Source organism: Phaethon aethereus (genome assembly GCF_964289735.1).
Source record: "Phaethon aethereus genome assembly, chromosome: 3".
NCBI classification, from domain to species: Eukaryota; Metazoa; Chordata; class Aves; order Phaethontiformes; family Phaethontidae; genus Phaethon; species Phaethon aethereus.
In genome coordinates, this window is record NC_138576.1 from 97,953,325 (window position 1) to 98,062,017 (window position 108,693).

Below are 108,693 nucleotides of genomic sequence, written 5' to 3' on the forward strand. Positions count from 1 at the left end.
CATGCAGAAGCCAGGGACTAGCAGACACCTTTTGAAGCCATCCCTTGACAGTATCTTTTCCCTATTTAATTTGATCGTGTACCTTTTCTCCCACCAGACTTGGTTGGGTCTGTTTTGCTGCTGCTGGTGCTTCTCTGTTCTGCTATTGCTCCTCCTGTACGTTGAGTCCAGTTCAAGCTCCATCATTCCCCGTGGGGCAGAACCATGTTGTGCTGAGCCTCTTTCTTTCCTCATCTTCATCCTCAAGCTCACCTCCACCTTACCCGTACCCCAAAACATCCCCTTCATACTTCTGTCCCGCTCCCAAGTTACACAAGTGGTTTTGCTGGGAGTTGAACTTAACCCAAAACCAGCCTGAACCATGATTTTCTCCCTCCCCCAAGCAGAAACCAAATGTCAGTCTGTATTTCAAAGTTTTGAGCGGGGCCTCCAATCCCAGTGAAACCTGAACCAAATATTTTTTTGTTGGGCACCTGTCTCCCAGCTGCCCTATTCCTTGGAAGCTTTTTTGGGGGGTCCATCCAGTGCAGACCAAAGTGGATGGTATCTCTGGCTAAACCCAGCGTTGCCTGGTTTAGCTCCAGCCCCAGCCTGAGTCTGTAGGCTGCGCGCTTACCTCTGCCAGGAGTGACCCGAAAGGGTTGGCTCCCAAACTGACAGCTGTCCTGGGCAGGAGACACGTTTGCCGTTCGAGCAGAGCTGAGCAGGCTGCTGCGTTACGAGCGGGCAGTGTGAAGCGGCTCAACAGTAGGCAGCCAGGTAGCCAAATCTCTCCCTTCTTGTTCTCCCTAACCAGAGCGAAGCCGGGGAAGGTCTGAGATTTGCTCTTACAAATTTCTTCATGGGGGAAATGGCAGAGCCGGCAGCTCATGGTAAGGTGGGATGACGTTTCTTTGCAAAAAGCCAGAGGAATATTGATGTGAAATCTCATAACTTACTCATTCATCTCCTTACTCCCCAACCATAAGTAACCACCCCATTCCCATTACACCTCTTCAAGAAACAGCAATCCAGACAGCTCCATAACAGCAAGGCAGTAACATCCTAATTGCTCTTACATGCTAAGGTAATTATAATGGGGTCTGTGGTGGAAAGATGATTTATTTTCCAGTGTTGGAAGCACAGCTGTAAGTACACAGACCTTCTCTGTGCTCCCTCCTGAAACAGCTCTCTTGGCTTCTCGGGTGTCTCACCGCAAAACAGATGAAACCCTTTCCTCTCTCCAAATTAGCAGAGAACTTGCCTGAGAACCGTCACCTGCTCTTGCGAAGCAGTCGGACAAGGAGGCATGCCGTGACGCGCGGGTGCTCCTCTGCAGGTTCTCCTCTGCCGCTCAAAACACACAGACAAGCATTAAACAGTTTAGACTCGGGCCCAAGCAGAATCAGCTACTGAGATTGCATCCTGGCTCACTCCCAACCACTGACTTTCCTATGGCATTTAGCTCTTGCTGCCCAGTGCGCCCAGCAATAAAATGTGGCTCATTTCACAGAAATGCAGCTGTACTCAACGAGTGAAACTTTGATCTCCCTGAAAGACGCTCTCACGAGGTCTAGGACTTTTGTGAAGAGCTTTGTTAACCTGGAGTGAAAGGTGCTACCAAGTGTCTCCTCCCCCTGAAGGCGGGGATGGTGTTTGGGGTTGGAGGGAGCGAGGGGAGGATGACAGGGTCTCTCTTGTGTAGGAAAAGGCAGAATTCAAGCTATGCTTGAAATGACTACAGAGAAGCTTTCTAGGTACTTGGATGGGCTGCTGAGAGGCAGCAAATGAGCAGGAGATACAGTTCTATTATGCCAAAAGAATTACCCTGCTGTGGCACCTGGGTAATTAAAATCCTGTCTCGGATTCGGCCCGGGTTGTTCCCCAAGGACAAAGGTGAAGAAGTGCTCTTTTCCGAGTACGGAGTAGTGGTTAGAGGTTACAGCTCTGACTGTATGATTGCTCTCGTCTTATAAAATGAGAAAAGCATGAATGAAAAAAAACCTCCAACATCCACTAGGGAGAGAATTGGCTGGGTGGTCCACAGATACAGATAGTTTAATCTCTTTTATACTCTGTCAGAAATAGATTCCATGCCTGTGAACACTGACCATATATTTCTCCCTAATCATCCTTACACAGGCTAGATCACACCAGCTATGGTCTGTTTCGGGGACAGAACGACTATGAAATCTGGAATGGCTTCCCCAGCAAGAGGATTGCTTCACAGTCAAGCAGCTTCCTCATTATTGCTTCTATGATGGGACATAACTGGGCTCCTTTCTTCTTACGGCTGTAAGCCCAAGATATGTGCAGCTGTGCCCAAGGAAGTCCTGTATCCAGCAGCATTTTATGACAGCTCTTCTCCAGTCCCGTAGAGCTGATCTGTGGTGCCTATATACAGAGAAAGATGCAGAGTATCTACAAACAATATTTTTATCTTGTTTAAAAGCTATAGAAAATCTACAGCAAATCAGATTTCATTGTTGTATCCTGTCTCCCCTCCATCTGGAATTTGCTGAAATGTGTCATGACAGTAGGGTTAACCCAAACCAGTTAAACTCTTTTAATAATGACTTGTCTTTGTCTCTGCTAGCTGCAAAGTTCTGCTATGTTTTTTTAACAAGCATCCAGTGTCAATGTGACTTCATTAGAAGAGGTTTTTTTAACTACAGTTCTTGCTCCAATTTGTATTTTGTAATAATCGTGTTTAAAGAAGAAAGAAATGTCATATCCTGGGCCATGAGAGGGGCATGTGTCTAAACAATACAAAGGAACTAGGGCTGTGCAACAGCAGGAGAAGAAAGAAAATGCCAGATACTCTCCACAGCTGCTCGGAGTTTACTAGAAATAGGAATAGCTGCACTGGGCCAGACCAAAGCTCCACTTAACTTGTTATCTCTTGGATGCACAGAGGAAGAAGCATAAGACGCTATGTGTGTGTATGCTTATATTCATATATATGTGTGTATGTATATATGCACACATGCACATCTATGTCAGACTGTCCTCAGAGGTGCACAGTGGTAGGACAGAGGCAATCGTCACAAGCTGCAGGAAGGAAAATTCCGATTAGACATTAGGAAAGATTCTTCATGCCGGGAGGGGCTCAGCATCCAACTGGACAAGGGCCTGAGCAACCTGACCTAAGCTGGGTTGGCTTTCTGGGGATTAAACATGATCACCTCCAGAGGTGTCTTCCAGCCTGAATTATTCTAATTCATATATATGTGTATACATACACATACACATGCACATACACATACGCATATACATTTTTTAAATATGTGAAGGCACATATATGTATGTATGTGGTACATTCCCTCTTCATATTCTGTATGGAAAAGGGTGACTTAACCTGTTGCACTGTTGGCTAGTCTTTTCAGCGAACAGAGAGAAGACCTTTGGGACATGATCCTCCAGACCCACTTGTTCAGTGGTGTTGCTCATGCAAATTTCAATGAAGAGATCATTCCTCCTGAACCAAGCAGGATTCCTGGCATGGGCCATTCTCTTGAAAGGGTTTGCAAAATCTACTCTTAGAACTATAATTTAAAGTCAAACTAGAGAAAGCATGCTACAAAACAGATTTCCGTGGCCAGCTAAGCTGCTGGATCCTTCTTTTGAGAGCCTGAGTAAGTGTTTGGCCAATGGATGAGGATGGTTGTTGTGGAACTGGAAGGTCACATATCAGGGAAAATTATGACCTTTCTTCTGTAAGGAATGACAGTGTGAAATGAGCGCTGTACATGAGGGAGTGAACGGGTTGTTGTCTCTTAAACTCTGGTTTTAGTTCTTTGGATCCTATTACCTTTTGCATAGAAACTTAGTTTATTTCTACATTCCCTTCAGCCTAAAGCAATTTATAGCTCTTGTTCTTCCCCTTGTGAGTGGGTGGGAAGCTCTTATTTCAGAATCCTTTAAATAACCAGACTCAATTTCACCCTCATAAATTTGATCTCCAGCACACATCCCCTTACTAAATAAGCAAATATTTTTCCTAAAACCAGTTTGGCGTATTCCTAGGTTGACCTTTTGTCAACAAAACATGAAGATATTATCGTGATTGGAAACACTTCTCTCGGGCCCATAAACCAGGCAAACAAAAAGGGGAGAGGGGAGGGGGGAAAGACTGGCTTTTAAAAACCTCATTTTGGAAATGTCAGCTGGGCAACCAAACAGCATGAATCATAAAAAACAGTGAAAGAGGCAGAGAAACAATGTGTGAACAGTTATTGCAGTGAAAGAGCTGGTAATTCATTGTATACATAACAAATCTGTCCGTTAAGCTGGGAAACAATATTTCACTTGGTCCCATGGCACTGCCAGGGGTTTTCCACGCAGCAGGCTGGGTTCAGATGGCACAGCCTCCCCAGGTGAGCTAGGGCGCGGAGCAGGAAGGGTCCTTCTCTTGCAGAGGTCCTCAGCTTGTGCACTGCCACAAATGGCTCGCGCCGGCTTTGCCAGGAGGGACACCAGGGGTGCACAGGGGTCCCTCCGCTGACCCAGCTGCGGTTGTCAGCCTGGTAGGCGATTTTCATGAGCCGCAGGTGAGGAAGCAGCTTCCCCAAGGTGCCTGTCACCTTCCTTTGTCTGTGAAATTAAAGGTAAGGGGTGTTTGCTCTTCATTCTCCTGACAGGAATTATCCTGGCCAGGGATGCCAGTCCTTTTGCTTCCTCCAGATGTCCTCCAGAGGTTCTCCAGACCTCTCCTGCCTCTTCTGGTCCCCAGAGGTCCAAGCACACGGATTTGACCCACGTAGTGGCAGGATGGACCAAATCAGCCAAGTATAGTTGGTAGGCACAAGTTGATCTCTGTTTTTCTTCTCCCAGTCCAAGCCCAGGCATGTGTCAGGTCAGATGAGTGGTTAGGCATCGCCTATTCAAACATGCTGCTTCATCAACCTAAGCAAAGATCTTTCCAGAAGCTAAGAAATGCTGTCCCCATGACTTTTGCAGTTTTAGTGTCATTGCAAGGACAGGCCTGGGGTAAGCGCAGGAGAAATAGTTCAGTAAACTCCAGAGTGGCATATTTCCTACTAGGGAAAGATCGCTACTCATCATACAGGTCTTCAGCAGCAGCGGGACGGGGTGACCTAGCTCAGTGACCTCTCTTGGATGTGCCCTTTCCCAGCTGATTCAAACTCCTCTCATCACAGCAGCACTGCTGAGCTAAGAGGCAGCACGGATTGCCAAGTATGTGGTGTTGGGAAACTGGGAAGGACATTACCCACCACCAAAAGAAGTCTCTTTTCACAGGGCTGGGAGGCAGTTGGATGCCAATATAGCTTTTCATCACCAACCTCTGACACACCAAACTTCTGGATCAACCGGCAGCTACTGATCCCTCCTTTTCCCATGGTACTGACTGGGTTGAGTAAACCCAATGAGGTTTGGTGAACAGGGGAGTCCAGTCTGGGCTGTGACCTCCTGGAGCTGTCTGGGTGTCATGTCTGTTCAAGTAGCCATCCCCTCCTGACCTTTACTTGTGACTTTTCCCCTCCCTTCTGGTGGCACGCGCTTGCTCTGAAATGCGCACAGGTGGGGAATCATCAACCAGAGCACAGCAAGTGAAGGAGAAGGAATGTGCTGAAGTTTGTCATGGAGTCAGGTTAGATCTGCTCCACTGGCAGAAGCTGCTCGCTTGTAGCGGAGTATCACAAGGAAGAGGTTGGCTGGGCAGCCACAGGGGCAGGCAGACCGGTGGCTGTTTCAGCTGACTGCTCATGTAGCTACTCCATCCTGTTCCCATCTTTTCTTCCTTGCCTTAGACAAGCTGCATCCTGGGCTAGCCCCTGTGCAATCACCACCAGTGCCATCATCACTCCAAAATGACATAGGAGAAGGAAAGACATAGGTGGAAGAACCAAATGGTGAGTGTACGATGCTGCACTAGAGGGTCAAGATATCACAAAAAATATACCCAGGATCAGGCACAGGGCAGAAAATGCCTATTATCTGCCGTGGTCAGTGGAATGACAGTGGTCTGTGTCTTTTTTTGTGCCCACATTACAGCTTGTTATGCTTTTACTGGATGTCTTCCTGCCTTCACAGAGGGTAGAGAGGAGGGGGAGATGAGAACACATTTTTTAACAGATTTAGGGAAAGGCTGGAGCTGTAAATCTAGATCTTCAATGCATTTCATCTCCTTCCCTTTCAGTATTTAGCAAGAAAACAAATGCATACACAGGAAATAAGGAACAGATGCGCAAGCGCATCTTGGGACAAATAAATTAACATGTAAGTAAGCAGGCAGGCGAGAGTAGCAATAAAGGGTAATTAGACCACACAGGCACCATCAACATGGGGCTGTATCTCCAAAGATTGCCAACACCTGGGAAGGCCACAGGAAAGAGAACTCCTCCATTTTTGGCTGTGGCAGCCCCAGGCCAGGACTTTGGCTTCAGTACCTGATGCTTTGATGACTGGATGGGTAGCGATGCTCCCCAAGAATAAACAATCACTGAGGGATATGGGAGAGAACCAGAAAGAACCCCCAGTTCACTCCTTTTGAGGCAAATTCCCTCTTTCCACAGCAACTCAGCAAACCAGACAGAACTTAGAGCAGGGACTGGAAGCCGTCATATCCTGTAGCTGCTCTTGGGTTTGGCCAGCACCTTTCATCTCCCGCTCTGTATACAGAAAGGTGTTTTTTTTCTACTTGACCTATTGAGGTTGAGACATTCTTCTCTTGTCACCAGTGCTCCATAAATCCTCACCCAGCAGTGTCCCAGGGTACCAGCCTGCAATGCTGTGCAGACCACGATCCTGTAGCACCCACAGAGATGCAGTGCAGCCTTGATGAACTCCTCAAAAGCCAACCGCAGCCCTTCGGCACTGTAGAGTCTTAGGTGGCGAGGCAGGGTTTGGCTCTGAGCACCTGGATCACGTCAGGACCATATGCCTACTGTGCTCCCATCTTGCTCTCCTCGTTTCTGCCTTGTGGGTGTTAGACCAGCATCATTCTGTGTGTTTTACTCAAAGGTCTGCCCAGCCTTTTCTGAATAATCTGAAGGGATCACATGGCACAATCACCACAGTGATTTGTGCTTAGGCCCCAGAGAAAATTAAGCTCAGCTTTGAGTGTCTGTTTATCTCTTTGCCTTCCTCCCAGTTTTGACTGCAGACATGGGACTGCCCCTGCAGGAAGGTTCTGGTCTGTAGTATGTCTTGCGCCGTTCGCTGAGCACGTTTGGATGCCTTGAGAACTGCATGGACTGCAGGCTGGCAGATACTACGCTGCATAAGAAGAGAGGTGGCTGCCCTGCTCTATGGACATCTGAGGTGTTACAGCTGTCAGAAGAGAAAAACAGCGACGCAAACACAACAGTGCCTGTGTGGCACTTCTGTGCCCAGCTGTTGGAAGGGCAGCTGTGGGACAGTCGACCATCTCCCGTCAGCAGAGCCCACCACAGCTTCCAAAATGTCCTCACTGCTCCACCGTTGGGCCATGCCTGCCACTTGACGCACAGCCCTCCAGGCAGCTCCTTTCCAGCCGTGCTCAAGGACTGAGATGGCATTTCTTTACTCAGGTCCATTTGCAAAGTTTCCCCAAGGTGCTGTTAGAGCAGGGCTTTTGCCCAAGGCCTGGGAGGTCCCCGCTCCTGCTCCTCACCATCCTCTGCAGTGCCTCTGGGGATTCAGGGAGGTTGGACAGTGATGTTCCCTGAGCCTTGTGAATTAGAGAACTGGCAAAAAATACTAATTTCATCCCTGTGACCAGCCCGCCTCCCGCTGCAGAAGGGAATGGGAGGTCTGCTCCTCCTGCCTCACTTGCTCCAGATAACTGCACTCTGCTTTCCAGCTAGACCGAAGCATTTGGTTAATATCTGAGTTAATTCCTGTGTTCCCCAGATAGGGCAAAGGTCAGGCACTTGGAACAAAATATCTGCACGAGGCCTCCCTCCCAAGTTATGAATGACACAGGCATGCTCTTTCTTTCTTTTACCCCTTCCCTCCAACCACAACACAAATTGCTCCTCCTCTGCCTTCTTTATCTGTCATCTACCTCCCTTGGACCTTGCTTTTCAAGTCCTAGTGGCATTGTCTTTTCTCCTGATCCTCCCTCCTCCCCTCTCTCGCCGTACATTGCACAGATCGCTTGACCATGCACTTGGCAGGTTCTGGGCTTCATTAGGTCTCTTTAGATATCATGCTCTTTCATTAGCTGCCCAGAGACATGCTGGATGCATATTGCAGGCTGTCCTTCAGTGGTCAAGTGCTTTGGTGGGCTGTTGGCATGAAGGTCTTCACAAGTCAACAAGAGCAGTCTGAAAAAGAAGGAGCACCAAATGCTTAGCCATCTTAAGCACAGCGCCATGTGCAGGTAGGAGGGAGGTGGTACTTTTTGATGACAGAAGGGCATTTTCCTCCACGTCCTCCAGCCTTTTGCTGGGGGAAATGATTTTTTCTTCCTCCATGTCTCCACATCAAAAGGACTATTGCCCCTTCCTGCCAAACAGATCATCTTAATGCATATGCATGTGGTCTCAGAAGTCATTTCCCCACAACAACCATTGAAGCTTTTCGCTGCTGTGTGGAGGATTGCCTGAGCAGCCTGCTCTGGTGAGTCTTGCTCTTTAATCACAAGACAACATGAATGGAAGGGACCTGCTGGGCTGTATCTAGTCCTTTGCTATCACAGGAAACTGGGTCATAAAATCCTCTGCAGAGACCTGTCCCTAGCTCTGTGGAGCTATTCAGGGAATGTTTGGTTAGCAAGAATAATATTTATGTTAAGCATGAACCAGAATCAAACTTCAAGCACAGTTTTCAGTTCTGGTTTGGCATTGCCTGAGCCCAATCCCAGGCTCAGGGATCAACCTTCAGGATTGCATTACACACTCTGTCGTACGTGAGTGTGTTTCTCCACTGGGAGGAACACTGTTCCCCAACTGGGCTACCTTGGTATTCTGCAGGGTAGAAATAACAAGCTTGTGTTTAGCTGAAAGACCCTGCCGAGGACTCCCATGTATCGCCCACTGAGTGGGTCCCAAAGTACATGACAGGCTATGGAAAGGTTTCTAGAAACCACTTGGGTTCCTGCTGAGAAGCAGCCACCTCTGAACACATTGCAGCACTCACTGAATGGCTTCCAACAATGTGAGAGCTTCATTTGTGAGACTCCTAAGGAAATTGCATCCAGTTGTCATTGCAAAAGAGGGAATTTAAGGCATGCACAATGTAATTATTCCCACTGGGAACTGCCAAAAACAACAAGGGTGGCACCCCATTACTGTAAAGAAAAAAAAAAGCTGTAGAATATCTACTGCTGTGTGTGGCCAGGACTTTGATGTCCCACCTCCTCTGAGCCTTTCCCCACGGCTCCCCCTCCACCAGCTTCCCAGGCCCTCCAAGTGCCACAGGACATCACCGACCAGGCTGGAGGCAGAAGCGAGCCCCACCAAGCAGCCACAAGCTATTTGGCTGCCTGGTGTGGGAGCAGAGACCTGCACTCTGGCAGAAAAGGATGCCTCGAGGCTAGGACACCAGCTAAAGGTTTGGAAGGTCAACATTTCATTCACAACAGGTTACCAGCAAATCACTTAGATCCAGGCAGGCATTTAGGTACTGCGTTCCACTGGATTTAACTGGGAGTCTGATGTCTAAATACTTTTGGGGGTCTGTCTGTAAAATGAGGGTAACAGCACCTCAACTTTTCACAGAGATTTTGTGAGGAGACAAAAACTCCACCCGGTGAGGTGGGCAGCACCGGCAGACGCAGAAAGGCATTGCTCTTCTCCACCAGGAGCTCCCGTGCCAGGACCAGAGCAGGAGGCTCAGTGACGCCACGCTACTGCTGCTGCCCTGTGGTCCAGAGGACTTCCTGTCAACATCCACAAGCCACGAGGCTTCCTACTCGGGTAGCTTGTTGCTTTTGCAGAAGTCCCGCTGCAATTAGCCAAAGACAGCCATCACTGGGCTGTCAGGCTTGAAAGACCAGGGAAATCACTCATCTATAAACTGTCCCAGGCTTCCCTACCACCCTCTGGGCTCTGCAAAACATCTTGTGGTGTCACCAGAGTTTGAAAAGTCCTGGGAAGCAACACCTGGATCAGATCTAGGCTTCATTAATCTGTAAAATGTCCTCTTCTTTTTTCTCTAACCAAGCTCTTCTCCTCCCAGCGTACAAAGGAAAATATAGCAAAGAGCTCTGGGGGAGGCTGGGCCTGGAAGAGGCTCAAAAGAACCTAATCTCGTTCTTCTGTTGCATGTTTTTGCTTTGTATAGTCTTTTGTATATGCTTCTGCTCCAGATGTCAGCAGCAGAACTGAGCAGCCAAGCTGCAGGCAAAGAGGCAGCAGAGCTGTCACGAGCTTGCTGGCCAGGCGAGGTGGCCATCCCGCACAAAGGCGGCGTTGCCCTCACCCTCCCCCGTGGCAGTGCCCGTCCTTTGATGGCATTCGCAAGGCTATTCCCAGCGCTGACTCTGTCAGTAGGTGAGACAGCCCGGCCCCCGGTTGTTCAGAGGAACCATGTCTCACCTGATCTTCCATGAGGAGGACAACTCAAGTGAAACCACTGGATGGGTCTGACCAACAGCTGGAGCTGGACATCATGGGCATGGCACAGTCCTGCCAGCTGCCAAAACGCAGGAAGCGTCCCACTGATAATCAGTTGTACAGTGAAATGGCCAAAGCCCACATTGATTAATCTCCAGCATCAGCTCTAGAGTTCAGTAGTTGTTTTGATCTGTGTGTTAAGTAATACCAGTGCTTCACTGAAAGTACATTTGCAGAGGTTTAACAGCAATTAAACTCATATGTATCTCTCACATGGGAGCTCGGCTCCAGCAAATATGGTTTCAATAATCAAGTGGTACTTTGTTTACATGCCATAATTATGATATTAAAATCTATACACAAACCTCACTGGAGACAACAATCTTTTAACGTATGGTGGTCTTTGCAACTGCCAGCAGAGGTAAAAGGTGACCAGATGGATATGGTGTGAGTGCCCACAAGATTAACCAACACCACAAACACATCTGAGTGGGGTCCCTGGCATCGGGCAAGAGGGCCACGGCTTCCAGCTCTCCAGCCCAAAGTTACTAGATGGCTAGCTGAAATGCATGAAAGTTGAGCACTCATGGGAGACCAGTTTGGGATGCTCTGTCACCCAACAGGCTCACAGGATGGATGAAGTATTTTTCCTCATAGCTGTGGTTGTAAGCTTCACACAGCTAGGGCTCACATTTAGCATGAAGATGATGCTCCCCTCAAGCAACAGGATGTAGGATCCTGAATCTTAGCCCTTTAAAATTGTGTAGGGCTGCCAGAAAGGGCTCAGAGTTGCACAGGGGAATATATCTTGTGGAGTAAAGCTTTTTGGAGAACCAGAGAGAATTTCAGAGGACTGACAGAGACAGTATGATTCAGCATCAACTGCCATAAATCGAGCATAAGCGTCTCAGTACCAGTTCTGGTTCAAAAGCCTTCAGCATCTCACTTTTTCCCTCTCTAGATTTGTGTCTCCCACCTCGTGGCTGTCTACTCCACCAGCAGTGTGAGCTTTTGGAGAAAACCTGTTGATACTGAATGTTTGACCCAGAGATTTTGCTTAGCAAGTCATAGCCAGCACCCCAGTGAGGACATAGCCAGCACATTTAGCACAGGAGATAATCAGTAAGAGGTGGTGAGGAGAAATATCTTGAGATCCTATGTTTTCCCTCAGTTCTGAATGTGGACAATCCTGCCCCATTCCAAGGCAAAGTCAAACCATGGCGTGAATAAACCTCTGACTTTCCACTGGAACTGGGGGAAAGAGCTCAATGCAGGCAAGTAAAGGTGAAAAGAAATCATATTTTTGTGCTTTTCATGTCTCCATATCACAGCCCATGCTATTCCCTGCCATCTCCATCACCACCCCAACCATACTGCAGAAAGGAGTGACTGGAGACTTCCCGGCTGGGGTGTCCTCCTCCAGCCTCAGACCAGGGGTTTGGTGGGGAAGATCAGTGTACAAGGTCTAAGTAAGTGAGGGCTGAAGCTCTGGGCAAACCCCCTGCATGGACACAGGCAGTGTGGGTACATGCTCTGCCTGCCCGTGGGCACTGTCACAGCCAACACTTGGGCACTTCATTCCAGGGACACATCAACCTCACCATGCCGGTCAGCTGGTGTCCACGGCTCAGGCTCCTTGGGCTGCGTCGCATGACCAGCTGAGCAGGATCCAAATGACTGCTCTTCCCTTTAAGATCTGTGGCCACAAAGGAGAGTTAATTTCTTTGTTATGTGTTGAGTCAATGACGTTCCTCCAAGCAGAGGAGTTGTGGGGAGTGAAACAGTCAGGGGCTGAGATTAAATGGTACCTCCAGTAATAAAAGCAAAGCAGATTTGCCTGTAGTGAGTTTTCCTTTCCAAGAGCCGTGCCTGGATAATCTCAGTTTCTACCTAAGAGATAGCAGAGCTGTCAGGACATACTCCATGTGGCCACACAAGCAAACACAGACATGACCCCTTGGCTCTTAGGAACAAATGTAAGGGGGAGGGGGAAAAAGCACTAGCCAGGCAAAAGAAAACAACAAAACCCAAACTCATACAGCAAACAAATGTAAGAGCTCCTATTTTTACTCACTAATTTACACGCCTGGCCCCCTTCCTATTTCTTCCATTTTTAATCTACAGCAAATATCTCTGAACTGTGCTGAGACAATAAATCTGAGCCCCTTTGAAGACCTTGGGCGGCAGTGCAACAACAATACACTTTTTAAACTAAACATTTTGGAGATTAATTTTCCCTTTGATCTGCAGCATGGTACCCCCACTGCATACGTATGCACACACTGACACACATACACAGCCTGCTGATCCCACCATGCTGTGTTCTATTGCTCCTCTACCACTGGCGATGGACATCAGAGAGGTCATAGCTGGACGTAGCACGCAACGTACACCCCCGCAGAGACGCACATGTGAGCAAAGCCTTTTTGGTAAAAGAACACCATAAAAGACGTGACAACTCCAAAACAGGTAAGCGGTAGAATTTAAGGTCACAGTGGAAGAATTAATTGTCCACTGGTAGGGGCAGGAAGTGGTTGCAAGCAATTTTAGAATTTGTTTATTTTTAAAGCACAGTGAGAGAAAAGGAAAGAACCTTCATTGCATGATATCGTTCTTGTATCCCCAGGGATGATCAGCGGGGTCATGTCCATGAGATCTACTACGCAGACTTCATCCTCTGAACTAGCAGAGTAAATAAGGGCAATAGCTATTTGTCATCCTTTGTGTAAGCCTGCTCTGGATACTTTGCCTGTGGGTTTCACAGGCAATTATTGACAGTGAAAAAATAACAAGGCACTGATCATTTCACCACTCTAGTAGCTGTACATCTGAGTCTACATGCCTCCCACAGCCATTGAGCTGAAGGGATGCAAAGCATTTATGAACTGCACGTTACTCACCAGTGTATCACCCACTTACTTCCCAAATACAGCTCCCCTGGACCAGCAATATGGCTGTAGATTAGCAAGCAAGCATGATCTCTAAGCATAGCAATTTGGGGCAAGAAATAAAAAAAATCCATAGCTCAAAGAAAGAGAGTGAAATCTGGTGTGAGAGGAATGCATGGCCCGGTGACGGTCATGGTGATGTGAAGTCCTCCTTTTCATCAGATCAGTCTCCATGAGTCAATATCCATAGAGCCCTGTAGCAGTAGGCTAGTGTGATTGATCCTACTGAGCCAGAAAAGAGGTTGTCATGTCTGGTGGCATCCTGGCCTCTCCTCTGAGGACTGTCAACCAAGAGCTGACCTGGATCAAACCTCTTTGACTTACACAAACTGACAGGATCACAGTAGGAGCGAGGAGGTCAGGCATTGGAACAGGCTGCCCAGGGAGGTGGTGGAGTCGCCATCTCTGGAAGTGTTCAAAAAACGTGTGGATGTGGCGCTTCAGGACATGGTTTAGGGGACATGGTGGTGCTGGATTAATTGTTGGACTTGATGATCTTAAAGGTCCTTTCCAACCTAGTGATTCTGTGATTCTGTGAGGTGCGTGAGTGTTATCACCTCAGCTGCAAATAGATCAGCTACAGCGCTTTCTGTATGATGTGTATGTCGGAGATCGAAGCATGGTGTTAAATCCTGGGGAACAGACAGAGGGTCGCTGCCTCTCATTCTTACTCATTTTCTTGATAATCCTGCCTCTCACTATCCTGCCATTCTGCAAGCAACAATTCAAACTCCAGTATACCAACTTCTACTGAAGGTGAAGACTTCAGCTCTTGTGCCTATAGGAAAGCACACTCAAAGTGTGAGATGAGGTTAATTAAAGCAATGTTGTCTTCCTGAGTCTGAAGAGAGCCTGAAACAACAGCTCTGAGAGGTAGAAAAGCCTTTATTCCACATTAAGTTCCTAATTCTGGGACAACAATTGATTCTTACTAGCATTTTTGCAGAAATATCCAGCTTAGATATCCATGCTAGGTCTTAAATAATCTCCTACACTTTCCCTGCTGCCATATTGCCTTTTGTTCAACTGCCTGCTTAATTGCTTTTTGCCCAGCAACAAGTTCTTTAGTTTCTTCCCTGCGATTTTTAATGGTGTTTGCCAGTGCATCAGTCTGGTAGTGTGTCAAAACATGGACCCAGCCAAAGGAGTGAAGGGGACCAGGGAGGAGGGAGAGGGAAGGATGCCCAAACCTCGTTCCAGAACCAAGATGATTTTGGGGCTCATTCCCACCACCTATGCCCAAAACAGCCGGGTTGTCACCAGGAGTTTCCTCCTCACTTACTTGCTGCCTGGGGAAGAGCTGCACCAGGCACATGCAGCTGTGGGGCCAGAAGAGCAGGGCAATAGCTGCAGCTTATTGAATCAACCGTGTCCTCCAACCTCTGCCCTCCAAAAAGAACAGGAAGGACAAAAACCAATTGTCTGACACAAATTAATTTCCTGGAAAGACTGCAGAGTGAGTTAAAAGCACACACGAGTGCACACACGCAGAGCCCAAATCCTGAAATCTGACCCTCCGCAAGCTGCGGCGAGCAAGCCTGACATGGGGGGATCTGGAAAGCTCTCCGTCCCCGCAGGAGAGGGGGCAAACCGTGCTGTCCCCGCGCTGGTTTGAGTCGGCAAGTGGAAGGAAGTGCTGCTGTTCGGATAGATGCGGGTCTGTGTCACAGGCAAAGGGGCTGAGCAAAACTCTGTGTCCCCCACTGCCCCTTATGGGTCCCTCCATAATAATTTTCCAGGCTCCTCTTAGCCATCTCGAAAGGGCTTGCTCTCCAGCTGCTTCTCAGGTCCCCTCACTTGCCCTCCAGCTGCTTCTCAGGTCCCCCTCACACTAGCCCTGCCCTGGTGTAGCACAGCAGATGTCAGCAAGGACAACCCTCATTTGCCAGGGCATTAGCAAAAAGTGATTCAGGCCCTGCATTGCCCTCTGACCCTTCGAAGAGGAGCCACAGACAGCAAAGTCTTAAAGAAATACATTTCAGGCTTTTCCATCTTGCTTTCAGGATCCAGAGGAGTGACAGTCTTCAGGGCCCAAACACTGAATTTTGCAGCCCAGGTGTACCCCAGTAGTGAACTACCCTTGAGAAACTGCAGAGAAAGTCCAGGTTGTGATCTAGGTCTTTTAACGATCAGGACGTCAAAGCCAAGTTTCAGGCAATTCTCTCAACCAGAGTCAGAAGATCCTTCTTAAAATGTGAGTTTTCTTTTAAAGGGTTGAGTTTGTTGTTTTGCTTTTTTGCTTTGAAGGCTACATGCAAGCTTTCCTCTCCCCTCAGGATCCTGTTGTCACTGCTTTTAGGACATGAGAGATGAGAGCCATGTGTAATGACAGCGCTCCAAGAGCTGGAGCTTCAAGAGTATTCAAAGAGCAAACCCCGAGGGCTAGGAAAGTGGGGTAAGGTTGTCTCTGGTGTCTCAAGTCACATACTGGGGCTGGATGTTCAGTGCCTGGGAGTGGTTGGAGATGGCCAGTATTTTTCCCCAAACAATTAATTCTGTTTTCAGACAGTTCACATGGAGAACAGGTATGGGACTAAACACTGGCTACATCCTTTGTGAGGCATAGAATTTAGGGGGATGTCACTTTTGACCCTCCCTGCTCAGAGTTTGTCTCCCAGATGCCACCCCAGCACACCAAACCGTTACACAGTGGTGACTGGATGTTGCACAGCAAGGGTATGATGCCCAAGAGCACAAAGCAGACGTTGAAGTATGGTGGGCTGCTGCCACTGGAAACACCTAAGGGCATTCCCATGGCTGTCACGCTCTCTGCTCAGGATCAGAGGAGCTCAGAAATTAGGGCTGGAAAAGACTTCAGGAGGTTGTTTAGTCCAACACTAGTCCCAAGACAGTATCAGCTATCCCTACACTGCTCTGGACATGTGTTTGTCCAACCTCTTCTTCAAGACACTTCCACTAATGAATTTCCACCACTCCTTTATGTGGGATGACCTAGGACATGCTTAACAGTTTGGGCAGGGAACAGAGAAAATAAACAAATAAACACTGAAGTGAACTTGCTTTCAAGGAAGAGAAGAGAAGAGAAGAGAAGTGAAGAGAAGAGAAGAGAAGAGAAGAGAAGAGAAGAGAAGAGAAGAGAAGAGAAGAGAAGAGAAGAGAAGAGAAGAGAAGAGAAGAGAAGAGAAGAGAAGAGAAGAGAAGAGAAGAGAAGAGAAGAGTCAAAAAGAAGTAAGGAGAAGGATGAGGAAGCTGAGAGGAGCAGCAAAAAAATCTGCAAAGATTTTGATTTGTGTCTCCTTCAAACCTCCAAGAGCTACACCAAGCCCAATCCTCCTCTTGTCGCATCTGGAGGCCCAAGAGGCTTCCAGATGGTCTACAAATGAAGAGTCAGAGCCATGTCAGCACTCCATGAGGCCACATCACCACTGGGAGGTGATGCGTGAGAGCGTGACTGTAAAACCCCAGTCTTTGTCACAACCCAGCGCTGACCCCAGGACTAAGATCGTGTTGGGGAAGACAGTCACTGGCATGTGGCACTGCTCCCTCCCAACAGCCTCTTCAGGTTGTCAGATGTTGGTGGTGCCAATGCCAGGGTCTCAACACCGCAGCAGCTCTCTAGCAGTTGGCTTGTTTCAGTCCAAGCTTTCCAAGCAGTTACGGCCCCGTAATAGCGGAGCAACTCCTCTCGGTACACTTCAACATTACCACTACTGTTGATCTTGGTGTATTATTTATCCATCTTCCCAGCCATAAATTTCCTTCCTGGACTCCGTGACTTGCTTTATAACCGCACTCTTTGTGCTGAGACTGCAAAGCCCTGGGGATGAGACCTTTGCCTCTGCACTTTCTATTTAGGGCTATGCAGCTTTATGACACTAACAGAAAAAGTAACTTCCCAGATGACTTTGCAGCCAGCGCAGAAGTTTTTTGAAATGCTACTTTTTGGCTACTTAGAAGGTCACCGATAAGAACAGGGATAAATCTCAAGCCCGAGCTGCTACCACATGGGGAGGAGGAGATCCTGGTAGCTTGCTTGCAAATACGACCTACAATAAACCATAAAGTCATTCCCCTGTTCTCCCTAACGGAGCAGCATGAAAGTCCACCCCAGAGTCTCACTACTTGGCCTCTGTTTCCCAGGTTTAAAGCCTTGAAGGAGGCGAGTAGCCCCACCATATTATCACCAGAGACTCAGCTGCCTGCACAGGTCTTTGCATCAAGCTTCGGGAGCTTGAGCAAGACCAGAGTTTGCGCTGCAGGCGTTAACGCCTGTCTCTAAGGGAGGCTCAGAGCTCACCATGCTCCTGGGTCGCAACAATGACCTCAGAAGGCATCTGATGACAGTGTGGGCCTTCATCAGTTGGCTCACACTCCGTGAGTGTGAGCTGTGAGTGGCAAGCACACTTCTTGCTCTGGACCTCTGCAAGCAGTCTGCTGTGGGTCTCTTTTCATTGGGGTGAGTAAATTTGAACAATGCTTTCCATCCCTGCCTGCCTCGGCTTGGAGGGGTCCCTTGAGTGTGCCATGAAAGGAGAGGCACATCTGGGCTGGATTACAGGGTGGTGCAGTGGCTTTTATAGCTACAGATGCCTGCATATGTTTCTGAGCGGGATGTATATACTCATACATCAAAATGCAGAGAGCCCCCAGGGTTGAAGACCCTCACTTGTATGAGTTGTTCTTGGTTGCCCTCTCTTTGGAGGGCTCAGCTACAGACACGCTGGCGGGCCAGGGTCGTGGGAGGAGATGCTCTGGGCTGCTGATAACCAGCTTTCCCACTGGGCACGGAGAATTACTTTCTTTTGAGAACAGAGGCCAAACAGAGGGAGTCATTTACACCACTGAGAAGTGGGTGTAACACTGTCATTTACTGGCATATTACAGCCACGTAGGCACTGACTTCACATGGATAAGGACAACTGTGAAGAAAACAAGGGAGGAGGCAATGAGACTCAGAGTAAATCTACAGAGATCAATAACGTTACGTGAGATTTATGCTGGTTAGTAAACCAAAGGTTGCAGTCTGCTCTCCGCAGCATTGGTTTATCACAGCTCCAGATTTTACACCACGGTCACTGAAACCAGAATCTGTCCCCTGAGGTTTTAGAAATAACCTCTTTCTCTCAAAAATCTCTTCTTTAGCTATCCGTGGGTTGAGAAAAAGAGACAATGATGTGTGGATGGAAAAGCAACAAAAAAGAACTAAATTAAAATTAAAACACAGCAAGGCTCCAAAGAATTTACAGATGTCTCTCCTCTCCTTCCCCCCCCTGCTTCTCCGTGGTCAGCTGTAAATATTTATCTGGCAGGCTGCAGTGAAAGGCATGGCCCAAAACACTTAATCACAATTTCAGCATGGCTGCCCTCCAGAGTGCCCTGAACTCGGGAGACGGTGGGGATTTTTCCTGCAGCTTTGTTGGAGGAAGGTACCCCCGTCCTTATGCAGGCAAACGAGTGCTTTCAAAAGCAATTCATAACATCTCCAACATGGGCTCCTGGATGCCTTGTTTTTCTTCTTTTTAGGATTTCTTTTCTTTCTAAAGGGGCTGGTTTTCTTTTTTAACGCCGAGTGAGGGAGGCGGGCAAGCCCTGCCACCCCACCACCAGCAGCCTGGTGCTGATTGCCAGGCAGAAGTGGTGAAGGTGGAAATGTGAAGTTGGACTGGAACAGTCAGGAGCTTTGGGAAATCTTCCCTGGAAGCAAAGGGATCATTCTATTTCTGTAATTCACCCCAAAGTGTTTCACGAGTGTTGATGAGACACGACCCCATCTGCCCTGGCAAGTCCTCCCTCGGGACTTGTGAGCCTCACTCCCTGGTTTTCACTCCTGTGGTGAGTCTGGCCTTCTGACTCTGATCTCCCCACAAGGACATTGGGAAAATTTCCCCGTCTTCCATCGCACCGTCCCTCCCCGCACATGGCAAACCATTGCTCTAAACCCCGTATATTTATATTTCTCTATACTGCTGCCTCCATACTTTGTTCCTGCCATGGCAATGGACTGCTGTAGCAGTTTCCTTTCTGGTCGTTCCCTAGATGGATCCCATGTCCCCCCAGCCCCCCACATCCCCACCACACTGCCAGCAGCCAAAGCTGAGGATTACTACACTTAGGATCGTGTTCAGAAACAAAGTCAAAACACGTCCAGCAAGCGCACTTAGCCTGGCACCGTGTGCCGAGAGCAGCTGCCTCCTCCTATCCTTGTGGTTAAGGGAGCACATTTTGTGTTTAAAGGCGAAAAAAATGAGCAGCTTCCTCAGAACATCTCAGCAAACACTTGCACACCTGGGCAGTGGGATGCAACCCCAGAGAAGCTGAGGACTAGCTCCGCTGGCGTCCCCTAGCTGAAAGACCAGCTGGACCTGCCTGGTTGCTGGTGTTTAGAGGTGCCGACACAGGGCATAGATCATTGCCTTCAGCTAGCACCAATGTGGCATGCAAGATGCTCCTACTTCATCCCATCCAAACTATTCCTCCTTTTTTTCTTTTAGTTTCTTCCTGCCCCTTCCTCTCCCTTCAAACCTAGAGCGGTACCTAGGGCCCACAAATACCCAGCAAAATGCGGCCGTTGACTTCCCTCAAAGGAGACGTGCTGAACCTCTCCCAATGGCTCACCTTCCACTTTGATATGGAGGAGCTGGAAGAGGAGAAAGGGAGGACAGGACCATAACACGGAAAGCTATGGCCCCTGTGGGATGACCCTCAGGGTCTCCCTCTAGGTTTGCTCCATCCCCACAGAAGCTCAGAGGCTGGAGCATGTAAAGAGGTGGCCAATGTTCATTTTGTGTCCCAGCTTCCAGCCTCCCCTCCCCAATGTGTGGCAGAGTCTTCCTTGGGAGAGGAACTGGAATGTACAACCAAAAGCTCTGTTGCTACTTCACCATAATGATTATTGCCTCAGTCTCCAGCTGAAGCACGAATGTATTTTGTTTTTACAGTTCTTTCTTTGCAATTTTCTGCAGGGAGCAGCACACTTGGCAGAGCAGAGCCATGCATGACATCATATTTTCTTATTGGCCTTCATTGCACTGTGATTGCCTCACCACTTATTGCCAAGTAGTTGGTTCACCACCTGATTATTTATCAGTCTGCTTTTATGCCTTCCTAGGCAATGACGTTCACTTCACTTTTTTCCTCCTTGCCAACATTTCCAATGGAAATGATGCTTTGTTGGCACATCTGCAAACATGCAGAATTCCTTGAAAAGGCAAGTCCACTTCTTGCAATGAGGACATTTAGAGCAGGTGATCAGTAACCACACACATACATTGGTCTGAGGTTAATCTATTACCGTACCGTGGCCCTTGCAATTTTTAACAGACTCTCAGAGCCTAGAGAACTGTTAAGGCCCCCTCCCTGTAAATGTAAATATATGAGAATCTCAGCTTCCTTCAAAAAATAAACAACCCTGTAACTCCCTTCTCTGCAGCAATCATTGTGACCTTGCAATTGCAATGCAAAGGGAAGCTGAAAATGTGGCCCAGCTGTATCCAAAAGTTTAAAAAACCCAAACAGAGGACAAGTAATCAGACTCCAAACTGCACAGTTTTTTAAGCCAATGCTGTGAGATTTGAGGTCTTATCAGGGATTTTGAAATCTCTGGGGCTGGTAATACTGTAGTGGTTAACTCTGTGCACTGGCACCGGCTGCAGCGTTATTACCTGGGGGCCGTAGGATGCTCTGGGAGCAGCACCTCCTCTTAGGGCAGGCTTTTCCAAAAGGCTCTCTTTGCTTTGACCAAAATGGGCTGCTGGTTTTTTATTGCACCCAGGACACTGTACCATGAGCGATTTCCAGTCTCACTGGTCCTGCCACCCTCTGAGCCCACCCTAGTGACTGCCCAGCATCGCACCCCGAAATCCCTGAAAGCGCTGGGCCCACCTTCGCCCCTTGTAATGTAATAAGTGGCGACACACGGGGGCACGCAGGGAAAGGATGCTTTTATGGCAACGTGCCTGGTGCCTGGGAAGAGCCAGGATGAAGGTGAAGGAATGCTTTGCATTATCACCCCACCGGTGCAACGGTGACAGCACCAGCAGCACCAGGCACCACCTGTGGGGAGGATGGAGCAGAGCTGGCGCTTTGCGTGCCCACGCATCCGGGACCCTGCTCGCACCCCACGGGGTTAACACGGTATTGAGTTTACCCTGCTGTAATTCCCATCATCTGCTCTGTAGTCAGTCCTGTGTCCAGCCGGCAGGCACTCGGGGCAGCTGGCTCACCCGTCAGCCCCCGGTCCGTTGGGGCGGCCAGTTACTGCTGCCTTCATACCACCGAGGCAGACCACGGCAGGGATGGGGAGGGTATGGCGGGGTGGAGAAGCATTTTTCATACAGCGACTGCCGCCAAGCTGACAGCAGCCAGCCAGAGTTGGGTTTTCCCACGGTCCCTTCACCTTCCCATCAGTGCCGGGGGTGAGGTGCCAGTTTGGCCCCCGGCTGCTGGCGGGCTCTCAAGGGGTGGGGAGGCAGAAGGGGCTGCCCAGGCCCAGCTGGAGATTCTCCGACCCAGACATCAAGCGCGATGCCGTTTTGGCGATGCACTTTGTCCTCCTGCTTTGCGAGCCAAGAGTTTATAAACCCGCGGGGAGAAGCTCCTCCTCTTCCTCCTGGCACTGCCGGCCCTGCTTTTGGCCACAGGCGCTGCCCCGCCACACGCCTCCGAGCTGTAGATGGGTCTCTGCCGCTCACTCTTCCCTCTTGTCTTATTAAGGAAAAAACAGAATAAAAGGAAAGAGAAATCAAGCAGCTCTTTGCTGTTTGCTTTTCCTCTCCGGGAACTGATGACACAGTGGGAACAGCAGTTTGTCACCCTGGGCAGTGCCACCCTCCTGCCCTTCCCTTTTTTGCCCCAGACTGGGCAAAGCAGCCGCTCCAGGCAAGCCCCTGAGGAGCAGGAGGCTCGCGTCGCCTGTGGGCACCACGGGGACCTGCCCACCTCGGGTAGCTCCATGTGCTCCGTACACCCTCTTCAAGGGACATCCTGGGTTCGAGGCCATCTCAGTTCAGGCACATCTGCATCTGCCTGGTGTTGGTCTCAGGGTCTTTCTGCCCTTTGCAGACCCCGGGGCGAGTCCACATCAGCGGCTGCAGTGGGACTCCTGCACGCAGACAGCATCAAGGAGAGGGATGGGACCCGTCCCTCTGTCCCCACTGTGGGCACTGCCACATATCCCCAGCAGCCTGGCCCAGCCAAGCTCATGACATGAAAGGACAACTTGAGCTACACCCCGTGTATTTCCATCCCTGCTCTTCCTGGCCCCAGCCCAGGAAGCCCAGATTATTTACCCAATACAGAGGGAGGCAACAGAGTGATTCAGAAGTCAAGAGACTTTTCCTTTTTCAGAGAGAAATGCTGCCCCACTCTTTTTCAGTACGTAAATTGTCCAGCTGTGCCAGCACCAAAAGTAAATGTGTTGTTCTCTCGGGTTACGGAGGAGCATCAAGACCAGGCCACCAATGGGCTCTGCCATCAGCTGGAGGCAATGCTGGCATCTTCAAAGCGTGATGGGGGCTTGCAACCTGTACAGGTCTTAAAAGATTAATTTCTGTATGGTTATTGTAAGAAAAGGCCTAAAGCTTTGCCAGGCAGCTGCAAGATGCCATAGGAAGGTGGGATGAGGAGTGGTACCAGTCGGTGGTACGCAGCCTCCTGCAATTGCAAACAAGCATGCAGCAGGTGGCCCCAACTGAGAAGACCGAAGTCTATGGCACGTGGCCAGAGCATTTCTCGGCATCCTGCAATGAGCCCAAGAGCCTTGGTCAGCCTCACCTTCACAGAGCAGCAGCATTGCTCATAGAGCAAAGGCCTGGTTGTGCAGGAAGTCCTTGGCAGCATCCCCAGCTCAGCACCCGGAGGTGCCTTTGGTGGGCTACCCCAAATTCCTGGGTCCCGGGTCCCCTTGATTAGCCCAGATGGGAGGAGCTGGATGGAGCAGCTCTTGCTCCCTCCTGGCCTGTCTTCCCAGGTTTGCTGTCAGTCATGAGAGGGGCTGGAGAGGTACGGAGGGACTCTCAGGTGTCATCCTGCACAACCTGGATGGGGCTGCAGTCCAGGCTCCTACAGCTCAACCCAGTGCTGGGCAAAGCCCTTCAACTGCCCCGGCTCCCCACTCTCTGAAGAACAGCTATAACACACTTTGGCACTTGGACAAAGCTCTATGAAAGAGCAATGCAAAGTGTGAAGCCTGCCTAAGCCTTGTTCGTGGTCATGCCCTCAGACAGCACTGCCCACGGGCAGAGGCATAAGGGGATTGGATTCCCATGACCCACAAATTATAGGACATGCTCTTCTTTTAATTGGCGCTTTAGATGATCCCAGTCTCCTGGGATCAATTTGGGTTGTTAATCACTCTGCAGTACCTACCTCAAGCAGCCTGGGTAGTGCAGACACTTTTGCCACCCGTTTCGCCTTCCACTTCAGCCACAGCTGTAAAGCCCAAGACAGCCCTGGGTGGAAACTCAGCCTGAAGATGTCAGCCTGGAATCTCCTGGGCTTGGCCCCCGGCACCCCACATGCAGCCAACACCGCAACTCCTCAGGAAAAATTCCTTCCAGACATCAGGATAAACGTGATTTCCTTTCCAGGCGTCCACGAGCCTCGCTGCCGCACACAGTCTGCAAGCAGCCGCAGGGGGCACAGGGCGGCATCCCCCTCTGAAGGAAAGCGACGCTCCTGGGGTGCGCAAGTGACACGAGTCCTGCCAGGGGCCCGCTGCCAGTGCTCTGCAGGGACCTTGAGCCGCGGTGCGCACCTGAGGTGCTCTGCAGCACAGAGAGGAGCGGTGCCTCGGCATCGCCCGGGCAGGGGAGCAGCTTGGTGACAAGCAGGAGGTGGCAAGGCAACGTGAGGGGGAGCTGAGGCTCTGGGCAAAACCTATGCACAGCGTTAGACATGGCTGCACCTGAGCTGCCGGCCGAGCTGCCCCACGGCCAAGCTTGGATGATCAGAGCCTCCCTATCCTGGGCACCGAGGGAATCTGAGAGTTGGGAAACTTAGTGGCAAATGCCTTGTTTATGGACAAACAACCTTTTGAGTCAGGGAAGTGCACCCTGCACCTTGGAGGAAACATGTTCCTTGCAGTGAGACCATCAAGACAGGCTCTGGAGATGCAGGGCAAAGTCTTCATGCAACCAACAGTTTCTCTAAGGACCTAAGTGATTTGCTTACTCTGCTCTGTGTTTCAACTCCAAAGGGAGGCTCTTTCCTCTGTGCAGCACCACTGCAGTTCAAAAATAGCAGGAGAATTCACTATTTTGGTGTGCACAAGAAGTAAAATCCTGTTTACCTTGAATATTGCACTGTCTCCCAGAGGCAATCACAAGTTTGTAGAGCACCACAGTAATGAAAGCCCCAGAAATACCACTGGAGATAGAAAGGTTAGGTGATTTAATATGAACCATACCTGCTGCTTAGAGTTTTCCAAGTAGTCCAGCTTCTGCATGTCCTCACTGCGTTACAGAAATGATGCGTCTCCCTTTTCCCTGGCTTTGTTACGGGGAATGAATCTCCCCTGAGACCCTAATTGCTTCAAATGCTCTCTGCTCTATTTATATTTGATTTTACCCAGTGGTTTCAAGCAGTACTGATCCTGAAGGACTGTTGATCTAGGACTGTACCCTAGCTAACATCTGCTTTGAAGGAGTTGTGTGCATGTCTGTTTGAATAACATTACACAGGGCAGAGAGGACTTAGCTCTTCAGTTAAAGGCTTTATAATGATGCAGTCAATACAGTGTTTTTCTTCACAGACAGAGCCATGTGACCACGATGGTTTTCATATCTGTGATGGTTTTCATATCCGTGGATGCAATTTCAGGCTAATGTTTATCTTTCCACTATCTTTGTGTCGGGTCCTTGCCTTAGCTGCTCCCTCAGTTTACCCCTCGCAAACTGGCCGTAGCTCCCCTCATTTGGGCAGGAGTGCAGCCGAAGCCTTGATAACCCACCGTGCCCTACATAAAAAGGGATCTTCCCTTCCCTGCCTGGTGCAAATACCTGCAGCAGCCCCCACTGCTGGCAGCCCTGGCATCCCGAGGTCAGCAGAGAGGGGCAGCATCGCTTGCTGCTTCTGGGCAGGGCAGAGGGGGGAACGTTTGTGCCCTCCTCTGAGTGCACGGAGACCTGCTTCATGGCTGGGGAGAAGCGATGCCTTCTGTCTCTGCTGTCGCAAGGACAGAGACACGTCTCGGTCTGCGAGGTGGCGGAGGGTGAGGGGCAGAAGGAGCACGTAAAGCAGACAGATGGCTACACAGCCAGTCCGGTTATTACTGGAATAAATTGGGTAAATCACAGGCTAAGCAGTTGCTGTCCCTGCGGTAGAAGAGGATCTGACACCGTGATTGAAAATTAGCAGCATCTCAGAGGCAATCATGGCTGGGAAGCTTGCTGTGCTGGGAAGCTCCGCTCAACCGGGTGTTGCACTTGGACTATGTTATTACTGCACTGTAAACCACAAGAACAAAATGTTTGGGACATGCTAATGACACCAGGAGAAACAGAAGCATTTTGATTTGGTAGTAATTGTTGTAATTATTTGCTGCCAGAGCAGACATGAATATAATATAATGGGTCTGATTATTTATCAGCATTTGACATGAGAAAGAAAACAATGCTGGTAAATAGCAGAGGGTTTATTTTAGGGAACTGGAAAGGACAAAACATCTCCCTTCAAAACAGGGCCTGTGGAGGCTCTGTGCTGAGGATCTTGACAAAGGTTATCAAGAATCAAGAGAGCTGTATACGACAGAGGCTTTGCTCTGATGTGCTTGGCTTGGTCACACTGCCAAGGCCAGGTTTGCCAAGCAGCCTTCTATTGGGCAAGACCCTCACCAACGTCTTGCCAAATGTCACCCATTGGCAAAGAAGCCCTCCAGGGTGGAAGACTCTGGCTATCTTTTTTTGGAAAAAATTGGCAAAGATGCGTAAAACATTTCCAGGAGTGGCACGTAGTTTTGGCTACATTAAAACTTTCTTGCTCCTAAAACTAAAGGGCTGACACAAGGTGGCCAAGGAAGGAAACAAAGGCAAGAAAATCTGTGAGGGAAAAGAAATTGCGCCAAGACCCCAGCACCAAAGCCTCTGGGCTGGCTCACTGCAGCGTCTTAGAGGAACCAGAAATCGGGAGGGGGGGTGAAGAAAGAGGCCTGGAAAAAGACACAGTCGAGTAGAGGAGAGGCATTCATAGAGGCCAGGGGAAAAGAGGAGTAGGCCCAGGTGGACAAACAGGAGAGCTGTGGGCACACAGGACCGGTCTCACACCAGCAATACAGAGCACCAAAATCTCACTGTCCTCAATGGGGAGCAAACGCCTGTGAGACCCACTGGTGCAGCGTGCCAGCGTGCGCCAAGGCCACTCTACACTGTGGACAGATGCTGGCTACCTCACCTCGGGGTGTCTGCAGGACAGGGTGAGGAGAGCAAAGTTCCCAGGGGACCCTTTGGTAGAAAGCAATTTCCCTCCCATTGCGGATGGTGACCACTTTCCTTGTCAAAGGGGCTTTGTTTGCCTCCATTCATCTCCCCACCTGGCAACCTGCTCTTGTGGCACTACGGGTTCCTCCACTCGTCTGACCTCAGAGCTGCTATGATGTGAATGTGTCAGATGGGAACATGCAGTCAGTGCTGGCCAACCCACCAACAGACCGAGCTATTATTACAGCAGGTGCTGATGTGAGCAGCCACAAAAAGGAAAACAGATTTTTGGGCTCCTCGTGTCCAAAGCTATCTGCACATCCTGTCCCAGGTTAACTGAAAATGTGTGGTCAAGTCCTGCCAGGCTGGCGTGCAGCTACAGCCAGAGCTCGCTCTCAAAGCGTCCATGTCTTCTATTTCCTTGCCCCCTTTCTTGAATAAGCCCACTAAAATCTAGCTCAGGAAATGGTGAGATACCAACATGCTTAAACGTCCTCCTCGTCACTGATGTTAATTATTCTGCAGAGCCTTGCTGTTTCAGCTGCACCCTCTTTGGTTTGCTGGTTCGCTCGCTCCCATGTGAGGGTTACCGATCGCTGGAAGACACTGGCTCTTGCTTTCCTAACGTGTTCCTACACCCCAGAAGTACGTTATGTGTATAACATACATGTCGCAAGCCTGAGACAGTGCTCAAACCAAACTCACTTTGTTCCTGTGACACATGGACACCAGCCTGCCACCCGGTACAGGCCTGACCCGCCTCTGAAACCCCAGTCTGAGCTACGGCCTTGCGACCAGGGGCCAGGCTGGTTCAGACTCAGCCTGGCTGTGGCAGGGAACATGGCGGATGCCAAGCAGCCCTGATGACCTGGGATCCTCCTGGCAGGGCCGCAGCACTTGCACGCTGAGGGCAGCGGGATCTGTAGGATGCCCGTTTGCAGCCATGCAGACAGAGCAGCGAGTGGCCCGCAGGCTTCAAGCTACTCCCCGAGGCCAGCAGCTCAGTGGATGCACCAGGTCATGCCTGACCTCACCATCAAAGACGCGAGGGCAAATTCACCACTGAGGCCTCATATCATGGAGGAAGTCTTGGAGGAGTCAAGGCAACGGGCACGCGTGCAAGGAAGCGCTGGCGTGGCAGGGTGGTTGCTGGTGCACGTGCCTGTTTGGAGCCGCCGGCCCAGCTGGAGCCCTGGCAGGAGCAGACTCTGCCACAGAGAAGGCTGAGGCGGGACTGGCACACAGCAACCTGTCCCAGGAAACGCTCCCACCTCACTACTTCCCTCAACCAGAGGTGGCATTTGTGCATGTAGTGTTTCCCGGGGAGTATTTTTTTTTTTTTTTTTCTTTCTTTTCAAGTCTGGAGCCATGTAAATACCAGGCAGCCACAGCATCCTGTGGCACAGGGCTCCCCGGTGCAAGCCCGCGCTCCGTGCAGATCTGCCTCCGGTTGTTTGCTTTGAACCTGCCACCTGCTACTTTTATTTGATGTCCCTGAAGTTCTCGTCTGAGAAGGAACAGTGTACAATCACTCTCTTATTTTGTAATGAGTCGCTTTGTTTTGAGCCTCTGTTGTCCAGGTGCCTGCTTCTTTTTAAATCAATGGTGAAAGCTCCCCAAAGTGCCTCAAGGACACAGATCGGGCGTTTGTCATTTTGCCTTCACTTTTCCTAAATATTACTGGCGTGATGCATTGCAACAGTCTGACAGTTGTTACCACAAATGGCTGAGACTGCAGAAACGGCCAAGACACACTCACCACACCCACCTTGCCTTGGCATATGTAACCTATCTGTACATCCTCATGCATTACTATCTGCGGACGCCTGCGAACACACGGCCTCATTCATGCCGCTCCCCAGCACACGCTCTCCTGCCCATGCCCCAGATGCGCATCCACCAGCACCCGTCCTGCCAGGCCTGCGCTTGCTCGCATGCATGCCCGTTGCCTTTACTCCTCCAAGACTTCCTTCCACTTAAAAAATAAATAACATGCCATAGATATAAACGCCACAACCATATAAATGCCACTGTAAATGCACTCCATCACTATACGCCCACACTGTATCAGCACTTGCCCCCTCCAACCTGATACACACCCTTGAATGCATTCTTCCACCCCATGTCTTGCCACAACATGCTATGCAGCTTCAGAAGGAGCAAGGGAAAGCCCTAAGTTGTTTGAAGGAAACGGTCTGTCCAGCTGGGAATTCTGCTTCACTGTTATTTGTGCCAAGCTGTGTTTCAGGGGCCTCTATCCAGCCTGGGGTGAGAACTCTGGCCCCAGCACCGCTGCTGATTTTGCGTGTTTTCCTAGTCAGCCTGGCAGAATCTAGGTAGGCAGACAGGCCAACACTCTGCACGCAGTTGGAAACGTGGTGGTAGGTGCGTTTTCCGAGCATCATCATGCTTTGTAGCACACAGATGGTGAGCGTGCCGCAGGTGGGCTTCACATCAAGCCCTGTCAAAGAAAGACCCACATGGGCGCAGAGCACCCCACTTGTGGGTGACTGTAAGAGTACAGAGATTTCTGCACAAATGAAAAATATAGAGACATAAATACAGATATTGTGTGTGCATGCATGTACGTATATATGGATAAGATAATGTTTGGACAACACAAGAAGAGTCAATCTTGTGTGCTGACTGCAAAGGGACTCACCGAGTCTCAGGGTGCACATATAACAACCCACTTTGCTGCTGCCGTGAGCTTGGTTCCCCTTTGATATTTTTATAAGGCCACACCATTAACCTAATTAATTTACTTTAATTGGAGAACAGTATTAGCCTAAACGGTCCCACTTAAATCACAGAGAAGCCATGGGTGGCCAAGCTCTTCAAACAGCCGCCTGTCCCCACTCACCCTCCTGCAGATGGTTAACACGGCTGAGTTCAGCGCGCCTTGGCACAACAGTCCTCCTCTCTTTGTTTTCTGCTCTGAAGGGAAACACCTGCACGTCTTCAAGTGCGATCGGCTCAGAGGAGAGCAAAGATCTCAGAAGTTATGGGCTCCCCTACTGAGCCACAATCCAAACTTGGTGGGACGACTCACTCTGGAGCCAGGAGCTTCAGCAATTTGAAGGTCCTTAGGGACCTAGGCCAAGCTGACCATGCTTGCAGCACCCCTGCCCACTCCAGCAGTGGAGGAGGTGTTTGCACAAGGTGTTGTGCAGTGGAGGGCGCGGTGGCTACAGAAGACAACAGCTCAGCTCTCGTTTCCCTGGTTTCTGCTGATGGCTTCCTCAGTGGTCTTTGGCAAACCCTTGCCCTGTGCCAGGGTCTGGCATCCAAATGAGGCCAACCTCCTTAGCCTCCTTTGTCAGCTGCACTGGTAACTACAGCTGAAAAGTACCCCCTAAGATCTTCATGAATACCACTAACCTGTTTTCTTTCAGCTTGAGAGTTGTGGCCATATTAAGCCTTACCATGTTTTAACATAAAAACTGCCCCATTTTGTCATTAACTCGGAGGCCCACCTTGCAGGGAGAGACAAGGGATGGGCACAATTGAACTTAACCCAAACGCACGCTGCGCGCCCAGGCTACAGCCCTGGGTGCAGCGGAAGCAGCTCTATGCCTCAGCTCACCCCGGCCGATTAGCTGATGGCACACTGCAAAGCTTCATACCTGCTTTCTGCCTGCTGTACTCTGGCTTCAGCGCGACAGTTGTCCGTACCTACAGTCGGGCCAGGACAAGGTCAACACACCCCTCTTTACGTGTTTATATACTTATAAACAACCTTAACCTGGCAGAAGACCACAGATGATCAGGGTTTGTGAAGCCACAGCAGCCTCCATGTTTTTCAATGGCATCTAGGGCCCCAAAGGTGGGTGCACCGAACAATCAGGCTGTTTTGGAAGAAACATCACAAAGATGAGAGAAAGGCAATTCTGTACAGGAGGTACAAGGGCAAAAGGCTTGGGGGAGCCAGCAAGTCCACCTCACAACCCTTGGAAAACCGGCCAAGGCCAATTAACAATGAGCTGCAGCTGACAGAGGGGAGGATTTCAAGATAAGAGAGATGGCAGGAAGCCTAGAGAAGATTGGAGCATGGAGGGAAGAGCAGAAAAGGCCTCCTGGGAATGAGCCTGAGTAGGGCTGCTAAGGGAAATTTTAAGCTAGTATCTCTCAGGGCACATGGGAAAAGGGGACATAGTTAATAGCCTTGTAAGATGCTGGTTAAGATACAGAGCTAGGAGTGTGGGGGCTAGACAGGAATTAGCTCAAGGAGATGGCAAGGGGTGGGGAACAAACACTCCAAGTACCCAAGAAGGGATTTTTAGAGCAAGATCTAGAGGAAAAGGTAAGCTAGAGTTACGCTATGGAGGAACACGAGTGCTCTGGCTGTGAGCAAAAAGGGCTGCTGAGAATCTTGGGATAGAGATGTAAGACTTACTGAGGTTAAAATCATAAGTCAAAGACCAGCTGTGTGGTCATCCACTCTTCTGTTTTAGGGGAGAGTTCCAGGCAGGTCATATTCAACCCACAAGCAATAAGCAGGTCACTCAAAAGCCAAAGCACTTTCTTGGTGAGGGAAGCACCAGTGAGGGCCAATACACCATACCAGGCCTAGCCTCAAAGGGAGCATCTGCACAAGGAGCTCCTCTTATATGCAAAGAACCCGGTATTAATTTCAGAAAAGCTTGTGCTAGTTTGTTTCCAAAACCATTCTCTCGCTTGGGATTTGGGAGTCCGTGGAATTGGCAGTGCTGTGTCGTAGCTCGGTCTACTCCATCCCCTCCTATATCCCTGTCCACAAACACCCAGAAGATGGCAAACACAGGAGACCCACCAGAGAAGTGAACACAGCAGCTACTACACTTTATTTCTTTGTTGTTTGCTGGTTTTTTTTAATTTTTCTTTCTGATTGAAAAAGAAAAGACAGAGAAAAGTTACAAAAGTACTAAAAGGCAACGATACCGGCAGGACGTCCCTGTTCCCTGATCCCACCTGGGGAAGGCAGCCTGCCGTACCCACGGGCTGGCAGAAACACATTTCTGGGGCCGAGTACCTCAGCAGCTCTCGCTGAGCAAAGCCTAGGGGCGCGGGGCCATGCAGGGGCTGCCACCCCAGCCGTATGCACGGGGAATGCACCTCTTCAGATGGGTACCAGGCTATGGCTATCCCTTCTCCTGAGCACAGGGATTTTGTCCGAAGGGGCGATGCTTCCTGTCCTGCACTGGTCAGCTTGATCTGGCAGCAGTTAAAAAAGCCAAGGTGTGCCATCAAAACAGATAAGCAGAGTCTCTGTAGGGGCAGGAGGAATCAGCAGAGGAATTGGCCTCTGTCAGAAGGGACTTCTTGCAGGGAACCGCAATGCTCTGCCAGAGGCACCTCCTCAGCAAACCCAAGCAATCCCTTGGAGGTGGTGCTGGTGCAGGGGGGTGGCCCAGCTGTGACAGTCTGGAGCCAAAGAGCAGGCAGAGATGGGGGAGCATCAGGACAGACAGCCCCTCACTACCTTGACCAGCTGCTCTGCCTGCCTGAATGAGAGGAGTTTGGGGAGGGAGAAGGGCAGGGTGGGGGATTCAGATCCCCAGGCCTAGACAGCCTTTGGGCTTTCCCAAAGGGTCTCAATGCAGGGCCCAGAAAGCACTAGTGAATGCTGGTTCGCTCTGTGGCCTACTGACAGCTGGACTGACCATTGGCCTCATCCACTGAGTGGCAGACTTAAAAACAAAAGTTATTTTATGTTACTCACAATTGCTCCTCTTGATCCAGACAAGTAGTAAACTCCTTGCTCCCCCTTGCACCCAGCCAGATACCGGCTCAAGGTGGGGACTGCCCAGACAGAGAGATTACTCTCTACACAAGGTGCAGCAAGGGGAAATGCCTTGTTCCTCTGTCTCACTGAGAGAGGCGAGAGCTTGTCCCTTGCGCATACATGCCTGAAGGCCAGATCCCAGTCAAACTCCAGTGGTAGCAAGGCCTAGCACTATCCTAACAGCCTTAGGACAGCCTATAGAAGAATGTCGCAGAGTTTCACCCAAACTCCCCTCCTGTTTCTTCTACCACAGGTGGCCACAAAAGAAAGACACCTTTCTCTCACTCCATGCTACATCTGGGAATACTTGTTTCACTGGTACACGGGGGGGGGGGGGGGCCTGCATGAATTTAATAGCCAGCATAACAGGGGAATAGAAAGCTTGCTGGAGATATTAGATTTCATTGGATCAGCATGTTAGGTCAGCAGGGTTCTGGGACAATGCTGTGGAGAAGTGCTGCATATCCCAGAACACAGACAGCCTCAGCAGAGACGAGACCCAAGAGCACACAGTCACTGCCCCAAGTTCTCTCTGATGATGCTGAGAGGACTGAGGGCAGAATAGAGACTCCCTGTTCTAGAATTTTATTCTAACCCCTGACCTACAACCCTTTTCAACCCCATTTTAGACAATATCACTGAGCTGCCAGCAGACCAGCTGGAACATGCAGCTAGATTTGCCAGTTACCCCCTCCCACCTCCTTCTCCCAGGGTCTTCCACCGAAGAGAACTTGAAGTGAATTATAACATTTATAATTATAATGCAACTATAACAGTCTCAGAGAGGGATTTTCTTGCTTTCTAGGCAGCCCTGTATAGCGTCTGTCTCCAATCCTGAGATCACTTCTAAGTGGGAGGTGGGTCAGGTCTCTAGCAAAGCGCTGTAGACCCAGGTACTCTTGGGAAACTGACTGGGCTTGGTTTCACACCCTGATCACTCATCACTGCTGCCACGTAGGCTATAGCCCTGAACCCCTCCACCACCCACGTGTTTGACGCTGCCTTGGTGGCTGCCCTTGCAGTTTGTGAACCTGACTGGTTTGTTTTGCCCTGAAAGGCAAAAATCTCACCCTTTGCCACTATGCAGATATGGCGATGGTATGAAAACAGGCACTGCTGCAAAACCTTATGTTTCCTGATGCCAGAGAGGCTGTATGGCAAAGATGTGTCAACTCTCCCCTTCTGCTCCCACCCATCCCCTTGGGTATCACCACCTCCCCTTCTCCCTGCCAGGTAGGTGGCTGGTTGATAGTTCCTGAGGTTTTTGGAGAAACTCCTTCAGTAGGCACATGACGGTTCTTCCACTGGAGCTATTGGGCTCAGCGGCTTCAAGGTGCTGAGGGAACGGAAGGCAAAGGTGGATGGATCATACACAAAGTGGGACGGCGGGCGGCCTCCGTTGATGCTCTGCAGGGGAATAAAGAGGGACGAAGTCAGTGCTCATATAAACTGCAAACAGTGAAGCTCTTGCTCAAGTGCTTTGTCACATCCCTCTCTGGTACAATTACACCTCTTTGAATGGGTGGTCATGCTTGTACATGGCACTAACATAAGCAGCGAAGTACTTTGCTCATTCCCTTGCTCCTACCCCTCAAGAGAAAAGCATGCACCCCCCCCAAAAGACTGAGGTCCCCAGGATCAATGTGACCAGGACCCATGGCACCTGTAGCCACTCAGGTAAGTGAAACAGGACATCTGTGATGCCTGTGGCCTAGAGACCCAGAGTCAGAACAGCATGGCTGCCAGAAGGTATCACATGGTAAAGCTAAATTCAGATTCACTTGGCCTTGAACGAAGATCTACTACACTTTTAGAACAGGGAGATAAACCAGGTCATCTCTGAAGACTCATTCTTCAGTTCTGTTTTTCAACAGCTCTCCAGTAAGGATTTACAAATCATCCTTTCTTAATCTGTGAAGTCCCTGACACACTGAAACTCTCCAGAATTTTGGCTCCAGACTGCACAGTTCAATGAGGCTGGGAGATGCTTGGAGCAAAAGATCCCACCTGAAGGCTGTACAGCCTGGTTTGTACCATGGACAAAGACTATTCTCTCCCCTTTTGCTCCCAGTGTTCAGCACATGGTCAGAGCAGATCCAGAGTAAGGTGGCCAGAGATGCCTGCGTACTCCCTGCACTGCGTGACAGGACAGAAATTATGTTCCCCGCTAGGCTGTGCTGGGACCCTGATCCCAGAAGAATTACAGTGCCAAAGAAGTGATCCCACTCTGTTAAATAGGAAGTGTTTTCCATTTACTGCTTGGGAACTTTGGTTCGTTTCTTTCCTTAAGCAAGCAGAAGCACCAGTGAAGCAGCTGCTTCACAGACACCCTTTGGCCAGGAAAGGAGGTCTCACTGCTCTGTGTGCCAGCAGAGTATTTAATCATGCTCCTGCAGAGTTTATTCCCCAGGGACAGGTGTGAGCTACCAAGTGCCACATGCTGGAGAGTTCAACAGCTCAGAAACTCATGCAAGTGTCCCCTACCCTCATCTCTCTCCCATCACTGCTGGGAAGGGCTTTACCATTGTTTTCATGGAGGTTGGAAAAAGCCCAGTGAGAATAGATCTGGCCTGGGGCTCTGGTGTTATGTGCCTCTCTGCTGCCTCTTATAGGCCTTTCCTAGCAAGATCCATGGCTTCCCTAGCTCAGCCTGCACTAAGGGACTGTTCCTCAAAGAATTAGGCTTTTTATGAACAATTACCAACTCGGCTGTCTCCTCTAAGACAGAGGTTCATTTTGGCACTTCAAAGTCGGGTCTATCAGACAGCTGCAGCCACGTACCAAAATGGCAAGGTAGATGTTTTGATGCCACCTGCCTCTGTCCTTGGCTGGGTTTTAACTTGTCATCACAGGACAAGCACATGCAACTTTTCCCAGAAAGCTGCTCAAATGGTGAGGCTTACCCAAACAGTCATGCCAAATTGGAGAGCGTGCTACAGAAGTGTCCAAGCCAGACCACAGGTGCTGCAGTCACTGCAGCAGGATCTGACAGCCTTTGCCTCCAGGGTCTTAGTCACAGCTCAGCCCCATGGGGCAGCCTTCATGTCAGAAAGGGCCTCTTTAAAAGCCAGTGTGGGCAGCATGTTCCTGCCTAGTTGGTACCTCCTCTGCAAATTAAGATGGGCACTTGAGAATGGAAAATGCCAACATGGTGCTTGGCATCAACTAAATCTGGAGTTTCAGCCAGCAAATCATGCCCTGCTACATCCCCCTGACACCTTGGCCAGCAGCACAAGAAACAAGAGAGGCAGATTTAAGGGCCTTTACTCAATAGCCACCTGCTGTGGGGTTGTATATGGTGTGTGCTCTGGCAAGCCTCAGAGCTGGAGGGTAACATAGCAACCCCTATTCAAAGCTAAGGGGCAGAATAAATCAGCACATTTGTCCTTCTCCAGAGCAGAGAAGGTCCCCTGCCAGTGCCAGGAGGGAACGGGAACAAAGAACCTGGCAGTCCCCTCCATTTTGAAATGCCAGACAGGATTAGGGAAGGCAGCTGAATCAGTTCATTTCTGGCAGACAGCAGATGGAGAAGAGGCTGGGGAAACACAGGTCCAGAGGACAGACAAAAGTCATCCACAAAACTCACCAGGCTTTGGGTGGGAAGGCACCCTAGGATTTTCTTCTGGGCCTTCTGCTGGGGTCAATGAGTGGGACAGAGAGCCTTCCCAGGGCACCACAAGGGAGACGGGTACAGGAAAAGGGCTGAGGCAAAGGATATGGATGTGAGAAGACACAGAAGCATGCAGAGATTCACAGGTGGTCAGGTAGCTGCAAGTAAAGATGAAACTGCACCTAAGCCTGCCTCTTCATCATGGAACTTCTCAAGCTGTAACAAGATGCTGGCTAGCTTTCAAAAGCACAGCCACCTCAACAGCAGGTGAGGGCAGGGTGAGAAGGGCCCTGTGTCCACCTGTAGGCAGTAACAGGAGAGGCAGTAATGCAACTGCTCTCATTCATGGGAATACCCTGACTGATCTGGAGTCATCTGTAACACTGAGCAGTACAGGCTTGTCTTGCACCTACTCCATGAGGGGCAGCACCTCTGCTAGGGACCTTGCTGGAAGAAAGGGCGAGCACCGGCACCAGAGCACTCCACTCTCTTCTTGCAGATCATGTTTTCTTCGGAGCTTGCATTCTGCTCTACGGATGACCAGGCCTGATCTGGCTTAGTCAACGACACCATTTGGGATCACAGCATGTGATGGTCTGGCTCTGATGAGTAGCACAAGGCAAAGCCCTGTAGATGTATTCCCAGAAAGGAGATGGATAGGGCCAGCTGCCAAAGAGGGGAACACGTCCCTATTGCCTTGTCACTTGGGCCAGCTGCCTCCTTGTAGTCTGGGCAAGTGTCCTAGCCAGCCTGCCCTTCCCCTTGGGTGCCCAGCACCAACCTACAACACCTAGACATTGCTTTGACTAAGGAAGGCTGTTAGAGTTGCTGCTACTGCAGCAGGCCCCCAAGGAGCTTGCCACAAACCTGCCTGACAGCCCCTGCTGAGCAACCCCAGGCCAGCTCCTGCAGAGTCTCCTCAGAGCACAAACACTCCATGCTTGACATTAAAGGCTGGTGTGTTCAGTCTAATGGCATTGAGGCAGTTGGACAACTTGCACAGAATGGAGCCTAATATGGGCCCTGCACTAATGGCAATCATTAACTAGAGCCCTCAATTTGTTAAGCAATGTATTTACACAGCTGGAGAACAGCCAGAGATACAAGCACTCGGTTGCCGGCAGGAGGGCACACACGCTCAGATGCACGCTCTGTCACCCACACCCATGCTCACTTGCATACACTCACCTCCTCCCACACGCCTCAGATTCTCCCCAGTACACGCCCTTGCCTGGTCACTTGTCCACACCCCTCCATGCACACACAGACCTCCTCCCGACTTGAAAGATTGCAAGGAGAGCTGTCCCTGCTCATACAAATCTTGTCTACTCACATCATAATTCAAGCCAACCAGGGCCCAAACCCCACCAGCATGCAGGGGACAGTCCAAGGGAGCACAGCTCATCACTTGCTTGTACAACTGCCTGGAGCAGAAGGTAGTTTCAGTACCCACAGACATCCATGCTGCCTCATTGCATGCCTCATTTGATTTAGATGAGCTCTTAAGGGAGTTAGCTTGTGTTAACGCGTTTTAAGCAACTACACGCAAACCGCCTCGGTCACAGAGACTTGTCAGCGTGTACCCAGACACGCACTACTTCCCTTATATATTCATGCCTATGTACACATTCTTGCAAACCTGCACTGTGGTCACCAATCGCATTATCACCATTAAATACAGGTGGTAAATAAGCAACTAGGCTTGAAACATATCTGAAACACATTAACAAAGAAGCACACCTAAAGATGGTACAGATAGCAAATGGATGTAGGTGCCTCAAAGACAACCAGCAAGATTGAACAACACAGAAAAAAATGCACAATTTCTATCAAATTAGCACCCCTCAGAAAACAGAGAAATGGGCAACTGCTCTGTAAATCCATCTGTAACACAACTGTATGTTTCAACAAGGAAAAACATAGGAGGAAGATAAAGGATAAATCTACTAATACAAACCCACATTCCTCCTAGAAACTCATCCCTTACCCCTATGAAGTCTGGTAAAATACCCCAAATGCAGATTTTGAAATAATATAATTTTGGACTCATGACTCCACAGAAACATGGTTCTCTTCTTCAGACAAAGCAAAGGCAAGCAGATCTCCAAGTGTACTTTCAGCTGTAGGAATGACAATCCCCACAGGAGGGGGGAAATGAAGGTACCTAACACAACAATGTCTTAGAAGGGAGTGGTGTGCTAGGGGTGATAAGAAACTAAGCCCTGCTTAATACTCTTTGGTCCCCTTTCATAAGAGCTCCAATACCCTGTTGGGATTCAAAATTGGATCAGCTTGTGCACTCTGCCAACCCATCCCCTAATGAGGGCCAATCCAGCACAGGAGTCCCTTCTTTCCTACCCTTGGGCCCTGGCAGTTGGGAAACACCGCTGAGCTCCATTGAAAGGATGCTGCCTTCCAGTGGTGGATGCCTCTCAGTGGTGGGTGAATGATCCCTTTGCAGTCTGTAGACTCACTTGTTAAAAGTCCTTTGGGATGAAAGGCACCATGTAATTGCAAGTTGTAAAGGCGCATCCGATTCCCACCACCACCCTGTGTGGAAAGGAATAAATCCCCAGAAGAGCCTTGGCAAAGACAGACGCCTGCCTGCAATGCTGCTTATTTGTGAGACAGCTGCCTTGCCCAGGAGTGGCTGGAGCCAGAGGTAGTGTCAATATTCAGGCAGGGCACAGAGAGACTAAAGGCTGTCAGACTCCACAGTGGAGCATTTACAGGTACACAGCTTTTAATTCCACTTTGTCCTCCTCTCACCCCTGCCAGGTGATTAGAAAAGAAACTGGTGACTCTTCAACTTTGATGTGTGAAACCATCAGCTGTGAGCAAGGGAAGGGGACCCTCACACCTGCTCCTAGCTACATCTGTAATTCCAGACACAGTCCTAACCAAGCTATTTCCATCATCTGTGCCTCAGTTTCTCCTGCATATAGTATGTACACCACAGTCAGGCAGCCAGGATGAACTAACATCGAGGCATTGTGACCTTCTGATGAAAGGTGATTTCCTTTCAATTACAGTCTCCCTTCAGGCAGTTTTCAAGAAATGGTCGCTGACAAGCAGGACCAGCTCCTCCAGTGGAGCAGCAATTCACATTTAACTGCTCCTTCATTAACTCCAATAGGGCCTCTGACAATTTATTCCAGTCATAGACCTGGAGCAGCTCAAAGAGTAACTTTTCAAAGGTAAACCCCTTCCCCTCCTGAAAGTCTCTCCTCCACCCCCAGGTTCATGTGCAGTTTAATTTCAGGGGATAGCTAAAAGATAGATGATGACAGAACTTCATTTTAAGACTACTCTTCTCTCTCCTCTTCCAAGAAAAGGAAAGATCAACTCCAAAAGCTGCTCTGACAAGGAAAACAAAACTTTGCAGTTAGCACCGTTTTTCTGCGTTCTCCATTACCCTTCCCTAAAAGGCTGAAAGGCCTGTCTTCCTCCACCAATGTAAGGCTGCCTAACACCTACTTCCTTCTATGCAGCCCCATTGCAAAGACCAATTCAATAGTTTACAGATACATCACCATTCCTCTTAGGAAAAAAAATTAAAAACTCTATCAAACATTTGCAAATGTGTGTGCAGAGTTGTCAGACAGCAACTACCAGACTGAGAGAGGTGCCACCCGACAGACAACACTGAACTTTTTTGGAAGGTACTTCAAAGGGCCTAGAAGATGCTTGCTGGTCACTTGCCCAAAAACAGAAATAGGTCAGTTTCAGATACGGGTCCTTGCTGGCACCAGTGTAATAAGCGTTTCTTCTTCTCTCTCACGTGTCTTTGAGATATGTCTTTGAGAAAGCTGACTGCAAGCTTTGATTTTGCCCATCTGACAATCTGAAGGAAGGAGGCTGCACAATGAAAAGGGACAGATGGGTCGTTCAGAGGAGCAGGCTGTCACTGCTCTCTGGCCAACTTGGGGAACTCGTCATTCCAGGGTCCCAGTGAAGGTCATGCTCTGAAGGCCACACAAGCTCTTAGGAACAAGTGAACGAACCCACATCCTCCTACTAGTGAGCTGTGTCTTGTCTCCACTTTCTCCCCTTCTGACACAAAATGGCCCGTGCTTCCTTGCACTCACCTGCAGCAGTTCCTGCACATACCCCAGGGTCTGTGTGTGCCTGAGCAGGAGGATGAGCAGACACAAGAGGAGCTCCAAGCAAGCACAGACACAGGCAAGGCAGGATCTGGCCCTAAATCTCTCAACTACATCCAGGTAGAGTCCTTAGCAGTTTCAGTCTGTACACAAGTAACACTATCTTGCCTTCTTCCTTCCCACTTTCCCCTTTCCAGCATTCCCTGAGTGGCAGGAACATCCTCCCTCCCAAGGGATCACAGCCAGCTGCCCTCACAGTCCTCCTCCCTTCAGGCCAGGAACCCCAGGTACCATGATTCTCACAGAGCTGGCATGTGGTGTGTACTTGGGCATGTGCAGCTTCCAGTTTGCGTGAGACCAGGGCAAGCTGATTCCTTCCAGCCAGGCAGGCTGGCACAGAGCAGCACGCTGTTTTCAACTTAGAGGGAACCCAAATTAAAACTGCAAAGTGAGTATTAATTACCCTGGCATGAGCAGGCTGTGAACACATGCTGACACAGTGCGCTTGCCCCTGGACAAACCGCCCCAGCCATGGAAGCCAAGCGCAGGAAGTAGGTGTATTATGGGAGAGGTGTGTGGGAAAAGAGGATTGCAGCTCTGGGGACTAGGAGAGGGAATGGGTGCCAGGTTCCCATAGCCACGCGAACAAAACGGAGCAGGGAGCAACTGCAGTGGGCCTGGATGCGGTGGTAAAAGACGTGCCTGACCTGCCATCTTGGACTTGAAGCTCTGCCAGAAAACAGTGGCAGAGCTGCTGTGACCCTCTGCCATCCTAGCTCGCTCTCTCTGTTCCATCACCCAGGTATGACCCAGAAGTTACCAAATCTGTCCTTCTCTCCCAGGGAAACATGTCTTGTCACTTCCCAGCCCCTTGAACCACGGCACCACCAGCCACAGCTATCACCACCACACAGGGCTATCCAAGGAGCAGCCAGTCACTGGGCTGCACCTCAGTCCTAACCTCCTTTCTACCCCTACCCACCCTCCCATTCTTAAGCCAGACCCACAACCCATACCAGACCACAAAGCAAGGACAGCCTTGAAAATAGGGTGTCAGCCGCCTGACTCACGAGCCACTTACTACTTCCATGGTGCTGTCTGGATTACAGAGCTCTTGGATATTCCACAACATCTATTCTGCAAGCACTTACATGATTTAATGGGTGCAAGGGCATACATGGCAGGAATTTATGAAAAGCAGGCAGCAATAAAAATTCTTTTCTTTAAGGAAGCAGAAGAGAGAGACATGACAGTCCCACTTCTGGCTGCTATGGACTGGGTAGTCCTTTTGGATACCTACCTACCAGGCTGGGTAGCCTTTGCCATGAAATCCAATAAAAGCAATGCTATATAAAACAATGTCTAGAGCCAGATGTTTGGGATAGAGGCATTCGCACCTTGGCTACACTGGATCCTTCCCCACACTGAGGAAACTTTGGACAAAGTCTTTTGTCAGGAATTATTCTGACCAAGGGCTGGGGTTCTCCAGGGCCAGCTCTCACTGCACAGAGACCTTCAGCAGGCAGCTCGGTGGCTGGGTTGGGAACAGCATGGGGGGAGCTAGTTTCCCCAACAAGCAAATGAATATTTGTGCTCTCACTTAGCAAAGGACCTTCTCCATTTTGCTCAGCAGAGACGTTCCCATCAACAGGGGACAAGAGCCTGCCTAGGGAACTGGAGTGCTAAAATCTCCATGAAGGGATGAGGGGCCTCTGCCCAGAAAGTAACCCAAGCATGCAACTGGCCAGGGAGATGAGTCTCCCTTGTTGCTTCTAAAGGGCAGGTTTGGGTTTAGGCACTCAATCATATACTAAAGATAACCAGGAGGGCTTGACAAACTGTTAGCAAGCTGCAGCTTGGGATCTCTGCTGCCTGAGATGTCAGAGCTGTTTAGACTGCATGATATGGTATAAATAAAGACAAAGCTCAAGGAATGTGGTTTGAAGATCAAAGCCCAGACTCATTCTCCTCACGCTGTCTCTCTTCAGGCAAGTCACATTCTCTGCTGGTTTCTCAGTTTAACTCACTCTGAAATTGCAATCATGATATTCATCTGCCTCTGGGATGCTATATTTAGCAATGCTTGCAAAGCACATTGGGAGCCTGTGATGGCAGGGGCAACATATGTGTGTATATATATGTATGTACACACACACAGAGTCCTCTGATTTTTTTTTTTTTTTTTTTTAGAAATCTTTGCTTCTTGCTGTGCAGCCAGAACCAGAGGTTTGCACCAATACCGCTCTGTCACCTAGTATGCCTTGCATTTGTGAATAGCTCAGGCATCTGCCAAGAAGGCTCAGGCCAACATATCTCCAAGCTGAAAAGGTCCCTTGTTATAGGAGAAGAAAACCCAGCATGTTTCTGCAATGGCCTTTAGGATGCAGATGGCAGAGATAAGAGACAGGGAAGTCACTCCAGGGATCTGGCCCCTGTCCAAGCAGAGGGCGTTCTCAACATCAATAAGATCAAGGCAACAGTACAAGAGGTTTATGTTCCGATTTAAAATTCTTATTTTTACATAGCAAACCCCATCTCTCTGATCAGCCAAGTTATCAGATTGGCCTTGAAATCCTTACTCCCTCTCTGCCTGCCCCAACAAGAGATACCTTGAGATACTTCTTGAGATACCCAGGGGCTTGCCAGTTGTGTCTTCAACCCACCTACTGCTGCTGACATAAGCCCAGCTCCACCAGATCCTATTCAGAGACTTCATGCAGGAGTGAAGGAAGAACAAGAACAGGACTAGATGACAGACTTGTAACCCTCATCCCAAGAGGTCCTGGAGAACTGAAGACTTGTAGCATTACAGAAAGACTCTGGAAGATGGGTCTCTGCATTCACAGCTGGCTACAGCCAAGCAAATCTGGTCCAGGGCGGAGGCAGTCACACCCTGCGAGCACGTGCCCATACAGTCATCCTCCTTCCAGCGCTAAAGAAGTGTCTCCACACAACACGCGACTGCACCACGCAAACATGCTCTGGATGCTAGAACACCCACACGCATGTGTGCACCCCTCTTACCCACACCTGTCTGCACACACACATTGTCTACCTTGCTGTAGACAATGGGTCCAATTTACCCCTCACTTTGCACTGACACGTGTTATGCTACATGTATCTATTATGCACAAATTCATACTCCATACACATGCTGTCCCCTCCAATTAATTTCTGCTTACCTGCCCGCATGTGCTGATCCTCCTAATTCCATTATCCTTTAATGCGGGGGGAGAGAGAAGTGAGATTTTTTTTTTTTTTTAATATTATTTTCTCTTCACTGTAGGCCCTGAGCTCTCACGGCTGCTATTCCTGAAAACACTTCAAACACGACTGAGCTGATGCACATTTGGGAAGTTTATTAATGTCTCTGCCTTAATCTGTCCATGTTCTTAGACTTGTCACATCACTGTCCCACCATCCCAGTTAAGAAGAACTGCTGAGCAAGTGGAAAGGCTGTAGCCTAACACCACCTGAGCTGGCCTATGGGAAGCTGAAGCACAGGGAACAACAACAAGGTGGTACCTTAATGTTAAATCAACAAGTGGAGAAGCAAAACCCAGCCCAGGTCACCTGCTTGAGAAAGACTCCCAAGATCCATGAACATTTCCAAGGGCTGAAACTGTGTTTCAGCACCAGAGGGCAAAGACACTGCCCCCTCCATCTCATCGTCCCATGGGACACACTTCCACTGGAAAAGGGAAGACGACCATAGCTGGGATGATGCATAGGAGCACCACCTTGCACCCTCACATGCCAGCAAAGCCCAGAGATGTCAAGGCAACCAAAATATCAGTCAGCAGGAGGGTATTTTTAAAAGCACGCATTATCTCACAACCACATGAGACATTGACCTCAACAAGAAGAGTATGAAAATGCCTCATTGATGTTACCAGCAAGTCACTGTCATCATTGTCCTTGCACAGGAGGGAATGAGCATAATCCTTTCTCCTTCAAGCTATTCAGCAGCAGGAGGAATAGAGGGAGAAAGCAGGGTTCCTTCCTTCAAACCCCTGGCATAAACCATTAGGTAGCCTGCCTGCTCCTCAGATCAGTTCACTCACTGCATCTCCACCCAGCTGTATGCTGCCTGGATGCCGCTGCCCACCTCAGTTCAGAAGGAGACTTCATGCTCTTTACCTATTCTGAAACAGGAGCCCTTGTGCATCAGGGCTTCTCAGGGCGACAGCAACACAAGCAAACCGGTTCACATGGTAATATTTCCTGCTCAGACACGCAGACAGCTGCATGGTTCGTCCTGTAACCAGGCGGTTACATCAACCAATTTGCTATGAGAGATCTCTTAATTTCTTCTGCCCTCACCACAATGGCAAAGTCCCAACACTGAACCTGTGTCACCAGACCCTCAGCAACAGAGAACCAAGCCTCTCATCTTGCTTCCTGCTACCTTCCTTTGCGAAAGGCCACATATAGCAGGGCCTCAGAATAGCCTTCCCAAGTGAACTAAGGTCCCTGGTGTGCTCTGACTCCATTACTAAGTGCTGGGCAAGAGCCAGAAATCACAGAATGATTGAGGTTGGCAGGCACCTCTAGAGATAGTCTAGTTCAACCCTGCTCCTCAGAGCGGGGTCAGCAAGAACATGTTGCCCAAGACCATGTCCTGGCATACTTTGAATATCTCCATGGACAGCAACTCCACAATTTCTCTGGGCAACTTGAAATTCCTCTGTTTCAACTTGTGCCCGTTACGTCTTGTCCTGCTGCTGAGCAACACTAAGAAGGAACCCCATGCCAACCATGTCTTACTAGCTTTATTGAGGCTTCCCTTTAGATGATGAGAGCACAGCGTTGTCTTTCAGAGGAATCAACCTCTCTCAGCTGCTTCCAGAGCCGAGGCATCTCGGCAAGGTATTCTGACAGGGACCTGCTGCCTCCTTTCTAAGCTAGGTACACAAAAGTGGGCACTCAGAATCACTTGAAAAATGGAAGCAAAAAGCTCCTTTACCTAACAGTTCTGCCACTATGACAGACCAACAACAGACTATGAAGTATCTTATGCTGTTGTCATGGAAACCACATGAACACTTCAGGTAGAGATGCGCTGTCCCAACTCAGCAAGGTTGGCCACAGAAGCGTGGATTCTGTGCCATCTGTCAGAAGGATGTGCTCTCAGTTTCTACTGTTTATTTTAGTATGAGTTGACATGGGCTCAGCAGGGAGCAAAGGGATAATTCTGCCTCTCATTTTCCAGGGGCACAGGAATAAGCTGCAGTAATGAGCTCAAGGTGACAGGGGAAACAGCCCCACCGAGGTGTCGCTGAAACCCCAGGGACTGCGGGACTGCCACACCAAGCAGCTACAGTCCAGGGACACCCAGAAAAAACAGTGAAAGCACATGGCACAAGTTGTGCTGAAACATTGCAGCAGGATTAGACTGTTGGTAGGTCTGAAGGACAAGCACAGCCTGGGGAGAGCTCATGGGGCACAGGAGGAGACAGCTCTGCTGAAAACAATCCAGGCAGGAGCACAAGAGAATACATAACAGATAAGGATTAACTGTGCAATCAGAAGTATCAGGTCATTTTGGGGCTGCTAGAAGACAGGAGTGAAGTGCCCTGGTAGAAGACATATGAGGAGTTGGAGAAATACTACCCAGTTCTGCACAAGGCTCTAGCCAGACCTACCTGCTCTCCCTCCTCTCGAACAAAGCAGTGATGGGCAGGGGCACCCAACAGCATGCCCATAAACGGTAGCACTTCTGGGTATACAAAGGCATCAGTCCCATTTCCTGCTGGGCAAGGTGCAAACCCTGAAGGATCCTGATCTGCTATTCATCTCTCTTGCAAGGCATCATTGCTACAGTGAAAGTAGTAGTTTTATCACAAAGAACATCCGTTTTCTTCACCCTGACCTGTTTTTTGCTTGTGTATCACAAACACGTGGAGGATCATACAGGGCTCAGTGGACTGAGGAATTTGTTTTGGCTGCAATGTGCAAGGTCACACATATACCTCCCGCAGCTCCATACAGCACTGACCAAAAGACAGACAGGGTACCCCCCAAAGGAGACAGGCTGGCTGAAAAGTCAGGGGATGGGGCACCGGGGCACCCATGAAAATGAAGACTCAGAGGTGCAGGCACCACAAACTACAAGCAGGAGACTTGAGCAAACCTAGCTCTGCTAGGTGTGTGTGTGCTCAAGAACAGGAGGTGCTCAGACACTGCAGTCTTATCCCAGCTACAAAGCCATCCAAGCAATCTAGCTTTTTCGTCTGCCATCATCCAGTCCCTCATGTCATGCAGTTCTGCAGATGACAGTGCACCATGCAGGTATAGTCCCTTTTCTGCATCTATCTACCAGTACCTCTCACCCCTGCCGAACACCACTTGTTATCTCAGATCTGCACTTCCCTCAGTAAAGAAGGATCCAAATGACACCCTACAGGACAGCTACGCATAACTGTTTGAGCTCACAGCAGGGATTGTAGACTTTCACTCCAAGGAAGCTTTGAATGCATGACCTCCAAAATGGAAAAGCCAATGTACTATTAGCCTTGTCAGCACTCAACCTAAATTGCAACTACAGTCTATACTCCAGACTAGCAACTTCTGTTATGCAGCTGATCAAGCCACAGGAAACCTCCAGAAATAATCTTCTGCGCTGAGATGTTCAAAGAGAATCACCACATTTAGATACGTGTGGAAAGATGAAGGAACTGCACCTGAAAAGGGCAACTTACATGAATTTTAATAACTCTAGTCTTCGCTCCACAATTCTTCTTGAGCAGCATCTTCTGAAAGAGAAGTAGAATCCAGGGATTAGTAGCAGTAGCATGAGGGAACAGAATGAGGGAAGTTGTAGGGAATCTCTTTTCATCAACAGTTAATTAGCAAACAAGATGGATGGATGGTTAAGTGAGATGTGAAAGACTAAGAATTACCAGAGGTAGCCATCAAGTAATCAACCTGAGACTGGCTCGCCCAATCTGCACAGAGTCCTTTGGCAGTGGCCGATACCCTCAATTTCAAAAGAACATACAAGAAATGCCACAGAAAAAGAGATGAACAACTGCCTAAAAGGCAGTTTCTTCCAAATTTCTGTCAATTAGTGGTTGGACTCTGCCCTGAAGCAGGTGAATTTATCATCCTTTTATGAAGAAAAAATATAGTCTATTTAATGTAAATGTGGATGTTCCTATTATTTAACAGTTATTTCCATTATGTTTATTTATTTAGAATTAAAAACAAGGTAAAACGCACTCGCCCACAGTCCTAAATCCCTTCACCATATACTGTGAGAGCCATTAAAGTTGTCATAACATATGAACCGCACAATTTAGCAAACAGGATATACTTAAAACAGCAATTACTCCATGTAACTACAGAAATAAACAGGTGAGTTACAGCCCTATCCCAGTTCTGAGGCAGTGCTTTGAAAGTTGGCAAGTGAATAAAATCATTCTTTCCCCTCAAAAAATTCCAAAAAACAACTCAAAGTGGAAAAACAAGGCTTTAAGAGAGAACAGTTTTTCCGTAAAAAATACTTAAATTACGTTTTCCATAGTGAAAAACTTGGTGATGTAGGAATGTCAGGAAGAAACGACTCCATCAGCTTTAAAAAAAAAAATTTTCCTAGCTCCTGACTATTTTCTACCATTTTCCAGTTGGAAAACAGTGTGAAGTGTGGGAAAACACTCCACACACACTTTAACAAAGCAACTGAAATGATTTTCAGATTAAGTTCTTAACACAGAAGACCTGTAGAAAGACATCCCACTATCTTACCAATATGGACAGTAAAGAGTGAGACCTTTCTACTTCTTCCCTCCTTTTGTTTGTAGTCTTCCTGCTTTTTTCCAGTAGAAGACAAGATAAAAGCAACACAGTAAAGGAAGCATTGGAAATACAAAAATCTTAAAAAAAAAGAAAAAAACAAACATCAAAACAACCCACACACAACCCCCAAAAACCTCAGAAGAAAAAAAACAAAAACAAAACTGAGGACAGTGCTCAGGTGAAAGTATGAATTATTTTTCCAGCAGAATGTACTGCTGGGGGCACATGGGAAAAGAATTCCCACTCCTCTGCCACCTTCTGTCATTCTACATGCCATGAACACATCTTTGCAGTCCCAATCCACACAGCTGCCCAAAACTTGGAGACCCACCCACCATTTCTACACATATCAGCCTCTTGGATCTAAAATCCATCCCTCAGCACCCTCACAGCCCACTTACATGCCTGCAAAAGAGACAGGCACTGCAGCAAGTCTTGAAACTTGCACATGAGTAGTTTGGGGCCTGAGGAAAGTGCATTTCACTGTCCAAGCATGCATGGGGGAGAAGGGAGGGGCTGCAAGGATTTTGAGCTTTCTCTCCTAATCCTGTAGCAGATGAATCCTAATGCTGTGTTTGTTATTCAAAGGGCTCAACAGCAGCCATGCCTGATGCCTCTGCCCCCAGATCTGCCCTGGCAGCACAGGCTGCTGTGTCAGCACAGCACCAAGGTTTCTAACCTAGAAGGACCCAACAGGTCTGTGCACAAACCAGGTAGAAGGAGACAAAGGGAACTGCTGAACTGAACTAACCCAAGCCTGTGCTGTCCAACTAAGCAAGTAATTCTCCAGGAATTTCTATAAAACAACATGTGTCTCCATTCCCAGCCAGGCTGCAAGGCAGTTATTGTAAGGCTAGTACTTTCTCTGAGGTTACTGCCTTTAAGACCCCCTGCAACCACACAGTGAAAAAGACTTAGAAGGAGGGAGAACTCGCTGTGGCTGACAAACCCCAGGGGTGCAGGAAAGGGAAAAGAGAGGAGTTGTGAGGTCTTGAAAAGTTTTGGTCCCTCTGCAAGTCTTCTAGACTGCTATGAAATGTTGGCTGGTGGGGATGAGGAAGGGTAACCTAGATAGTTCAAGCCACAAGCCCACTGGTGGGATAAAATATGCGAGACAAAGTAGGGTCAAGCAATGAAAGTGAGAATCAAGACTCCAGGTTTTAAGCCCCATCCTTTGGAAGAAGAGTGCTGTTACAGAGGGACATACCCTGCCACACCCCATGTGACTACAAACCGCGTGGCTTTGGGCAAGACTCTCAGCTTCTCCAGGCTGCTGCAAGGCTGAGCTTTGGCTGAACCCCCAAGGACAGAGCAAGGCTGTGACACCAAATTCCACAGTGTCTCAGTAGCTCCACAGGATCCTCTGCTGAAAGAGGAAAAGTATCTTTAAACACAATTCTGCTGGCCAGGGAGCAAGTACACCACCTTCCAGTACAGCCCAACAGGGTCCAATGCCTAGCAAGGTCCCATCCACAGATTCCCCCAATGACTCCATTGGGCTGCAACAAGAGACATTATTTCCCAACTACAAATTAGAAGAGGCAGTGAGACCTCATCCTGGCCTGCTGTTAAAATGCATAGGGAGGAACAGGGATAGTAATTACAAGATGACAAAGACTGACTGAAAAGTTTGAACTACCCTGTGGATGGACAGACAACCAGCCAGACTCTACCAAGACGAATTCAAGTGCTCAGCTGTATCAAGTCCTATGCTCCTGGCAGAAAACAGAGGTGCTCTTTTAGCTAATGCTGTCGTGGTGAGCTTTAATCATATGAGGATCTTACCACTATTTGCACTATTGCTATGGTTCAAAAGGGCTGCATTGTGCAGCAAGAGCAGGATGGACTTAATGGTAAAAATCAAAACATGACATCCCCTCATCTGCAGGCTGTAAAACTGGAGCATAAACCTCAGCAGAGGAAGCTCTTTGGAACGGCTGGGTTTTCCTACTTCCACTTAGACTGGAAGTGGAGCAAGACCATTTGTGCTGCACTCTTCCAGTTTCATTACAAGGGTCCAAGACAGGCGTAAGAGACAAAACTGAGGGAGGTAGAGAGACAAGCCAGCCACATGATCCTGCAGCTGGAGAATGATTTAGTAGAAGGCCAGTTATCAAATGTTATTCTATTTAATCAAATTGCTTCCACCTCACTTGCATCCACACACTCTCTGCACCCAGCACAGTAAAGCCATGCTTTACAAAAAGTACATCAAGCATCTTTGTACGGTTTTCCGTCCCCCAGTTTTCCCTTTCCTTGCCAAACCTGAGCACAGACTTTCGGATGAGGAAGCTAAAACACAGTGCTGCCTAGCAACAGCCAGGGACTTTCCACGGCAGCCTCTCATCCTCCCTCTGGAGACCTCCACGTCACAAGCCAGCCACGAGATGCAGCAACTCATTAACTCCTATTTACATAGACACAAGGCAGAGCTGAAATAACATTTATTTGGCTACATGACTTGCAGTAGCCTAAAGCCAGGAGGAATGGCCTTATAAGAAAGGTGACACATTCCATTTAGTAACCCCAGGATTATTCCTAACTACTAGACCAATCTCGAAGTGCAGTTTTATTTCCTTGAGTTATTTTTTTTGGAGCTATGGCAAGGAGAAGAGCAGAGATTTGCCGAAGGTCATGGAGAATGTTAGTAAGCAGAGTTGAGAATAAACAGTAGGGTTTGGTTTTTGAGACTTTCTTCCACCTGCAGAAAAGGAAATGGAAGAAAAAGAGGCAGTGTCTGTGCTCAGCCTCCCTATTTCAATTAAAAAGTTCCTCCTGTTGGTCTCTGGCAGAGCTGTTGGCATCAGAGCTGAAACCCATAGCTTGGGAGCACTATTATTTGCATGAAGGAAAGCTTATTTTATGATCTGCTGTGGTTTCTACTAAAAAGGAGGAAATGACATGACTAAGGAAATGTGGAAAGTCTTTTTGAGGGCACAATAGTTATGCCTCACTCTAAAAATAAGGCTGAATTGGAATATTTTAGGGTTAAATTCACAGAAAACAGCAGAATCAGTTCAGCCTAAGAACCTTCCCACCAATCTCACCTCCTATTACACAAATACTCTCTGCTCCAAGCCCAGTGACTCTCTCCATCCTAGACTTACATTGAAAAGAAAGTTGTGGGACTGGAAATGATCACTTAGAGGGTTACACATTTAGTGAACGACATGCGGTAATGAACCCCTGAACAGGCACACGTGGCTTTGCTGCACATCACTGCCATATCAAAATACCACATTAACAGCAGAGGTGAACCACCACCCCTGCTTCCCTCAGAGCACAGCCGTCTCCCTAGTGCAGCCTTCCTTCAGGAGACATCTCCCATTGGGCAGTTATGCTCCAAGTCCTCTAACACTGACTTCAGCAGTTCTGAACTAACCCAGAGGGTAAGTGGTGCACGCATGTGCTTGCTTATGTGCGCAAGCTACTATACCCAGAACTATAGTATACAAACTGCATCATCCAGATGACTGTAGTATATATTAACAAACAAAATATAGGTATTCTTAATGCAAGGCCATTCTAGGAATAGTGAAATCCTCAAGAAGGATGAATTTATGTCACAGTACTGCAGTTCAAAAATAAATATGTAAAACTCTGGCAATGAACAGTTTAAAGGCAGGCACCACAGCTTAATTTTCAAACATTTAAGAGTTTAAACAATCTCTTAAATCAATGTACAATGCAAAATATCAGCTAGTATATTAATAAACACCTTTCATCTTACATCTGCTTTTTATACACACATTTCTATTTTTAGAATGGTTTCATTTTCACTACCTCCATAGGATAAAGCAACAGCTCTATTGTCTGCTGGTGGGGGTTTTTAATTATTATTAATTTAATTTTATTATCTGGCTGTAGCTTTAAACCTAATTGCGTGTCTAGAGTTGGAGGCAGTTTAACTACTACCATTTTTTCAAACCAGATTAGTCTACTTCATGCCAGACAGTATAGGAACTCTCAGTTCAACTTAACTCATCATTTAATTTACAATAAATCAGCTCACTTCATCAAATGCTACATACTGATATACAACCAGCTTGCTACAACTTAAGAATTTCACAGGGATTTTCACTTGCTTAATGAAAAATACTTCAAAATTTTTAAAAGTCTGTATTGAATAGCTGTACTGTAACTTGACTCACAAGACGGACTTTAGAAGAACATCAAGCAGGGCAGAAGTCTGCCTTTCATTAGTTTTGCTGAGGACCCTCCACAGATGGGCTGGTGCACTTTGACTGAAGGTATGGACATGTCTGTCAGATGTTGACATCTTAAAGCTCTTGACAGGTTATGAAGTTTTAAGCAGACCAAGTTTTAAGCAAAAGTCTCCTTGGCTCCATAACTCTTGTTTTAATTTCATGCTGTTAACCCTATCAGACAGTTTCCCAGTTGTCCAGAGTCTTCCAGGAACAAGGCGGCAGACAAAGCTTGAATGTCTGTCACAGAAAATATAAAAACAGACTTGATGATGTTGCTTTGTTTGGAAAAAGAACCAAGAGAGAAAACATTACAATGTGAGGAGAAATTGCACTCTTAAGTCATAGCAGAAGGCTGATGTGAAGGGAGAAACCATGCCCAGTGATGCAATGTCCATAAAGACAAAAAACAACAGAAAGGCAGTGAAGCAGCTTCATGGCCCCAACAAGCAGAGGCTGAAGGGGCCTGAACAAGATGCTTCTTGTGACAGGGAGGTGAAGCAAATGTCAGTGCAGAAGCAACACCGATGCCTGAGCTCCAGCCCCATGTCACTCCTAGTGCACATGCCAAGCTGGCCAGGGGAGCATGACACAATGGCCCTTCTCTCCTGGGAAGGCATTTGAGAGCAAGGAGCCTGCCCGACCTCCTTCCCTACCGGCCCCCAAAACCAGGTTTGGGCCAGGAGAAGCAGCCTTCCCTGCCAGCCAGCTGCCAGACAAAGCCTGTCCTCTGCCCCACCACCGCTCAGGCAGGGAGAGCATGCGGAGGGTTAAGGCACAGGGCAGGGGCGCAGCTGCAGCACAGTGGGCAGATGAGGTCAGGCTGCTGCACAAAGTGGCTATTGTGCAGCACGCTGAGGCTGCAGGCTTCTGCTTGGAGTCCCACCTCCATCCCACCGCACGGCATGGGGCGGCCAGCCTGGGGGGCCACAAGCCCACAGCTGCTAGCCACCAGAGAGCCTACAGGCAAACCGGCAGCAGCCTCATGCTGCCAACAAAACGGGATATTTCAGATGGGCCCTTTTTACAGCATGGGCTGAATTAAAGGAAGGGGATCAGCTATCCCCAAAGGCAGCACTCCCACAAGCCAGGCGTGAAACCCCACAAGGCCTCAGCCAGAGCTCAGCAGCAAGGCTGAAGCTTTCGGTGCTCCCCTGACCTGGCAGCTCCAGGCTAAAACACCGCAGCCCAGTGCCCTCTGCTTTTGCAGACATCCCATCCAGGAGAGTGGTGCTCAGTGTCCATGCCACAGGGCACGAGGGAGCTGGGCTGTGGCTCCTGTCCTTTCGCCAACATGGTGATGAGTACTCTGCAGGGGCAAAACCAGGTCTACCTTCCTCATCCATTTAGGAGGATAACAAGGGAAAAAAAAAAAAAACAACTTCTAAAGCTATTTTGTAGGCCGATATTGGACTGGGGTTTTAAATTCCTTGGCACCAAGCAGTGCTTCTAGGGCAAGGGCATCACCTCATAGCTCTGCAATACAAAAACTGTAAGGAAAAAGAGTAGGTCACAGGCTCCTCCCTACTGCTGAAGCAGCTCCAGCTGACCTTATCCCCCAGCCAGGCTCAGGCTCTCAGGCACACATGACTTTAATCAGCAGAGAAACAAGGGGGCCAGGCCTTCCCAGCTATCACCTGAGGGTACTCAACATTTGCATCATTCCTGCAGTCCTCAGCCAGGGATGCCCCGAGCCAGAGGAGCACCCACTGTCTGGGCCCAGGGGTTCGAGGCTGCTACCCAGACGTGGACACGAGCTCCCTGCCCAGCCCCTGCAGCAGCACAGCACCGGGAGGGCTGTATTTCAGCCACAGCCTTAAATCACAATTATCATCTGTCACAGTCTGCAGACTGCTCCACCAGAAGTTGAACAGCCTCACAGCACTTTAAAATACAGGCTAATTCAAGTGGTTTGGCCAAGAGTCTCCTCCTACAAAAACAAATCACAGCATCTGACGACTAAGTTGTGGTGATACTGCGGAATATCCTGAAAAGCCTCTGAACTCTTAAGAAAGTTGTTTCTGTTTCATATTCAGTTCAATTAGTTATTAAAGCTTTTTTTGCCACATTTATCCCCAATCTGTCTGAAATCCCTGCAAAACATCAACACAGTGTCTCTCACTGTCATAAAGGGCCCCCATTTCTATCAGACAGGGAGAGCCCAAGTTTTCCAAGCAGCACCTCTGACACCAAGTACCACAAATCCACAGCTTCCATTTAGTGCAAACGTTGACCACATAGCACCTCTGGACAGGGCAGCAGAGGAAATGATTACCAAGTGATCATTGAGAATAAATTCAAATTAAAAAAGAAAAAAAAAAAAACAAACAGACAAAGCCTTACAAAAAAGTACACTGCAGGGACTTTCCCAGGATCACACACTCAGCAAATGGTGGACTATGAAAACCACAACAAAATAACTTCTGTGGTCACCAAAATCCCCTCCAACACTATGTCATTAGTCACCTCATTTTGTGTACTGCTGGGAGGGGCTCAGCTGCTACTGCTGAAGAGAAATAGGTGAGAGCCTACAGCAAATACACAATGGGCCTGAACCCCAGGTGAGTCTTAACTGGCACAACAGCAAGTTAATCCCACAAGTGACTGCTCTCTGAAAAAGCACAAGCCTGTCACATCTCACTCTAGAAGGACACGCAGGTGATCACAGCAGAGTGGCACCAGGCTGCTGGGCCTGGTCAACGCCTGCTACAGAAGAGTGTAAGCTGAAGCCTGGCCAGCAAGGTCTGCCACCTGGCAGAGCATCCAAATTCTGACTGCTCTCAAGGCCCAGAAAGCAGATAATTTTTTTAAATTATAGGCTTTTTTTTGAAGTTCTCCCTGAATACCACACTAGAGCCACAGGTAATGCAAACACAGATACCTACTACACAGTTATGGTGTAAGCAAACAGATTTTCTGCCTGTCTGTAGGCAATTTTCTACTGCTCCTCTGTCATCTTTGTGGCATACGGTCTCCAGATATGCTCTGGATCCATACAGAAGCCCTGTCCCCCTAGGCACTGATAAAACAGGCCAGATTTGCCCTGGCACTTTTAGTGCTAGCCCTTCAATTTGAATTTGGGGACAGAAAAAGTGAACACTCTGTATGGAGCATCTCTGGCTCAGCAGCCGCTTCCCCTGCTGGTCTGGCAGAGTCCAAGTCTGCTGATCTGCAGGGTACATCAGATGGTTCATCTATTCACTCCTCGCCAACCCCAAAATCCCTCGCTGAGCTTTCTTTGAGGCCTGGGGGAAAAAAAAAAAGCAGAGTTCCATTTGTGCAGGAAACAGACCTGACCAAGGACTCCAGCACCTGTGGAGTAATAAAAATATAAAGAAGGGAAGAAGGGGCAGAATTCATTAATTCCTCATCACCCATCTGCACATGCCAAAGTTACTGAAGTTCAAATGCTGGGCTCACCCCTCCTGCTCATTAGAGCCTGGGAAGGGAGAAGGGGTGTGAAGGGACAGGGGGTCTAGTTTCACAGCTGGCAGGCATGGTAGTAGCTCCTGAGAAAAAGCTTACAAGGGTTTTAATTCACCGTTGCCAACGTGACTGTTTCCTCCCTTCGTTCCTGGCCTTGGCTCCAAAGCTGTCCACAGGGAACATCCAGTCTAGTCTAACATATCATCTGATGTCTCTGTAGTTTGTCTCACTTCTGCAGTCCCAGCTTGCAACTGTTAACTGAACCCTTGACTTGGATGTGACTCCAAAGCCCTCCCTCCCCACGGACTTTTGCCATAGGCAGAGCTAGGGCAGAAGGCACGCTGCCTCCTGTGGCTTTATCCCGTTCCCTTCAGCTCTGCTCCTGCAGCACATGGGAGATGGCAGTGCTGGGGCCCTGAAACAACCAAGGCCCAGACACTTCCACCATTTGCTGTTTAAACGCTGTACCCAAGCACACCAAGAAGGGGTTAAGACATTAGCATAAGTCAGGCAATAGCGTAAACAGAGTTTCCTCTAACCAGGGAGACAGAGAGGGCTCTGAAAGTCACACAGCTGTATACCCTGGGAAAGAAAAAAAAAAAATTTAGATCAGTGAAAGGTACAGACTCTTGTCAGCTGTGACATTACAGGGACACAAAGAGGAAGAGAATCCACAGATGGCTGCTCCAAATCCAAAGGACACAGGTGCTACCAGAGTGTATGCCAGGTTACCTTTATACCATCCTCAGCTAATTGAAAAAAACTACAAAAAACTCTGAAGACTTTCTGCAAGCCACAGGGCCTCATGCATACCAGCCAAAAAGTGAACAGCCTAGGCACCTGGGACACCAGATTTCCAGAATAGACTGTATGTTTGCACAGGTTGGCCCTGGCAGAGAAAATGATAGCTGTATGCATGAAAGGCAAAAGAAAAAAAGAAAAAAGAAACAGCTCAAAATTGTTTCAAGTCTAGGTTTTTAAGCCAATTTCTCAATGTTTTTGAGCCAGCCTGAATGTTTTAGGTGCTGATATCAGGTATTTATGTTCAAAAGTATAAATTCTTGGCACTGAATGCCTGTTTGTTAGCCCAAAAACCTGCCCTAAAGGGTATAGTTAGCACAAGGGACTTTTCAGGAGGTATAAAACCCACACTGTGTCTGTCACAGAAAACATCTAATGGAGATCAGCGGGCTTGTCTGAGGAGAACCTGGGAAATGCACCTTTTCAGCAGATTCTTAGCCAGAGGGTTGGTCTTAGTGGAGCTTCTTAGAAATAGGGCACATGAAGTACACCTATTGAGTAAATCCTTTCCTCAAATGAGGAAATGATTTTTCAGTGGCATGGGAGGCAGGCCTGGCCTGTGCTTCACAACAGAAACCTCAAAAGGTGACTCTGAATCACCCCCCACCCTCTCTCCACCTGAGTGCAAAGAACATTAGCCCATGGGAATCCTTGCCTTGGGTTCAACTGGTGCTGTTGGGAACACTCACAAAGGCAGCTTCAAGCAGAAAACACGTAAGGTCTCATCTTCAGATGAGAACTTGGATTTGTGGACAGTGGAGGAACTCTGAAAAAGCCAAATGCAGACTGACTGCATAAACAGCTCTGGGAAGCCAAAACAAGCCTGTCTCAAACAAACAAGCAAACATCCCAAGCCATGGGACTTGCTCAGGCTCCACAGTCTGAATGCACGGCACAGAGTCCTGCTCCTTCTCCTCCCACGACACACACACACACGTGTACATGTCTGCCTAGCCCCGCAGCATATTTCAGCATCTTCTCCTTTCACATGACTATGCCTATTTGTGAGATTCCATTTGTTTGCATGAAGACACGAAAATAATTTTACATAAACAATTCCTATATTAGAAATTACAGGCCAGAAGATGATTAACAAACCAGCGACCATTTTTTGTCTTCAAAGAGACATTTGTGAAGTGGGATTAGTAGAAAATTAATAACCACAGAAAGAAATGATGATGTAACCCATCTGTTCCCACATTCCCCACCCTACCACCTATCCCCTGCTCCCCCACCCTGCTGAACCTCACACACACCTCAGTGACAAGGGAACATGATGAAGTGGCTAGCCAGCTAATAGGATAAAGGCCTCTTACTCCAGGGAGCTAATCCATTTATGCAGCACATCATTAACCACTGTGCTCGGAAAACGTCCTCCTGAGGTGGTGCTTGCGGGTTGAATCTTAGAGCTTGTGATGGGGTTTGACCTACCAACTTTGAAAGGGCTGGCCTACGTCTGTACCCATGCAAACAGCTTGCAAGGATTTCAGAGGAGCCAGTATCCCCCGCCTGGTGCTTTGTCCTTCCTCTTAAGTAGGTGAATGGTTCCTTTCAGCGCTGGTGATCAGCGCTCATGGATTCTGATAGCCTGTTGCATCCCTTTATTCACATCCTCATGGCTGCACATGACTCAAGGTGGCACAGAAGCTGGTCCAGGGAAGCCTCCCCGATGCAAGAAGCAATACAACCAATTCGGCAAACAGTGCTTTTCTCTGGACACTTACCAATGCGCTGAGCTTCGGCATCTCCACTTGTCCATGGGTGCCAGCACAAGATACACATTACTCCTGCCAATGTTTTGACCCCTCCCTGTGTGAGAGCAGTGATGTGCCAGCTCAGAGCCGGAAGAAGGCCACTACCTTTCTAAACAGGTGTTAGCAGAGCACAGCAACCCTTAGAGCTGTGCCCGAAGAACTAGTTGGAGAACTGCTGACCTCATGTATGCCACTCCATCGTCTGCCTCAAGATCCACTTTCCAAATAGTTGGAAATAAACCTTCAACTCAATAGCCCGTAAGATCCATATCAGAGCCTGTATAACACATGCATCAATTTTAACACAAAAATCATTTTGGTGTTTCCTTTTTTCACTCCAGGATTTTGGCCCATCTCATGCTTATGAAATGGTCATGTCCTAGAACCGTGAGGGATGGTTCACCCACCATACTGTACAAGGGCAAAAGTTCAGATCATCTCATTAAAAGAAGAAAGAGCAGAGTACAAAGGCAGATCTGAATGTCTCAAGGCCACGTTCATTAAGATCCTCTGTGCAGAAAAAGGTTGATAATAAAAGCAAAAATTTATACCACATTTATATGAATAGTTTTGAGGGTGTTTGAGTGATTTGGATGCTTGCATCTGGAAAGCAAATGAACCAGTGTCTCAACTCAGTGCAGAATTTTATAGTGGACCAAGCAATATAGACAAGTCTTTCTACTTCTAACCCTACCAGTAGCCACATGATGAGATAGCAATCTGATTTTTTTCAGCTTCTTGTGGTTTACCGTTTCACTCCTCTCTAGGGTCTTTCCATAGGCTATTTAGCATAACTGCCTATAGTAAAAGAGTCTGCAAAATGCAGATGGGAAGAATTAGCACATCAAAAATGCCTTTCACACTTCTTGTAGCAGTCAGACTTGAAATGAACATTAGGTGTATGATGAACAAAAAGATACAGGAATACTAAAAAGATGTTGTACTAGAAATCTCTCTGCTCAAAAAAACCTTTTCCAAGACCACCACTGCCACTGCTCATAATTACACTCGTTCTTCTAACAACACTTAGAAACTAACAGAGCTGGCTGTGTTACTCAGAAGATGACAGGAAAATATATTAAGTTGAAAACAAGAGCTTGATTTGTCAGCACACCAAATTCAGAACTACAATGGAAATAGAAGTATCACGAACTCACTGTGATATTTCAGTCAGAGCTCTGAGCAAAGCACCAACAGCTTATGTTTCAAGACTTATACTGAAGTATGCTCAATATACAGTCCTACCATCTAGCCAGGTACACCACGTTCTCATGTGAGGCTTGTCTGTCTTTCCTGCACATACAGCAAACAATAGCAGTAACAGAGTTTCCTGAACAAACCCAGGGCATTCCCTGACCTAAGGCAGTTTCCCCAGCTGCAAACCACATTGCCTGTAATGTAACAAGTAACAGGTTTACAGCAGTAAGAAAACCAGACATCTGGCTGGCTCCATTTTAAGGATATTTCTACCTATACTAGGAACTGCACAGATCCACTAGCTTTGCAATTTGGAAAGTGATTTGTTAAATAGTTCCTTGTTTCTTAATCATATTATGCCTATGTATCACCATGCCAGAGCCTATAGGAGTGTCTGATGAGCCTCTGAAGCAATATGCAAGATAGGGAGTTCCTAAAGTCTCCACAGGTAGGCAAAAGACTTATCTATGCTGTCAAAAATGAGCATGCTTACAATAAGATTGCACAGTAACTTACAAAGCAATTCAGGATTTCACCCTTTGTGTAACTGCTCAACCTATTTTTTCTATTATCAAATGCATGAAGGTGAAATTATAGCTTGCAAGGATATGCCAGGATCTTAACACACAAGCACATTTTTAGAATTAAAAATACAGTTTGCCATACCATAGACATGACCACAGGCTTCTCATTTACATTAAGTTCCTAACACTCTAGAGGATCCTCAGTTTTGCAAACTCATTCCTATGGAAATTGCTTTGCACAAGCAAGCGAAGTCCAACAGGAGATTGAAAAGATTATTTTCAATGAGGAGAAGAGAAACCCTAAGAAGTTTGCTGGTTAAGTGTCTTCATTGATGCTTTTTTTAATTTACCTGTGGGCCCCCAGGACACCTATGCTTTTGAAACTTTGAATTTAGAAATAATGTAATTAATATGGTTTTAGCTTGGAGAGGGAGGGTTCGTCTCTGACTTATCGGTCATCATTTCCTCAAAACCAATTGCAGCTCAGCAAGAAGTGTGTATCTGGGATCACAGCTCTGGAGAAAGGCAGGGAATTTTAGAAGTGAATCTGCTCTGGTTTAATTCAATCTCCATCTACATGAGAAGTAGATGCCTCTATTGAGTGCCTCCTCCTGCAAGATGAGCTGTGGACCAAAGCCCAAAACTCCCATTGTCATCAACAGGCTGAAAGAAAGCATGAGCAGAGCCCAGCAGTGGTGGTTCTCATGTCAGCCAACAATGGAAAGGCTATTCAGAGCTAAGACAGAAAATCAGAGCTAAACCCCAGCCCACGCCAAGGACAGCTGTGTTGTTGACAGCCAGGCTGGCTATTCTACCATGCAAAAGCTTGTCTCAAAAACAGTATTTCCTAGAGTGTTTCCTCTAGTCATGGGCTTGGTCTCAAAAGCTCAGACAGCTTCTGCCCATTGAACAGTAATGGCTACTGCATTTTCAAGTCTCAGACATGGTCTGGGACAAGCTGCTTGCTTTCAGTCTGCAGTGGCAAAACTGGAGCACAAAAGCCCAGCATTAATAGTTAATCTGCACCATCACATGACTGTCCTGTTTCTGCTGTTTCCAAACCCACGCAACCACCTTCCTCCTTCCTTCTCACCGATGGGCATTGCCTCACAGGGAGGCTGCAGGGTGCAAAGCACACCTGTGTGACCTCTCAAGCACCAGTGCCAAGGTGTGCTGGACTAGGAAGGTGTCCTACTTTAGAGATATGGGGCTATGCAGTGCCAGCAGAGAGTAAAGGGAAAAACAGCTCTTGCTTTTCTATTTCTTGCTACCGTTGCTTCTGCACAGTGCTTTGAACAAGTCTCTTGCGCTCTTATTTTTAAGCACTGGCAGCCCCTGCTATCTCATGGGTGCTGGTTTCTAAGAGACTGGTCACTTGCGTAAGTGCTTAAGATGGGAATTCAATGCTTGGTGGTGGTAAGCAGAAAAAAAGGAAGACTAACCTAACTCTTCCGCTCATGTCAGTTTCTTAATCTATATAATAAAGTCAGAAAAGCAAGCAGAAAACTTCTACCACCATCACACATTCTCTGGACTACATGAGGAATAACTAGCTTGGTTCCACCAAATAGCCATTTGGCCTTTCCAATCTCCTCAAGCTCACCTCACTGATCCTCTGAAGCAGTGAACTGTAAGGCTTTCTCCTCTTCAGAGGTTGCTACCATAAGCAAAAGATGTAACTTATCACGCCTGAAGAGAGATCCATTCATCTGCAGACAAAATACAACATGGGCAGTGACAGCATATGGTAAAGCAGTCTGCAAACTCCTTTTCTCCCCAGGCAAGGATGAGATATTTGTATCACAATGAGCCACATGCTGAGGGAGGAATGGGAAGGGAGAGGTATCTGGCCAACTCCACAGCCGCATTGGGGCCCAACCCAGGCAGCCCTTCTAGTCCAGACACACCAAGGCTGGGGGAGGTGAGGACAATCCAGCCCTACTGCAGAGAGCACTGTAGAGAAGGTCGTGATCTTCACTTCCAAGCAACATCTACCAACTGGTCTTGCTAGAAGGTATAAACAGGTTGCAGCAAATCTGCCAGGCCCTCAAGGCTACTTAGGCTGAATTCAGAGAGTGGGAAAGAGAGCATGCCAGTATTATCCTTCTGCACTGTACTGTGTGAAAACAAGAAACAAAACAACTTTTGGAAAATCTTCTTCAAAAAGGACCCACAACAGCCAACACACATGGGACAGAACACGGATATGCTGCAGGATGGCCACCCTTGGGTATCCAACCCAGCACCCACTCTGTGGCTGCCATTCACCCCACTTCAAATCACATTTTGACCAGTTGTGGTGTTGTTGCAGTTAGGATCTCTAGGTTTTGCCAAATGATGATTTTTGTGGCTTGCTGGCAGCTCACCATAAACCACTGCCAGCAGATATGGGAGGCTGGGCTTTTCCTTGTACTAGTTCACTAGGAATTATTCTCTGTGATGCTTTGAGAGAAAAATGCTCAAGACCCCAACCTTGTCCATTCACAAGCAGAGATTCTGACAGCCACTTCCAGATGGGAGCACTTTTTTTTTTTCCTCTTCCCCAAATTTGCTCCCTCCAGGCCTACCTACTCCTCAGAGTCACACCAAGAGTTCAAGCTTCACACTGTATCACCAGCATCATTCAGGACTTCTCCCTAAGTCACATCCCAAGGACACATGCCAGTGTGCCCATATGCCCATTTGATCTCCTTTCTCTGGTCTGCAGCCAAAGAATCAGCTTTAGCCTAATACCTTCTTACCAGGCTTTAGAGCTTAGAGGAAGGAAAAAAAAAAAAAAAAAAAAAAAAAAGACAGCAGGGTTGGGAAGGTAGCCAGCAAGCCTGCCAATCTAAATGATAAGCCATTGGCTTTAACCTCGGGCTCATAATTTTCTGCCACTGGTGCCAGGTGCTATTATTGTCCCTTTGGGAACCTTAATACAACAAAATTACTCTCTCTAGCTCTGTCTCCACCCATTCTTACCCCCCTCTTCCCCTTCCTATCCCACACATTCCTGCCTTCAACACATATTCTCCCAAACTTCAGCCACGTCTAATCTCCTTTCCTCATCCTCCTTTTCCTCAGCCAAGCTCTCTGGTGCACTCCAAATTACCCCGACCAACTTAATCTCCACTCTCTTTCATGATCCAAAGCAGGACCTCAAGGAACCAGGTTGCAGATGTTTCAGCAGATGTTCTAGCTACTGGCTCATGCTTGGAGACAGCCCAGATGGTACTTAGGCCCCACGGTAGTCCAAATAGCTATATTCACCAACATGCAATCTCCCAAGAAGAGAAGGCAAAGGTACATGGCCAGATACACAGGGAAAAAGAGATAAATATTTCCAGACAGAAGCACTTATACAGTGGCTCACTCATCCATCTCCCCCTTGAACTGTTGCCCCTTTGCATCCCTTATAACACCAGATCAAAAATGCACTCAGGTAAAGCAAAGAAGGAAGAGGGGAGAAGAGGGAGAAGAGCAGGAGTGTTTGGCCCTAGGAATGGACAAACCAACACACTCAGTGCCAGGGCTGACCCAATAGAGGTCCAAGGAGAAATGAGTGATCAGAATGAAAGTCTGCTAGCAGCAAACCCGAAAGGCAAACATAGTATCAACAGATGTCATGGTGCAGGACAGAAGTGCCACACCGAACTGGAGTGGACCAGCACAGAAATTAATTCTGTATTTCAACAATGTACAAAGAACATTGAACCTCATGGAGAAGCCGTTGATGTATGGGCTGGATGAGCAGACAGCGAGGTGAACTGAAAACTGGGTGAACGGCTGAGCTCAGAGAGTTGTGATCAATGGCACAAAGTCTAGTTAGAGGCCAATAACTGTTGATGTACCCTAGGGGTCAATACTGGATTCAGTCCTGTTCAATCTTCATTAATGACCTGGATGATGGGGCACAGCATACCCTCAGCAAGTTTGCTGATGAAACAAAACTGTGAGGAATGGCTGATACACCAGAGGGTTGTGCTGCCATCCAGAGAGACAGGCTGATGGGCTGATAGGAACCTCATGACACCGAACACAGGAAAGTGCAAAATCCTGCACCTTGGGAGGAACAACCGCAAGCACAAGTACATGCTGGGGGCCACCCAGCAGGAAAGCACCTTTGCAGAAAAGTTTCTGGGGGTCCTGGTAGACACCAGATTGAATATAAGCCAGCAATGTGTCCTTGCTGTGAAGAAGGTAAATGTGGTATTCTTGGCTGCATTAGGAGGAAAGTTCCCAGCTGGTCAAGGGAGGCAATCCTTCCCTTCTACTCTGCACTGGTGAGGCCACACCTGGAATACTGTGTCCAGTTCTGGGGTCCCCAGTACAAGGGAGACATGGAGCTACTATAGAGCATCCAACAGAGGACCACAAAGATGATTAAGGGACTGGAGCATCTGTCCTATGAGGAGAGGCTGAGAGAGCTAGGACTGTTCAGCCTGGAGAAGCGAAGGCTCAGAGGGTTCTTATAATTGTGTACAAATACCTGAAGGGAAGACAGAGCCAGGTGCTTTTCAGTGGTGCCCAGTGTCAGGACTCAGAGGCAATAGGCACAAACTGAAACACAGGAGGAGGTTCCCTCTGAACATCAAGAAACACTTTTACTGTGAGGGTGACTGAGCACTGGCACAAGTTGCCCGGAGAGGTTGTGGGTTCTCCATCCTTGGAGATGTTTAAAAGCCATCTGGACATGGTCCCATGCAACTGACTCTAGGTGACCCTGCTGGAGCAAGGGGGTTGGACAAGATGACTGCCAGAGGTCCCTTCCAACCTCAACCATTCTGTGAGAATGCTCTAGCCTCTGTCATGCTGATTGATGCTGAAAGCTTAGAAATAGGACTAGACTATCCAACCTGCCTTGCCCTTGGCATCTGCAAGCTGGCACCATGTCAGCAGGTGAGCCTTCCCATCAATGAAGTGAAGACATAGTCAACTCACTTGCCTCCTTCAGGAATGAGGAAATCATTACCCTTTCTAGGAAGCAGCTAGGCCAAGTTCTACATGGGTTACTGCTCTTATGCTCCAATTCATTCAGCCCTGGCAACGCACAGGCACTTCCATTACAGCATGCTTTTGCATGGATTAGATAACCTTCCATGGAACACTTGGGGGACACAGAGAAAGACAAGAGATATCTGCTGCCTGGCAGAGTCATAATCACCTCCTCGGGGCAGGGTGGGGTTCCTCATGCCTTCCCTCACTATTGAGTCTCTCTACCTCCCAGACCTGGGTGTTCTCAGAAGGCACACTTCCTTCCCATCCTCCCTCTCTCTCTGCCACTGTCAGACTACAAATGCCTTAATCAGCAAGCCAGACATCAGCTGCATGACACTGAGACAAAGAGTATTAGTCATCAAACCAGAAGAGAACATCTCAGCTCCTCCAAAGACACAAGGACTGAGATACCTCTACCATGCTCCATGGCCCACTCATGGGGTACATGTCTATAGAGTCCCAGAGTTGCCTGCCACAGAACTACGTCCTTGCAGGCAAGTAGACCAGACAATCTAATCAATCTTTTTCAGCCCCAAACTTTTTCATGCTAGGATTGCCTCAGCAGCAGCCAGGCATAGCATTTGTTTTGCTAGCTACTTCATTGCCAAGTGCTGGCAGGGGTGAGATAGGCAGGGGCTTCTGGGCTGGAGGAACAGCTGTTGTAGAGTATTTCTGGGGGTGAAAAATAAAAGCAAAATTGCAGGAGGTTACCAGAAGTAGGATTTCTCACTCTGTAATGGTGCAATCGGTTTCTGCAACAGTTCCCTTACTATATTGCTTCAACAAGCACTCTACTGCACCCGGGGACAAAGAACTGCTATGGCCCAACTTTTCACACCTGGGAGAGACAAGTTCTGGCACTGGGCCCCTTAGGAAATGGTGTAAGCATTACACTCAGCACAGGACTCAACTCCACTCAGTCACTCCGGAGAGCAAGGCCCAGGGCAGAGACAATGATGAAACTACACCAGCACCAGTAGTGGGTTTTCCAGCACCCCCTCGGCACAGAGGCAAGCTCAGATGGGCAAACAGATGATAACAATTTTCAGGAACTGACACGGCCTGGATTCAAATGGGAGGCTGAGAGGTGAAAAGGACTCGCAAGCTCACACATTTTCTATCTGGAAACTATTTGTCAAGTCCTGGAGGGACAGGCAAGGGCAAAGCCCAGCTGTGCTAAGGATATGGAAATCTCACCCTGGAACCACTAGCAGCCCAAAGCCCAGACCCAAACATACCAGGGGTCACACATTGGTCCTTGTTCATGTGTGGCGAGTGCCATCCTGCAGCCTCTGTGCAACCAGTATCAGCCCAAAGCTTTCGGTGCCCATCGCCTTACCAGGCTGAGTCCAACCAAAATGCCAATATTCAAATATTCAGCAGAAGAACTGTTGGGCTTGATATTACACACCTAAGCCCAGCTCAGGGCTCACACTGTACCCAGGCCACTTTCAGTGTCAAGTCAAGGCAGTTCCACTCACCCATCATACACTGGAACTACCCACCCAGAGGGATGCAGTGTCTGTAGTGAGAAATCCAAATGTTAGTACTGGATGTGTTTTTCTCTTCTGTGCTGGCCTTTTTCATCCTAGCATCTCAATGCCTTTTAAATAATGCATTAAGCCTCCATAAGACAATGACATTGATATTATCTACTCATATGTGCAGGCAAACCACGAGAGAAGGGTTTCACAACTTGCTCAGAACTATCTAGTGACTTTGTGGCGTAATTGGAAATATACCTCAGTACCCAAACTCTCTGCCTTTTACTTTAAAATTATGCTTTCCTTACCAGCCACCTACCCACACATAAATGAGGGCAATTCAGATTGCTCATCGTGCCAACCCAAAGCTGCTCTTCTCAAGAGCGATCTCTTATGATCTCTCTCCCTGCAAATGCTACAGTCTGACTTCTCAAGCTGCTGAAAGTAGATTTCAGAAGGAGCTCCAGCCAGTCTTACTAAACAGCACAGGAGAATGGACCCTTTACTTCCACTCTGTTTATACAACATGCTGAGACCAGTCTCATCGCCTGCAGACAAGCACAGCAGCTCCAAGGAGTCTTTCTGATACCCTGGACTTCCTTATACCTCAGCTTACCCTTGCATCCCCTGCTGCCTTCACTTTGAGCCATCAAAAGATGTCCCTGCTCTCTTGACCTCGTGCTCTCAGCATTGCCAAAAGACAGATCTGCTGAGGTTAACAGGACAGCAGCAGCAGCCTTGTCTTTCTAGGACATGCACAGCATTCATTAAATAGCAAGTGGCTGGCAGCAGGGCCTGCATGTAACGAGGTTGCTGTCCAAGGACCATGATCAAGGGGCGGCTGAGAGAGGGCATTCACTGCAGCAACACGGGTGTCTGCACGAGCCAGGGTATTTCTGCTCAATTAGGGGAAAGAAAGGAAAAAGTCTTCTGAGCTAATTTTCGAGTCCTTTGGAGGAGTGAAGAAAAGCGTGTATTGAATTGCCCTCGCTCAGCCTCAATAGGGGAGAGGTTGGGTGGCCAGCTGACCAGCCAGCCGGGGTGGGAAACATACCAGCCAACTGTCCAGTCTCATGGCTGGGACACAACAGGGCAGAACCACACTGCCCCATGAAGCCGGAAAGGTATGGCGTGGCACCCAGCCAGAACAAGACCTGCTCCTGTGCAGCCTTTGCTGCTGAGGGAGGCTGAACTGAAACATGATGGAGATTTCCCAGAGGATGGAGATTTCCATGTATCCACAGGCCATGGAGGTACAAGCACAGCAATTCCCTAACCCCTTAAAAGTACTCAGATTGCCCCCAACCCACTTGTCTCTCCCAAAGTTGCTCCCCTTCCTTAGCAAAAGGGACCATATCACTGGAACACAGGAAGACATTTGGATACCACGTACCACTGATCCATGGCCTTCCTGCAAAAGCTGCCTTGTCTGTTCAACCCCAAGAATAATTTAGGCATCCCAACACAGAGCCGTTCCACACCACCACTCTCTGGACCAATTTTCCATTACCATATAGCACAAACACAATTTGATGCAAAGACAAAGGACTCAGCGTCTCTTCACCCACTCGAGTAACCCATACCACATCATGGACCCAAAAGTATCTTCTTGCCTCAGAACACATTTATTTCTGGCACAAATTAATCTTGTCTGATACTCTGTCATCTGTAAGTATCATAGAGATGCAGGAATGTGAAGTAAGACTCAGGAACAAGAATGAAAACTACATCTGCTCCTCAAAAAAGTTTCCATCTGATCAAGTTGTATTTTTCAGTTGTATTGTCATAGGCAAGCACATGATAGTAAGGATAAGAATTGCAAAGCAAGAATAACTTGATGTTCAGAGCCCAGATGAAGCCTTAGAGTAGCCACTTTGATATTATCATTCCTCATTTGCATTCTTTACCTGACTAAAAACCACATGATGCCAAATGCTGCCCAGACAATTCATAAGAGGCATTTTTGTTGGAGAATGAAAACAAACCAAGAAAGAAATGCTGTGGTCACATTTTACAGGTGGTGAACGGAGGTACTGAACGACACTTGCCCAGCTTCACACAACAATTTTGTGGCAGAACTCAAAACAAAACCCAGATTTCAGATCACTGTCATATGAAATGAGATCACTGATTTTAGCTAAGCTGATGGGAATCCACATGTCAGTACAAGACTGAGTCTACAACACTAATCTTATTTCTATCATGATTTTTTGTAGCAGAAACAAGTACAGATAGCAAGCAAAGCCATGCAGTAAGCAAGACTTCCTAGATCAAGCAGGAAGTCATCATAAAGCTTCAAGATTTTACTTGGTGAAAATTAACCAGTTAAAGCTATAAAAATAATACAAATGACAAAACACTGTTACAATATTCAGGCTGTATCTCACTTTGCATATTCCCCTCCCACCCCCCAAAAAGTACACTTTTAAATTAAAACCACTAGCTGAATACCCTTTCTTTATACAGGGATTCCACAACCTAGAAGTGTTAATGACATCTACAGTAAAAATGTTATTTAAAAAACACACCATCACCGCCACCCCAGATTTCAACATTTGCAAATATGTTTGCTACGATTAATCCAGAAGTGTACAATGCAGACAGAGTAGAAAGCAAATAATTCTCAGAGGGTTTCCCAGGAAAACTAGAATAGTTTGGAAAGCTTGTTTAAATTAGCCTCTAGCCTTCACCAAGACACTCCCAGACACACTGCTGAAAGGAACTTAAGGCACAGCAGGTAGATGCTATGCCTAGGATCCAAATCAGAGAAAGCACCTGGGCCAAAAGGAACATTTCTCCATTTACTCACATGCACCCTGAAAAAAAAGAAGACTGGGCACAGGCTTACCAGCTTCCTTCCCCTCTCATAAGGATGTGAGACTAATTAAAGTCTGTCAATATCAGTAGAAGAGTTGGGTGATGTGAAATGCAAGACTAGGCCTTTTGAATGTTCTGTGAGCAGAAACTTGGCCAGAAGGGCAAAGAGGGGGTGAGGAAAATTGTAATGAAACCACAAATCTCTGCAATATGTATTCATGGGATGTGTGCTGCCAGCAGGACTGAGAACAGGCAGCAACGTAATGAGGAAATGGAGGGGTCTCACTTTTCTAGATCTTGGAAAATAAATACAGAGTCCTTTCTTTTAGTGGATCCATCTTGTAGGCTTAAAGGGGGTGTTGTCAGTGAGGTTAAAACTAGTGCATCCAACCAAACAGAGGCAGTGAAATTCTTCCCTAATGAGAGGAAATTCAGAACTGAAAATAACTGTCTAACTTACTGCAATTTACCAGGGTCAGCAGATGTCTGCAGATATTCTTTCAAACTGACACTACACCAGTGCAAGAAGAAAAACAAATAATGAAGAGCGAGCTGAAATACTAACTCTACAACAACGCCTTCTGAAAGAGGCAACAGATGGGCACTGCGCAAGGCAGCCCAGCCAAGCCCAACCCACCAGTACCAGGCATGCCCCATTTCCCAGCCTCTGCAGAGATGAGGCAAACTCCCAACATTTATGCATTTTAATCCCAAGCCTCTACAGAAATCCTGCAAAATCAAGAATAACTGCATCTAGAGCAAACTAAACCGTTTGTATTTGTAAAACACTACAAAGGTGAAAAGCACTGTTTTACATTGCTGTAAAATTCCTATGAGGCATAAGGAGACCAGGGCCCAAGGAGGTCAACAAGCGTGGAAGCACCTATCCATCATCAAATCTACAACCACTTTCATCAAAGGTATTCTTTATATGCCCCTAATTAATTAATTTCTGAGTAAATGGTATGGGTCAGCTCATGGCAGCAAGGGTAACTTGACAAAAATGAACTCCAGTGACTTTGTTCCTGTGATGCAATGAACCAGACAGTGTAGGTCTTGCCTTCCTAATGCGGGTAGCAAGAGAACAGCCCAGCTGTAGCAAGAGCCACTCAAGCAGTAGGAGCTTTGCAGCTCAAGAGAGGTATCTACACTTAGGCCTAGTTTATCCTAGACAGACAGCAGAAGTACCAATTATACATCTGAAGATATGATCACAAGAAGCAGCACTATGAACTTACTGAGCCCTGCCTCAATTACCCTCTTCCGTCTTTGCTTACAACATCTTGTCTCACGTGATGCTGCTTTCCTCAGTTCTACGAAGTTCTGCCTTACCTGCTGCATTTTTTCCAGGTCAAGGCTGGGCCTGCTGACCTTATCCCCATATCCTTGCCGATGTCTCTTACAAGGCATGACTTGCTCAAGGCCTGCCCCAACGCTTTTTAAGATTAAAGGTCTGGAGGGTGGGCTCCGCACCAGGGGCTGGAGTCTCTTGGGAGGAGAGGCACTGAACAGCACAGGGCTTGGGCTGGCGTGCATGCCATCAGTCTGCTCTGCCACAGGCCGGAAGGACATAGCACACAAGTTCTTCACTTCGTCGTCACTGGAGGAGGTGTTGTTGTTGTCACTGCAGCAGGCAAGCTTGCTGACCTGGGACCACTTTCGCTTCTCAGCGGCAAACTCTCGGTTAATGCGCTCCAGCTCCTCTTCCGAGCTGTGGCGGTCAAGGCTGGCATGGAAGAGGGCCCGAACCTTGCAGCATTGGTTCTCCTGGTTCTGGAGCTGGTTGGTGGCCAGAGGGGTCAAGGTACAATTCCGTCTTCTCTCTAGTGGGAGGAGGAGATAGAGGAATGGCAGAGCAGATCTGCGTCCCATGCCCTAATAAACTGGGCCTGCTTTCTCTTGACCTGTTTTGTTAGGTTTTTTTTTACCTCCTCCCAAGTAAACTTCTGAGCTGTTTTCCACCTTTTTCCCCCCTCCAGAAGAAACACCCCACTGGCTGAATGCTTCCCCCAGAAGTATTCCAGGACTTTGTTTAGACCAGATTGATAGACAACCCCTTGCAAACTGTCACCTGGAAGTCTAGTTGCAGAGCCAGAACACGGACCTGCCACCCACCTCATCCCCTGAAAATGGAGAAGACATGATCTTGCAAATGTGCTGTTAGGCACTTACCGCTAGCTAGAAACATTAAATTCTAGTGACCAGTTCTCAGGGCAGAGGAGGTAAGTTAGTTACATTATTCTAAGCAGCATGTCTGTGGCTCAAGTAATAGAGATCTGGCTTCTGGAGGCAAAGGTCCTCTTTCTATTACAAGGCTTGCCATATAAGAGAGCCTGCCTTCAGCCATAAGCTGGGCACGCTCTACCTGTTCTGCTGAGCTCTTTCCGTGTTAAGCATGTGGAGCAGGGATTTTAATTTTGACAGGACATGTCCTGTGGGTCAGGAATTTAACAACTTCTGCCTTTGAATAAGAATCCACTTGAATCTGGCTAAATTACAATAAACCACAGGGCATGCAAAAATGTCAAAGACTTAGCATAGCTCAAGAGATGCATTTATTACATATTTCACCCACAGCTCTAAGCCATTTCATACCAGTTCCAAAAAACAATAGCAGAGCACCTGTCTCTCCTCTAGGAAAGATCCTCAGCTAGATTCAAGAACAGGGCTGCCCAATACCAACAGTACAGGAGGAAGGGAGTGAGCTAATATCAGACAAGTGAGTCCAAGGGAATGAGGAAAGGGGAGGTCAAAACTGGAAATGACAAGGAAGAGGAAATGTAGAACAAAGATGATGCAGGTGCACAAGCATGGAATAAAAGATAAATTTTTAGACCCAGCTCTGCTGCTGGCCCAACTGTAGACCTTCTGTGTTCCATGTCTGCACCAATGTGGCCTTAACATGTGGTTAACAATGTCTATCTCCAGTAAGAAAAGTGCAACTGCAGCATCTGATAACACCAACCTCTCCCTGTGAGGTCCCAAGGACTTCAAGGTGACTGACTTAATGCATCAGCCTGTGGTACACTGGGGACACAGAAGGAAGCACTTCCAAGAGTACAAGTGAAAAGCAAAATGGACATCAGCTGTAGCATCCCAAAACCCTCCTATCTCATCCCTTTACCTCTGTCGATCTGAGCAAGTTCCTGGTTCTCACCCTCAGAGTCGTCGCTGTCCTCATCACTTGGGGGGTAGGATATCTAGAGGGCAAGGAGAAAGAAAAGGCTTCATTGTGAACACTAAACATTGCCCTGCTGCTGCCCAAGCCACTTCCCCCACCCTCCCCCTCTCATATCCTGCAGGCATCTACCCCGACTAACCGCACACACCCAGCCTTTGCACCTCCCTGTACACACATCCTCATCACCCAACCTCAAACTCCCATCATATCCTCTTACTTGCAGAAACACAAGACACACAGCCTACCACTATTTCCACCTTACTGCACCACCAACTCTTTCCCAAGCACAACGAACATACCCTGCCCTCAGCTCCCCAGACACACAGCTTAGAACCATCATGGCCTACCACATCCACATCACGTGGACAACTGAATCTCCAAAACCCACTGCCGAAATAAAGACACATCCTGCCAACAGCACTATCATCTTGCAAGGCACCCACAAATGGAAGTGGCATGTTAACTTTAGCTGTCCTATGTCCACACTTTCCCCTTTGAAGGCACACACACATAAGCCACCAAAGAACAGACTCATCTTGCTTTCCTACAGGACAACTCTGAGGAATGTAATAGAAATAAAAGAAACAGGATTTCACAGAAATGAAAACAGTAACATTACACTGTTGCTGCCAGCACAGAATCTTACAGTACCACTGAAGACCTTTAAGTGCTCCAAGAGTAATGAGTACTCTCATTAGTAACAGTAATATTTTGTCTATCAGGCATTTTCAGGAACATTTGCTTTGGATCAGCCAATGGACTTGACCAAACCACTTGCTGTATACCCAAATACCCACTCACTCAAAACATGTTCTAACACTGAACAAACTTGGTAGTTGTCTCTTGAGAAGGGCTGAGAGATCTGAAACCAAGCTTTTGTAGATCAGATAGATCCCACTGCTGCCGAGTTTCCTATGTAGAGGAAACTCTACCTACCTTGTTCCTAAAGTGACTTTTGTTCTGCTGCATAAAGCGTACCTGGAAGTTATTAGATCAAACCTCTGAGCTATGCAGCTCAGTACGTGTCTCTGGCAATGGCCAAAATGAAATGAGTTAAAGGAAAATGCAATACTTCAAAAGAAACCTTTACAACAGACATCATTGCAAGATGAGCTTTATTATTCCTTACACCTTTTTATCCAGAATAACAATAAGCAATCCCATCATTCTTACTGAGTCTCGTAAGTTACTTGCCCACAACAGTATTTAGTGGCAATAAGTTTCAAAAGGTTACATGCTACGCTTCCATTTTAAAAGTGTCTGATGTGCTGCGCTTGACTTTTATAGAAGGCAAGGCAGCATGCTACCTTTACACTGATACGGACCCATTTTGCCTTCACCACTGCTCCTAGGGAAACGTCTTTGGAGTATTTCAGCCTCCCAGAGACCCAAAAGAGCAACTACATTTAACCAGGTGCCTATGAAAGACACATACAGTTGATGCAGAGAAATAACAGGAATAGTGGAGAAATTCTGACTTTAACAGCTGTTAAGTCTACCCACCTATTTTGTGACCATCCTCCAGGATTGTGGGGTTGTTTTCCCCCCAAAAGCCTGATGCCACCTTTTTTCTTCTCCTTTTTTAAAAGCTACCTTTTGCCCTTCTATGTTTACATTGCCCTTTAAGAAATCAGAAAATATTTTCCTTCCTTGCTAGTCTTTAAACAACTTTCCCAACTGTCAATGATGAATAGGGAAAGTGGTTCCGATTTATCCCCATTTCTGATATTCTTGAAGTAAATGCAGGGGGTTGTTTTTCCACTGCAACTACAATTTTCTTGTACATATTCACACACATGAGTCATTTAATAAAGGCAGCTGGCACTGAGGAACACTGCCAAATTAACAGACTTCTAGTTGTCCCCAGAACAGGTATAATACCTTGTTTGTGCCATGGTAGTTCATAGCGGGGACAGCTGACACTGAGGTGCCATTGTGCTAGTTGCTCTACAGACAGACAGCGGTCCTGTCTTCGTTACAAAAGCTAAGGCTCCAATTCTAACTCAAGAGGTACTGACCTTACTTTGTGTCTCATTCCCACATAAAAACCTTTAATTTAGATGTGGCAGGGTTTTCAGTGAGGTTTAACAGCTCTGTGTGGGAAACCTATCAGTCCCAGTTTTTGTACTGTGTAAATGTCAATACATAGCATGGTGCTGCTTCCAAAAAAAGAGGCAATGACACCTAGCACGTGCAAGTCAAAGAGCTACTGCACAATGTCACTGGCTTGAGGTGCTTAAGATAGGAGTTGGATTTGAGTCAATGATTGACATTTTGAAGGTCTTTGTGTCTACTGGTCTTGGGCTTCCAGAATATTCATTCCTCCCCATACAAGTACAATTTTGCTAACCTCTAGTCTCATATGGATAACTCGCCTCTGCTAAGTCGTCCCCAGTCCCACAGGCAGCCCACAACTAATCCCCTCTGAGTTGCCTTGAACGCTTCTCTAGAGGCTTTGTTCAGAGCACCTGCAAGAGAACAGAAACCTCTTTCAAGCAAGGAAATACTGAGCCTGTGGATTTGGTCCCATAGTATACCCCAAAGAAATTAAAGTGGTAGGACAATACGAAAGGCTTCATGGAAAAAAGGGGCTCCCACAGTCTTGCTAGCCATGGAAAAGTAAGCACTTGCTCTTCTATAACCAACTACGATTTTTATGAGCAACATGAAGTGCTTTTCAGAATCAAGGCAATTAGAGATATCTATTGAGCCACTCTTCCTGACACCTTTTCTTTTGGAGAAAGAACACACCAGTAGCACATTTCTCCCAACATTCAGACTTGGTTTCTCCCATTATTCCCACTTGTTTATTGTACACTTGTTCTAGACAACACCCTCAGAAATTAGAGTATTTTCATAACATACATTACAGGCTAACCATAAGAAAGCCTCAAAATCTAGCAACTGTGCATTTTATGCACGAATGAAGTAAACAGATGATACAACTCAGCAGTTATATTGCCTCTGATTTTGTGTGTTACACACATGCAAATACACTCACACTTGGTCTTCACATCTTCCAGATACACCACCATTTTCCCCCCATTTGTCATTTAGCAACGTCTTCTACTTTAGTATTGCTATATTCACTTTTTATGAGTAAATCCTTCCACAAGTTATATCCTAGTTTTGGGAACTGAAGTCTCCCAAGCTTCTACATATGAGACCCTAGCTCCCATGTTCCCACCCTAACAGAGAACCAGCATTCACAGATTAACCATTAACCTTGCAGAGTTCAAATTTTACACATTAAACTCCTTGCCATAAAACACCACACAGACAAAGATTAATGGAATATCAAAAAATGACTGTCTGTCTGTATGGGTAACAAGAATTTCCAGAAACTATAAAGATATAAGGAATCAAAGACTAATGCTCTGACTAGTTGGAGATAAATGCTCCCTCCTTGACTCTTCACAGGCTTTAACAGTAACACTTCCCTCTCTTCAAAAGCATTCCACTTAACACAGTGGTATTGTGTTCCAGCCTCCTTTACACAGTCCCTGTCTTAACTGGCCACAGATTTACTGTGCTGCCTTGTTTGCCTCACAAACTCAGAATTATGGCACTGTAATAGCAGAGAAGTTTATCTCCATGTCAAAGATCCCACTAGGTCATGCTTTATTCACAGCATAAGAATCACATAACTGTTTATATTAGAAGGGACCTCTTGATACCATCTAGTCCAAGCCCCTGCTCAAGCTGGGTCAGCTACAACAGGATGCCCAGGACTGTGCCCAGTACAGTCTGTACCTTAATGTGCAAAATTAAAGAGAAGAAAATCTCCAATTTGCATCAACATGTAAATGCTTACATGGCACAAAACAAGCCAGAAAACATAGGACAGGTGCCTATCCACCCTCCAGTCTTTCTTCACGAAATGCATCAGACCTGAAGTTCAAAGACAGCAGCCTCCTGTTCATGAGGACCTTAGTCTTACACCTGGGTCCTTCAGCTCTGGCACCAGACATGACTTCTGTCAGTGTAAGGACTCCCACCATGCCAGATGGAAACATGGACAAACTTCCCCATGCACCTGATTTTGTATTAATCTCCAGTAAGGAAATATGGGCTTGTGTAGAATAACCAGATGGTATTTGAGGAGAACTGAGTGTAATGCTTATAACTTCGGGGGAGATTTAACATGAAAGACAAACTAGCATATATAAGAAAAAGCAAGAGACAGAAAAAAATCTTTGCCTTTCTCAAATGGCTGCTAGTCAACTGAGTAATGATAACTAGCTGCAGCCAGAATTGCCCAGGTCCTAAAGGGTCCAGTCACTCTTTTAGAGTCTAAAGCCCTGAAACACACCCGACAATAAACCCCTACCCTGTTAAAGTGAAGTTCCTCTTGGGTTTGCTTACAGAAGAGAAATTAACCTATCATATGCTCAAAAGTAATTACATTAAGAATCACCTGGGAGCTTACAAAAGAGAAGGGAATCTCACTTCTAAGGCAGAACAAATCTCTCCCAACAGGCTTCACTTCATGGATGTTTTGTCCTAAAAAACCAAGGGAGTGATTTCGTGCAGCAGAAGGTGTGTACATGAGGAGCAGATAAGACAAAGATACAACTGACCACAGGCAACCCCTCATTCCCAGGTTGAATCAAGAATGCACACAGGCTGGAGGGCATCATTCCCAATTCTGCTCTGGGAGGGAGGGAGTCTACCTCCAGGAGGTGGCTTCTTCCCCGGCAGAGGCCAATGCTGCCTGTGCTGCCACATATAAGGCAGTTTGTTACACAGGCTCATTCACTTCAGCCCTAGCACTCCAGTAAAGCCCCTTCCATGTGCGCTAGAAAAAGACTTTGCTGAGTTGGTCTCACTCACTGGTTCCTGGCACAAAAGCAGAAAGGGATGATGAGCTCACCAACGACTACTGATATCTCTGCTATGGGGAACAGATTTCCATTTCCTTCAGACTGAAGAAATGAAACCAGTGCTTACTTACCTTCTCCCTGCCACACTGCCTACAAAGCAGCTGCTATAGACACGGACATCCTACAGCACAGGGCTCTGCTGCTGGCTCTTCTCCTTCTCAACTGCTTGGCTTTAGTAAAAACATTTTACTGAATTTCCCCACAGTTATTTTTCCAGGTCAGCAATTGCTGCAGTTGCCATGGGACACTGCCTGATCTTAAATGAGGGAGGTGCCATCCTCCCAATTGTAAGAAACTCTGAATTTGAGTGGCAAAACAAGGGAGATTATGAGACACTGAAAGGCAGTTCTGAGCCATGAAACAACATGAGGATGAAGGAAGGAGTCAAACAGACCTTCAAATTAACATCTAACTCTTCTCATAAGTTCTCCTTTAAATTTTATTTTAGAGGTATTCAGCATTACAGTGACAATTTATTCTAGTAAAAACAGGTTTTAATGCTTGCTCTCTCCTCAAGAAAAGCAGAGTTAGACATTAAATTCAGTTCAGTCTTCAAACATCCACAAGTGAGGTATGACTTCCCAGACTCGACCTGTGTTTTACAGCTGGGGTCCTAAAACAGCTAAACTTCCAGACAGAACAATCCTAGTTTGGAAAAGCTTTCTAAAGTCTTGTTTTCTTTTATTATTTTCCTTTTTAATTTTCGTAATAGTTCCTGCCTTCAAAATCCTTTCCCCATTTCCTTGCAAATGGCTACAATTCAAACCCAGGGTTTATAATCCTTGAACATTGTCCTGCTTGACAGAACAGCTGTCTGGCTGAGTCAGTGAAAGCAGCAATGGGCCAGTGGGACACAGCACTCAAGGCCCTTGTTTTCCGGGCCTGCCCCATGCCAAAGACAGCAAAATTCCTATTTTTGTAGAAATGCTGTATGTTTAGTCAGAACATGAATGGGCGTAGAGTCTACTTAACTGTTGGTGGTTTCACAGATTTGAGGGAGGCAAGAGAGTCATTCTAGGTAGCCGCGTCCACAATGTTTTAACAATATAGATGTCATTTTTGTTGAACGTTTACCTTACACAGACACAGGCAAACACTGTGACTGGCAAGTCTCAGGTGCAAGTGGTGGGAATCATTAACCAGAGAACATGGAAACTGAGCTTCTGTTCTGTGGAACAATGGCTGAACTTGATTTCCAGAAGCAGGGGCTTAAGCTGGGTTACCTAGATCTTGAGAAGAAAGCACTAGGCTTACACAGAACAGTGAGGACATGAGTAGTGGGTGGGTGAGAAGAGGCGCATGTGTGGTCCTCTTACTGTTTTAAATTCTCTCCCTCAATCATTCTGTAATTCCACGAACAAGTATGTGTGTTTTGAACATGCTGTTTACACAGCGAGATTATGTTTATCTACTGTCTACAGCTCCTTGAAAGAAGTTACAACTGTGGACAAACCTGACTCAGAACTACAGAGCTGACAGGGCACTGCCCTAGGCTTGGGGATCCTCATTTGCAAGTAGAGTGAATCTGAGGGCTCTATGCAGAGACAAGTGCAAGTGGGGCTGGCTTCAGCACTAGGAAGGGGCACAAAGAGACTGCTCAAAAGACAGTCCAGGCCAAACCCACAAAGCACATGGGGACCCTCCACTCTCTCATCTGCCCCACATCAGTTCTCTCGCAGCTGTCAGAGTCTGCATCAAACCTCCTTTTCTAAATCTTCCCCTGCTCTTCCCAGGGCCAAGCTGAGATGTTTTGCAGAGGAAGACTAAAGACAAAAACACATGGTGCTTTCACAAAATAAAAAAAAAAAAACAACCAACCAGCAGGTCCTGGTGCTTCACCATTGCTCCAGAGAAGTATGGTATACAAGCACCAATGAGCCTATGGTGCATGAACACATGGACTCCATAGTCACCAAGAACAGGAGACACCTGATGTTCTCTGATCACAGGGAACTGAATGCAGCTGATGCCTACAATTGAGCTCCACTGTTTTACAACAGCTAGGGATCAGGTCTTATACACGGGTACCACATGAGCCATGGCAACAACCTTTTCCATTGACTCCTATCCACCATGGGTCTGTTCTCAAAATCTCTGGGTGAATATTGTTAGAAGAGCAAAAACAAGATCATCCTTTCAAATTCCACTCAAGATAAACCTCCAAAAGGCAGTACTTGCAAAGAGACTAGAACAGACTCAGTTCTACCCACCAGAGACCCATGATACAGACACCCACATATAGGCACACACTCCTCCCACCAGCCGTCAAGCTTGTATGGCAACACAAGATATGAAAAAAATGCTAGCAACTAAAATAAGAGATTTTTAAAAGCCTCCTAAGCAGAAGATGCCCAGACTCTGGTCCTTAGCACCCAAAACACTCAAAATCTTAGAGAACTCCATTCAGTTAATTTATCCTCAAAGCCACTATGTGACCCAGAATATCTTTAACAGGTCACAATGTTGGAATTCTGAGTGAAGTAAGGAGAGGGTTCAGCAAAACTGAATGGACTTCCAGAGGGCAGACTTCGGCCTGTTCAGGTCACTGGTTGAAAGAGTCCCTTGGGAGACAGTCCTGAAGGGCAAAAGGGTCCAGGAAGGCTGGACAGTCTCAAGAAAGAAATCTTAAAGGCGGTCCCCATGTGCCATAAGAAGAGCTGGCGGGGAAGATGACCAGCCTGGCTAAACAAGGAGATTTTGCTGGGACTCGGGGAAAAGAGGAGAGTTTATCACCTCTGGAAGAAGGGGAAGGCAACTCAAGAAGAGTACAAGGATCTTGTTAGGTCAAGCAGAGACAAAATTAGAAAGGCAAGAGCCCAGCTAGAGCTCAATCTGGCCACAGTCGTAAAGGATAACAAAAAATGCTTCTACAGATGCATTAGCAACAAAGAGAGGCAAGGAGAATCTCCATCCCTTATTGGATATGACGGGGAACATTGTCACCAAGGATGAGGACAAGGCTGAGGTACTTAACGGCTTCTTTGCCTCAGTCTTTAATAGCCAGACCAGGTATCCGCAGGGTATTCGGCCCCCTGAGCTGGAAGACAGGGATGGAGAGCACAATAAACTCCTCATAATCCAGCAGGAAACAGTTAAGGACCTGTTAAGCCACCTGGACACCCACAAGTCTATGGGGTCTGATAGGATCCAGCCAAGAGTACTGAGAGAGCTGGAGGAGGAGCTTGCCAAGCCACTCTCCATCATTTATCAGCAGTCCTGGTTCACAGGGGAGATCCCAGATGACTAGAGGCTTGCCAATGTGACATCCATCTACAAGAAAGGCCAGAAGGAGGATCCCCGGAACTACAGGCCTGTCAGTCTGACTGCGGTACCGGGGAAGATCATGGAGCGGTTCATCTTGAGAGTGCTCATGGGGCATGTGCAGGACAACCAAAGGATCAGGCCCAGCCAGCATGGGTTCATGAAAGGCAGGTCCTGCTTGACCAACCTGATTTTCTTCTATGACCAGGTGACCTGCCTAGTGGAGGAGGGAAAGGCTGTGCATGTTGTCTACCTGGACTTTAGTAAAGCCTTTGACAGCATCTCCCACAGCATTCTCCTGGAGAAACTGGCAGCTTGTGGCTTAGACAGGTTTACTCTTCGCTGGGCAAAGAACTGGCTGGACAGCCGAGCCCAGAGGGTTGCGGTGAATGGCGTTAAATCCAGCTGGTGGCCGGTCGCAAGCGGTGTTCCCCAGGGCTCGGTTCTGGGGCCAGTCTTGTTCAATATCTTTATCAATTATCTGGATGAGGGGATCGAGTGCTCCCTCAGTAAGTTTGCAGATGACACGAAGATGGGTGGGAGTGTTGATCTGCTGGAGGGTAGGAGGGCTCTGCAGAGGGATCTGGACAGGCTGGATCAATGGGCAGAGGCCAACTGTATGAGGTTTAATGAGGCCAAGTGCCAGGTCCTGCACTTCGGCCACAACCCCAGGCAATGCTACAGGCTTGGGGAAGAGTGGCTGGAGAGCTGCCCGGCAGAAAAGGGCCTGGGGGTGCTGGCTGACAGCCGGCTGAACATGAGCCGGCAGTGTGCGCAAGTGGCCAAGAAGGCCAACAGCATCCTGGCCTGTATCAGGAATAGTGTGGCCAGCAGGAGCAGGGAAGTGACTGTACCCCCGTACTCGGCACTGGTGAGGCCGCACCTCGAATACTGTGTTCAGTTTTGGGCCCCTCACTACAAGAAGGTCATTGAAGTGCTGGAGTGTGTCCAAAGAAGGGCAATGAAGCTGGTGAGGGGTCCTGGAGCACAAGCCTTATGAGGAGCGGCTGAGGAAACTGGGCTTGTTTAGTCTGGAGAAGAGGAGGCTGAGGGCGTTGGTCTCTTCTCCCAAGTAACTAGTGATAGGACAAGAAGAAATGGCCTCAAGTTGCGCCAGGGGAGGTTTAGATTGGATATTAGGAAAAATTTCTTTACTGAGAGAGTGGTCAAGCATTGGAACAGGCTGCCCAGGGAGATGGTGGAGCCACCATCTCTGGAGGTATTAAAAAAACGTGTGGACGTGGCACTTGGGGACATGGTTTAGGGGGCATGGTGGTGTTAGGTTAACGGTTGGACTTGATGATCTTGAAGGTCCTTTGCAACCTTAATGATTCTGTGGTATTACAGATGGAACAAAGTCACTACAGCCCTCACTCAGCAGGTGGATGGGGTCTGGTAACAATGGAGTAGAGTACCACTAGGAGTAAAGTCTTTAATCCTGCAATTTTCTCCTTGCCTTCCCAGACCACTAAGTGTTACAAAATAAGACTGGTTCTGCAGTACAGGAGCCAGGGGAATGCTGCAGCTCCATGCTGTGATATGTATCATCCTTTCTGGCAGCAAGAATTTTTTTACCAAATTCTCAAACTATCCCCATGTTGTTAGTTTAAGAGGCTGAGTTAAGGTTTAAAATTCTTACTATGGCAGAAACCATACACTCCAACTCCACTTCTACCTGCAAGCGAAGCTTCCAGATACACCAGTTCCCAGTAATATTCCAGCAATTTCTCTACTTTCCTCTGAACACTCCGTTTCTGCTCAGTGCAAACACCCAGGGCAGCCTGGTCTCAGCTGGCAGTCACCTGCATGTGATGGAGCCACACAGTACAGTTCTTGCCAGCTTTGCTAATGCAATAGAGTTATGCTAATTCATATCCAAGTTTCAAGGATTCTCTTGGAAGACTAGCATTCAACTGTTAACTTTCTCATCCTATGCAGGGAGATAGCTTTTTACATAGATAGTTCAGAAGGGAATTAGCAAAGAAAACAGTGGTAAAGTGTCTGGAAACACCCATCAGAAAGAAGCAGCAACCTACAAAACGGTTGTGCTGCAAAGAGATCCCTTTGTAAAGGAGGTCAACTCTTCTGACAGCTCACAGCATAGAGCCCTGGCATTCCCCTGGCTTGCACCCTGCAGGAGCAGTGTTATTCAGCATTGTTGACACCACAAAGCACAGCAGTCCAGAAAGACAAGAAGGAGCCTGAAGGATTAGAGACCTTCATTACAGGGCCTCATCCAGCCTGCGTTAAGATACAGTGACTTAGCTCCCTCTGTAATTTACTGCCCATTTGCTGCTGAACCTCAACTCCAAACACAGTCAGATTAAAAGCAGCACTATTTATCACAGGCTGACAACCCTCTCAGACATAAGGGGAATAGAGTACAAGGGACACCTAGAACTGGAGAGGCACCTATAGCATAGCTAATCTTAGCTGTCACGCACGTACTGAGAGAGGAGAGGGTGGGAGATGGCTGCTCACACCACTGCCAACCATTCCTGCTTAGGCCGCAGGGATTTAAATACACTCCTCCCAACTCACAGCCCACCCCCACTAGCCTAGCTCAGTTATTACAAAGCTGTGATGAGAAGCGGTCCCTTTGCACAGGCCAGATTCTCTGACAGTTTACAGCAACTCCCCAGCATTGTATGGGTCCCCTCTGCCAGGGGAGTACAGCCGACAGCAGCTGGCATAAACAACACATCTGGTAACAGTTTTTCCATTCCCTCCTCAAAAGACCCAGAGAGGGCAACTGCCATTGCCCTGAGATACTCCATTAGCTAAAGAGAAGCTGCCTGTGTTGGGAGACCTCACTCGCCACTCACCTCTGCTCATAAAGAACTACATTAGGCAGATTTGCAAACATAAGGAACAATGCCTTACAGTCAGGCTGGAAAATGCATTTGGAGCACATGAGACATTTCAGGCTTGTCCTCCTCTAAAAATCCCACATTAACCCTTCTGAGTGCAAGCAGATGCAAGCTGTTTCATCTCTATGGATTTACACCAAACTTCTTGTGTTTTATCATTGAGCAAGCCAGTAATCTAGGACAATCCTTCAAGATCAGATCTTTGATCTATCCAGTCAGGCATCTTTAGTAGTAAGTTAGGACCATGTAAAAACTTGCAATGGCTCTCAGTGCAACAGATCCTTTTCTGGTAGGCATTGTGTGATTCCAAGTGGTTCCTAGTTGGGAGAAACTGGCCAAAGGGGTGGTCTCTTCACCCCACATATGGAGGGAAGCTAAAGATGAGTGGCACAAAGAATTTGAATGTTTACTCTCTCCTCCAATACGAACCAAAAAGAACAAAATTTAATTAGTGAGAGACAGGTTCTAAAGAAACAACAGGTGATCCTTCAGCAACATGTAGCTAAGGTGTGAAACCTTTTGCCACATGATGTTCTGGATACAAAGACCCTACATAGATTTGATGAGGGGAAGTGGTCAGGTTTGGGTAAAAGAAGTCCACTGGGCTACTAATGCATGGACAGCAGTTCTGTCTCAAGAAGTTCCCTAGACCAAAGTATGTGCTGTTCTTACAGTCTCCCCCAGGTGCCCACCTCCAGCACCTGCAGGAGATACGATACCAGGGGAAACAAACTGTAGGTCTAACATGGGATGGGTGCTCTTAAGCCCCATTCATGGACACAGGCCACACAGCAGATGCATTTACTTGCAATGTCGCAACAAAGGGAATGCACAGAACAAAGTCCAACAGTGTTCTTGCAGATCCAACTCACCTCACTCACCACAGATAGCTACCGCCACAGTGTCAAAGCACCACATACTAAATTGGCACCCCCACATACCATTTTAGGTGAAAGACAGAGGAAAAGTTGCATTGCACTGCAGCCCTCTGCAACATACCACCAAGGGGTTTCCCAAAGATGACTTGTTCTGTCCAAGCCAGAATAAAGGGCTTTCTATGAACAAAAACATATACATGGAAGCTGCTGAAATTTTAAGCCTCTAAATTATCGCTTTGTATGCTGCACACCATAATACCACTGTTCTCTCCTGTTAATCAGCCTTTGGCCAAAGAACTTTTATTTCTTTGGAATAGCCAATGCCTAGGAATAAAGAAAAAAAAAAAAGAAACCCACACACAAAAACAGTCTGGCTGCAGACAACTGTCTGGAACAACCACTTGGCTTTGTATGTAATAACTGAGTGACAGGATATGGAAGGATTATTTTATATTTTCCCAGCTTACATCCAGACACACTCTCAGCAAACTGGAGGATCTAGCTGCCTGTCTGGCACCTTTCCTCAAGATGGGAAATTCCCCATTCAACCAAAGGGAATTTTCTTTTCATCTTATGCACATATAGAGCTTGGCAGGTTGTGGCCCCTGATGCCAAGAAGTAAGGACATAAGTTAAATAAAATAGCCTGCACCATGGAAACAATGTGACCCCATTAGGAAGGGGTAAAATGAGACAGATTTCTGAACAGAGTGTGAGGGGATAGGATCTTTATGCCATCAGCAACTTGAATTCTGTGATCTCCTGGAAATCAGTGGCTCAAAGCCAGGTTTATAGCCCAGTCAAATCAATTAATCAGCTACCCAAGGCCAATCAATGGTTTGTTCCCCAGAAGTGTCAGAAACCAAGGTCCATCTACTCTCATTGTGGACATTAATGAATATTGAGGTATTTGGGAGTACTTTAACCAGGCATCTCCTGTCCTTTCATAAATCTAAACTGAGTAAGGACCATCTACCTTGCAGTCAGGCAACAAACCTCTCCCTGAAATGGGAGACATGACTAATAAAAACCTCCTCAGGCCACCCAGGCTCAGGCACTGGTTTCCTCTTTCTCAGAAGGTGTTTCCAGCCCTGAACTCTTAGGTCTTCTCATATGGGCTGATGCTGGAACAAGGGTTGGGATGTGATCCCAAGCAAAGCTGTAAAGGGCTTTTCTCAGCTGTGTTTGCTGGGTACCATAATCAGCCAACCTAGTCATGCCAGTCCCACATGCTGGCAGCTCATTTGAGGAAGGCAATCTATAGCCTTACAGTCTACCAAGCCTGAGGGACACCTCCCCAAGTTTTACCACATCTTCTCTTTGACAACGCTCATTTAGAAGGTGCATGCCAGTGGGGCACAGGCATTGATCTGCATTCCCAGCACCACAGCTCAAGCCTTGACAAGCTGAAGGGGCTTTACAGCAGGACTTTTACTTCTACAGTGAGCCTGGATAGTGGGCTGGCTGGCTAAGACTGCTGGGGCAGGAGATGGCTGGAAACAAAGACGGGTCCACACCAGCTGCTTGCAAAGCTGATAGTCACTCTCAGAACCTTCTTTGGGCTTTTAACCCCTGCCTCCCCCAGATGACATTCTGCCATGCTAACCCAGAACAACTAGGAAGACCCAGGATTTGGATTACTGCACATGCAGCTATGTGGCAGCTTTGGTGCAGATCTTCCAAGCAAGATACTTTCTTACATCCAGGTCCACCATGAAGTTTCCATAAGTGTCCCCAGTATTTCACCCTCCACGAAGCTATCAATGCTGAATTAGAGAGGCAACAACACGAGCTCTTCACATGATGTACCCACACAAGGGTACTCTGTTGTAGCTATGGCTGTCTCAGAGAACAGCAGAAGTTCACCAGGCTGAGTGCTTGGTGTGCTGCAGTAATTACAGAGGAGGAAGAGAGACTACTCACCATGTAAGATCCATTCCCTCTGCCTCAGCCAGCTCCCGAGATGCCCCAGCCTCAAAATGCCTGTCCTACAACAACTGCACAATTCAGTCTGATGTATAGACTGAGGTACGCATGGAGGTCACATCAATGTCCAAACAGACTAGCCCACAGCAGGGAGGAAGTTATACTGGGTCTGAAAAGCAAGAAGAACATAGCAAGAGAGGGGAGAAATGCCCAGAGGCACCGTCAGCTCTCCACCCCCAAGGGGTGACCAAGCTGGTCCAGAAGAAACCATACTACTTTGAACTGTGCTTCACCTGTGTGTTGTGTCCTCACAGCCTGGGCAGGCCTGTGCCGAGATTGGCACGGAGACAGCTCTGCATAGGTCACATTGGGCCATATGTCCTTTACATCGACTTTTAGGTCTGGGTCACAGCAGAGTTCATACTGCATAGGGAATGCTTTCTGTGCAGATAAAGGTCACAACTAATTGGCTTTTCTCTAAATCCTTCCCTGGGTGTTCATGCTGAGCAGTTGTGGGTGGTGCTGGTGCCTATTCAAAAACAGCTGAGCTGGCTGACTCTGCTGGTCAACGGTGGCAAGACGACAAACAGGCTCTGCCCACGGCCACGTGCAACAGTTACTGCAGTAGAAAACAGCCCTGAGTGCACACATACCTGTGATGCTGGTTGCTAGGAAGAGTTGGGTCACCTGGCAACCCGAATCCCACTGAAGAGAACAGGGGCTACAGATAAATGCATGGGGGTAAGGAGGGGTTGGTGCTGCCTACACTGTGGGTGGTAGTGTCTTTCCCACTGAAAAGATTACAGCCCTTGGTTCCCATTCTGAGACATCCCAACAACATTTCTGTGACCCCAGGTATGCTCCAAGAACAGACAGAAAAACTGGCCAGACTGGCACATTACAAGCCAGTGTAGTGTGTAGTACTACAGCACCAGTCTGCAGTACAGGGTGGTGCCCTGCCCACCCCCCACTCCAGAGATGTCCTAAATGGATGCAAGCCTTGCATTTTACTTTTTAAAAGGTGAACCCACTGTTTTGCAAGAGCCATAATTAAAATAATTGATGACCTGGGTCTGCTTTCTATTTTCACTTCAAATATAAGCTATTTTCCTGCTCAGGAAAACTTTTAGCATCCCAAACAGTGCAACATAAATTTAGAAGTTGGAAGACAGTACATGACAGCTGGAAATGAATTAGAACTGCACTGTCCAGCAAAGCAAAAGGGATTAATCTGTTTTCACAGAAATGCAAAAGTTAAATACATAGTATTACATTTTCAGAATTCAGTTTTTCATTCAAATAAAAAACAAGAATTGGGAAATACAGTGAAAAGTAATACGGTTTCTTCATGACACTGAGGGGTGGATTTTTTTTTTTAAATCTAGCCCATATTTTCATATAAGTCATAAAGCCAGCTGAAAGGGTGTCTCACTGAACTATCCCAATGTCAATGAACTTCCCATTACGCTGTATATGCAATATCTGCAATTTGTCTGAAGTCCCACTCTCTGGAATTAAGTCATTACAGGAGATTATCGGTGCTGGATGTCTGTACAGGAAAGATGACAACCCTGGAAGATTCAGACCTTAGAAGCCAAGTAGAAAGAATTGCAAACCTATTATTTTACAATGCCTCAGGCAGAAGCCTCAAAGACTTAAGGTTTCTGCGTGGCTGGGATAGCCAAGGCAAAGAATAGAACAGGCAAAGTATCTATCACAGCATTTCTAACCCACTAACATAATTTTAGTCTAAATTATCACAAGCCTAACGTTAGGCATATTCATAGATACTCCAATAGCCAAAATTATACTTACACACATTCATGCAAGTGCCTGTCCCCCTCCTGAGTGAGATTAAGACAAACCAGAAGCATCTAATGTTACCAGGTGTTAATAGGAGGAAAAGCAAAGATTCGATGTAAAACCGAGTCCTCCAGCCCTAAAGGAATGAACCTATTTGGTGGGATATGCTGGAAAAAAATCCATGAAGGAGAGAAAACCTTCATACAGCACAAGACAGACGAAGCTAAATTTTCACTGTGCTAAGCTGTCTTCAGCCGGCCTGAAGACCAGTGGCTGGCTGAGCACATGACAAGCAGACAACCCAAAGAAAGAAGGAAATTAATCTGTCCTCATTCACACAAAGTATGAGCCTTTACACAGATCTTGGAAAGCGCACCCTCTGTGTATCAATAATAACAATGCTATTTAGCTCTTTTTTGGTCTGAGGAGAAAAAGTTTAAATAACACGTTCCTGGCCCTCCAGAATAACCAGCTACTGCCAGGACAGTGACTCAGAAGTCACTGCCTGCAAGCCTGATGTTCACTTTGCACAGCCAACTGAACCCCCTTCATATAGGGAGGACTGGGATGATTCCCGGTCACTCGTCAGGGCTGGCCAGTCAGACCAGAGTCTCATAGCTGATTCCAGATGCAGATGCCAGCAGAAAATAACTGACATGACTTGCTGGTCCCCAGTGCTATGTATGCACACGTACAAGCTGCAAGGGTACATGAAGAGAGCTGATAACGGTGGCTTTGTTAGTGCCTAGTCCACAGTTCCCTTGTAAGCAAACATAAGGCTAAAATTACATAGCAGAGAGAAATGCAGTTCTCTATCACCAGAACAGACTCACATAGGACTTAATTTTATTGATCGAATGACAAATGTCTTAAGTACCTCTGCCCAGGACAAAAAGGAATATGCCAAGTACGTAAATAATTTAACAACTTTTGTGGATTGGAACATCAATTGCATTGCCTCCAAAGTTGGTTGTGTCAACAGCAAGGTTGGAATGGAATTGCCACCCTTAAAGTGCTCAGTTTTCTTCAGCTACATGTTCCAGCCAGTTAATTTTTTAACACACCACAGTCCAACTGTTTCATTTTGATATCACCTAGGGCCACTAATTAAGGGCTTAGTTTGACTGGCAATGCACGGACTTGTTCCAACCAGATGCTCCCTGCCCCAAGGAGCTTGCTTACAAGCAAAGCTTAGAAAATAGACACCTACACTTTAGCCACTACGCAAATATACAAGGGCACAAGAGTTGAAGAGGGATTTGGAAGAAACGCATTTGTGTGAGAAATCCCTTCCCCAGGTAGCAGGGATGAACAAGACATTTCCTTTGTAGAGATCTCACTGAGTTGGTGGGAGAGTACTTCTAAGGGCTCAATACCAGTACTCCATCACATAAAACCACATGCAACCCCAGGATATGAATTTTAAAAGCAATTTGACTTATAATTCAGGAAGGGCTTCTCAGGGCTACCAGTCCAAAACTATGAAAGAAAATAATAAAAAACCCTGTACTAGACTGTAATACTGGACAACCAACAAAAAATTCAGGCCTTGAATTACAGGCCTCTCACTTTCCTTATTTGAAGCATTTCACTACAGTATGGGACAACCCCCTGTTTTCACTCTTCTCTCCTGTTTCAGAAAATCTGCTCTAGAGCAGACGCAATTGCTAGCTGTTACCAAAGATGAGCCCTAACCTGTAAAGTCAGATCTGCTTTTGGCTCTTGATTTCTAACAGCCAGCCAAAAACTGGAAGTTTCTGAATCTGGCCTAATCTCTAGCAAATAACACCAGACCACTGAAGCAAGAGGTAGAACAATAGGCTGAGGCACAAGGCTCCAATTCACAATCCTTCCTTGGATTTAGTTGCAGTGGCTGAAGGACTCTAAGCCAATGGTCTGGACTATGAACCACAACAGCTCAGGGGTGGACACACTGCCACTGACCGCCCCTGCTACAGAGGCACAAGCATCCACCCGGGAGAGAGCAAGGTCAGCAGGACCTATCTTCCAAGGCTAAGGGTTCACATTTGAACCTTTACTACCATGCTTCACAGCCCAGCCACCCTTTCCAGAAACTGCTGGCAGTGCACGCTAACCCAACAGCAGGTGAAATGTCAGTCAGTCAATTCTTCCCTTCCCATTATGGTGACTTCTGGTGAAAGGGCAATAAAGGGGCAGTAACTTCATCAGCAACACCAGCAACAACCAGCAGTCCTTTTGAGTCAAAGCCCTCTGTGCAGCCTTAGTTGTCAACTGCCTAAAGACCAACTTTCGCAGGGAAAAAAAGAACAGTCCATTACATCAACACCCAAAGCTTGCATATTTCATGGTTTCACTTACAGCAGACAATGGCAGCCTCTCAGCTTCTCCAAGTGGGGCAAGACTAGGAAGACCTATCACAACCACATTAAACCAATTTGGGACACATGGTACCAAAATGAGATCTTAACAGTGGGCAGAAACGTCATCCTGAAAAGATTCCCAAAGCTGGATGCCAATCCAAGGTTGGTCAAACCTCCCAAGCTCACAAAAATGAGGTGACAATTTACCCAAGGACAGTCTCCTGGGACTTTGCCTGATGGCAGTACTGTTGCAAGCTAGAAACACAACAGCAGCTTGCTTTCCCTTTAATTTGGGAACTTCCAACAAAGGTCATAAAGTGCAAAATCAAGTGGGTAATGAAGTTGAAGAGGAGCTAAGCACACTGTTTTTAAGGCTCAGAAAGCTCTTGGTTTGGGTGGTGGATGCAGATCAGTTCTCACTCTGTCCAAATTAGTTGCTCATTCTCTATCTGCACTACTACAGACCTGATTTTATGCTCACACCTAACTAAATTTTCACAATGTTTCAATGACAGCAGACTGGACCTTTTAAATAATGCACGTACCACACATGCCAGAATACGTACAGACCTGCACAGGCACAGACCGTGAGGAATTTGAGAAGGCAGAATTTTGGTCTATGCTTGGCAGCCCCACATCATCTGAGGGCAGTAGAGGGAGATGGTACAGGATACTTGGCCTCATCACAGGGTCCATGCATGGTGCAGCCACAGGAAGCTCCCACACCGCTCATGACACCTATCCTGTGTCCACACCTGCAAGGAGATCTGGCCCAACACCTAAGACAGAGCACTGCATGCTATGTTAAGCGATTATTATGCTGGTACAAGGCTCAGCCAAGACCAGGCAGCTGCACATGGTCCCCAAAGGCCTACAAACCATATACAAACCCAGAGTTTGAAAGTCTGGCTTTCTGCCCATGCACACGTATACCAGTCATTGCACTTCCCATGGCAGGCTGCAATGCTACCTCTGATGGTCTATGCATTAGCCTTGCAATAAACAGGGCAAGCTTAAGTCTCTCTTCTCTATAGAGCCTGCAAAAATGCAGACCACCTGTTTGCAGCACAAAACCTTGCCATTAATATGAACAAAATGGCTGCAGATACCCACTCCTGCAGGTTTGTTTTCCTGCATGCCTCTAAGCATCCTGAAGGCTGTATCTCAGGGCTGAACCCCTGAGAGCTGCTTCCTAAGATTCTCATGGTTTCACAACCTGAGGCTCCAAGAGACAAACAATAAAGCTATAGGAGGCAATCACAGCCACAAGGCCCAGAAGCACAGTGTTCAAAAGAAATCCCCCACTGCCTCTGCAGAGGTATTCTGCACTGAATCCATCCACCACAACCTAAAGCATTGCCCTTATTTTATTTCAATAAATAAAACCTAAACCTGCCTCCCCCGAGAGCCACAGAATATGCAATCCCCGCAGGAAGAAGTACACAGACACAGCAAACTTTGAGGAAACATCAGCACTGTTTCTAACAAAGTTGCCATGAGCATGTCCAGTGACTGCGCAGAAGTGCAGCGACACAGCAATCCGCCTCTGTGTAACACATACAAAAGACTCCACGAGAGTCTGGTATACGGATCCCCAGCCCCCAACTCGGGCAATGAGGGCTGCTGCTTTTCCCAGATCCTTTTTGATTTGGGGCCAGGCGCTACACTTCCCGCAATACTGACGCCAATCCAGAGTAACTCTGCTGATTTCAGGGGGTATCCCTTGGCTCACAACACTTTTGTGAAATCATGATCTGGTAATTTTTTGTAAGGAACTCATCAAGACTCCATTTCTATCCCCTTGCATATGGCAGGAAGGGCTTAGATATTCCTTATTCTGAATCTGTGAGCCTCATTTTTGTTTTGAGCACTAAGAAAGGATGTAAGCAGAGTTCAGAAAGCCATGGGTCAATGGCCATAAGCCCAGCTGCAAACTTCAGCTCAGATCCCAGCCTTCAGGACCAGAAGGGAGGGAAATGCAAATAACGAGCTGGAAGGCATTTTAGGCAAATCATGTTTGTACAGTAGCTAGCACAGGGGGGTTCTAGTCTGGCGGGGGCTGGGAGACTACAGATTGCACACTTACAAAGGTAACTAGACAGGCAAATGCCTACGTAGCTACATGTGAACCCCATTAAAAGTAAATACTAAAGAACAGACAGATACATCTGCCGTTATCCACTTTTCTGTATTGGCTATCGAATTGGGCAGGATAACTGAGAGCAAAAGAACACGACTTTAGTAACAGGAATTCAGCCTAGGCCAGTGCCTACTGAGCACACTGGCCGAAACTGGCCCAGCATAATAAATACTGCAAGTTATTAGCTTCTCAAGGCCCCATTATTAGTTACCTGAAGGATGCAAAAAACAACCGAGACATAGCCGGCTGTTCTTACCTTCAGCTGGAAAGGTTGGATTTCATTCAAACTCTGGTTCCTGAGCTTTTTGGTGAGGATCTTCAGCATGGTACAAATCCGAAGAGTCAAGAAAGGGTTAAACATACACACACGCACGCATCTACATCTGCCGAGCCGCCGCTGCTACGCTTGGAGGAGCTCCGCAGAGCTTGCATCCAGCACCCCCAGGTACGCGGCGGCGGGGGCGAGGCTCCGGACAGCCCGCTTCCAGCTGTGCCCCTCTCTCCTCTGCCACCGCACTCTGCCCTACAGTACTCCGCGGGGGGGAGGGAGAGGGAATCCCTTCCCAAAGTCTAAAGAAAAAAAAAAATAAATACCAAACTTCCTTTGCTTTCCACCCCCTCCCCGGTTACGCTTCAGAGAGGAGGGAGGTACCAGCTGGCAGCGTGCTGCAAGGGACAAGAGACATTCGCCGCAGAGTGTTTATTGAGGGACAGCGGGGCTCCCTAGCCGAGGCCCCGGGCGCCGCTCCCGCTCCCGTCAGCCCCGACGCCGGGAGTCCCAGGCGGGCATCGCGCCCCGCTGCCCTCGGGCGCCACCGCCCCGAGCTGCCGCGCCGCCGCCCCGCGGCCCGGCCCGCGACGGGAAACTTGTAACAAACGGCGCGGTAGCCGCGGCGCCCATTGGCCGGCCGGGGCGGGCCGGGGCGGGACGGGGCGGGGCCTCCGCTTAAAGGGGCCCCGCCGGGTGAGCGACGGTGCGTGCTCTCCGGCCTGGAGAGTGCCCGAGGGCTTGGAGCAGGCCCGCCGCGGTGCCACCGGCCGCCCCTCCCGGGTGGCGCTCCCTGGGTCCCCGAGCCGAGTGGGCTCTGTTCAGGACGTAGCAGACTGAAAACTGCCTGTGCTGTACCGCATCCTGGCCGCTCGCACCGGGAGGGTACGCCATCGCCTATCAGCCGCGACTCGGAGCACCGACCCGCAGGCAGGCGGGGTGTATCCCATCGCGGGGGGCTTGCAATGGGTCTGCAGGAGCAGCGGAACTCGCCACCGCCTTTTATCACAGTGAATGAGGGGCCAGGGTGGCACCGCTCCTGCTGTGCCAGCTGCCTTCCTGCAGGAACAAGGTGCTCCGTTTCCATGGCCAACCTCCCCGGCAAAACAGCCAGGAACAGTGGTGGGGGACTGACAGAGAGGTTCCCCGCCGCTCTGAACCCCCGGGAAGTCACTGGCACACTTGCCAGCAGGAATAACAAAGGGCTTTCAGCCGCGGCCAACTCCGTGCCAGTGATAAAACTCCCTGTGTCTGGGTGAAAGGTCCCTTTTGCCCATTACCAGTCCCTGGGGGCCCATAGTGCCTTTTTGTCCCAACCTTCCTCCTGGGACAGGTTCGGAAGCATTGAGGAGGTCTCCACTCATGTACAGATTCCAGAGGAGCACAGGCTTTTTAACATACCGGCTCCCCTTTCTCAGCCAGCAAGCCTATAACGAGGTATGGAAAGAGCTCTCATAAAATGCTGACTGCAGAAAAGAAAGAGGACATCTTCGCTGCAGGGGAAAGAGCCTCAGCTCAGCTCCAGTTGGCAAAGTATTTTTCTTGGAGTACAACAGGCACAGAGTCTGAGCCAGAAAACATTTCTGCTTTTCAGATAGTGAAGACGATGCCTGCAGTAGTAGACTATCATCTCATCTATTAAACCATACTTGCTCTGTGAGTTCTGCATTCACGCTGTGGACTTACTTTCACTTATTTTCTCCCCGGTTCACACCAAATTGAAATCACTGTACCATCTTATGAGTTTAAGTCACCGTATGTTGTTCTAGGTACTTCTGGTTTCCTTATTGCATGAATACAGGAAAACAGGTAAGGGGCCCATTATCAGATCACTAGTCTAGCATCCTGCCTCCAACGGGAGAGATTAAAATGCCAGATGAAAGCAGAAATCCCCCATATAGATATGGAATAATATGTCTAATGTTAGGTAAGAACTGCTACTGATCCCTAACCAATAATCAAGGTACATCCCAAAGCCTGACAACTGAGAATATCTTATAATTTCCTTACCCTGGTGAATGTTGCTTTGAGAAGATTAATTTTTTCATATAAAGCCAAATTCCCCAGGCCTTTATTCATTCCTTATTCCAGCACTGAAGCCTTCCTCCTAACGGTCCATAAGATATGACCCATAATCCACAATCAGTTTAAACTACTGGGTATGATTGCTTTCCCATATTTGAGCTCTCCGGGTTCAAGTGTTGGAACAGGCACAAGCCAGGGCCCAGCTGTTCAGACAAAGCTGAAAAAGCTCCCTGAAACAGAAAAGAGCAAAACCTGCCACCCCACCTGGAACACCTCACAGCCTCTACCTGAACTCACACCACCCCACTAAGGCACAAAACAGCAGCAGTGACCACAGCCAGGTGGTGGCTTTGTGCTAGGCTGCCTGACCGCGCCGGGGCCAATGCTGCTAACAGACAAGCAGCAAAACCAAGTGCCGATGAGGCTTTGTCATGGCACTCGTGATGTGAGAGAACTAATACTATAAGTCCTTCTATTAACTCTGCTTCTGCAACTTTTGCCTACATGTGCTTTAGCAGATACCTGCAGAGCAGCTATTTCTTTTTTGCTTTGTATTTCATATAACCAGAATTGCCAGGAACACCAACTTCAGGTACACTCAGGTCTTTTGGGGGTCAAACACACTCCCAGTGTTTTCTCAGACTGCATAGCCGTAAGTATCGCCACGTTCCAGCAGGTTCAGGAGAAACTCACACTCTCAAGTTCCTCCCCAGCTAACCTTGTGCCTTGCACTGATAAAGAACCATGGCCTCTCTCTTGCTCCACAAACACAATGCCAGGAGCAACTGATTGACAGATCACAAGCTTTCCACTGATTCACAGCATCCAGCATCTCCTCTGAATGAGGCACAGCTATACACTGCTGCAACCAGTGACAAGCAATTTAGCAGAGCCCCAGGGGAAAAGAAGCCCTTGCAGAAAGCAGAGCTGCAGCCTACTACTCCAACTCTTGTCTTATGTGATCCCTGCCCTGAGGATGAGGCTTGACATGCTAGATGGGTTCCCAGCAGATGACAAGTCATGCTGCTGCATCATGTACTGGAAAGAAAGCTTCCAAAGAAGTCTGGAGGTGTTGCTCCTCCACACACATAGAGGTTGCAAAACACTACCAAGTAACTTCTGTCCAAGGATAGCAAAATGTTCTCCAGGCGTAAGTAATAGTATTATTCCCAAAGGAGAAAACTAAGACAGGGGAAGGTTACTTGACTTTCTGAAGGTCACAGAGGAGAGCTGTGGGATATCCAAGAACAGAAGTGATATCTCCTGGCCCCTAGCCGTATGCTCTCAGACTGTAACCTACCCTGTTACTAGGTCACACTGCTGGAACTATGCAAAATTCAGTGGTTTCACTTCCCAAGCATCTCATGTGATTGCTTTGCTTTGGTTTTGGTTCTTGTGGGTTTCTCACCCCTGGAGTTTTGATCTGCCTACTGGGTTCAAACCAAATCCAAATCTCAAACCTAGTCAAAGCAGCCAAGTTTCCTCTGGTCACATGACCAAACATGAAAAATGCATCAGATCGTAACATTTATTGTAAGCCCACATGCCTGCTCCAGCATTGCTTGAAGATCTCTTTAAATTCCTCATGGCCAGACCAGGAGCAGATGCAAGTGACAAACTCCCCCTGCAAAAACATAGGGCATTGTGGTGACAGGGAAAGAGCAGGGGGCTGTGAGCTGAGCCAGGATCCTGGTTCACTTCCACAATGCCCACATGTTACAGCCTTCCATGGGGAAGACATCCCTGGAGAACTGCCTTAGCTCCTGGTGTGCCACATCTTATTTTCCCTCAGAGACATTCCTCTTGTGGGAATCCTGGCTAAACAGTACAATAAGGGAGACAGGCAGGAGAGGTGAAGACAATTCAGTGAGGATTAGTTTAATGCACAGCTTCCCACTGAGCTGCATTTACCGTTGTGCCTGGAGGACAATCTAATACCTTCTGCAGCTTATCCTGCCCAGGGTGTACCACTGACACTGCAAGATGCAAGAACAGGAATGTGTGTGGGTGCAGAAGGCCCTATTAGGCAGGCCTGGCCAAGCCTTCTCATAAGGAAAGAGATGCGATTTTCACCCTTTGAAGTCACCAGGGGACTTGCTCAGCCCACCTTGCACACCGAGCTGCTCTTCAGCCTCCCCCCTTTCCTGCACACTGTGCCATAGCAGGATCGTGGTGCATCTGTGCGGATGCTGGTCTGAACATCCCGATGTTGAAGGCAAAACAAAAACAAAACAAACCCAAAACAAACCCAAAAACAGAACAGGGAAGAGGTTCAAGTGCCATCTATTGGGGATCTCCCTTCATTACACCAAGGGAGACACAAGGATGAGCTGAAAAAACTCATCCATCCTCTGGCCTATGACTTTAACTGAGTGATGCCTGAGACAGACACAGTGCCAGGCACAGAAGGAGCATCTGTCTGCCAAGGGCAATGCTAAAAGAGAATAGCAAGGCAGAAGCAGGATGAAAGCTGAGCCTAGAGCTTGCTTGGAGGGTGATGGGCACCCAAAGCCAGGCACATCTTGAATGGTGCCACAGAGCAGGGCCATCCAACAACTGACTCAGCCACAGTCCAATGTATGTAGATAAAAGCAGGGGAGAAGGACAGTCCACAAAAATAATGAGAGTTGTTCCTAGAACAGTATGACTGACAAAACAGGCTAAGGGCATCGAGCTCCATCCCTGAGCCAGCCACCAATCACTTATGGCAGGTACCACAGGGCATTTCTCCTCCCAGCATGTGAATTGCTGAGCCTGTAGACTCCTTCAGAAGGGATCATGGAATCATAGAATCTTTGGGTTGGAAGGGACCTTTAAAGGTCATCTTGTCCAACCTCCCTGCCTCTGTGTGATGTCTGCCCTAACACAGGCCAACCTAAGCCGAGTCCCTGCCATACAAAACATAAACACCCCATGACCCAGCTGCAGGGCTGAAGTTGCAGTGCACACAAGTGCTCTCCAAGCTCTGGCCATATGGTCTTTATACCAGCAGTGTGAGGCAGGCAGTTGGGAAACATCCCATGTGTAGTCACAAAGGAGCCCTTCACTAAGGCTATAGGCACCCAAAGGTGGGAACTGGCCACCATTACCTTAACAGATACAAACAGTCCCAGAACTGAGCCAGCTGCTGTCTTGCAAACACTTTGGACATTCAGGGAGTATCAGGAAGGGCTGGTCAGAGATGGCTGAGATTGACAGCTATCTGTTCTCTTTTAGTCACATCTGAGTGATGAACTACCTAGGATTAATGTTTTTGCATCTGCAGTTTCTGACTGCCACCAAAAGAGGAAAAGCAGAAAAGAAATTTAAGAGAAAGGTGTTCAGAAATTACTGATCCCTGCTATTTGATAAAGAAACAATGACCATGCCAGCATAGGCCACATGACAGCAGCAAGAAAGAGGGATGATCCTCTTAACAGCACTCCTGGGCAGCCCCGTCTCTGTTATAATTCCCTTGTTGCCCATTCTGTCCCTGAAAATTGCTAGGGCCAACTGGAAAGTCAGCGTGTGGCTAATACACCGAGAACCAGGGAGAGCAGGATTACCATGGCTGTTTACAGCTTGCTTCTCTAGCTGGTACTGCAGACATTCATTCCTCTGCAAACAGGCCTGGAAGGGGCCCCACGACGCCCACTTGGTAACGGGCTGCTTGGATAGCACTCACAGAGCCAGCATTTTATCTTGGTCAGACGGAAACTCCAGGGTAGGAGGGCAGCCTGGCTCCTCAGAAATACAAGCAAAGAGAAGTGATGATTTCTGCTTTAGATAGCTTCTTCCCTCTAACCCCTGGAGAAGAGGAATCATCTCATCTGGCTAAAGGATCTCTGACCTTCTTTCCTTCAAATATAATTACTGCAATTCACTCACATCTCTTCCTTTTCAAATATCTTCCTGGTAACCGTCCTCAGCTGGGATCACACAGTGGTTCTGAGTCTGGCCATGTAGGCTAGCCAGCAGCAGTCAGTCCAGATGAAAGCAACATCCAGTCTATACATCCTGTGCCCACAGAGGGGGCCAACCAACTCATCAGCTGCCTTAGACTTGAGGTCTTTAGGTCAAAGACAAGAAACCTCAAACTATGATGCTTAGAAGGGCAACATCAGAGAGAAAGGGCCTAGGTTCCTGCAAAAGCAGGAAACTTCTTAAGCAAAATTGCTAGGAAATGAGCACACTCAGCCTCTGCAGAGGAAGAGAGAAAATATTATTGTGGTTGCTAGTTTGATGGGGGGAAATTCCTTTCTGGAACTTCCTGGCTGCCCAGACAGCCTCTGGGCTTATCCCAAGTGTATAAATAAAATACAGCTTTCAACATCAAAGAGGTTTCCCAGTTCCTCTTGTTGCGCACCCCATCTAGATCTGTATTTATGAGCAGTTTCAGTGCTTCTAAGGAAAGTGAAAAAGAGCCAGGTTAGTTTTCACTGGGGAAAGAAATTCCAGGAAGAATTTCTGGGAGGTAAAAGTTTGATCTTGGTGCCTTGCAACTCATCCCTACCATGGGCATGGTGCGTGGATAAAGAGAGCAACAGCCAGGCTGCAGCCACGCTGTACCCTGGCTGGGCCAGCCTGGGGAACTCCCGGCTGCAGTGCCTCACTGTGAGCCTGGCCAGACCTCTCAAATTGCCATCAGATGAACAGAAAACACCAGCCAGGCACTGGTGATGTTTCACAGAACTGCAAAGGACTCCTGTCAGCCTACGTGCACACCATGTCCAGCTGCTGCCAGGCTCCAGTTCATCAGTGGGAAGACAGTCAGTGCGTAAACCTGTGCTACTGAGCTGTTCTGAGCGTGACAGGGAAGGATCGGGAGAGGAGCACGAGTACTGCCTGAGGCCTCTGCAGGAGTGACAACACAGCAGAATCCTCAGAGAAAGTCTCAGAGGTAAAATATACATTAAACAGCCCTTAAATAACTGTTGAACTGAAAAGTGCTCTAATGACTGAGGATTTGTGGCCACAAACCAGCTGTAAGCCAACCGAAGGGGTCCAAGCGTCCAGTAAAACTGCACTTTGAGGAACAGAACAAGACAACCTGTCTTCACAAGCCTGTGCCTCAAAAGCTCAGCTTGCTAGACTGGCCAAGGAAGAAGCAACCTTAGAAGATTTTGTAATGAGAATAAATCACAAGCATGTCATTTACTCCTTGCTTTCTGAACTCTGTGAATACATGTTGCATCTGTACATCCCCCTGGCTCTTCTAGAGGCCAAGGCCAACTGCTGAAAGCTTTACCAGTTTCTTACAACTAAGGACAGTTATTTGCACACTATCCACCAGAAATCCCAGTTGGAACAGCTCTCTAGGCAGCATGACTGTATAAACAAGGATGAAAATGGCCTTGGGAAGGAGGAAATGAGTCTGGCATCAGAAACCATGAGCTCTGCATGCAGGCACGCTAGCACTAAAAATAGTAAAAAACGGGGGCAAGAGAAGATGGGCTAAGACAAAGGGCAGATAAAGGGGGCTGGAAAGGATATTTTCACAGAAATCTTGTCATACACCACTCCCTTATGTCTCTTTGTTTCCAGAGTAAAACCTTTCAGCTAAGAGGTGCTGTCAGAACAGAAGCAGGATCTGTCTGATCCATGGAGACACGACAGTCACGGCCTCCTCCTGTCCTACAATCCTCCCCTATTGGGGAGGCGGGGGGGCACGCTGGCTAAAAGAAACGTTGTGAAAAGCCCTACATTGTATCTGACTTTTTCCGTCACCTGTATTATATACCAGCCGTCCCCAGAGGGCACAAGAGATCACCACTTTGCCTCTGCACCAGCTCACCCTTTCCAACCGAGCACTGCCAGGAGAAGGGGGAGCCGTTATGGGCGGGGGGCTTGGTTTTTCACAGCTCTGCCTCTGTGTTCTTCCACATGCGCTGAGGGCAGAACCGGGATTACCACACAGCAGCAACGAGCTGCTTTATGCTGCCGAGCATGTGCGCAAGCAGGAAGTTGCGCTTTTTTAGCCAAAGGTCTGGGTGTCTTACGCACAGCCAGCCAGGTTACTGATCCCAGGCTCTGCACGCTCCCTTGTCGGCGCTTAAGCGCAAGGACAGTGCAAAAGGCCAGAGTGAAAGGATCAGGGCATCTGTTCAAAAGGGATCCGTTTCCCACTCTAAACCTCTCCTTGTCTGAGCATGTGGGAGATGGACAGTTGATCCTGACAATAGTTACAAAGCACCACCAGTCTCCCAGCCCTCAAGGGAGAACAAAAGTGTGGCCCTCACAACCTGACTGCATTCAGATGAGGCAATGCAGAAACAAATTCTCTTGGTCTTAGTTTCCACACCACAGCCAGCATTCCTAGAGGTATTAAAGAGTAATTTTCTGGAGCCTGTTTTTGAAAAACCTCTCCTCTTTCTCAGCCAGATCTACTCAGCTGTATTATGTCTCCCCTCTAGATGGATAATGGGCCCAGATACATAGCATCAAATCCCCCAAATTAACCTGCTCACACATCGTGAAGAATCACATATAGAAGGTCTCTGGGAGACCTGCATAGCTGTGTAGAAAACTGCAAGAAAAATAGGACAGACAGAATCAGTCTAATCAGACTGAAGTTAATCTCCTTACTCCCCAGCCCTCCCCTTTCCTCTCTTGTAAATCCAAAGGACTTCAGAAGATCCAGCCAAATTTGCTGCATGTATGGCAGACAATCATTATACCTACAGATAAACCAGCTTTCAATATACTTCTGCTCAGTTCCTTGCTGCTATCATCCTGTATTATCACCACAGTATCAGACTTGTCCCAACACTTATTTGCACATTGAGCAGGCTGTGGTTGGGATGGTTGGATACTCAAGTCACATATTGCATAGTAGAGCAGCAGTCCCACCAGATCGACCAGACTCGCACAGATAACAACAGACACTCATTATGTCAATGTTCATCTCAGCCCTGGCCAATGTACTCTTGATGCTAATGTGGTGGCTGCGCTGACAGAAATTAAGCTCAAGTTATGGTAAGAGTCAGGCTAAGAGGATAACAACCAGAAAGAGTTAGGAGAAAGAGCTATGATTAGACCAGACAGATGGGTCAGGAAAAGTATGCGACTTGAAGCACTGTAATTAGCATCCTGACCAAAGAAGTTTTTTTCCTTCATATCAATGCAGGTTTGCTGCCATCAGTGAGACACCTTTCTGTGCCATTCTTCAGAAGATATAGAAAAGCTAAAAGCTCAAGTACATTCACATAGTGGAAACTCGATAGCACTGTTCCCAAGACATGTTATACCACAAGGCTCAGTATAACTGAATACACTTGCAGGGGTGTTCCCTTGCAAAACCTAGTCAGTCTCTCCATCATTTCATATAGCAAAATTAGTGTGATCTTAAAATCTCCAGGTTTTACCAAAGTGAAGTTTTACCAAAGCTAAAGGAAGCTATTTTGTACAAAGCCCAAGGAAAATTAGCCAGGCATTGAAAAATAACTGTTTTGTACATTTGTTTTTATTTTTTTCTCTTATGTTTTACGTGACTTTCTTCCTAAAAATATAAAAAATGTTAATTAAACAGAGCTCAATGTTGTTATATGCCTCTGTCATGACGGCTGCAATAATAAAACTGTGTAATTACAACCCACTTTACCTTCCACCAGGTGTCTGCTATTTAGGGAAAATAAAGGGTCATTAATAGCAGAAGGCAAGGCTTTTTAGCTAAGCTGATAGAAGATTTGAAGGATCAAGTCCCATGTCTACAAAAAACACAGGGTCCCATAAAATGGATCTTAGAAGAAATCAAGTATCTAAGTCCAGGCATGCAGCCCTTAAAACCCTGCCTAATCCCTTGGGCTCCTAGACTATGTCTATACCAGTAAATTAAACGTGCCCAGGACTGTTCTCTGGCACTAAGGGCCCTGGCACAGGATGGCTTGCACCCATAACATTAAACTCTTTAATCCTCCAAGCAAGGCATGTGGATCCAAGTGGTTGTTGGGAATGGCCCCTGGCCCACACTAACTCCCTCAGTCACGCCTGGGAATTGTTTGGAAGAGTGCTAACCGGCACAGGCCAAAACCATGGCAAGAATAAATTAACAGGAATTGGCTATTAATTTCATAGATGATGGAGTTGTAGTGCCCCCGAACATTTGCAGATCCATATGTAACTCTAAAATCCTATCATACACCCATATATTATCTATATATACTTATATAAAATATATATATATACATTTATGTAGAATATTATGCACTTATACTGTATACTTACAAGTATCAAGTTTGGTCTGCATAGGAAGGATTTCTTGGCAAAAGTGTGGCAGATAGGTGTTAATGTTGCTGGTTGACTAGCCATCAGCAGTCCTTACTTTCAAGTGTCTTCATTCCTCCCTTCCAGGTTAACCTTGAATTTCTACATTCTCAGACACTGCAATTATATTCTGAGCAACTGGAAACATTTGGGGGTAATTTTCACATTCATTTTCACAACTGGCATGTATATTCATCCATGCTTAGAGTTGTTTTTTGGGAGATTGCCTTTGCTTTTGAGATTTTATGTGAATCTCTAACACTGTCTCATGTCTGTGCTGTATGGGATCTGGCAGATCCCAGGAATAGTGTAAAGCCCAGGGCTCTCCTGTGACTGAGCACCTCATGTCCACCTTGCTCAAGGGAGCCTGAACCACCAGCTCTACCTGCTCCTCATGGTAAACAACATTGCAGCTCTTCAGAGCTGGAAGCCATTGTCCTGTCCTGTCTGCCTGATGTCAGTCACACAATGTCATTTTGCAGAGGCAAATAGGACATACAGGGATGATGGGCTTGGTACAGCAATTGTGGGCCCATTCCTGTAGCACTTATAGGACCTGAAGTGTGTCCCAAATTACAAAGTACATTTTGATTTCCCCTGGTAGTAATAGCTGTTTTTCCCTAAAACTACTCCAGGCAAGCCATGTGGAGGCATAGGTATTTATTTACAAGCTTAGCCTTCAGACCACTCCTGTTTAATGGCTAGGGTAGCATCCTCTGTCCATCCAGTCATCTTGCTTCAGCGGTGGAACATGAGCAGTAGCTGGTCTTGACTTTTACAGGAAAGAGCCTGAGCTACAAAGTCAAAATCCCATGCTGTAAAAGAAAAAAACCTTTTGTTCATATAAACTGGTCCATATAAATTGTATCATGTACTTGTTCATATAAAACAATATACTGTGCACATCTTAGGTGCAGGGGACAGCCTCTGAACAGTCTGGACAATATCTGAGTTTAGGTTATGTTTCACTGTACCAGAGGCATCTGAATCAGCATGAGCTAAAACCTGCTGCCTTAAGACGCGACTCTGCATGGTGTGCAACTCTGGGACACTCATAGAAGCCTGTTGCTCTGTGCAGTGGATCTTCAATGCTAGCAGGGCAGTCAGAGCTTAGAAAGCCTGCTCAGCAGGACCCTGAAGCTGACTTGCCTTGGCCCATGGGCCATGCTGACACCTTTAAATCAGCAGGGGATATATAATGGCCACCAAGAAGGCTGGGAAACAGCACTCTGCCAGCTGCAGTTAGCGCCTGATGGGTGGTAAGGGGCCCACAAAACAAAAGCCCGAGGCTGGTCTCCAAGCTGCCTGTGAGCGGGAGAGTACGTCTTCAAATCTGAAGACCTGAGCCAAAAGCCAGAGCAATATACTCTGTGATTGATGCCGCTGAGTCAAAAGGAAATGACCCACTCCTAGACAGCACTGCAGGAACTGCTGCAGGGATAGAGTCATACACATGCACGATCAGGCAAGGCACTCTGTAACTGAAAGCATCTGCGAACCCACTCCTCAGCAGGGCCTCGGCCAAGCCATGAGCTGCCAGGGCAGCAAGGAGGCCTTAGAGAGCCACGGGGCCGCCCTGACAGCGGCTTTCTGCCGGCAGCTGGCGAGGGAAGCCTTGCTCATCCCTTAACCCAGGCCAGGAGACACTTTCCTCCTGTCAAAAACCACCTCCCGGCGCCTGCGGCCCGCTCTCTACCGTCCCTGCGGGCCGCTACCCCCGCCCGCCCGGCGGGCCCTTCCCGTCACCGGGGCTCCTCGGCCGGGCTCCCGAGGCGGCGCCGGCCCGCGCCCGGCAGGGGGCAGCAACGGCGCGCGCACCAACGGCCGGCCGGACCCGCGCAACGGCCCTAACGGCTGTCGGGGCGCGGTCTGCCGCCCCGGCCTCTGCCCGCCCCGGAGCCCGCCGCCGCCCGCCAGGCAGACCGCGGCCCTGGGGGAGCAGCCGTTTCGCGTGGCGGCAGGGCGACGCGGCGTCGGCCTGGCGCGGCTCGGCGGGGCAAGAAGCGGGGCTGTGCCCTGAGGCGGCCTGGGCCAGAGGCTGCTGCCCAGCGTCACCCGGGCGGCTCTGGAGCCCTCAGCCCTAAGCACCTGCCCAGCACTGTCACCTCCAAACAGGGCCGCCTGAAGGAACCCCGGTGCTCGACTGCAGCAGCACTAGTGCCCGTCTTAGGGCATGCAGCAACCAAAACCCTCTCAGTCCCGTTCTCCCGTGGTGGCGAAGGAGTTATCTCCAGGTTTTCTGTCACTACAGTGGGCCAGTGGCATTGAGCCCAGGGGGAGCATGGCCTCGGCCGCCTCCTCGCTTTACCCCAAGGCCTCACCCAAACACGGCGATCCAGGACTTAGGTTTATGGTTGCCTTCACACACCCTTTTCTGAGCTTTCCTCACTTCGGTGCAATCCCTTCTTGTAACAGTTGGGACATTGAGGCCAGTTGCAAGATCTGCGTGTGCAAGTCCCTGCCAAGATTTTCCCATTGTCACGGCTCACTGAGTTCCTTCCCCTTCCTCCACCCACCAAATCCTGCTGGGTTACTGGAAACACTGCAGTCCTAATGTACCAGTGTCTTCAGGCCACCTATGGCAGGAAGGAATTTTTCCAGGAAAGGCACTTAAGACAATCGCAGTCATTCCCGACTTCTACTTTGCCACTTGCAACTGCTTCTTCTCCCTTACTGAAAAGGGGAGATAACCTATTTCGACAGCATAAGCTACTAGAGAGAGGAGAAAGAAAGGCAAAAAAAAAAGTTAGGTGAATCTGTGTTCTTCACAAGCTGGCCAACCTGGTCCATATAAAACGCACTCCAGTCGCTAACTCTGTCACTTCCATGGTGACCAGACAGCATATTGCCTAGAGAGTGTCCTCTCCTCCCTTAAAACCTTAGGAAATTTGTGGGGGGGGCAGGACAGGGGGGTACCAACCAAAAAAAAAAAAAAAAAACCTAGGGAAACTATGTTGTCCAAGGCTCAGAACAAGGCCATAAGAATCAAGATTTCTGTATTACAGGGTGAGTTTTCATCTTCCAAATCCTTGGTCACATTTCTTAATCTCTCTGAGCCTCATAATTTTCAATATAGCACCATCCTACCTACCTGTACAGTGGCTGGAGCATTCTGATGAAGGTAGTAGGCAAGCACTTTAATTATATATGTTTAAAGTGACAATTGGACCTTTCTATGATCATGACCTGAAGGAAAATCAGACTGCCAATTAACTAGAGGTGGAGTATACTCCATTAACAAAAGCAGTGAAGGCAGGACTATGAGCTCCTTGTTCTCCTTCTTAAGACCAGATTATTCTGTAGTTCTGCAAAAGCCAATTCACTTTTAAATGCCTTGGCTCCCCAAACTGCACAGTTGAGGAAATTGCCTATTGCACAGGAGCAACGTGAGATTTATTTAAATAAATAACACTGGCGAGGTTCTTGGAAGTTGCCAGATAAAGCATGTCACATAAGAACAGAGAACAAAGTAAATATGGCCTATGATAGCTTTATCATGAAGGAAGTAGCAAATATCTTTGTTTTCATGATGCTGAGAAATCTAAGGAATGAACAGCCTCTTTTTGCATTTGCTTGCTGAACATTCCCTGCTAGATATCTAATTTGCTACTGAATAGAACTCAGAAGGACTCACGCATTATTTTCTTAGCACATCAGACACAACCCTACAGTGAGTGAAATGCAAACAGAGAAACAACCAGGAGCTTTCTTGTACCATCAAAGATGTAGGAAAAGGAGCAAGGAAAGGTGGCAAACCACAAAGTTTGCCCAACAGAGAGGCCAAAACAGGGGAGGGAAGCATCAAAAGCAGCCACAGGCATCTGAGAGGAAAGCACAAGTGAGTGGGAGGAAGACAATGCAATAATACAAAAATAAAGCCCCTGGCCCATTTGGGCACATTCAGATTAAAGGGCAGGGGCCAGCCAGACTGACAACTATCTTGGAGCTCTTCCCCAGGGAGCAAGGCATTGGGTGTTTTTGGAATATAATAAAAAGGCTTTAGGCACTTCTGTTCATGCCAACTCCCTTTATTACTTGTTCCTCAGTGAACTAGAGCCTTCCCCCCATGATGGCTTTCCCCAGCAGCCTTACCTGAACCCTTAAGGCAAGTGCTGCTTTCTCTTGCCCACAACAGCAGTGAAAGACAACAGCCACCACACATGCCACCACTGCCTGCCCCACCAGGTCTAGCAAGGTACAAAATCTGCTAGAGCAACTTGCTGAAGACTTCTTTGTTCTGGCCATTCCGAGGACAAAAGGGTTTTAGTCACATCTCAGGTGCTCTCTTTACCCAGCAGACCCCCACTGATCTAATGCGTGAGAATGATTAAGCAATGCTGGCCAGCTGCATCTTATCTTCTCAACCATAAGAGCACACAGCAAGCCAGCTCTGTATAGTACTGTAGTGGTGTAAACTGGCAAGGCAGCTAGGAAATCTCCCTTCTCTTCATAAGTCCTGCAAATGGCAATACCCTGAGATGCTTTTTAATGGCTTTTAAAACATTCATTTCTTTCCCCCCAGTTCAGAGCCCGCTGCGTCCCAGTAGCATAGCACATGCAGTGTTAACACAGCCCAGCAAAACCTGGGCATGATGGAGGACTCAAAGCCCCTACCTTCATCTAAAATTTTTCTACAAGAAGTCATCCTCACAGCCCCACTCACCACCCCTCAATAAATTCTGCTCCAGTTTTGGCATCCTCCATGCACTGCTGGAACCTCAGGACCCTTCTGTCTCTGAGAAGACCTTGGGTTTCCTTAAGAGTTTGCACTCACAGTGTAAGAAGAGGCTCTGTAGTTGCCCTTTTCTCCACTGTATTTGTGAGCTGTGGAGAACTGGACTGGTGGGAGCCCCTGAACACCACACTGTGATGGTTGGGAGAAGCACAGCAACCCAGGAAAATTGAGAAAAGCTGATAGCATTTCAGGCTTTTTATTGCTGCCAGGTAGTTAGGGTGTGATCCAGCCTCATCCTGCTTGAAGAATCTCCAGCCAAACTGCCCACTGATCTTTAATGAGATGCATGAGGCAGAGAGGACACAGCCTGGTTCCCCCTAGCAGCTTAGCTTGCCAGGTTAATGGCAGAATGCTTTTGGTGTAAAATGATGGGAATAGCTTGAGTATTGGAGCTGTTGTTTCTCCTGGCTCAAAGATTGACTAGGGAAACCTGGTCCCTTTGCTTTCCTAGATCTGCAGAGCTTGGCTTGACTCCAGAGAGATTAAAGGTGCTGAACTGGGAGGGAAAGGAGGATCTTGTCATTAGTAAAACACCAGTTGCAAGTCTGGGGAAGGAGTCTATTCCATTATTAAGATATCTCCCTTCCCTCTGGGAAGCCTTTGACCTGGAGGAAGGGTCTAAGTTCAATGTCAGTCTTTAGGCAGGTAATTAAGCAGGATGCTGATGGAGGAAGTAATCTCTTCAATCTCTCCTTCCTGCTTCTGTCTCCATAGACTTCTTGCACCATGAAACAGAAGTCCTTACCCATGCACAACCCCTACCTAATGCCAAGTGTTTTGAAAACTGTGACCTCAGGAACTGTTATGAAAATCACTGAACTGCTGAAATCTGACAACATCTCCATCACATCCAAACCGCGGCAGCCAGTTTGCTCTC

General features: G+C 47.8%; 1 protein-coding gene across 2 annotated transcripts; it reads right to left on the reverse strand.

Moving 5' to 3' along the window:
• Positions 1–33,844: 33,844 nt before the first annotated feature.
• On the reverse strand, positions 33,845–93,839 carry LOC309403507 (uncharacterized protein; the record flags this gene model as incomplete). Of its 2 annotated transcripts, XM_081997659.1 has the most annotated exons (5): positions 92,804–93,839; positions 72,389–72,464; positions 70,597–71,087; positions 46,981–47,034; positions 33,845–33,973 (listed from the first exon to the last, which is right to left on the reverse strand). In XM_081997659.1, the coding sequence occupies exons 1-5, from the start codon at positions 92,906–92,908 to the stop codon at positions 33,845–33,847; spliced, it is 855 nt and encodes a 284-aa protein (XP_081853785.1). In that variant the 5' UTR covers positions 92,909–93,839. The 2 variants fall into 2 exon arrangements, with proteins under 2 accessions (XP_081853785.1, XP_081853786.1); XM_081997660.1 differs by lacking the exon at positions 46,981–47,034.
• Positions 93,840–108,693: the final 14,854 nt, after the last annotated feature.